This window comes from Lacerta agilis, chromosome 8 (genome assembly GCF_009819535.1).
Source record: "Lacerta agilis isolate rLacAgi1 chromosome 8, rLacAgi1.pri, whole genome shotgun sequence".
In the NCBI taxonomy this organism is placed as follows: Eukaryota; Metazoa; Chordata; class Lepidosauria; order Squamata; family Lacertidae; genus Lacerta; species Lacerta agilis.
In genome coordinates, this window is record NC_046319.1 from 74552239 (window position 1) to 74693681 (window position 141443).

A 141443-nucleotide genomic window follows, 5' to 3' on the forward strand; every position below is an offset into this window, starting at 1 on the left:
TTATACTGCATTGAAAAATACGTTTAAAGTAATTTTTTTCTATAAAAAATGCAAAGCTTTTCTTTTAGGAATTCCAGGTACCGAAAGCCCAAGGGAGCAGAAAAGACTATTTATGTATGTGACCAAGGCTGCACAGATGTTATTGGCCCAGACATGGAAAGAAATCCCTACCGGAGAAGAATGGCAGATTAAATTGATGGATTATGCCAAATTGGCAAAAATGACCGGAAGAATCAGAAATCAGTAATGCCAGAATTTTAATAAAGAATGGGGAAAATTTATAATTTATCTTAAAAACCATTGTAAACATTTAAAACTGTTCATAGGACATCTGTAGTTTAATTGTGAATTTTGGATATAATGGAGATGTAAAAGATCTGGATTATCATAAAAGATGCAGGAGGAAATGATTAACAGTAGGACTGACAATGGATCACTTCCCCTTCATGGATCACTGCCTTGTCGTGGCGAAGGGGCTTGAATTACTCAGGGAAGCTATGAGCTATGCCGTGCAGGGCCACCCAAGATGGACAGGTCAGATTAAATTGATGGATTATGCCAAATTGGCAAAAATGACCGGAAGAATCAGAAATCAGTAATGCCAGAATTTTAATAAAGAATGGGGAAAATTTATAATTTATCTTAAAAACCATTGTAAACATTTAAAACTGTTCATAGGACATCTGTAGTTTAATTGTGAATTTTGGATATAATGGAGATGTAAAAGATCTGGATTATCATAAAAGATGCAGGAGGAAATGATTAACAGTAGGACTGACAATGGATCACTTCCCCTTCATGGATCACTGCCTTGTCGTGGCGAAGGGGCTTGAATTACTCAGGGAAGCTATGAGCTATGCCGTGCAGGGCCACCCAAGATGGACAGGTCATAGTGGAGAGTTTGGACCAAACGTGATCCACCTGGAGGAGGAACTGGCAACCCACTCCAGTATCCCTGCCAAGAAAACTCCATGGACAAAGACAACAGGCATATAAAAGTTATGACGCTGGAAGATGAGCCCCTCAGGTCGGAAGGCGTCCAACATGCTACTGGGGAAGAGCGGAGGACAAGTACAAGTAGATCCAGAGTTGATGAAGCGGCTGGGCCAAAGCCGAAAGGACGCTCGGTTGCGGATATGCCTGGAAGCGAAAGGAAAGTCCAATGCTGTAAAGAAAAGTATTGCATAGGAACCTGGAATGTAAGAACCATGAACCTTGGTAAGCTGGATGTGGTCAAAAATGAGATGGCAAGAATAAACATTGACATCCTAGGCATCAGTGAACTAAAATGGACGGGAATGGGCGAATTCAGTTCAGATGACTATCATATCTACTACTGCGGGCAGGAATCCCGTAAAAGAAATGGAGTGGCTCTCATAGTCAACAAAAGAGTGGCGAAAGCTGTACTGGGATGCAATTTCAAAAATGATAGATTGATCTCGATACGAATCCAAGGCAGTCCTTTTAACATCACAGTAATCCAAGTTTATGCACCAACTTCCAGTGCTGAAGAAACTGAAATTGACCAATTCTATGAAGACTTACAACACCTTATAGAAATGACACCAAAGAAGGATGTTCTTCTCATTATAGGGGATTGGAATGCTAAAGTAGGGAGTCAAGAGATAAAAGGAACAACTGGCAAGTTTGGCCTTGGAGTTCAAAATGAAGCAGGGCAAAGGCTAATAGAGTTCTGTCAAGAGAACAAGCTGGTCATCACAAACACTCTTTTCCAACAACACAAGAGACGACTCTACACATGGACATCACCAGATGGGCAACATCGAAATCAGATTGATTATATTCTCTGCAGCCAAAGATGGAGAAGTTCTATACACTCAGCAAAAACAAGACCTGGAGCTGACTGTGGCTCTGATCATCAGCTTCTTATAGCAAAATTCCAGCTTAAACTGAAGAAGGTAGGAAAAACCACTGGGCCAGTAAGATACAATCTAAATCAAATTCCTTATGAATACACAGTTGAAGTGAAAAACAGGTTTAAGGACTTAGATTTGGTGGATAGAGTGCCTGAAGAACTGTGGATGGAGGCTCGTAACATTATACAGGAGACAGCAACGAAAACCATCCCAATGAAAAAGAAATGCAAGAAAGCAAAGTGGCTGTCCAATGAGGCCTTAAAAATAGCGGGGGAGAGAAGGCAAGCAAAATGCGAGGGAGATAGTGAAAGATACAGGAAATTGAATGCAGATTTCCAAAGAATAGCAAGGAGAGACAAGAGGGCCTTTCTAAACGAACAATGCAAAGAAATAGAGGAAAATAACAGAATGGGAAAAACCAGAGATCTGTTCAAGAAAATTGGAGATATGAAAGGAACATTTCGTACAAAGATTACCACAATTAAGGACAAAAGTGGAAAGGACCTAACAGAAGCAGAAGACATCAAGAAGAGGTGGCAAGAATACACAGAGGAACTATACCAGAAACATATAGAGGTCTCATACACCCCAGGTAGTGTGGTTGCTGACCTTGAGCCAGACATCCTGGAGAGTGAAGTCAAATGGGCCTTAGAAAGCCTTGCTAACAACAAGGCCAGTGGAAGTGATGATATTCCAGCTGAACTATTTAAAATCCTAAAAGATGATGCTGTTAAGGTGCTACACTCAATATGCCAACAAGTTTGGAAAACTAAGCAGTGGCCAGAGGATTGGAGAAGATCAGTTTACATCCCAATCCCAAAGAAGGGCAGTGCCAAAGAATGCTCTAACTACCGCACAATTGCACTCATTTCACACGCTAGCAAGGTTATGCTTAAAATTCTACAAGGCAGGCTAAAGCAGTACGTGGACCGAGAACTCCCAGAAGTGCAAGCTGGATTTCGAAGGGGCAGAGGAACCAGAGACCAAATTGCAAACATGCGCTGGATTATGGAGAAAGCTAGAGAGTTCCAGAAAAACATCTACTTCTGCTTCATTGACTACGCAAAAGCATTTGACTGTGTCGACCACAGCAAACTATGGCAAGTTCTTAAAGAAATGGGAGTGCCTGATCACCTCATCCGTCTCCTGAGAAATCTGTATGTGGGACAAGAAGCTACAGTTAGAACTGGATATGGAATAACTGATTGGTTCAAAATTGGGAAAGGAGTACGACAAGGCTGTATATTGTCCCCCTGCTTATTTAACTTATATGCAGAATTCATCATGCGAAAGGCTGGGCTGGATGAATCCCAAACCGGAATTAAGATTGCTGGAAAAAATATCAACAACCTCAGATATGCTGATGATACAACCTTGATGGCAGAAAGTGAGGAGGAATTGAAGAACCTTTTAATGAGGGTGAAAGAGGAAAGCGCAAAATATGGTCTGAAGCTCAACATCAAAAAAACTAAGATCATGGCCACTGGTCCCATCACCTCCTGGCAAATAGAAGGGGAAGAAATGGAGGCAGTGAGAGATTTCACTTTCTTGGGTTCCATGATCACTGCAGATGGTGACAGCAGTCACGAAATTAGAAGACGCCTGCTTCTTGGGAGAAAAGCAATGACAAACCTAGACAGCATCTTAAAAAGCAAAGACATCACCTTGCCGACAAAGGTCCGTATAGTTAAAGCTATGGTTTTTCCAGTAGTAATGTACGGAAGTGAGAGCTGGACCATCAAGAAGGCTGATCGCCGAAGAATTGATGCTTTTGAATTATGGTGCTGGAGGAGACTCTTGAGAGTCCCATGGACTGCAAGAAGATCAAACCTATCCATTCTCAAGGAAATCGGCCCTGAGTGCTCACTAGAAGGACAGATCCTGAAGTTGAGGCTCCAGTACTTTGGCCACCTCATGAGAAGAGAAGACTCCCTGGAAAAGACCCTGATGTTGGGAAAGATTGAGGGCACAAGGAGAAGGGGACGACAGAGGATGAGATGGTTGGACAGTATTCTCGAAGCTACTAACATGAGTTTGGCCAAACTGCGGGAGGCAGTGAAGGATAGGCGTGCCTGGCGTGCTCTGGTCCATGGGGTCACGAAGAGTCGGACACGACTGAACGACTGAACAACAACAGGACTGACAAAGGGGAGGAGGGAAGTCCAGGAGGTTCTTTGGAATCGTGTTTTTATGTTGTATATTGGATATGTGACTGTAAAACTAGTCACCTTCCTCCGCCACCTTGAAGACTGATTCCACCACGGGTTTGCCTCCATTATCAAACCAATAAATGCTTTCCTCCTTTTCCTCTGAGTGCCCTCCCTTTAAAGCGACTCGCATTTTAGCCCAGAACAGCTTCTGAGCCTCGGGTTCTGCGGGCCAAGAAATATAGGTCTTCTTTAGCATCACTTTCCGCATCCGGTGATAGGCAGAGAGCTCCCGCTCTGGGATGTCCTCCAGGAAAACAGGTATAAGGACATCCTTGAGTTCATCAAAGAGCCGGTAGCTGGCCAGCTGTATCTCCATGGAGCACCACTCGCTTCGCAGGTACCTCCGGCTAATCACGCAGATGGTATGCCGACTGTTGTGGATGCTGTCGACTATATTGTCTATAATGTACTTCCCAGGCTGGAAGTCCCGGTGGTGGAGACAGAGACGGAAGACGGGACCCCCTCCTTTTTCTAGACTGGGTACCAAGTGCTCCAGCACCCAGCTCTCGTCAGTGGAGTTGTAGGAGACGAAGGCATCAAATTTGTATTGGTCGTCCTTGCCGTGTCTCCAGTGGTCGTTGACCCACGCCCGAAGGACGTAGAAGTGGTATTTCAGGCGCCAGTAGGTGCGGTGGTAGAGGAAAGGCAGAACCATGTGCAGCAAGAGAGTTGGGAAGGTGAAAAAGAACAGGTACACGCCCACATCTTGGAAGCAGACATGGGTGTCAAAGCTATAGATATAGCTAGAAGGCTGCCCAGAATTGCAGGAGTAGTTGTACAGGTAAACCACCTGCACCTGGCTGTTGTTCAGCCACAACTGGAACCAAATGTTATCGCAGGTGCAAGACAAGGGGCACTTGCGTAGGTCAAGGTATCTCAGGGAAGCCAGCTTTTCCATCACGCTGCTATTGATCGTCTGAACCTCGTTCTTCCCCATTTGCAGGGTGCGCAGCCTGCTGAGGTTGCCGAAGACCTCCAGGGTCAATGTGCGGAGGCCAGCGTTCTCCAGGTTCAGCAAAGTCAAGTTTCTAAGATTCTTGAATATGCCCGGTGGAAAGTTCCCCATACCGTTACTGCTATCAGCCAGGCTTAGATACCTCAGCTGCCCCAGGTCGTCAAAGACATCAGGTGCAATGGAGAGAATTTTGTTTTCTGACAGGTGGAGATTGCGCAAGGACCTCAGGCCCTTGAAGAACTTGGGTGGGATGATTTTCAAGCCATAAGGTTGCTGTCCTTGGAGCTTGAGGTCGTAGAGCTTGTGCAGGTTCAAGAAGGGAGGCTGGCTGTGTTGCTTCATGCTGATGTAGTTTATCTTGTTGGCTCTCAGGTCCAGAACCTGGAGAGTGCTCTGCACAGGTTTAAAAAACCAGTGACTAATGTATTCAATATGATTGCCATCCAGATAGAGATTGGAGAGATTCCTCAGTCCCTCAAACGATGTGTTGGTCAATCTACGGATGTTGTTCCCCCCTAGGTCTAAAATATAAAGGCTCCCAAGGTTCTTGAAGACACCGGGGAAGAGGACAGAAACATGGTTGTTTCGGAGATTGAGGATCTTGAGGCTCTTCAAGTCGTCAAAACTAGTTTCGTAGAGATCGGTTAGAAGGTTGTTATCCAAGCGCAGCTCCCTGAGATACTGCAACCCTTTCAAGGCATTTTTGTCCAGGACGGCAATGCTGTTGATATTGAGGTGGAGTGTCTCCAGATTAGGGGCATAGCAGAATGCCTGAGCAGATACCAAAAGGATACGATTGAAGCGGAAAGAGATGGTTCTCAGCTCATTTAAGGGATCAATCTTAGAGCAGGACTTTAATTTGCCCAGCAAGTTGTGTTCCACAATCAAAGTCTTCAGCTGGTTTTGTACCCGCCCCATCTTCTCCCTTACACATCCCACTGACCTGAGACGGTTCCTTGAAAGGTCCAGTAGCAGGATGGGGGGGCATGCCCCAAAGGTGCTGCTATTCACTTTCCTGATGTTGTTGCTCTGAAGACGGAGAGGCAAGGAATGGTTGGATGCATTGAGATGCTCACACAACTTGGACAGCTGATAGGATTTACTTAAATACAACCCAGAGTAATCTAGGGTCCAAGGCCGCAAGTCAGAAACTTTGAAGACCTGGAAAATGTCTAGCCCGTTCCCCATCAGCTCCAGTCTGCTGAGGTTTTGGAGGTGGACTGTGGCAAAAGAAGATGCATTTGAGATCCTGTTGTAAGAAATGTCCAGTCGTTTTACGTTCCTCAGGAACTCTGGTTCCTTAACGTCCACCTTATGCAGGGAATTGTTACATAGCAGGAGAGTAGACAAGGAAGTGGGCAGCCTTGGTTCAGACTCCAGGGAGGTCAGGTTATTGTTACACAGATTCAGCACCTTCAGGCTTGTCAGTCTCACTAAGCTCAGAACTACTTCTTCAAAGTTCTCCAACTTGTTGAAATGGAGCTGCAGTGCCAGGAGGTTCTGAAATGGACTAAATGTATCCTCCTGGATTTTGCTCAATCGGTTATGGTGCAAGATGAGGAAGGTGAGGTTTGGCAAACCCAGGAAGGCATATTTGGATAGATTCACGAGGCTGTTGCAGGAAAGATTGAGCGTCCTCAAGTCTGTGAGGTTCTCGAAGGCCCCGCCTTCTATCACTTCCATTTTGTTGAAGCTCAGGTGCAGGACCTTCAGCTTTGGGAGGTGTTGGAAGCTCCCATAAGGCAAGAACCGAATGAAATTATGGGATGCATTGACCACTGTGGCATTGTTGGGAAGGTCCTTCACGGCACTGGAGACATCATTCAGGAAGCGTTGCATGCACGTGAAAGAACCTGGGTCATACATGGACTGGATGCAGTTCCTGAAACCGTAAGCAGCTGCCCATTGGTTGTGAAGTAGAACGAAAGCCAGGAAATGAAGCAGGAAACCCATTTGGCCCATCTCTGAGTTGGGATGCTCAGCTTCTGGGTCACCAGAAAAACCTGGAACCAAATAACATTAACTGTGAGACTTCTTTGAACTTCTGTGAAAGACTATGTGAGAGTTTGAAAGTTAGGAATATTATTATTATCATCATAATTTCATTTATGGATGTTTTTCCACGAGGCATTCTAAAGCGATTATAATTTAATAAGCAGTGACATATATAAAAATAGAATAAGTGTTTATTAAAATACTTTATAAGGAAATCAGCCCTGAGCACTCACTGGAAGGACAGATCCTGAAGCTGAGGCTCCAATACTTTGGCCACCTCATGAGAAGAGAAGACTCCCTGGAAAAGACCCTGATGTTGGGAAAGATGGAGGGCACAAGGAGAAGGGGACGACAGAGGACGAGATGGTTGACAGTGTTCTCAAAGCTACCCACATGAGTTTGACCAAACTGCGGGAGGCAGTGGAAGACAGGAGTGCCTGGCATGCTCTGGTCCATGGGGTCACGAAGAGTTGGACATGACTAAACGACTAAACAAACACAAAATATTTTATATACACACACAAACAATTCAAAACAAGAACCACCCATGCATAAAATCAATACAAATCCAAAGCAGGTCCCAACTGGGATAAACATCTCAATTTAGGATGTTTGCTGAAAGAGGGAAGCTTTTAGCAAGTCCTGACAATGGACAAAGACATCTCAGGAGCTCTGCATGAAAGGCGCCAATCAAGCCCCAAGACCATTTACTGTATAGGGCTGTCATCTGATTAAAGGAATCGTAGGTGATTCATTGTTGGAATTCATTGTACAAGTTGTAGTTGATTCATTCCTTAATCTATCAATTAAATATCCATTTGAGTAAAAACAGCACCGTGGTTCTGAAGCAAGACATGCTTTCTTTGTTTTTAGACGATATATGCATGTGTCATGTCAGGATTTATCTAAGATGAGGCAGGCATTTAGCAGCTGTCAGGGGGTCAGGTCCTCTGCCTGAAGCAAATGGCTTCCCCTCGCCTAATGCACAGACCGCCCCTGGAGCCACGGGACCCCCCCCCCTCCAAAAAAATTGGTGACCTTTGCTATATACATTGGCATTTATTTGCATGGGGGAGGGTGGACAGGTTAGTGCTCCTTGCCCCTGACTTTTTAATGGACTTCTATTCTTTCGCTTCTGCCACCAACCACAACTCATTCTCCAGCCTCAGGAAGGAAGAGGCGGCATGATCAGAAAATGTCACCAGTGCAAAATTAGAACTTTGGGGGTACTCTGCAGCTGCTAAGCTAGGAAAAGCAGAACCTTTTAAGTAGAAGGAGGCCCTTCCATTCCTCCCCCCAGCCCCATCCGGACCTATTAGAACTGTGTTTGTTGCCTGAGGAGGAAGTGAGAAGCAGCAAGGTCTGGTGCAGCAACAACAGTGGTGCTATTTTTCATGAAAAAGAGGTGCTCTCAGAACTCGCCGTGAATGCCTCTCTTGTAATGGCAATGGCGCCCACCTGAGAGGTGTCAGAATTGAGCCCTGCATATTTCTCTTCCCAATTTCATTTTAGAATAGGAAGATCACTGTTCTTTGTGCACCTTTTTCAAACTCTGTTGGGAAGGTAGCACCGTACAGTTGGAGGAAGCACAGGCCATGCATTTTTATCTTTTATTTCTACTGTGTATTAGGTCCCGTCCATCCGTCCCCAACTTTATAAGCAAGCATTGCAACAATACTTTATAAAAACGATAGGGTAAGTCAACATATGTTATATTGGGGGAGGGTCAGCCTAGACGGAACCCGGTGCACCTTCCAGACCTGTGAGCTGGGGGAAGGGGGGGCCCCCACATAGAATGTATGAAAGCGAGGCTAGCCAAACCAGCTCATTTGTCTGGCAAGTGAAGCAGCACAATTAGCATAACCAAATAAGTTGCTCTGTGCCGTAAAACAAATTCCATAAGGGGTTGCGCTTAGGACCCGATCCCTCCCAGTTCCAGTGCTTTTTTCCCCTTAAAAATGTTTAGGGGGTACTCTCATTTTCCTACTCATATTGAAATGTTGTTGTTTAGTTGTTTAGTTGTGTCCGACTCTTCGTGACCCCATAGACCAGAACACGCCAGGCACTCCTGTCTTCCACTGCCTCCCGCAGTATGGTCAGACTCATGTTGGTAGCTTCGAGAACACTGTCCAACCATCTCGTGCTCTGTTGTCCCCTTCTCCTTGTGCCCTCCATCGTTCCCAACATCAGGGTCTTTTCCAGGGAGTCTTCTCTTCTCATGAGGTGGCCAAAGTACTGGAGCCTCAACTTCAGGATCTGTCCTTCCAGTGAGCGCTCAGGGCTGATTTCCTTCAGAATGGAGAGGTTTGATCTTCTTGCAGTCCATGGGACTCTCCAGAGTCTCCTCCAGCACCATAATTCAAAAGCATCAGTTCTTCAGCGATCAGCCTCCTTTGTGGTCCAGCCCCTCAATGAGGCCAAATGTAGATTCGCAGAATGTTTAGGAGTATGCGTACCCCTGCCTACCCCCAGAAAAAAAGCACTGCCCAGTTCCATTTTTTGAAATTGCCTTAAAACTGAATTAGGTTCTTTACTGGTCCATCCAGCACAGAATCTACCCTGACCAGCAGCAACTGTAAAGTGGGGAGCAGTGAATGACATGCCCCCCCCCATTTCTGGGAGCTGTTATTTGGCAAAGGTGCTGGGAACTATTAGGACAGGGTGGTCCAACATGCAGCTCAACCGCGAGGCCTTTTTTGGTGGCCCTCAGTAATGTTTGACACCCCCCACCACCACAGGCCTCACACTGCCTTCCCAAAGTTGGGTAAGCAAGTCACTAGGCTTTGGGAAGAAGGTACGAGGGCTCTGACAGAGTCCTAGAACCATTCCACCTCCTTTCCAGGCCTCCTACCCCAAACACAGCAATTTGCTTAGCCTGCTTTGGGAAAGCCATGAAATCCTGCCACTATTTTGTGGCATTTTGGTTTGGTCCTAATGAAGGCATTGTCCTATTGTGGATTTTGGAGGGTTTTAAAAAAATGTTCTTAAGACCTCCTGCATGCAAATCTTGCATCCTACCACTAGGGATAGGCAAATCTGTCAATTATAGTTCCTGTTGGTTTCAATTCTCCAAATCTTTTTTTATTTTAAGTGCTCACAAACATTCATTAGCGAATTTCTCCTGGCACACACGTTTATATGAAATTTTGCCTAATATGCACATTTTTTGCTAAGCGACTCCCCCTGATATCATGAGTTTTCATGTTATTTTCACTAATATATGCACCATTTAAAATGCACCATTTAAAATGCACAATTTACCTTAGTGTATGCATTTTGGTACAAGTTAGCTGCACAGAGAACTTCATTGCAAAATTCAAAGTAGTGCAAATTTAGAAGTGAGGCTGCACTTTGGTTCACATATTGTTTCGGAAAGCGCACATTCGGTAGGTTTGACTTTAAATATAAACTGAATTGAATTTCTGTTCTATCCGTACCTGGGAGTAAGTCCCATTTAACTCAGCAGGGCTTTAAATGCATGGTGTACATTTTGAGTAGTGGTCCTCTTCATCTATTTGAAGATAATTTGTTGTGGTTACATTTTAGTATCTCAAAATAATTGTGGCAATGCAGTCACCCCCCCCCCTTTTTAAAGTGAATAGACTGCATGCACACCTAGTATACAGAGATGGAAATGATGGGACACAACCCATCCGCCCCTGTAGATTGACATACAGTGGTGCCTTGGTTCCATTTGACTCCCAAAACAGTTTGAAAACCAAAAAAATTAATTGATAAAAAACATGGATGTACATTTCCAAAATATAATATAAAAACAAATAAAATAAAACCTACACACAGCAACAGTGTTTTGTTTTGTGTTTTGTAGGCTCCTATTTGTTAAGTGCAAATGACACCTATTAGGTCCATAAATTACCATACAGCATATATTCAACACAAAAAAAACAGTGGCAATTTGTTATTGGCAAAGGACAGCTGGACATGAAAGCATATAAAGTTGATCCTGTCTGGGGTTAGATTGCAACAGTGGCTCATTTCTCTCACTCCAGCCACAGTGAGCAAAATGTGACGTTAAAATCCCATTACCTACTGCCTACAATTTTTAAATTGCACGGTGGGAAATTATTCCCAGGAATATTTAAAGGATCCTATAAATACACACAACACAAGCAAGACTTGGGAAGTTCCTACCTGATTCCGCCAGCGATTTAGATCTTCATGTTCTCCTTGGCACCAGTGCAGCTATTTCTGCTTTCATTCAGTCATTGGTCTAGTATGAGTTGCTAACTTTCCTTCTAACTTGTTTGAGAGAGTTGGGTGCTGCATGACTTACACTTAAGGGGGAAGTGAGCTGAACTGTCTTCTTTCAGTTTTGTTTCTGACAGATGGAAACATTGTGTTCTCCTTTTACAGCGACCGGTGGAAGGTGACCAAAGACGGCACCTGGGCCTGGGGGGCCTGGAGAGCAAGGGGCCAGTAGTGGATGGGGACAATATTCTACATGAAAATAGGGATATTCCATTGCCATGCCAGCTGGGTTTCTTGGCAGTTGTCACCTGACTTTTCTGCAAGCAGAGCAATAAAAAAGTGTTCCCAAGCTGATCGGTTAAAGAGTGCTTTCACCAACGCTATATCCCCACATAATTAGGGATTGCAAGCTTGAAAAACGTGGGATACAATCAGAAATCAAGTCTGTCTCCTTTCCTTCCTGAACTTAAGATTGGAAAAATGAAATAAATAAATAAAAATCCTTCCAGTAGCACCTTAGAGACAAACTAAGTTTGTTCTTGGTATGAGCTTTTGTATCTGAAGAAGTGTGCATGCACACGAAAGCTCATACCAAGAACAAACTTAGTTGGTCTCTAAGGTGCTACTGGAAGGATTTTTTTTATTTTTTTATTTTATTTTATTTTATTTTGACTATGGCAGACCAACACGGCTACCTACCTGTAATTGGGAAAATGAAAAACTGAAACAAACAGATCTACTCATTCCTAGTGGTAGGGTAATACAACTGAAAGTTGGTTTCTGATGAGCTGCTGCGATTAAGGTGCTACTGGAAGGAATTTTTAAATTTTGTTTTGACTATGGCATACCAACACGGCTACCTACCTGTAACTATAATCACAACTGTTCTAAAAAATCCATTGCTTCTGCAAGTGGGATGGGTTTAAGACAGGGGTCAGGAAACTTTTCAGCAGGGGGCCGGTCCACTGTCCCTCAGACCTTGCAGGGGGCCGGACTATATTTTTTTTGGAGGGGGGGAAAATGAACCAATTCCTATGCCCCACAAATAACCCAGAGATGCCTTTTAAATAAAAGGACACATTCTGCTCAAATGTAAAAACACACTGATTCCCGGACCAGATTTAGAAGGCCAGATTTAGAAGGCGATTTGGCCGGATCCAGCTCCCCAGCCTTGGTTTGCCTACCTATGGTTTAATATCTCCCAATACCAAGTTTTGACTCTTTCTGCAAATTTCCGCCACTCTCCCATTTTTTTAATTTTTAATCTTTGTTGGAAGCCGCCCAGAGTGGCTGGGGAAACCCAGCCAGATGGGCGGGGGTACAAATTATTATTATTATTATTATTATTATTATTATTATTATTATTATTATTTTAGCTGTTGCCTCTTCCAGCCCTGAAGTAGCACCTTTCTCGTTCCACTCTTCTCAGAACAGTACAATTACATGTCATAATTTGTGAGAGAAAGAAGATATGGTTTTTTATTTAAAAAATGATAATAAATTGAATATTTTGGCCACATGCAACACTCTTTCTTGTTATAGTGGTTGCGCATTTACTCAACGGCTGGAGAGAGGAAACAATTCCAACCCCCAACCCCCGAGTATTGCAGCTGGCCAATGAGAGTGATCATATGACTCATTCTAAAACATGCTTTACATTTTTATTATTTAGCATAGCATAACCATTATAGGTTACAGCACAGATTCAATATTCACAAGCACACAAGTGCTTTGGGTTCATTTACAGTATTTCACTGCAATGCTGGAGCTCATCCAGATGTCCTGCGTTGGATCATTCATCCTGATTTCCTCGCAGAGGTTAGATTACAGGGCCTTTGTCCCGATTTGTTTGCGGGGTGTTTATGCAACAAGGATACATACATCCTGATTTGCTTTGGGGTGTTTTTAGGTCTTCCCACGAATCATTGGCTCATTCTGCACTCCCCAACGCATTTCCCCATCTCCTTTCTAACTGAAAAAGCGACACTCCTTTTTAAAAAATGGATTTGTTGTGTTGGGGCAGGAGCGGGGAATATTTTACTGCCTTCCTTTCTAGTTGTAGGTAGGGTTAGAGGCCAAAGTCAAAAGTGTGGAGCAATGCACATGTATCAGTGGCGGAACTGGGGCATTCAAATTTCAGCAGTGCTCTGTGTGATACCAAAATTCACCCTCTCCCCACCCATGGCATCTCACCTTCTGTTCTACGTCATTGTTGTGGTACTAGCTGCAGTGCCTTCTTGGCTCAGCACCCAGGGCAGGCAAACCCGCCACACTCCCCTAAATCTGGCACTGCATCAGGGCCGGATTTAGGTTCGATGAGGCCCTAAGCTACTGAAAGTAATGGGGCCCTTTATATGTCCAGCTGTCCTTTGTCAACAACAAATTGTCGCTGTTCTTGGTGTTGAATATATCACCTCCTGGCAAATAGAAGGGGAAGAAATGGAGGCAGTGAGAGATTTTACTTTCTTGGGCTCCATGATCACAGCAGATGGTGACAGCAGTCACGAAATTAAAAGCCGCCTGCGTCTTGGGAGGAAAGCAATGACAAACCTAGACAGCATCTTAAAAAGCAGAGACATCACCTTGCCGACAAAGGTCCGTATAGTTAAAGCTATAGTTTTCCCAGTAGTGATGTATGGAAGTGAGAGCTGGACCATAAAGAAGGCTGATCACCGAAGAATTGATGCTTTTGAAATAGGGTGCTGGAGGAGACTCTTGAGAGTCCCATGGACTGCAAGAAGATCAAACCTATCCATTCTGAAGGAAATCAGCACTGAGTGCTCCCTGGAAGGACAGATCCTGAAGCTGAGACTCCAATACTTTGGCCACCTCATGAGAAGAGAAGACTCCCTAGAAAAGACCCTGATGTTGGGAAAGTTGGAGGGCACAAGGAGAAGGGGACAACAGAGGATGAGATGGTTGGACAGTGTTCTCGAGGCTACCAACATGAGTCTGACCAAACTGCAGGAGGCAGTGAAAGATAGGGGTGCCTGGCGTGCTCTGGTCCATGGGGTCACGAAGAGTCGGACACGACTAAACAACAACAACAACATATGCTACAGTATATGGTAATTTAAGGACCTAATAGGTATCTAAAGCCATTTGCACATGTTGCCATGCAACCAGCCCATGCAGAATGTAGGTACCCTATATATAGAAATGAGCAAACCAGTGATATTTTAGGGAGCAGGCTAGCAGGCGGGGCCCATTACTTACATCATAGGAGCCTACACAATACAAAACACTGGTGCTGTACGTAGGTTTTATTTTATTTGTTTTTTATCTTATATTTTGGAAATGTACATCCAGTCCCCCCCCCTTTACATTTTTGGGGCACCCCAAGAGAGTGGGGCCCTAAGCTATAGCATGTTTAGCTTATAGGTAAATCTGGCACTGCACTGCATACATTCCATATTTATATGGCAGGCTGTTTTCTATACTCCTCTCCATCCAGGCAAGCAAGAAGCACTATCAAGAGTTCAAGGAGATTATATCAGAGTTCCAAGGAGCTCAGTGGAACTTTCTTCTAAGCAGACACAAACAGGGTTCTGTAGCATCGCAGATACACCTGCAAAGCTTGTTTGTCTCGGCATGGTATCAAGCATTAACAAATTAAGCATGCCCGCTGCGAGCATCAATGCCACAGTCTGCCACCTTCTTCTCTCTCTGACAAGGTTTTTATTTTAGTGTGCTGTTGGACACAAAATGCAGAACAGCTGGAAAGGTGCTAATGTGCAGTTTAGGAAATGGAGGGGGAGGGAATCAGGTGTGTGTGTGTGTGTGTGTGTGTGTGTGTGTGTTTATTACAGGCAATGCCAGGGACAGCAGGGACGCAGGTTATGTAAGGCTAGGGTGAGCTCCGTTTCCATACTTAAAACGAACTGCCCAAACCATATTAAAGCATCTTTTTGGCTTGTACTTCCTCTTTTTCACCTTCAACTGTGGGCAGGTGACACTTTGTCACATCCTTGTGAATATCTTTAAGGCGCACCTGGTTTTGTACCTGTTACACGCTTATTTTTATTTATTTCATAAAATTTATAGATAGCTTGGTAGTAAAACAAACAAACCTCAAAGCAGTTTTCAGAAAGATAAAGACAATAAATAGAATCAAGAAAAGAAAAAACCACAACCCTACTTTAAAACAACACAAAAGTTGAAATACTAAAACAGGTTAAAAAAAATTATGTATGCACTGACTGATTTCATAAATCAAAATATCGGTTGATTGTGACAAAACAACCCTCCAAGTGGTTTGCAAAAAAGATTAAAATGATTAAATTAAGTGTTTAAAAACCAACTATTTAAAACGTTTTAAAATTGCTAAAATTGACAATAAGCTAAAGAGCGGATTGAAACACACGGCAACATTTTATATATCTGGATGCGCTAGCCTAAACAAAAATGGTTTTAGAAGGAATACAGCAAAGGTGACTGCTTGATGTTAATAGGCAAGCATTATGCACTCAGTCCCTCTTCCATGATCATTGAACAGCAGCACAATTGCACAAATGCTCTTAATGCAGCTGAAAAGTTCTGGCTTCATCTTTAGAAATGCCCCTGCGAGGAGCGAGCCTTGCAAGAACTTTTTTGCATACCCACCCCGTTGCCCTTACGCCAACCCTGCAAGAATTTACTAATCGTTTTCGGTCCTGTAAATGCACAGTAACAGAAAAGGCAATTTGTTTGCTTGGGATGCACATTGATTTCCCAATAATTTTTGCCGTTTAAAAAAAAATATGGCGGCACAGCGCACGGTGCGCTCCGCATATCAAGCTGTCGACGCCTGCCTCTGAATCCTCCGTAAAAACAATTCATGGGGCTCTTTCTTGTAGGTCACTGCGTGCTGCTTTCTCCCATGCGTCAACAGCTAAGTGGGTGCAAGAGGTTCAGCTAGCTACGGCTGAGGTTTCCACTACAATCAAGCGGCCTATAAATTTTATGAAATAAGATAAATAAATTACATCATCGGAATGGGGGGGGAGGGAATCCACTTTTCTTAGTGAGCTAGGGAAGTGGATATCTCTGGGTTTCCTGAGACTACATCAGCTGATATGGGAATGTGATGATTCGAGGATGTGGTGAGTTTTGGAAATTGATGTGGTATGTGCGCATGGGTGAATGAGTGGGCTTTCATGTGTAGTTGCTAAGGTTGCCAGCAGACCAGAGGAAGTACGGCCCAGGTGCTATTTTTGCTTCCTGAACAGCTGTCAGAAGGCAGATTCTTCCAGGACTAGTTTTCATAACACCCATGTGAGTAGCAACAAACATTTTTAATGCAATAATAATAATAATAATAATAATAATAATAATAATGGTAGAATGGTTCTATTGTTGCATGCACAGCAATCTCTGAGTGACAAGAGACTCCAGGAGTGCCAGCACTTACCCAGGTTTTGGGTTTATTGGAATGAAGAACTGTGTTGTTGTTACAAAATAAAAAATAAAAAAATCCTTCCAGTAGCACCTCAGAGACCAACTAAGTTTGTTCTCGGTATGAGCTTTCGTGTGCATGCACACTTCTTCAGATATGTGTTGTTGTTGTTGTTGTTAATTGCCCACCTAAGCTGGGCTGCAACATCAAAACACAATCTTCTTCTTCTTTCGTGATCACTCATAGCCGAGCAAGATTGTCTTCCATAAACACGGTTTTAACAATGAGTCCGTCAGTGACTGTGGAGGCCAATTCTGGAACCACACGTCCTTCCACAGTGGGGACATTGGTTTCCAGGTGGGAGTTGATCACGGTGAGGGTTTGCCAAGTGCCTTGAGCGAAGTGTCTGGGCCGTTCTAGCTTCTCCTGATTGCTTCGGCCACAGAACCTTTCAAACACTTCTCTGCACATCCGCAAGCAGAGGCAATGATGCTTCTGAAGGCCAGTTGGTGGCAGCCACAGGAGAGGAAAGTGCTGTTGCGATGAGGCCCTGCTTGTGGGCTTCCTGCAGGCATCTGGGTGGCCACTGGGAGAACAAAATGCTGGATCTGATGAACCGCTGGCCTGATCCAGCGTCTCTCCTTATGTTCTTACTTCTATATTTGTTGTGCCAAGCACAGCTGTTATTTTATGCATTAGTTAAATCATTCAGGTGGGACCATCAGGTTGTTTCAAACAGTTTGCTTGACCCCAGAACTGTTTTATATTAAGAGTTGTCGAGCCCAGCATACCCAGGGATATGCACTGACGCTACTTACCAGAGTCAAGGAGAACAGCTGGGAACCGCTGTACTCTTGACAATAGAAAAGAAAAAGGATTGACAGATAAACTTGTTTTTGATTTTTAAAATCCTGCATAGCAAAATGCTCATGCAGGTAGGATCTGAGGACTGCCGGCTGATGAAGAAATTAACCACTGGCATTTTAACCAACGGATGAGCTGGTTACATTTCAAAGCATTTAGTCAATGTTGATATAGATACCGTTTTGAGGTATTGAAGAAAACGTACCTACAGTTTAATAAACACTTACTCATAAAAGGCAAAGTCCTCTTTCATATTTCCCCTGTTACAGTTAGCACGTGGGTAGGCAAACTAAGGCCTGGGGGCTGGATCTGGCCCAATCGCCTTCTCAATCCGTCCCGCGGATGGTCCGAGAATCAGTGTGTTTTTACATGAGTAGAATGTGTGCTTTTATTCAAAATGCATCTCTGGGTTATTTGTGGAGCATAGGAATTTGTTCATTTTTTTTCTTTTCCAAAATATAGTCTGCCCCCCCCGCAAAGTTTGAGGGACAGTTTGCTGAAAAAGCTTGCTGACCCCTGGGTTAGCATGGCAGAACTGTCATGGGGGGGAAGTGAACCCACACTCTTCGTTTCACCAACTAAAGAGGAAATTTATGGAATGGAAGCACTTATGCTTCATCTTGAGGGTTTTTTGGTTGTGCTGGAATGTGTTGAACTCTTGATCATGCCTTCTGCTTGTCTGGATAAAGGGTAGAAAGAGCGGTGTTTGCATATGTGTGGAAAGGAGCCTACTGCACATAGGAAGAAAGTTATTCGTGTTGCTCTGCCCAGTTCTGCCTCCGGCTCTGCCCACTAGCAGCTTATGACCCTTGGAAGGTTCATAGAATCGTAGAGTTGGATGGGACCCCATGCGTCATCTAGTCCAACCCCCTGCGATGCAGGGATCTCAGCTAGAGCATCCCCGACACATGGCCGTGGATGTTCCCTAGAAGGAAATGTAGCCCTCAGTCCGGGAAAAAATCTGCACCCTTTGTCCAATCTAGGGTGTGACAGAATAGTAAGAGCTGCAGGTAAAGTGGAAGGAGAGAGAGAGAGAGAGATTGAAAGAGAGAGATCTATGTTATCAGTGAAACTAATTTGCTGGTTCCTGTGTTTATTTCTACCCTGGCCTGTGGCCATCACTGATGGAAATCATTCTGCTACAATGCCTTCTGTGAAATCAAAGGCCACTCCATGTACAACACTCAAGGGCCTTTTGCAGGGATGTGTGTGTGTGTGGGGGGGTCATTTTTAAATATTTTCTGAGTCCCTCCAGCATCTCTCTCTCTCTCTTTTCAATGAAAGGGTGCAGTTGGCAAACTTGACACATATAAACAAACAAACAAACAAACATCAATGTGCTTAGCAAAGGAACCAACTCCTAGGGGCCCGAGGTCCCTTTGACACCCTCCTAAAATATATGATGGGGCAGCTCGGTCCCCATGCGAATTGATGGACATTGCTATTCAAACGGTGTGTGCGTGCCACATATTGTGATTGATTATGCGGGGCAGGGCTTACCTAGGTCGTCCCCCCGCCATATATTTTATATTGGCATCTCCGGTGCTTGGAACGTTACAAAACAAGGTAGTCTGGGAAGTGACAGGTCCCTGCCCCGAGCAGCCTACATCACGCAGTCTAAAAACTGAGAACCCACTGGGGGAAAAAAAACTTGAGGACGCGAAGGACGCCTCCAAGCCGGTTTCTGCGAGCGTTTTAACCCCAACAGATCCGTGTCGGCACCGCCCAGTCTGCTCGGGCAGCTTGAGTCCTGTGATATTTCTCTCCGTGCAGAAGAAATTGGTCGCAGGAAGTAGTGCGTCTTCATAGAAAACACACGCCCAAAAATAAATAGCGGTGTGTTTTTTTGTGAATTTTTTAAAAAAATCCATTCTCTGCACAGCGCCTCCATCTCTTGCAAGGAGGAGACACAGCCCCGATTGCACAGGATTTGGGAGTGGAGGAGGAAGAAGAAGGTTGCTGCTGTGTTGTGGGGTGTGCATTTTTGGAGGGGTTGGGGAGGTGTTGAGCTCGTGTCTCTTTAAACGGGAGCGCGCAGGGAGCCGAGCCCGGCTGCTGGTGCCGGCCATGGGGTTGAGGATGGAGCTGCCCGCGCCTCTGCAGCGCCTGCCCGGGGCTGTGCGGCTCCTCGCCGTCTCCTTCCACCTCCTCCTGCTGCTCCAGCTCCAAGCGCCCCAGACCTGCTGGGGCAAGTACGTGAAAGGGAATATCAGCACCAAGGAGGTGAGTGCGCATCTGGGGAGATTTGGGGGGTGGGGGCGGGAAGAAGGAGGCGTTCTGCCTTATATCGGCGCTTGCAGAACCTAGCCGGGCCGCCCCACTCGGGGGCCCGCGCGGCGCAGGCCTCCCAGGGCTCCCTTGCGCCGATCCCCGCTTCCTTCCTCCCCAAACCCCCTGCGCGCTCGCTTATGATGCGCTTGCTGCGGTAGCTGGAGCCAGAGCGCTGGCGGGGCATTGCTGCGCGCTCTCAAATGTGACCTCCCCATTCATTTATGATATTTGCAATGGCCTTTTTTTCGCCTGGGGGAGCCCAAGAGGATCAGATAACGCCCCCCACCCCAAACACCCTCACCCAGACATAGCCTTTTATTTGGATTTTCCCCCATGATGGGCTTTGGACGTGGCGAGATGGTTGCTAAGGCAGCTTCCTCTTCTGCCTTGACGCCTTGGAGAAGCCGGTGGGTAGGGAGATTATTCCAGGATGAGGCTGGAATTTGGGATGGAGGGTTGGGGGACGACGACGACGGCGACGACGTTCCAGATGCCTTCCTTTCACCCTCCAAATGACAAACCGGGGCTTCGTTGTTCTCTACCAAGAAAGGCCAGCCTGCTTGCTTGTTTTTTTTTTTTTTTTAAAGTGTTTGGATCCATTTCACGGTGCTATAACTTTTGCACCCTGGAGCTTCCTCTGCCAGGCCCGCCTCATAGGGTGCAGGCTCAAGGCCGTGCAATAGGTCACTTGTCGTTTAGCGCACGGTCAGCAGCCTTTGCTGTTTGGAGTGGAGCAGATAGAAGCGAGGTGGGTGGCTGTTTCTATCGCCCATTGAATGCATGCATAGATGTGGAATAAAAAAAAAAAAACCAGGAGGAGGCCTGGTGTGTCAATAACGGTGTGTCAATTGGCATTTCCACCTAGGGATGGGAACAGCCACTGTCTGAAGCCCTACAGAGCTGCTGCCAGTTAGTGTAGACAGCACTGAGCCAGATCAGTAGCCTTCAACCATTTCAGACCCAGAACCCACTTTTAACCAAAACATGCATTCGGGTCCCACTTCTTAACGCCTTTACGAGACATTTTGGGGTGGTGGTAGTTAGGGGAGGGGTAGTACCCCTGGTAGGCGACACATCATGCTCCTTTTGGGGTACTTTGTCCACCTTTGGTCCCCACCCTGCAATGAACTCTCACCTGTGGCTCCTGGAAGCTGTCAGCATGCAGCAGCGACCACAACCAAGGAACGGCTTTGACTGGCCGGCTAAACCAGGTGAGGGTAGCTGATGGGTCTCAAACCCTCAGTGAGCTAGGGACTTCCCCTGCAGGAGAAGACAGGTTCTGTTGGATTGAGTGGAGGAAGCCAAAATGGGTCCAGTGGTCAAGAAGACGGTTTCTTCATATGCTATAGAGGGAAGTGAGGGGCAAATGGAGAAGGAAAAATCAGATCTTAAACATCTGTTGGCTTGTGGGATATCTTCGGGAGTAAACCCTACTCATACATTTTTATGGTGGTAGCGCTCCTGTTGCAGTTCCCCTTGGATCAGGCCATGACCCATGAATGTGTCTCAAACCCCCAGTTGAAGACCAGTGAGCTAATGGACCAGTGCTCTGACTCACTATAGAGTGGCTTCCTAAGCCTTTTTGCCTCTTTGCTGTGTGGGAGAGCATGACTGGGGGTCCTTCCAGGCTGTTACTGTTTTGGGGTGGGATTCACATCTCATACCAACTAATTCACGTTGCAAAACTGTAGTTGATAAGGAGGTCTTGCGCAACAAAAACCTCATTTCCCAACAGATCTGTTGTTGTGGTGTTGTTGTTGTTTATTGTTTTGCAGTAAGGAAAGTGAAGGGAGAGTGCCCTGGAAAGTGTGGGATAACACTTGCTTTGATGCAACACCGTCTAACCTCCCAGCAAACACATCACAATGAATACTCATGGAATAGCCAAAACCATCTAATCTCCTTGCAAACAAATCAGGCTAAATGTGCAATAAGCAGGTTGTCTTTAAGTGCCTTATGCCACTGAAACCCGTGGTTTACCACTGAATTGGAGCAAATGGAAACCCACAGAAAACCCAGTTGCCATTTGCTTGGATTTGGCGGTAAAATACAAGTCCACCCCCCCCCCCGAGGAAAGCACTGCGATAAAAGACCACAAAAAAGTCTTTCAGACACAGAGCTTTAAAGCTCGGACCTGTACCTAGAAACGTGACACAAAAGGAAGTCTGGATGAGCCCTTGGTCTCTTGCACCCACAAAAAACCCAGCAAAGAGTCTCATGTCACTTTAAAAGACTAGCAGACTTATTGTGAAGTGATCCGGAGTCTGCAATATCGGAAGCAGAAAGTGTTATATTAAGTTGGCGGCTTCGTGTGTATAATACACACACACAGGAAGAAGGGAAATGGGACTGAAGCATCTTCTGTGACAGTATTGTATAAAACCAAGATCTCACCCTATCACATCGCTGTAGCTCAGTGGTAGAGCATGCAGCAGGTCTCTGGTTCAATCCCTGGCATCTCCAGGTACGGTTGGGAGGGTCCCATTCCAAATCCTGGAGAGCCGCTGCCAGTCAGTATAGACAATACTAAACCTGGTGGACTATTTGGTCTGATTCAGTATAAGGCAGTTCCCTAGGGCTGCCATCTGTCCTGATTTCCCAGGACATGTCCTGCAATCGGCCTCCGAAAATGGTGTCCTGGGTTACTTTTCGGAAATCGGGCAAATGTCCTGGAAAACTGGCAACGGGTTAAAAAGCTCCAAAACGTTAAAAAAAATAATTGTAGCTTTTACTACAACTTTTAGGTTTTCCTTTAAAAAGCTCAACAATTTGGGGAGTTTCCTAAAAAAAAATGTAGCTCAACAACTTTCGGGGTGTCCTGGTTTTTGCTTTTTGAAATATGGCAACCCTACAGTTCCCTATGTTATAAACCCCAATAAATGTTATTTCTATGTATTTACAGTCAGCAGTGCAGCATAACTGCTGTTGTAAACGATTGCTTTACTTGCTCTATAGCTATATACAACATTGCCACAGACTATATATACTTTTTGCGCTTCGTTGTCGTTTGGCCTCATTCTGCTTCCTCTGCCCTTCCAGTCTCTATATACTGCATGCTAGCTCAATAAACCTTACTACACAATAAATTTGTCTGCATCGGAGGTAACACCACATGCTTTTTCTTAGGCCATAGAAAGGGTAGGTGAGTGGACTAGCATTGAGATTGTGGTATTTCCTTCACGACTGGAGGGTCTGGGAGCAGGGAATGAGCCAGTGATTTAGGGTGCAATTGCCAAATACCCTGGGTTATTTAATCCAAAGCACATATTTGAGTTTTTAATGTCAACTAATTGACCCACTTTAGCCCATCTGCTAACAAATTGGGTAAAGGACAGTTAAATCCTGTAATTGGGTGTTTTGCAGTAGAATGAAGATTCTAATCCACTTTACATGCGACGGTCACACTCTGCATTTAAAGTGCATGGTGCCGTCCTCACAAAGAATTCTGGGAACTGTAGTTTGCCCCTCACAGAGCCACACTTAGCAAACTGCAGTTCTTTGGATGAGGCCTTGTGCTGTAAATGTATGCGAAAGCGCAGAATGAGGGGCAGTATTTATTCCAGGTTAATTCATCTGATGTTAAAGCACAGAAATATAAAGGGCCTAAGAGTTGTGTTGCATCAGACTACGGACCTAACACATCTTCCCACAGGTGTGACATGAACACAATAACCCTGCCCTGTTGTTGTTCTCTGATACTGGAGATAACGTATGGCCATTGTGACTCATAGTAGCCAATGATGGCAGGAATTTTCTATTTTTGTGTGTTTGGCCAGCAGAATAACCAGCACCTCATATATATATATATATATATATATATACACACACAACCACTATTAACACATTACAACAATCGCTTTGTGCAGAGCCACCCCCAAAGAATCCTGGGTACTATAGTTTGAAAATGTGCTGGGAGTTGTAGTTTTGTGAGGAGAGAAACTACGCTTCCCAATGTTCTTTGGGGGGACAGGTTGCATTTTAAATGTGTGCTGAATATGCTTTAAATCAGGCATAGGCAAACTCGGCCCTCCAGATGTTTTGGGACTACAACTCCCATCATCCCTGACCACTGGTCCTGCTAGCTAGGGATGATGGGAGTTGTAGTCCCAAAACATCTGGAGGGCCGAGTTTGCCTATGCCTGATTTAAATCTATGGGGCGGATGTGCCTTCCTAAATGAAATATGCTTTAAAAACGAGGATTAGCTCAGTCGGCAGAGCATAACACTCTTAATCTCAGGGTCATGGGTTCGAGTCCCATGTTGGGCAAATCATTCCCACACTGAAGGCCCTTGTGGTCTCTACAAACTTTACAGTATGGTTGTATGAATCTGTCCTCTTCCCCAGCCGATACCTAACAGACCACTCTGAAGCTGCATGTACAAGAGGGTGGTTAACGTAGGTTAATAAATACCAGTCCTAAGGGGCACGGGTCAGCACCGATAACCACTACACCCCTGCAGGATGGCTGCTGTCAGCCCCCAGAGTCTCCTTAACTACCTGATGCGACTACTCAGAGTAGGCCAGCCAATTCTCTGCTTGCCTTTGGCATCCCTCTGGGAAGATTGGGTCCTGAGGCAGAGGGCAAGGGAATAACATGGGCCACGGGGACATCAGTTAAGATGGAGATGCAGGCCACTCATACCCTCTAAATCCCGGAGCTGGCATTGCAGAAGGGCTCTGCCGGAGGCTGGGGCAGGGAGAAGGAAAACTGACCACTTGACCCCACACAGAGGACAAAAGGGCTCTAGGTTTGGGGCACAGAAATGGAGCCCTGGAGAGGAGAGAGCTTCAGAAAAGGATTTGAAGCATAGGAATGGTCCTGAATGTGGTATTGAGACAGATTTTCACCATATATTTAAAGTGCTGCAATGCCACGTCAAATAGTCATGGCTTCCCCCCCAAAGAATTCTGGGAGCTGCAGTTGTTAGGAGACACCCCCCATAGCTACAATTCCCACTGTGGTTTCACAATCAATCCCCCTTCATAGGGAACTCTGGGAATTGTAGCTCACAGAGGGGAGTAGTGGTCTCCGGAGGACTCTCAGCACCTTTAACAAACTACAGCTTCCAGAATCCTTTGGGGGAAAGCCATGGCTGTTTAAAGTGGCATCGTAGTGCTTTAAGCGTATGGTGTGAATGCAGACCGTTGACCCATTTAGCTCGGTACCTCCTGCTGATAATCAGCAGCAGGTTTTCAGAAAAGGGGGGGGGCATTCCCAACCCTACCTGGAGAAGCCGGGATTCGAACCTGGAACCTTCTGCATGAAAAGCAGGGGCTTTACGTGAGCTTTGCCCCTTTTCACAACTTTATCACAGCGCCTGTTAATTGCTGCTTGTTTGTAGGAATAGGATGCAGCCGCTGAGGCAGTAGGCCTCACAAAAAACAGTATTTTTTGAGGCAGTGCACCTCCAGGGGTTTATTTGGGGGGTGTTTCGGAGAGACCCACAGCAGGCGGATAAAGCTCAGGAGGGGTGTGTACAATCTGACCCCCCCAACTTTGGATCCTTCCCCCTGCCTTTGCCCCAGTTCTTGGATTTTGCTTGTTTCCTCTGCCTTCTTCAGCCTCGGGTACGGTTTCCGTGGAAACCTTGAGCATGGGTTGTTGCCATGGGAACGCAAAGGGGATTTTAAGGGGAAGGAGTTAGGCCTGGGAGTCGGACAGAGGAGAAAGAGGAAGGAGGAAAGAGGCTTGTTTCCTTTGACAATATCCATTTCCCCGGGGGAGATTTTATATACCTCCACCTGATATTATATACATACATTTCTAGACCTAGCAGACTGCTTCATATGGTCTAGCTTACATTCACCCTTCCCTGCCTGTTCTCCAAGTCCTTCAATCTGCCTCTCTTGCCTTCTCCCCTGACCCAAATTATTTCAGCCCTTCCTCTTGAGACTTTTGTCTGTCTCGGTTCTCAGCTGAGTCTATCAGTGGCTGTTGTCTAGTTGCAGCGGGGATGGCATTGACCCAGGAAACTGCGGTGGTACGGTCACTTGACACCATCTGTGGTGTCAGGTGCCTGAGAAACAACAGTAACCGCACGGTATTTCGCTGCACTGTTTCGGCCGTGTAGAGGGAAGGGGAAAGGAGGTGGATGCAACTCCTGGAAGAATGGGGGTTCCTGACGGTCAGATCGCGGACACAAACCCCTTCCGTATTGGCACTGAACTGGAATAAACGGGGTTATTCCTGCCGCACTCAACGCTGTGCATTTAAAGTGCTATGATGGCACTTTAAACAGCCATGGCTCCCCCTCCCTGCGAAGAATTATAGGAGCTGTTAAAAGTGCCAAGCCCCCCCCCCCATTGTTCCTGTCACAGAGCTACAATTCCAGAGTAATTTAACAATCAAATCCCTTTGGGAACTGTAGTTCTGTGAGGGGAATAGGGGCCTCTGAGCAACTCTCTGCACCCTTAGCGAACTACGGCTCCCAGAATTCTTAGGGGGAAGAAGCCACGACTGTTCAAAGCAGTTTCATAGGATGGCGTGAATGTGGCTTCTGTGGCATTTCCAATCAGCAAGGCAGATTAGAGTTTGTGCCAGAAGGAAACTGAGAGAACGCTGTCAAGGGGGATAGGATCTGACCTTTTTTAGTACCCTTTACTCCATTTGATTAGTGTGAACTGTCACGTATCTGCCTTTTGGAGGATGCTCTGGGCAATCGGAGCTTACGGTTTATGACCCAGGTATCTAATTTGCTGTGCCTCTTTGTTACTCCCTAAGGAAGGTCACTTCTGACTTTGAAGTTTTTGCCCTGAAGTCAATAAAGAGCTGGGCTCAAAAAGCAAAAAGTATCCATGGAAGCTGACAAACAGGACATCAGATCACCAACATCAGTCTGCCCTCAGGCATCTCCTACCTGTCTACCTTCCTACTTGCAAGTAGTCAGGGGGTGACTCTGCCCATCATTTTTCTCTGGCGCCCCCTAATGTTGACCTCCCTGCCCTCCACCCTACGAACACCAATGGGCACTAGCCACCACTGACTATGTGCAGGTCATGTGCGAATAGGAGGCATGGGAATGGAAGCGAATATGAATAGTAAAATAATAGAACTGTATAGTTGGAAGGGATCCTGACAGTCATCTAGTCCAACCCCCTGTAATGCAGGAATCCTGCCCACAGCTGTCCCTGGGTGGGCTCGAACCGCCGGCCTTCTGGTTAACAGCCAGGTGCACTGACCCATTGCGCCACTAAGCAGGGCCACGAAAGGGTTTGCAGAATAGGAGGGGATGGTGCCTCTAGGGTTTTTGCGGAAGGTGAAAAAGGTGCTTCGTAGTTGCCATTTGTGGGAGGGGGGAGGTGCAGGAGGTTATCATTGGGGGGCGGGGTTGTGTGCAAGGGAAGGGGGTTGCACAAAAAGGAGGGGAAGGCATGGACATGGTGGTGAAGGTGAGAACAAGGGTACAAGATGGGGCTGCAGAATAGAAAAGTGGCTTCAGGACTGGGATTGGGAAGGTGAAAAGAGCTAAGTAGTTGCACAGGGTGGAAGCTCTAGGGCAGGGGTCAGCAACCTTTTTCAGCCGTGGGCCGGTCCACCGTCCCTCAGACCATGTGGTGGGCCGGACTATATTTTGGGAAAAAAATAATGAACAAATTCCTATGCCCCACAAATAACCCAGAGATGCATTTTAAATAAAAGGACACATTCTACTCATGTAAAAACACGCCGATTTCCAGACCGTCTGCAGGCCGGATTTAGAAGGCGATTGGGCCGCATCTGGCCCCCGGGCCTTAGGTTGCCTACCCCTGCTCTAGGGGGTTAATGGTGCAATGGTGATCAGGTTTGGGTGATTGGGGCAATTAGGGTTACAGCCCCGTTTGTGTTTGTGTGTGTATTTCCATCACTCTTTTCTCACTCGTCTCATTCTCTTTGGTGGTCAGGATTTTAAGCAGAGGTTGGACGGCCATCTGCCATGGATGCTTTAGCTGTGATTCCTGCATTGCAGAGGGTTGGACATAGATGGCCCTCGGGTTCCCTTCTGACTCTACCATTCTAGGAATCTATAAGCAGAGTCTGTGTTTCATAACCTGTAAGAAAGGGCTGCAGGGAGGTAGACCATAGCTTCAATATTTAAATCGGGGTGGAGAACCTGCAGTCCTGAGTCTGATTTTGTGTGATCCAAAACATTAACTGGCTCTCTGGACATTGTAGGGGCATTCTTCTTCTTCAGACCACCGCCTCTGAGACTCTCTTCCTTTTTGACTCTTTGTGTGTGTGTGTGTGTGTGTGTGAGAGAGAGAGAGAGAGAGAGAGAAAATAGACCCAAAGAACTATGCAATCCTGCAAACTCCACCCTCTTTTGGGTCTGGTCTCACCTACCACCAGATCCAGCTCCCCAGCTCCACCCACTCGTGGTTACACCCCCTAATAGACTTTTTCTGTATGTCAATGGTCCTCCATAGGAAAATGTTCTCAACTCTTGTGTAAAAACGTTTGAGTCGAGTCACTCACTTCCCGGGAAACCATGACAACGCTGTTAACAAATGTGGAGTGGTACATAATCTGCATTGAGAGTGCATCTTGAGACTCAAGTAGCCAACACTTTTGGATCCTGTTCCCAGATCTGGAAGAGGTCCAATGGCTGGAGAGGTCGGGCTTTTGAATATGCATTGTAAGGGAGCGTATCTGCTTAGTAGATGAAAAGGAAAGTTGGTTCTAGGAGTCCGTACACATCTCTGGCAAGACCATATCTATACTAAAAACCTACAGAAATTCTGTGCTAAAACTGGTAAACAGGAGATCAACACCTATAGGTTCTCCCAAATAATCAAAGTATTATATTAGCTGAGGAAACCAAGCCTTATGAGGAATGGTTGAAGGAGTTGGGTAAAGAGGAGACTGAGAGGAGATATGATAGCCATCTTCAGAGTTCTAAAGGACTGTCACATGGAGGTCGGAGCAAGCTTGTTTTCTCCTGTTCTGGAGGGTAGGACCCAAACCAGTGGCTTCAAGTTAAAAGAAAGGAGATTCTGACTAAACATCAGGAAAAAACTTTCTGACAGTAAGAGCTGTTTGACAGTGGAGGTTGTGGACTCTCCTTCCTTGGAGGTTTTTAAGCAGAGGTTGGATGGCCATCTTTAGCTGAGATGTCTGCATTGCGGGGGGTTGAACTAGATGATTCTTGGGGTGCCTTCAAACTCTACAATTCTATGATATGGGACTATGATACTGAGAATTCTTTACAGGAAATCCCATGTCGACCCCACTTCTTCCACCCAGAACCTGCAGTCTGGGGTCACAGGACCCATTACTGTTTGTGCAGCAAGATCCTGGTCTCCTAAAATGGAGCCCAAATTGTGAAATAGCCCCCTGCCCTTGACTAAAAAAAATATTCTGCTGCTTTCAGAACCAATTCCTGAAGCAGGCCATATCACCAGGCTGCAGGCCAGGGTCTGCCCTGTGCCCCCCTTCATTTAGGGGTCTGTAGCAACAAGCCTTTGCTTCAGAGTGGGTCAGACTGGCCTGGCCTCTCTAGTTGGTGCACTGCGCTCTATTAAATTAATGACTATGACGTTAACCGCCTAATAGATTTCATTTTATGGGGATTGTTTGGGATGTTATTTATTTTGCCTACAGCCAAGCTGTAAAAATTTTTATGGTAACTGGTTGGAGCCGTGTTTGGGCTGCTGACACTTGAATAATTTTCAGGCTGGGTTGGGCCTACGCTAATCTCTCGTGAAATATAATATTCTAATCGTCTTTGGATGCAAAGGGCTGTGTCTCAAGGGTTTGGGGAGGAAGAAGACCCTCATGCAAGAAGACCCTAAAGCTTTCAAGAGGAACATGGAAGCTGCTATATACAATTTCAGACCATCATACTTAGGGTTGCCAGGTCTGCTTCCAAAAAATAGCGGACAAGCGGGGGGGGGGGTGTTAAATTAAATTGAATTATATATTTTCTTACAAACATTTTAACACCTATTAAAATACCATTTCATCATAAAGCTTTTGAATAAAAAACAAGTCCACTATTTTGTGAAAAAAAATAGTGAACATAATGTGAAAAAAGTGGACTGTCCACTCAAATAGTGGACACCTGGCAACCCTAATCATACTCACCAACTGTCCCAGAAAACCCGGAACATCCCATTTCCCCCTGCGAGAGTACAGCGGCCATTTTGGACGCCTTGCTCTCGTGTGATTTCTGGCCGAGATCTTGCTCTGTAAAAAGGTGTGTTTTTTTTCTGGGTGCGCAATCTTGCGCGGGTCATGCGACTCATGCGGGATTTCGGACCCAGAAGATGGTGTCCTGGGTTTGGATTTAGGAGTCTTCTAAAAACTTGTTTTATTCTGGCAGGACTTTCAAATGTGAGATTCTTTGCCAAGCAGCTCTTACTGATGGGTTTGATGTGTTCCTGGTGATATTGTATGTTTAGTCTGTATACTGCCTTGGGATATATTATATATGAAAGTGAGGTTCATAAATATATTAAACAAACAAAATGGCAGAGCTGGTATGATAAGAAATAACACATGCACATTCTCCTCCTTCCTAGGACTGGGTATTCTTGACTCGATTCTGCTTCCTTTCTGACTATGGGCGCCTGGACTTCAGATTCCGCTACCCAGAGGTAATATTTTTAACCTTTCAATCATATTCCTTTTTTTTAAAAAAGCCACCTCTTTTACCATCTCAAAAAATTCGGTGCCTGCATAAAACTTTTTTTAAGGCAAGCCTCCCCAACTTCATATATGTTGACATGCTCTAATCTTCTTTTTAGTTTGCTACTTAATTTTTCAAAATATTTTAAATGACATTGAACTGCTTTTATTGACATGTTTTGTCAAATAAGCAAAATAAATAAAAAGCCTAACCTTTTTCGTATATGGCAGGAAACAGCCCTCTGGGTGTGGATGGACTCCCAACTCCCATCATCTCCCAGCCAGCATGGCCAATGGTCAGGGTGATGGGACACGGAGTCCGTCCACATCTGGAGGACTACAGGTTCACCATCCCTGTCGTCGTACACAATGTGTTTGTCGTGTTGGGCCTATGTTGCTGTTGCTATCCTTACAGCCATCATTCTGCTTCCCTTTAAAGGCCAAATGCTGCGAGAACATCCTTCTTTATTTTGATGATCCTTCCCAGTGGCCCGCCGTCTACAAGAAGGGAAACAAGGTCAGTTTTGAAGGGTCATTCAGCTGCAGTTAGACTTCCCTTCAAGAGGTGAATATGTCCCAGTGGGTTAGCTTCTTCTCTGCAGGTTATGCACAGCTGCCACCGAGGCGGAGGGAGAGAAATTTGATTCAGGTCTCTTTGGAAGCCGAATCTTATCAAAGCCACGATTTTCAAAGCTACAGTGGTGCCCCGCTAGACGAATGCCTCGCTAGACGAAAAACTCGCTAGACGAATGGCATTCGTCTAGCGGAAGCTGCCCCGCAAGACGAAAAAGTTAATGGGGCTGCTTCGCAAGACGAAAAATTTTCGTCTTTTTTTTCCGTTTAGCAGAGCGCGGCTGTCATTGCCGTTTCGCTAGACGAAAAAACCACTAGACGAAAAAATTCGTAGAACAAATTATTTTCGTCTAGCGGGGCACCACTGTATATGTGAACCAAAACACACCTGTCCTTGGAAATTCCCACTTACCAAAATTTTGCTTAGCAACGTTTACAAAGAATGCATCCATGAGGGGAAAGTTTGCATAAGGATGAATATATTCGTGGAAAACAAAACAAAACAAGATGGGGAAATTGCTTGCAGAAATGTGTCCATTAGCTAAAACCGCATTTTAAAAAAAATGTGTTTATTAGGAGAAATCTGTACTAAAATGCTGGAGAACCAATGTCCTTAGTGATGTTGAACTCCTGCTTCCATCACCCCAGCCAGCACGGTCAGTTTTTGGAGGTGATGGGAGTTGTAGTCCAGCAATAGACTAGCACTTGTTTTACACTTGTTACGCTGTCATAGAGGATCTGGGGAACTGTCCTTTGGTGACTGGACTGAGAATTGTCTGCTAGAGTTCCCCTGTTGCTTCCCCTCACCTAGCAGCAGTCCCAGGTGTCACGAGTCTTGTGGAGATGTTGTGGGGAGGGTTTTTGGAGGACAAGGAGGAATGGAAGGAGCTTTTGAAAACTGGAAGGTCCTAGGGGGTTAGGAGATGAGAACTTGGGGCCCAGAGTAGAGTCTGACCTGGGTGAGGGTCCCAGTGAATTCCACTCATTCTTCTCTGACCGATAATGAAGTTAGGGGATGGAGGGGCACGGTGATGGCCATTAAACCCAGTTTAAGTTCATTGTGCATAAATATTCCTGTTTGGATCTCAGCTCATGTGCGATATTGCATCAATCCTATCCACATTAGTTGAGAGGAAGTCCTATTTAAGTCAGTAAGACTTGGTTGCTTCTGAATAAGAATTGGATTGTGTGTTGGCTTAGGGAAGTTGCTATCCCCCCATCCACCTCTGCAGTATAGGGATAAGAATGATGACCTACTTTGCAGGGTTGTTGTACAGATTACGGTACCAAGGTAATTTATGTAAAGCGATTTGAGCTCTCGGAAAGCTCTGCATGAAAAAAGCGTGAAGTATTATGGTACGCAGGTTGGTGGAATGACAGAATAATGCTCTATTTTCCATAGCAAGCAGTTTCTTCTGCCCAGCAATCCCTTAGTAACAAAAGATGCTCTTAAATTGGAACGGGTCAAGAATTTTGAGGTTTCTCTTCCAAGGCGGTTTAAGTCAGAACTGGCCGGGGTGAGCACTAGCAATTTCTTCAGCGCAGAGGGAAGCTGTGGGGGGGGGGGGAACCATTATTTGGCGCTATGAAGCTGCAGCGCATTTGCATATTTCAGCTGTACATAATTGACATAATTTCCATGATGACAGTGGGTGTCAGGGAGCAGCTGGGTGCCTTTCTTGTGCGATGTAATCTGCGCGCTTTCTGGTGTGAGATTAGATGTGGCAGTTTCCGGAGATATGAGCATCGGCTATCAGCGGAGGCTCGTTAAGGCTTGGCGATGAGAAGTGTTTGCTCACAAAACCTCCCTGCTTCCTCGTGTGCAAGGAAAGGGACTGGGAGGAGGTGGGGTTGGGCGGTTGCTGGGGGACACAACAGATTGCTCCCTGATCTTCTTCTGTCATCCTCTTCTTCTTCTTCTTCTTTGGTGATCACTCGTAGCCAAGTAAGATTGTCTTGCATAAACATGCTTTTAACAGTGAGTCCATAAGTGACTGTGGAGGCCAATTCTGGATCCACACGTCCTTCCACAGTGGGGACATTGGTTTCCGGGCAGGAGTTGATCACAGTGTGGATTTGCAAAGCGTGCCTTCCTCTTAGCACGTTTCTCCCTTGCATCCTGAGTTCGAGTGTCTTCAAAGCCCATGACACCTTTGGTAAAGGCTGTTCTCCAATTGGAGCGCTTGCAGGCCAGTGTTTCCCAATTGTTGGTGTTTATACTACATTTTTTTAAAAAAGATTTGCCTTGAGACAGTCTTTAAACCTTTTTTGTTGACCACCAGCATTATGCTTTCCATTTTTAAGTTCAGAATAGAGTAGTTGCTTTATTGTGTGTTCCTATCCCATTCTCTGAGCAATGACAGCCGACAGGGATTCCTGTGCTGACACAGCTTTCCTTTCCTTGGAGGTTTAGTGGAGATGCTGCTGTCTTTAGGATATGAGGCTTTATTTACACATATGGACACAGGACGGAGGGGCTCAACGCCACCAACACTCCCCCAGATCTTGCTTCTCCATTAGATTTCCAGAGAAGCCCCAAAGTTTAGCTGAGGCTCAGCACAGAGCAAAACATGACCCTCTCCCTCCAGATTCCAGCCTCCAACTTTCAGCTCACAAACACACCTCCCCTATACGGCCCTACCTTGGCCTGCTGTTTTCTCTTCTTACCAATCAGGTGAGGGAGGTGGGGGAAGGCCTTGCCCATTTGTTTCTATGGCAACAGAGCTCACCCACTGAAGATGCAGCTTGCTCTTTTGAGATGCAGGTGGTGGGTACTTAGCTGAGCAGCTCAGGTCATTTACCTTGACGAAGGGAATAGTTTCTGTGTTCGTCCAGGTTCCGTCTTAGGCTTCCCAGCCTCACAGATTTGGGAGGGGGCCCGGGTCATAGCTGTCAACCCTCCCTGCTGTTCCCCACTGCTATATACATAGCTGTCAACCCTCCCTGCTGTTCCCCACTGCTATAATAAGGGAATTTCCTGCAAAAAAGGGAAAGGTTGACAGCTATGGCCCGGGTTTCATCCAGACTGACCTTCCCCAGCTCCTATCTCGAGGCCAGGAGCATAGCGTGGTGATTTGGCTGGAGAAGGGGAGGTATAGGATATAAGAAGGATTGTTTGCATTTCTACCCCACCTTTTTCTCCAAGGAGCTTAAGGTAATGATGATGATAATAATAATAATAATAATAATAATAATAATAATAATAATAATAATACCATAATAATAATTTATTTATACCCTGCCCATCTGGCTGGGTTTCCCCAGCCACTCTGGGCAGCTTCCAACAGAATATTAAAATACAATAATCTATTAAACATTAAAAGCTTCCCTAAACAGGTAGTGTACATGGTTCTCCCCCCCTCCTCACTGAATCATCATCATCATCATTTTATTTGTATACCTCCTTTCCATAGTTAAAACAATGCTCAAGACAGCTTACAATATGAAAAGATTTACATAATTACAAATATAGCAAAGTAGTCATAAAAATAAATAAAACACATTAAAAACTACATAACCAAACTGAACAATTCCCACATAAAAATAAAGATACAAAAAGTTAGTATCAGTAACATCAGTTAATACCAGTAACAACAGCAAAAACGTCCAACGAAACTTCTCCCAAAATACCCCCATCCTTGCTGAATCCCCACAGCAACCCTGTGAGGTAAGTTGGTGACTGGCCCAAGGTCACCCAACCAGCTTCATGGCTGAGTGGGGATTTGAACCCTGGTCTCCCAGGTCCTAGTCCAACACTCTAACCATTACACCACACTGGCTGGCTTATCTAGTTATTCCCAGACTTCCTGCTGAGACAGACTAGAGGGGCATAGGAGAACCAGCAGTGCAGGGATGTAGAACGTGTGCTGGACTCCCCAGTTCCCATCAGTCCGTGACCACTGGCTATGCTGGCTGAGACTGAAGGCAGCTGGAGTCCAGCAGCATCTGAAAGCCCACAGGTTCCCTACCGCTGGTTTAGAGTGTGAAAGATGCCCCACCTTGAAGGAGCCTACCATGTGTGTTTCTGCATGCATCACTGTTCTGGGACAACTCCCTACCTGGACGGGGTCCAAGCCCAGAGCAGCATCTCATGCAGAGACGTGACAGGCAGCCTCCTCTGAGAACAGGGAATTGTGCTGAATCGGGAGTCTGGGAACGCTCCGTGAAACCCCACGCGAAAGCGAGCGCAGCAAGTCATGCAGAAATGCAGCTGGCAGATCCTGCTGAGGGTTGGCGCTTTGATCTCCCGGCAGCGTTTGGCTGTTTTATTTACTTGTGACAGACGACAAGAGGAGCCCTTGGTTTTGTACACATATGCCAAGAGGGGTGAGGTCCAGGTTGGAGCATCTTCAGAGGGTGAATGATTCATAGGTAGCAAGAGTGGCGCTGGGCATCGTCTCCAGGTCTGAGAAGAGCCAAATGTGCCTCCAATTTTATTTCATTCCCCTTTTACCTCCTCTCTCCTCTTCCTAGGATTGTTTGATGAAGGAGTCTGTGATCCGTCCAGAGAACAACCAGGTGATCAACCTCACCACCCAGTATGCCTGGTCTGGATGCCAGGTAAGCGTCTCTGGGACTTGAAAGGGGCTGTAGGGTTCTGCTCACCATTTCCCCCCCCCCCCCCGTACCCAAAGACTCAGGATGTTGGTCATAGTAAGAACTGGCACACAGGCAGACAAACAGATTTGGCAGGTGCTAAATTAGATACAGGATGTTCTGAAGCAAAAAGGCGTGTATATGCTATTTGCACTTTCCAGAAACAACTGAAGACGTGTGTCTCCCCCCCCCCCCTCCCGACAAGCTCTCCCAGCTGGATGCATAGGTCTCTGCCATGGCAGAAAACATGGGTGCTTTAAATGTTACCTTCCGTTACTTTCTGTGATGTGTGCAACTGCTTTTTAGCTGATTTTCTTGAATTTTGTATATTGCGTGGAAGGTGTAAATGAGAATCATAGTATTGTAGAGTTGGAAGGGACTACGAGGACAATGCAGGAATCTGTCGCCCAACGTGGGGCTTGAACCCACAACCCTGAGATCAAGAGTCTTACGCTTTACTGACTGAGCCTATCATGAAACAAGCAGGCCAGCCCTCTTTCTCAGCATTCCTTCTCACACAAAAGAAGACACTTGCGCAGTGAGAGGAACAGGTTCTGACTGCGCGTCCAGCAAAAATGGGGCCTTTGTCCTCTATTTTATCTTGTCTGTCAGTGTGGGATGCATCTAGGGCTGTGTGCAGACCATTCTAAAACAAAACAAAACAAGTGCCCAGAGAATCCTGATTTATGCACCAAGGAAAGTTTGATTCAGCAACCTAAACGACTTATGCAATTGGAGCAAATTTGCATGTATCATCTTACTCAGCACATTTTTTTCCTGCAGTGTGATTTGAATTTTTGAATTTCTCTGTTTTGACCAGTTGTGGGACAGACAAAGACACTGATACCTCTTCTCCAGTTATAGAATATCTTATTTAGACATTTCTCTGGCCTTCGAAATTTCTTTCTTTTTTAAAAAATACATTTTTATTGGTTTTTGCATATATTTTCCAAACAGAACATATCATCTCATCTTATACATCATTTCGCTATTTTAGCCTAAGACTTCCATCAACCACTGTCTAATGATTTTCAAACCTCCTCTTTTAATCTTACATTTATTGCCCTATTACTTTTAATAGTCAATAACTTAGAATCCCTTCTCACAAGTCTTTCCTGTAATATTTCATATAGTTCTCCTTACAAAACTTCTTGTAGTCCTACAAGCGTAGTAAGTGGGCCTTTGAAATTTCAGCCAGTGTTGTCCATATGCAGTTAAACCTATCTGTGCAGCTGCAGGGACTAGGAACTTGGTCTTTTTACTCTAACAAGGGCTACGATTCTGGTTTCTTTCTCCGCTAAGATGCTTTCCCAGCCTTTCCACAAAATTCACAGCAAACTCACGTACATGGGCAGGGCTTGGGGACACACAAACCATGGCTGATACTGCCCCATGTAGAAGCTGTGGTGGAGCTCACATTTGTTTCCTGAGCAGGTCTTTGGTTCAGCAACATCAGGGCTGGGGAATTTTCAGGGCTGCATGCCAGAGGCAGGCAGAGCTGGAGAGTAGGCTGAACATCAAATACAAATGTAACCTTTGTACAGTAGGATAGTTTTTACATGCACTCGAACACCCCTCTTTATCCTCCATCCCAACAAGCAACAGGCATGATCAGAATTCAAGGACACATTCCAGCCAGGCAAAGACCCTTGGGGAAAACAGGGACAGTGAGAGGTTTGTGTGTCCGGGCCTGAGCTATAGACTCCTATGATATTTCTATAGTGAAAACATCTCCTAATGGTCTGGGGGGAATTGAAAAGGAGAAGCTCCTCCTTCAGTTTTACCTGATTGTCATATCACAAGTCTTCTTGTCTGCCTTGTATACCCGAAGAAACATCTTCACCTCCGTCATTTAGCTCGGACACTGAGATCCAGCTCCGAGGGCCTTCTGGCGGCTCCCTCACTGTGAGAAGTGAGGTGACAGGGAACCAGGCAGAGGGCCTTCTTGGTAGTGGCACCTTCCTTGTGGAACTCCCTCCCATCAGATATCAAACAGATAAACCACTTTGACTTTTAGTGGGGGGTGGGATCTGAAGGCAGCCCTGTTTAGGGAAGTTTTTAATGTTTAATATTTTATTATGTTTTTATATATGCTGGAAGCTGCCCAGAGCGGCTGAGGCAACTCAGCCAGATGAGCAGGGTACAAATAATAAAATTATTTGTGTTATTATTCTTCCCTTTTCCAGTTGGTGACAGAAAATTCGGTGCGGTACTTGAGCTGCGCCAGCGGCAGAAGTTTCCGCTCGGTTCGTGAGCGGTGGTGGTATGTGGCCCTCAGCAAGTGTGGGGTGAGTCTCGTGGCGCCCACCCAATTGGGTTTGTGGCTCTGCCTTGGTTCCCTAAGATCAGAATGACTTTTGACTGCTCTCTTGCAGGGCGATGGGCTGGAACTGGAGTATGAGATGATCCTCACCAATGGCAAATCGCTTTGGACGCGGCACTTCTCGGCTGATGAGTTTGGTGAGTTCCCTGCTAGTTCCCGTCAGGTTTGCAAAGTTCACATTCTGAAAATCTGAATTCCTACAGCACGTTTGCCGAGGCTTGATAGAGAGAGAGTGTGTCAGAGTGGTTAGAGTACTGGGCTAGGAACTTAGAGACCAGAGTTCAGTATAAACCACAGAGCCTAGGGCTTGCTGATCAGAAGGTCGGCGGTTCGAATCCCTGTGACGGGGTGAGCTCCTGTTGTTCGGTCCCTGCTCCTGCCCACCTAGCAGTTCAAAAGCACATCAAAGTGTATGTAGATAAATAGGTACCACTCTGGCGGGAAGGTAAACGGCGTTTCCATGCGCTGCTCTGGTTCGCCAGAAGCGGCTTAGTCATGCTGGCTACATGACCTGGAAGCTGTACTCCAGCTCCCTCGGCCAATAAAGCGAGATGAGTGCAGCAACCCCAGAGTCGTCCGTGACTGGACCTAATGGTCAGGGGTACCTTTACCTTTATCTGTGAAAGGTTACCTTGTGCCTGTCAGGCATCTCTCAGCCTAAACTACCTGATGTTGAGCAAGTGACAACAGCTATCAGGCACTCAGGCAGGCAATTTCTAGTTCCTCAGCAGCAGCAGCAGCAGCAGCCCTCACACAACAGCGATAACCTTGAAGCTCCAGACTGGAGTGGTACAAGGCAATTCCTTTCATCTCGCAGATTCCTCTCATCCGCAAACTTGCCGAGGAACTGATAAGGTTCATTAGTAAGTCATCTGCAGTTCGACAGGCCACTCTTCTTCCCGGGCTGAGAGGGAAAAGGGTGAAAACAGGTTATTTATTGGGACAATAGGATATCAGCTCCACCCAAGGCATGATGGAGAACGGCAATGACCGGGAAAAGATAGATAACAATCTTTTACAAGGACAGAATAATTGCCACACACAGGAAGAACAAGGGTATAGTTTGAGTGCCTCACTTGTAGTTCTATAAATCATTTAATGCGTCAACACAAATGGAACTTATTAATATTGCAGTTGTTGTATAAGGGATTATTGTTTGACTGGAATGCAATTGAAATGAATAAGATTTTGGAATGCAGAAATAAAGAAAACCATCAAACTATCAAATATAGCACACGGGGGAGGGCACCTAAATTATATAATTTGGTATTTGAATGATTGGTATTAGTAATTGTATTATAATTTGGTATTGTTATAATGAAGCTGTTATTGGATTGCAATTGAAAATCAATAAAAATTGTTATAAAAAAAATAAGGCAGTTCCCACGTCCACTGCTGAATCTGCCGTCTCCTTTCTTCTCAGGCATCCTGGAGACAGACATAACTTTCCTGCTTATCTTCATCCTAATCCTCATCATCTCCTGCTACTTTGGCTGTGAGTACCAAAGAGTTCCAGTCTGGATGCCGTTGGGTCAACGCTTCCCGTTTCTCATGAGTGTGACTTATTTTGGGGGTCACCGGTGCCCAGGCAAAGGGGGCATCGCTCTGTAGAGATGCAGGGGGGAGTAGCTCCTCCAATCGGTGTTGTGATGAAAAAACTTGACAGCGGGGGGGGGGGGGGGCTTTTCAGGAATATGGGCCATGGCAGGTTCCCAACAGTACCTACCCCTGGTGCCAGAAGAAGAATTTCTAAGGGAAACTGTTATGTACTGAGTTGAATAGGATCCAAACTGCAGCAGGCTGATTGGTCCTAGAACAATAGGATTGAGATTGCAGCAGTCTGACTGGTCCCAGAACAATAGGATTGAGATTGCTGCAGTCTGACTGGTCCCAGAACAATAGGATTGAGATTGCAGCAGTCTGATTGGTCCCAGAACAATAGGATTGAGATTGCAGCAGTCTGATTGGTCCGCAGGAGCCACCCAATCCAACTCCAGGTGGAAGTGAATCTGCACTCTGATTGGCATACAGGAGTATCCCGGAATTAGCCAATCACGTGGGGCCCATTGTGTAAATAGTGTATATAAAGCAAATGTTTTGGGGGAACTACATTCCTCACTACTATGAGCTGAATAAAGAGCATGAAATTCACACTCGACTCCGAGTATCTTTCAGAAACCCAATCTCCAATGTGTCTTGGGCAGGGCTAGATGTAGGTTTGATGAGGCCCTAAGCTACTGAAGGTAACGGGGCCCTTTACAGGTATATGTGCAGCTGTCCTTTGTCAACAACAAATTGTCGCTGTCTTTTGTGTTTAATATATGCTATATGGTAATTTATGGACCTAATAGGTATCTAAAGCCATTTGCAAATAAAAAAATATGTATTTTATCAAAATAACTGTTGAACAGAATGTAGGCACCTGTCAGGGATCAAAGCATTGCTCGGGAAGAGAGGGGGGAGAGCATAGATGAAAAGGCAGAGAGAGAAGATTGGGATTCAGCCAGTCAGGGGGAGGAGCGTAAATATCGAGAGCAATTACCGATAATAAGTACAGATACTTCCAGTTCCAGTCCTCACCAGCAGACGTCTCCGGAAGAGGGAGAAAGCCCTCACACTGTCAGTAGCAGACAGGGGGAGGAACAAAGGGGGAGACGTAAGCACAGATGTCATTTTAGGGCGACTAGAGGCTTCCTCTGTTGGAAAAGGCGCGAAGACCCTAGTCCGGAAATCTGTTAGATAGGGAGTAGTCATGTTTCATCACTCTGTAATTCTTAATGTCTAATAAACAGCTTTTAAGCTCAACGCTTGAGCCTGCCGTTCCTCATAGCAACATCAAAGGCAAGAGCTGCTGATGACAGCACCCTATATAGAGAAATGAGCAAACCAGTGAAATTTTAGGGAGCAGGCTAGCAGGCGGGGGCCATTACTTACATCATAGGAGTCTACACAACACAAAATACTGTTGCTGTATGTAGGTTTTATTTAATTTGTTTTTTTATCTTGTATTTTGGAAATGTACATCCAGGATTTTTTTGGGGGCCCCTAAGAGAGTGGGGCCCTAAGCTATAGCTTGTTTAGCTTATACGTAAATCCAGCACTCTTGTGCAATGAAGTGAGGGAGAGAGGCCTCATTGCTGTGTTCTGGTGGGCAGAGAAAAGCCAGCGATACTTTTGCCAATGGCCCCCCTACTCTCGTGTTTCTCTCTGTCTCTGTGACCCTCTCTGTTTCTTTGTTCCCACTCAGATCTTTTGAAGGGACGGCAACTTCTCCACACCACTTACAAGATGTTCATGACGGCGGCTGGGGTGGAGGGTGAGTCGTGCGCAGGGAGGGCACATTCTGGGGAGGAAAGCAACCCACCAAGTTGCTGGCACCAATGGCTGGGCTTTGGTTTTGTATTTACTTGCTTATTGATTTGGCATTTATTATAGCACACCCTTTGTCATGCAGTTCCAAAGCTGGTTTTATATACATAGGGTGCGTTACAATTAAACTGCGTACTGTCTCCTGCGCCCAAACGCTTAGGGTTGTGCATTCCGGTTCGGAGTTCACTGAAATGCTTTTGGCAAGGAAAAGGGGTGTCGGAAGGGATGGAAGGAGGGGACAAAAGATGGGGATTGGGATTAGATGGCTGATACAGTGGGTGGCGCTGTGGTCTAAGTCACAGAGCCTAGGGCATGCCAATCAGAAGGTCGGCGGTTTGAATACCCACTACGGGGTGAGCTCCCATTGCTCGGTCCCAGCTCCTGCCCACCTAGCAGTTCAAAAGCACGTCAGGTGCAAGTAGATAAATAGGTACCACTCGGTCGGGAAGGTAAACGCCGTTTCCGTGTGCTGCTCTGGTTTGCCAGAAGCGGCTTCGTCATGCTGGCCACATGAGCAGGAAGCTGTATGACAGCTCCCTCGGCCTATAGAGCAAGATGAGCGCCGCAACCCCAGAGTTGTCTGCGACTAGACCGAATGGTCAGGGGTACCTTTACCTTTACCTTTACAGTCGGTAGACAAAGAACAGTTGCCAGGGATCAGGAAAGAGACCCTGCATGGGCAACTGACCCCTCCATCCTCTTTTTGCCTTTGCAATTGCACAACACTTGCTACCTGATGCATTCCCCCCCTCCCTTTTTCTTCTTCTCAGTGCTCAGCCTGATGTTCTTCTGCATATATTGGGGCCAGTATGCAAGCGATGGCATTGGAAACGGCAGCCTCAAGATCTTGGGTAGGTACGAAGGGGGAATCCGGAGTGAGCAGTGCCACATAAAAGTTGCCGTCTTGGACGCTGCTTATCAATTACAGTCCTGCAGGCGTTCAGAAGGGGAACAATAAATGTCGCTGGCCATTCCGTATCATTCTCTCTAGTGTGTATCCCTTGCCCCTTCCTCGCTGGTCCATTATTTAAAGGCCACATATAAATGTTGGGCCATTTGGACCATTTTGAGTCTCATACTCCAGAAGAACCCTGTTAATGGCCTGGGCTTAACTCCATTTCTCCCTCTCTCTCTTTCCCTCCAGCCAAGCTCCTTTTTTCTGTCAGTTTCCTGATCTTCCTCCTGATGCTTATCCTTCTGGGAAAAGGATTCACTGTCACCAGGTACCAGCATGACTAAAGGGGGGCGGACCTTCCAGTGAGTCAGGGTGGGATGGGGGCTGTGCCTGTATTGCCTGGTAGTGAATAATCGGTGGGAGAGTGTGGGATCCATAAAGGCTGTGATAGACGGGTGAGTTGCTTTACTTGCAAACATGGATAACGGAGACTCGGTGCCATTTCTAAAATACAAATAAAAATAAAAATGAAAAGCAACTTTGTGAGAGGGTCATTTGGTGTGGAGAAGGATCCTACAGGGAAGATGCTTCTAGACATAGAATTGTAGAATAAGAAGTAACCATGAAGGTCCCGCCCCCTGCAATACAGGTATCTTTCGCCCAGCATGGGACTCGAACCCATGACCCCAAGAGCAAGAGTCTCGTGCTCTGCCAACTGAGCTATCCCAGCTCCTATTTGTTTTCGGATCCCCAATTCGGACGCAGTCCAATCACATACAGTGGCACTCTGTGTTACGCACGCGATCCGTTCCGTATCGTGCTACGTAACACGGGCGTGTGCAACGCGAACGCCCCCCCCCAAAAACCTGGAAGCAGCGCGATTTGAGCACTTCTGCGTTCTTAACTGGGACATCCGCAACCCGGGGTGTGTGCAACCCAGGGTTCCACTGTATTGGCAAACTCCGGGTTTGAAATCTCCAGGTATAGGGTGGTATATAAATTCAATCAATCAATCTATCTATAAACAGACAGACAGACATATTCTGGTTGCAAAGTTATAGTGGATTAGGAGGTATTGCGTTACAAACCCACCAGCTCCATCTGGTATGCAGACTGAGACCCATCCTGCCCGCAGGATGTCTCGCCAGAGTGGTGCATGCTCTGGTTATCTCTCATTTGGATTACTGCAATGAGCTCTATGTGGGGCTACCTTTGAAGGTGACACAGAAACTACAACTAATCCAGAGGTCCAGCTCCAAGGGCCTTCTGGCGGCTCCCTCACTGCGAGAAGCCAAGTTACAGGGAACCAGGCAGAGGGCCTTCTCAGTAGTGGCACCCGCCCTGTGGAACGCCCTCCCACCAGATGTCAAAGAGAAAAACAACTACCAGACTTTTAGAAGACATCTGAAGGCAGCCCTGTTTAGGGAAGCTTTTAATGTCTGATGGATTATTGTATTTTAATATTATTTGGGAAGCCGCCCAGAGTGGCTGGGGAAGCCCAGCCAGATGGGTGCGGTATAAATAAATAAATTATTATTATTATTATTATTATTATTATTATTATTATTATTATTATTATTCCCCAAACTACTGATGACAGCTGATGGGAAGTGCACTGGGATAACACTTCTCTAACACAACATTGCCTAACCTCCCAGCAACCAAACCAGAGATCACATTCATTTCATACATTTAAGGTGTCATAATACCACTTTAAGCAAAGAATTCTGGGACCTGTAGTTGGTTAAGGGTGCTGGGTGTTGCTAGGAGACTCCTGTTCTCTTCCCAGAGCTACAGTTCCCTGAGTTCCCCGAGAAGAGGGATTGATGGTTAAATCCCTCTGAGAATTGTAGCCTTGCAAGGGGGACGGAGGGTCTCCTCGCAATCCTCAGCACCCTTAGCAAACTACAGCTCCCAGAATTCTTTGGAAGAAGCATGGCTGTTAAAAGTGGTATCAGGGTGCTTTAAATGTACGTTAAATAGCTGGTGTCATCTAATCTCTCTGCAAACAAATCAGGATGAAAGCTCAGTTAAGCAGCTCGTCTGTAAGTGCCCCAAAACATCGAAAACAAAATCAAATACAGGCTGCACCATAGAGACAGCTGCTAGATTTCTGCAGACTACACATGCCTCCTACTGGTAAAGCCCTTGAAATGACAAGCTTAAGTTCTGTATACACACCTCCTGTGTTCAAAGTGCTCCTTCTGCCGGTCAGGGAAGTCATGTACACACCATGTTAGCAGCAAAGCACATGTATCTTGTCTTATGCTTTATTGAGTCTCTCTAGTCTAATGGTGCCTTGTCCCCCCAAGGTCAGAAACGGAGAATGCTTCTGTTTGTGCCCACGTCATGACGTGATGTTCAAAGGGAAGGCATTCTCGATTGGCAATAGAGGTTGCAATGGGACACAGAGGAAGAGAAGCAAACTATTTCGATGTGCCAGGCCCATTTTGAGCCCAAGGGGTATTTTGAGGCAGAGAGAGGGCAGGATAGGCAGGCCTAAAACAGTCCAGGCCCGTGACACAAATTTGCATCTGAACAAATTGCGATGCTGGCCAGAGAATAATTGGCGTTGCACTTGGCTTATATGTGACATGGTTTTGTTGACTGGGGGAAGAAAGAGGAATGTCAGAAAGCTGAGCAGTCAGAAGATTTGTAGTTGAAACTTTAGGAATGAGAATAGTACATTTAGTGCGGATAACATTTACAGGGGAGATTAATAATAATAATAATAATAATAATAATAATAATAATGTAACGAAAAAATCCCAGATGGTTTTTTCCGTATAATAATAATAATAATAATAATAATAATAATAATAATAATAATTTATTTATACCCTGCCCATCTGGCTGGGTTTCCCCAGCCACTCTGGGCGGCTTCCAACAAAAGATAAAAAGTACATTAAAACATCAGTCGTTAAAAACTTCCCTAAACAGGGCTGCCTTCAGATGTCTTCTAAACATCAGATAGTTGCTTATTTCCTTGACATCTGATAGGAGGGCGTTCTACAGGGTGGGGCCGCTACCGAGAAGGCCCTCTGCCTGGTTCTCTGTAACTTCACTTCTCTCAGTGAGGGAACCGCCAGAAGGCCCTCGGAGCTGGACCTCAGTGGAGACGCTCCTTCAGGTATACTGGGCCGGGGCCGTTTAGGGCTTTAAAGGTCAGCACCAACACTTTGAATTGTGCTCGGAAATGTACTGGGAGCCAATGTAGGTCTTTCAAGACCGGTGTTATGTGGTCTCGGCGGCCGCTCCCAGTCACCAGTCTAGTTGCCGCATTCTGGATTGGTTGTAGTTTCCGTGTCACCTTCAAAGGTAGCCCCATGTAGAGCACATTGCAGTAGTCCAAGTGGGAGATAACCAGAGCATGCACCACTCTGGCGAGACAGTCTGTGGGCAGGTAGGGTCTCAGCCTGCATACCAGATGTATGAAGGGTATTGGGAGATTTGGGGTGTGGGGCAGTCACTCCTTCTCCCCCCCCCAAATCCTGGCTCATGGCTCCCTGTTTTGCAGGGGTCGGATCAGCCACACCGGCTCTATCAAGCTTTCTGTGTACATGACGCTCTACACGATCACTCATGTCGTGCTCTTCATCTACGAGGCTGAGGTGAGTGTCTGTTTACTCTTGTAGCGGCTTATCAGTTTGAGAACCTCGCTTATCTAGGCCAGTGTTCCCCAACCTTGGGCCTCCAGCTGTTTTTGGACTACAGCTCCCATCATCCCTAGCTAGCAAGGCCAGTGGTCAGGGATGATGGGAGTTGTAGGCCAGAAACAGCTGGAGGCCCAAGGTTGGGGAACACTGATCTAGGCCACATCCACACCATGTATTTAAGCGCTATGATACCACTTTAAACAGTCATGGCTTCTTCCCCCAAAGGATCCTGGGTGCTGTAGTTTGTTAAAGGTGCTGAGAGTTATCAGGAGGCCCCAATTCCCCTCTTTATGGGGGAGCTCTGGGAATTAGTTGAATACAACCCTCCTGTTACGATATCTTCAGAGGTGTCCACATGCAAACATCTTCCCAAAATAGGTAGCAGGTGTAATGACAAGAAGATTTGGGCTGGGCGATACGATATCTAGTTTTCAACATCAAGATCTATCCCCAGCTAAACATTGCAATATACCGATATATCACAATGTCTCAAATAAGGATGGAGCTATGTAGAGTTGAACAGTAGCGCTGGGCAATGTCTGGTTTTCAGCACCACTATATATCACCAGCTGAACATTGTGATATACCAATATATTACAAAGTCTGAAATAAGGATGGAGCTACGCCAGGGCCGGATTTAGGTTTGATGAGGCCCTAAGCAACTGAAGGTAATGGGGCCCTTTATATGTGCAGCTGTCCTTAGTCAACAACAAATTGTCACTGTTTTTTGTGTTGAATATATGCTATATGGTAATTTATGGACCTACCTGTAATAGGCATCTAAAGCCATTTGACATAACAAATAGGAGCTTACACAACACAAAACATTGTTGCTGTATATAGGTTTTCTTTTATTTGTTTTTTATCTTGTATTCTGGAAATGTACATCCAGTTTTTTTCCTTTATTTTTTTTTGGGGGGGGGGCCAATAGTGTGGGGCCCTAAGCTATAGCTTGCTTAGCTTATATGTAAATCCGACACTGAGCTACATAGAGGCATTGGATGGCTTCATGGTTTTTCCTGCATTGTGATTTTTGCATAGTGGGGACACACACACACACACACACACACACACCAATTCGCAATATATTGCCAGGTCAAAAGTTATGAAACCAATATCACAATAAGGACTTCTAACCAGTTTTGGACTATGTATTGATATATCGCCCAGGCCTAGAGAAGAGGGTGTGCTTAGAGGAGTGTGGTTCACATCCCCAGCTGTGAATTTTGTTGTGGCTTGTACCGCTCTAGCAATCGCATCTCTCAACCGCTCAACCACTTCCTTCCTTTTCGGCCTCAGTTCTTTGATCAAGCGCAGGTGCTGTACACTTACGAATCGCCGGCTGGATACGGCCTGATCGCATTGCAGTTTGTGGCTTACATCTGGTTCTGCTACGCCATCCTGATCACTCTTAAGCAGTTCCCAGAGAAACAGCCCTTCTATGTGCCATTTTTCGCCGCTTACACCCTCTGGTGAGTGGATGTAGAGGACGTTAAGGAGGAAGGAATCTAACTTGGGGGGGGGGGGGCCCTGGACCTCCTTTTCGACCCGAGGGCCACTTCCCCTTTTGGACAACTTTCCAAGGGCCACCTGCTATTGGTGGGTGGGGTCAGAGGCAAAAGAGGGAGGAGAAATGGATGGAAATTTTACATTTCTCCAATTGGCTGGTTCCTAAATACACTCACAATACCCATCTTTTATTTTGTGCTCAGACAAACAAGAGGTGTTATTGGAGTCCATGGGAACATTCAAGCCAGGCAAAGAAACTCAGGGCAGGGACAGTGAGGGGTGTGGCCAGGGAAGAGTTCAGAGGTCCACATAAAGAGGCCTCGAGGGCCATATTCAACCCGGCTTTGAAGTTCCCCACCCCTGGTCTAAGGAAATGTAACTGATCACCCCAAATGCTCCCTCACTCTCAGCTGGCCAAAGTCAGGACAGATGTTTGCCCCTCGTCCAATGAGTGGGCCGGCCAGGCTAGATAGATGAGATTTGAAGAAGGAAGACAGGGGGTTATGCTGGGCACAATGCAAATGTCTGGCACAACAGAGGCTGCCTTTCCAAGGGGTAAGAAAAGCACTGCAGAAGCTACAATTAAACAGAGTATTGTTGGAGGCAGCGGGGAGAAAATGTGTGGGGAGCACGTCCTGAGCAGCCCTCTTTGTCTCTCGCAGGTTCTTTGCTGTCCCAGTCACTGCGCTTATTGCCAACTTTGGCATCCCCAAGTGGGCACGGGAGAAGATAGTCAACGGGATCCAGTTGGGCATCCACCTTTATGCCCATGCCGTATTTCTGGTGAGAAACTCCCAGCAGCCTAGAGAATTACCCCATTATCCTGGCAGCCACTAAACTCTTGGGGCCAAACGACGCATTAAGACGCCATTGACCAGGTCTCCTGACTTCTTATTTTGATATACTGAAATGCAACCTGGGGATGTGGGTGGGGATGACCTTTGAATCTGATCCTGTTCTGTGAGCCCTTTTTTTGCAATCGGAGCCACCCCCTGCAAGCTGATTTGCTGCCTGCAGGTGGAAAAATACAGGGACCCACCCTTTATACATTTTTCTTCTTGGCTGAGTGCAAGGAAAGATCACACTTGCAGGCCTCTTGGCATGCATTGATGCATTCTGTTTTTTGTTTGTTTTTGTTTTAGGTTCAGAAACCAGTTGTAACTCCCTTGCATAACATGCATTCACAATATCTACCAGTACAGCCTTTTGTCAGGTTGGTGCCCTCCATACCTTTTGGGCTACAACTCCCATCAGTCTCAGCCAGTATGGCCAACTGCCAGGGATGATGGGAGCTGGAGTCTAACATCCTCTGGAGAGTGCCCACAGGTTCCCCATCCCTGCTCCGATACCACCAGCAGTCAATTCTGCCTTCTAACCGATATAGAATGCTTCCATTTGGGGGTCAATTCTTGATGGAGCCTCTTTCATGAACCAGTTTTTTTGGAAGCAACTCCCCTTCAAAGGAGGTGCCCTTCATTAAGTGTGGGTGGAAATGGAGAGGAGTATCCCTGCTGAACTCTACCTCTCAACTACTCATAATGTATCTACAAGTGTGAGGACAAGAAGCTCGCTTCTCTCTCTCTTTTAAAAAAAAGGGAGCAATGCTAGATAAATTAAAAGAGGAAGCAGACGTGTTTTGCGTAGAGGAAATGCATGAGGTTGAGCTTGCGGTTCCATCCAGGCCTTGGTCCTCCACTCTCGTTACTTCCTCAGATCATGACACGGCCCTCGGCAGCCAATAAGAACTTCCCGTACCACGTGCGGACATCGCAGATTGGGATTGTGGAGGAGGTGGCATCCGGGGCGAAGTTCCCGCACCACGTGTACGGCAATGTGACGTTCATCAGCGACTCGGTGCCCAACTTCACGGAACTCTTTTCCATCCCACAGAGTACCGGGAGCAGCTCAAGCAACGTGAGTGCCAAGGATGGTCCCTGCTTCCTAACCTTCCCTTGGTCTCCCCGGTTTTCCCTTCCAGCACTTCTGCTAATGTCCTCCACGGAATCTCTGGAAGAGGATGCATCTCCCCTCTGGATGGCAGCTGGATTCTGGAGGTAGAGGTCACTCAATCTCCATAGAAATCCATCCACTCCTTTAGAAGGTGCAAGCTCTGCTTCCCTGGGCTCTCTGCACATTGCCTTTATATCCCACACTGCTTTTTTCCTCCAAGGAGCCCAGGGAAAGTGCATGGATTTCCCCCTCCTCTTTGAATCCCCACAATCACCCATCTGGTGAGGGGCTCCAGGAAGGTTCTCCTGATGTTTTCTCCTCTACAGGCCCCTGCCCAGCTGGGGCACCATGGTTCGGGCAAACAAGCCCGTCTCACTGCACAAGAAATCCCAAGCTTGCCACCTGATGGCACACCCTCCCTGTTGCCTCTGCTTCAAAGCATTTTGCTCCCAGTTACAGCACCCAAATTTCCCATCACATAATGGTCCTAAAATCCTACCCACCCTACTTCACAGCCTTAAACTACCCGGCCTCTGTACTTCCTCCATGCACCTGGTTTACAAAGGCTTCCAGGGAGTCTTCTCAGCTGACAGATTTGTGGGTTGCTACCAACCAGGCAGATCAGGTTTACTCCCTTCCTCTTGCACTAGGCTAGGTCTGTGCTACTCAAGAACTGCCATGCTGAGTGCAGCTCCCTAGCTGTGCATTGTGGCTGGCCAAGAACTTGCCAGTCCTGATTTGCCCCCCCCCCCCCTTTATTTGCTGCACCAGAGAAGTGGCAAAAAAACAGGAGGCTTCTAAATCTCCCCATGGGCCACTTTATGTGGCTTGGGTGCATTTGTGAGTTGCTTTACAGTTAAGGAAGGGGAGAGGAATTGGATTCTGTTTGCACGTAAAGGCGAATTTATCGAATTCTCACTCTCAGGCCACAATACACAAACGTTAACGCAGCCATTCTTCGAAATCCACACGTCTCCCTAATTCTGCAGTGCTGTTCTCCAGCTAAGTAGCGTGTCCTACCATGAATTTTCAGGAGTACTATATACACACACACACACTGTATATATATAAAAATGGTGAAATGATGAGAGCTGAACTTCAGATGATAAAGCCGAGAAACCAAAATTGACTTGCCAATCCCTTTGCATGTGCCTGCGCTAAGTCTTGTAAACCCTGAACCCCTCCTTGCCCTCGTGATTCAGTTGCTTCTGGTTTTTGGGGGGCCCTTTATTTCTGTTGTCTGCCCTTGTCCACTCTCACGTGACTCTTCTTCTCTGCCTTTCCCATCCAGCCCCGCAAACAGGTGGAGGAGACGTCATCCGCCGACCGTAACCTGACCCCCAGCTGCGTGGTCACCACCTCGGAGCTCAGCGGTGCCCCTGTGCTGTTGAAACCGTCCCTGGGGGGCGAGAGCCAGCCGCCCCCCTATCAGCTCCATGCGCCCCAACTCCACCAGCACAATGGCTACACCGAGTATTTCAGCATGCACACGACGGGTGCCCGGCCCGTCTAGGCTTCTCCTTGACTGTCCTGATCCTTTGTGGCTTCCTCCGCTTCCTTTCTCAACATTTTTCTGGGTGGGTGGGGGGAGGCCTGCCTCAACCCCCAACCCGTTTCTCCTCTGGGCCCCCCCCCTCGCTCCATCTTCTATTCCAATTTGTGTCCTACCATATCAGAGGGCTATTTTATCCTGTTGTCTCCCTGGAATGCCACAGTTTAGTGAGAGTACAGGGACACTGGATGCTTGGCATGGGGTAGTATCGGGGTTCCTCCCCTCCTACCATCTTCCTGCCCCCCACTCAGTACGACAGAGGGCGTGACTCCTCTCCTTGCCTAGTTAAATTACCTAAAAGACATCTATCTGTATGATACATCTCTGTCCTTCCCCAAGCTATGGTTGTACGCTGCCTGCCTCTGGGGGAAGCTGCCACTGGGGGAAGGCAGGAACTGGATTAATGTGACCAGTGCGTGATTCTCTTCCACCCCTATTTCAGTCAGAGCGACAGGCCTATCTTTGGCTGCCTTCTCCCCTGTAGACAGTTTGACCCCAAAGGGAGGTCACCATAGCCTTCTCACAGCCGCCATTGTGGTTGAACGACTCTCCTGCCTGGATGCACATGGGAGGGACTGCAGACATCCCGGCTCAGGCTGGCCTTGTAACAATGTTCTCCTGTATTATTGCTCCCTTCCGATGCTACCCTTTCCCTGCTACTGTACAGTGGTAGCAGGCATTCCCTTTGTTCCGTTTCCTTGACGCCCCTCCCCGGGTGGCGGCATTTGCCCTCCTCCCCTTCCCCGTGACGGTGCTGTGGGTTCTGCTCCCTGATGACGGTGAATTTCTGAAATCCACCAGAGTGGGCTTTTTTTTTGCCAAAATAAAGAGGATTCTTGTGTTTTTATCTCACTGTGAAGGCATGTGGCTCTTTGGGGGAAACAGGTGACCACAATAAGAGGAAGAGGAATCTGGGCATGGAAGACTTTAATCATCGCCGTGTATACAAAAACGCTGATGGTCACATCAAACTCTTTGCTCTCACAGGGCACATCTGTTTTTTGAAGTGTCACAGCTCTTTGAAATGACTGGGGAATACAGTTCATGTTGGTTTAAAGTAGGTTGGAATTTGTGGTTTAGATGTGCTGTTTAGACTGCATCAACAGCGCTTTTCCCCCCCACTGTGGGGCTGCTAACTTTGAAACTAGGTTGTGGGGACACACTATACCTTTAAAGTATACCTGATGCACCTTTTCCCCCTTGAAGAATCCTGGGTCTGTTAAGGGTTGCTAAATATTGTAACTCTCTGAGAAGTAAACGACAGTGCCCAAAATTTGTTGAGGGAAAGAAGGTGCTTTAAAGATACAGTGCATTCACAGCATATCCCTTGTAGCTGATCCTTCAACAGGAACAGATTCTGCTTATCTCCATGCTGTGAAAGGCTTCTGTAGATCAGGCTGCTTTTAAAGGTGCATGAGCAGCCAAACTTTTTTTCCTGGTCACCTGGCAACTGTATATGATCCATAGCTATGCCTAGTGGGGGACAGGGATGGGATATATTTAACTCTTTTCTTCAGAGTTCCATCAAAATTCAACACAACAATCTTTCTCTTTCTTTCTTTGGCAACCACTTGCAGCTGAGTAAGATTGCCTTCCATAAACACGGTTTTAACAATGAGTCCGTAAGTGACTGTGGAGGCCAGTTCTGGAACCACACGTCCTTCCACAGTAACCTTCCACTGATGACCAGTTCCACTGATACTTATTTTTCTCTGCCCTTGGTTGCAACATGTCCGTGATTGTATGAAGGTTCCTCCACACATGTCTTTGTGGCTGGGCAAACATTGCCACCCCAAAGTGGCTCGACCACCATCTAATCACCATGGTGTAAGCTTCATCCTTCCACTTCATTATGAACAAAATCTAACACAGGCTGGGGGGTGGGGAGTTAAGAGACCCACCAAGCTGAACACATCCTGCCAACCACTAGTGATGGTTCCACCAGAAGCACTTGTCTGTGAAACCTCCTCCTCTTTGGGGCGACTTTCCAGGCCTACAAAAAGCAGGGAGTGGTGTGTCAATGGTGGCAGCCACTGTGTGTGACTCACTTTCATCTTGGTGAGTCACGATGGCGCGGATCTCAAGTGTGACTGCGCTTGTCCCAGTTCTTGCGAGCGCTTCCTCATGGGTGTGGAAGATGCAGGAGAAGCCGGATTCCTGCAGCTAGCACACGTAGCTTCCGTCGTTCTTGTTGAAAATGCATTGAAGCATCCAGGTCTAGAACAAACTCCTTCGAACTTCAACAAGACCCATAGTTCTGCATTGCTTGCAACTGAACAGCATCTTGAACAGGAGGCAGTTAACACTGCTATTGGCAAATCTGTTGTTGGGGAAATCCCCTTCTCAAGCTGAGCTGCTAGTTATTTTTATTGCATCTGTTCGATTTGTTCTCCACAGTTGGATTCTTGCAACTTATGTCAAGCACTGTGCTTGTGGGTTGAATGTTGCAGGGAGCTCTGTAGTGATTGCATGAAGGTAGGGAATGGTCCTCTCAGTGGTACAGCTCATGTTTTGCTTGTAGAAGGTCAGGTCCTAGGTTGAATTTCCCCACATCTTCACCTAGAAGGATCTTGAGTAGTTGAGATGGAAATCACTCAACTACTATCTGGATATTTGAAAGGTTTCTGCCAGTCACAATTCTGTGATAGGTTGGCCGGTGTTCTGTCTTGGTGTAAGTCAGATTTGTGTGTTCTTCCATGGTTGGGTGGAATGGGGGTGAAAAACATTGGGAGGGTTGAGTAGCAGAGAGTTTGGTTGTTAAATCACAGCAGTTTATACCGACTTGGATAGCAGAGGAATAGTTTGAATGTTGTGGTAGCCAACGTCTGAAGAGTACCACATTTGTAATGAGTGCACTGCACACTACTAGCAGTGAATTCCAGAGTCATCCACCCAGCCCCCCGCAGACGATGGTGAATAGAAACAGATTTTTAAAATATTATTAGTATATAAATATGAAACAGCAACAACAAAACAGATACCAAGAGACAACTTATATATTTGTCAGTAAAGTAAAGGTAAAGGGACCCCTGACCATTAGGTCCAGTCGCAGACAACTCTGGGGTTGCGGCGCTCATCTCGCTTTACTGGCCGAGGGAACCAGTGTAGCTACAGCTTCCGGGTAATGTGGCCAGCATGACTAAGCCGCTTCTGGAGAACCAGAGCAGCACATGGAAACGCCATTTACCTTCCCGCCGGAGTGGTACCTATTTATCTACTTGCACTTTGACATGCTTTCAAACTGCTAGGTTGGCAGGAATAATTGTCAGTAAGAATGGCTAAATAAAGAAAACAGTCATTCCTAGGAGAAGACATTCTGCAACAGACATTCCAATATTGGACAACGGATTCTCACCTTTTTACCTTTCAGAGTTACTCCATTCCATATATGTGCCAAGCCCATTAGCTTGTACATTGCATTAATCAACCGTATAGACTTCTTCTCATGGTGGATGGGGACACCTGTTTGAAATTAAGGGTTGTTGTTTCCTCCTATTTCCAAAAATAAGTATCCCCCGATTCCTGAATTCCTGGAGGGCTTTCAGAAGCATAACAACCCACAAACCTGTTAATATCAGTCTATTTCATTCAGCCATTAATAAATAGCAATACCATGACCAATAACTAACAATACATTCATGGATTAGTGGTCTAATGCAGGAGTGCGTTGCTGAACTACAACTCCCAACCACCTCTGGCTATTGGCCATGCTTGTTGGGTTTGTTGGGAGTTGTAGCTCAGCAGCATCCAGAGGGCCAAAGGTTCCCTTCTCATAGTTTAACACACACACACACACACAAGCTCAAGTGGGCATTCAATCTGGATGTGAACATGGATCACAAAAAAATAATTTTGCACATGTTCAAGTCCCATCTTTGCATTGGTCCCATCGTGCGGGATGCACAATCTCTGAGGAGAGAGAGGGGCATTCTTGGTAAGCTTCTTCCAACCGAAGGATTAACAAATACTGTGTCCCCCTGCCCAATAGCCCTTTGGTAGGAGTGTGTGTGTTGCTCCATTCCTTCCGCGTAGGCTTCGGGTGGAGCCTCCTTGCCGCCTTCACAGAAGTCTGTCCCGGCGTCTGTGCCGCTCGTCTTGCACTGTCCTCGCAGCCTCTGATCCCCCTTGTGACACGCACCGGCAACCTTCCCCCTACGCTGTCCACGGGCTAAATAATGAGCTTCACAAGCCTTTGTGTGAAAAACCTACAAAATCCACTCCCCTACCCAAATTCAGGAGAACGGCACTGTACTCATGTTCACCACCCCAAATTCTGGAGAACGGCACTCTGCATATGCTCGGTGCTGCTGCTCTCGGAAGACAGGGCTGCCGGAATCGAACGACAGCAGCAACCCCAACTCGCTATTCTCATTGTAAACGGGATTTCCCCCCCCCCCCCCATTATTAAAAATAACAATTATTAATTACTATATATAATCAAACGAGCGGGTGTATTAAATTTCATGGTAATAAATAAACATCCCGCCTCCGGTCCCTCCAGTTGCCATGACAACGGTCCTCGGCTGCCTCCACACACTCACACCGGCCGGCCTAGAACTTGCCTCTCTAGCCTCTCGCTTCCCCTGCGGCCTCTATGGTTCTTCAATCGCCCGTTGTCTTTCCATAGAAATCAAGGGAACGTCCGCGTTCCGGTTCCCCTCTATCCCTCTCCCTCTATGCGCCGCGCTCCTCCCGCGGGCCGCTCTGGCCCCGTCGTCTCGCTGCGCCTCATCGGTCCCGGGCTGCGCCTCTCTATGGGCCGCGGGGGCAGCGGAGTGTGCGGCAGGTGGGTCTTCGCGTATTGGGGGGGGGGGAGGTGGGTCTTCTCCTTTCCCGCATCCCCCTCCTGCATTGCAGCCCCATGCCCCCCCCTTCGTAGGCCACCTTAAACCTCACCTGATAGAACCCCCCCTTGACCCTCACCTTCCTCCTCCAGAGTCCCCTGGTTGCAAAGTCACCCGTTTGCAGGATTTATCCCTTTCCCGGCCCCCACGTTCGCCCCACTCACCCTTTGTTGTTGTTGTTGTTGTTAATTATCTATACCGCCCTGAGATTTACTGGTGAAGGGTGACAGTATAGAAATACAAGATAAAAAACCCCCACGAAATTTACAATAAAAGGAAGGACAAAACATAAACAATAAGCCCTCTCCTCTCCCCCAGACACACTTCACCTCCTGGGCTCTCCTCGTGAACCTCCCTTTCAATATACAGTACAGGTATATATACAGTATAGGCGCATTTCTGTTCCATACTGCAGCCCCTCTGGGCATCTCTAGGATATGATTCTCACAACCCCAAAGCCTTAGCAGGGACTCCCCCCTCCCTTTGGGGTTTCCTCCTCCTTTTCAAGGACCTGTAACTCCAGAAGTAATGCTTAAAAGGAAAAAAAAAGGGGGGGGGGAATCCTGCTCTGGACCGAAGTTTCCTCCTGGGAAACTTGTTTTGATTCCCCAGCTGGGACCAGTTCCAGGGAATTTCTTCCCTTCTGTTTATGGGTTTCCCCATAAAGCCTTTTTTGGGGGGTGGTTGGGGGATACTAAACACACACATGACACGTACACAGTGCTTTTTTTCTAATAAAAATGTTTAGGGGTACTGTCATTTTGACTCAAGAAAATCACCATTTTATAATTCAAATTGGGGAAAATACAGTAAATGGAAAGAAGTACAAAGATTCACAAAATGTTTAGGGGTTTACGTACCCCTGCGTCGCCCCAGAAAAACAGCACTGCATGTACACACCCGGTTTGCTTTACGGGGAGTGGGTTTGTTATTGGTGTAAGGCAGCCTTCGCCAAGCCGGCGCCCTCCGTGGGAGTTGTCTGAAACATCTGGAGGGCCCTTGCTTGGAAATGGCTGCTTTAAGGCCTGAAATTTAAGCTGCTTGTGAGAAAGGATCGGAAAGCCCTGACTGCAGTTTGGAGGCACGGTCCCCTTTACGCCACATCTTTCTTTATTCTGTCTACATCCTGTCCTGTCCTATACCTATTACTGTGTTTGAATTCAGCATTCGTAACAAGTTGTGAATCTGAGCCATGTCTACGTTCCGGGAATGGGAAGTTTGTCAAAAGTTACCTTTCGTTGACTTGGTGCCTTCCAGATGCTGGAGCTGGGGCTGTTGGGAGTTGTAGTCCAAAAACATCTGGAGGGAACTGGGTTGGTGAAGGCTGCTCTGTTGTGCTAAACAGCTCCCTGCCTTTCTCCTTGTGTCCCCAAAATCTCTCTGGGCCATCTTGGCTGTTCCACTGCCCTCAGAAGCTTTGGTGGGATGGCGGTTCGGGAGAGGGCGTTTTCTCTGGCAGCCCCTAAATTGTGGAACTCCCTCCCCACAGAGATGCACCTGACACCCAGTCAGATGGGCAGTATATAAATAATACTGTTGTTATTATTATTATTATTACTATTATTATTTTGGCACTCGAGGTGTATGTTTTTAGGACCCATCTAATTTTTTGTGATTTTAAATTGCAACGGGCAGTGAGGATGATGGCGATGATAAAAAATGAAAATAAACAGTATACTTTGCACAACCTCTGAAGTTCTTCTCTGCTCTTTCAGGCTGGATTATGACATTCTCTTCACCTTTTGGACTGTGCTAACTGAGCAGCCTCCAAATTGCGGGGAGATCCAAACCCCATCATGGACTCCTTATTGGATGGCTGCCTGAGGTTGCTGGTAACCCTGCTTTTAGCCCTGTGTGGGATCCGCTGGGCCAGCGGTGGCGACTGTAAGGGGCACCGCCAGGTCCTGCGCAGTGCGTCAGGCTATGTGACAGATGGACCTGGCAACTATTCTGTCAACGGCAACTGCGAGTGGCTAGTGGAAGGTAGGAATTTGGGGGAGGCTTCTTTCTATATTATTGGAAGTATATAAATCTACCTCCTTTATCCGAAGGTCCTATGGTGGCCGTCTGCCGCAACCTAAACTAAAAATAAAAAGTAGGATAGAACAGAGACTTCAATTACAAATAAAACCAGCAACAAAAGTCCAGGACCCTGAGATCATATTCTGGGGCCCTTCTTCCTGTGCCTCCTCCACGAGAGCCTGGAGGGTGGCAACATGAGAACAGGGACTTTTCTGCAGTGGCTCCCCATTTGTGGAATGCTCTCCCCAGGGAGGCTTGCCTGGCACCTTCATTGAACACCATTTGGCACCAGGCAAAAACATTCCTCTTCAACCAGGCCTTTAATATTCTACAGCCTTTTAAATGTATCTGTGGGAAGAAGGGGTTTTTATTTTGCTATTTTGTTTTACTTATCTACTTGTTTTTATCTTGCATTTTATTCTGTGAACTTCCCTGAGATCTTACGATGAAGGGCGGCATATAAATCTAATAAATGAATAAAGATAATAAAAAACAAAACAAAAATTACATTCTTCATCCACCCATTTCTTTCTACCTTTAAATATAAACCAGCTGGTTAATGATACATTTAAGAAGTCCTGCCAAATATATCAGTCGTGAGTGTGATCAGAAGAAGGGTGGTGGAGGGGTTCTGTGCTTCCCAGCAGTTGCATGGTGGACAGAAATCCCGCAAGTGCCCACTTTTCCTGCTGCAGAAATGGGAATGGCCCCTTCTTGAATGCCTACCTAGCAAACAGCTGTTGGCGACGCAGAACCTTGTTGCCGTAGAGGTGAAAGAGGAAGTGAGAAAGAGCATCCTTCCTCAGACTTCCTCCTTCAGTTCTGTGCCCTTTTCACAGGACAAAAGGTGACCCCACTCAGTGCCTCTTGGACCAAGGGGGCTAAGAAGCTTAGTAGGCTCCAGGGGAAGAACCCTGCCCATTCTTGGTCCTGTGCCTGGTATTCTAACCCTCCCGCCCCACTTTTGCACCCTGTTCAGCTCCCAGCAGCAGCTACCGCATCCTCTTGACGTTCATGTTCATGGACACCGAATGCACCTATGACTACCTTTTCATTTACGATGGAGATTCTCCCAGCAACCCTTTGCTGGCCAGCCTCAGCGGCAGCACCCTACCCCCCACCATCGAGGCCACCTCTGGCAAGGTACTGACCCCGGAGGTTAGATGGGGTCAAGTTGCAAACTAATAGGCATAGGCCTAGACCCAGGGGCATGGAAGGGTTCTGTTTCCTGGAGATTTTTCTCTGGGGTTCAGGGGGTGGTCATTCACAAGTGGTTATTGAGATGAGGTTGGAGATTACTGCATGCAGGGGAGAGGAGTGGAGACTCTGAGGGGCACACGGGGCACGTATCTGTGGTCTCTTAAGGGACACGCGGGTCGTGTAATTGTGATCTTGGGTTACACGTGGGGCATGTAGCTGTGATTTTGTCACCATCCCGCACTCTTAACTGCTTGGCAGATGCTGCTTCACCTGTTCAGTGACGCCAACTACAACCTCCTGGGCTTCAACGCCACCTACACAGTCTCGCTGTGCCCAATGGGCTGCTCGGGACACGGGATCTGCGACAACGACGGGCGCTGCACATGCTTCCAAGGTTGGGGCGGCGAGGGATGCTCCATGCCTGACTGCGTCACCTACTGCCAGAGCCATGGCAGCTGCAGCCAGGTAAGACTTGCGACTTTCCGGATCTCACTGTGCTTGCCCCTATAAAGAGCATTTGTAGCAGCCGTGTGTGTGTGTGGTGGGGGTGGTCACCACAAACTTCTTGCCCTACACACAGCTTTCTCCTGTCTTTCTCCTGTAGCCTCCATCTTGTATTTCTCTAGTGGGGGCACGCTTTTTGCAAAATAAAAAAATGGAGAGACAATCCGAATTCAGTTCCAGGAACAACTGAGTTCTGCACAGTTATCTGTTCTGGACTGTCTTGCCAGAGTGGTGCATGCTCTGGTTATCTCCCGCTTGGACTACTGCAATATGCTCTACGTGGGGCTACCTTTGAAGGTGACACGGAAACTACAACTAATCCAGAATGTGGCAGCTAGACTGGTGACTGGGACCGGCCGCCGAGACCACATAACACCAGTCCTGAAAGACCTACATTGGCTCCCTGTACGTTTCCGAGCACAATCCAAAGGGTTGGTGCTGACCTTTAAAGCCCTAAATGGCCTTGGCCCAGTATACCTGAAGGAGCGTCTCCACCCCCATCATTCAGCCTGGACACTGAGGTCCAGCTCTGAGGGCCTTCTGGCAGTTTCCTCACTATGAGAATCAAAGTTACAGGGAACCAGGCAGAGGGCCTTCTCGGTAGTGGCGCCCTCCTACCAGATGTCAAAGAAATAAACAACTATCTGACTTTTAGAAGACATCTGAAGGCAGCCCTGTTTAGGGAAGCTTTTAATATTTGGTGTTTTATTGTATTTTAATATTTTGTTGGAAGCCACCCAGAGTGGCTGGGGAAACCTAGCCAGATGGGCGGGGTAGAAATAATAAATTTTTGTTAATTGTTGTTGTTAATTGTTGTTGTTGTTGTTAATGTTGCCTAATCTCTGCTACTTTGTGTAATCTTATTCTGCAGTGTTTGTTATTTTGCCTCATTTCCCCCCTCGTTTTTGCTTCTCTTGGGGGAACTCTTTGCAAGCGCCAGATCCCGGCCTGCTCTGTGTCTCTAACCTTGGAAATCTCGTCCGGACGTCTCTCGGATATCTGCAGTTTTGCTTTCAAGCATAGACTCCTAGGCACAAAGGCTACCTTTCCCCCTTGAGATGAGTTTCTCCTCCTTGCCTGCGAGCCCAGTGGTGCTTTGCAGGGAGCCTTACGTTTTGTTGTCCTGACAAGGTGGTGTACTGCTTCTCCACAGGGCTCAGATCATTGCCGGTGCGAACCTGGCTTTGTGGGCCGGGCCTGTGACTTAGCCCTGAGCGAGAACCAAGGAGCCGGCAAGTGGTACAACGTCAGCGCCCGGGATCCTAGTTTCCGGCCCCGCACAGCAGCGGCTGGTGCCTTCTTGCCCTCCACTGGAGGACTGTACATCTTTGGAGGTCAGAAATTAATCCATTTATCTGCTCCTGTGGGGTGGAAGGAAGGGAGCCACTCTGGGCATTTGGGGGTCTTCCTTTCCCTCCTGCAATCCCAGGGGGCGCTTCCTTCCAGTTCTGTAGTCCCATGGCATTTCTGCTTCCCTCTCCAGGTTTGGATCTGAACACGGCCCTGGGGGACCTCGTCTTCTATAACTTCACCACTAACGTCTGGCACCGGCGAGTGCTCAGCCCCTCCCCGGTAAGCGTCTTCTTTCCTCCGTCGCCCCGCAGCGACTTACGCGGCACTTTAAAATTCTGTTTATTTGGAACATATATAAGCCACTTGGTCAAGAAAAATAGATATCAAGCAGTGTATAAGTGAAAACATGACTAAAACCCAGAAACCAACTAAAAACAGGTACAGTATATCTGAAATTGTTATCATTTTTTAAAAAAGATGAAATTAAAAAAACAAACTATTAAAAATAAATATAGATAAAAAATCTATACAAGTCACTTTAGGTCCCATGAACCTGAGATGTACATAGCATCCTCATAAAAATGTAATGTGTGACGGCATCATCATTAATGTGTGTCTGCGAGTGCCTGCATCTCGGAGCCAGGAGGTTGCCTCTTGAGCCTTCCTTGCAGCTGCGTCATGTGCGGAATGGCCCTGAGGAGGGGGGAAATCTGCCGCACTGTGCCTTGATCCCATACCTCCCACTTGTGTAATTCCTTTGTCCTCCCCCTTTTACAGTCGGCCCGCCACTCTCACGTCGCTGTGGCATGGGAGGGCTTCCTGGTCCTCTTTGGGGGCGAACTGGCCAGCGGCTTTCTTACCAACGACGTCTGGATGTACCTGCCCTGGGAAGGCCGTTGGCAGGAGCTGGTGCCCCTCAACACCACCTGGTTTCCTCCACCTCCCGGGCTGGCCGGCCACGCCTCTGCCGTTGTGGATGAATGGCTTTACATATTTGGAGGTGAGAGCAAGAATCACAGAATCGTAGTCCAACCCCCTGCAATGCAAAGAATCTCAACTAAAGCATCCATGACAGATAGCCATCCAACTTCTGCTTAAAAGAGAGCCAGTGTGGTGTAGTGGTTAAGAGCGGTAGACTCGTAATCTGGGGAACCGGGTTCGCGTCTCCTCTCTTCCACATGCAGCTGCTGGGTGACCTTGGGCTAGTCACACTTCTTTGAAGTCTCTCAGCCCCACTCACCTCACAGAGTGTTTGTTGTGGGGGAGGAAGGGAAAGGAGAATGTTAGCCGCTTTGAGACTCCTTAGGGTAGTGAAAAGCGGGATATGAAATCCAAACTCTTCTTCTTCTTCTTCTTCTTCTTCTTCTTCTTCTTCTTCTTCTTCTTCTTCTTCTAAAAGCCTCCAATAACATGAAGTGCAGCGACTTGAATGGGAGGTGGAAAAGTAGAGTACTGGAATACTTTGCCTCACCTAATAATAATAATAATAATAATAATAATAATAATAGGATTCTTTAGCTACCTGTCACCATAAATTTCCGGGCGGGTGGCAATGGTATAAAACACAGGATTAAAATCAGTCAAAATAGTCTAAAACCAGAAGACTAGGGTGGGTCCTGAAAGTATGTATCTGAGTTGTCAGAAGCCAGAGGTAAATAAGTGCATGACAGAAATGGTACAATGGAATGGCCTGTTATGGCTTGCGGGGAGGGACTTTCATAGTTTAGGGGCTGTTACAGATATGGCCCTCTCCCGGGCTGCCACCCCCTGAGCTTCTGAGGGCAGCGAAACTACCAGGAGGGCCCCCTCTGCCAATCTTAACACCCGAGAGGGTATGTAGGAAAGGAGCTGATTGCCCGGCTAGTCAGGTGCTAAGTCGTTTAGGGCTCTAACCACTCATGTGAGCCCCCTGAATTGGGCCTGGAAACCAATTGGTGACCGGTTCAGCTGTTTTAGAGCAGATTGCTGCGTGAATACTGTATGGAACCCCAGTCAAGTAACCTGGCTGCTGCGTTTCGGACTGGTTGATGTTTCTGAGACGTCTTCAAGGGCAGCCCCATGCAGAGCACATTGCAGCAGTGCAGCCTGGCAGTCACATGAGCGTGGAGCATGGTGGCCGAGTCACTTCTTTCCAAAAGGGGGCTGTAGCTGGTGAACCAGCCAGAGTTGGAAATAGGCGCTCTTAGCCCTGCTAACTTGTTTCCCTTCCTTTACGCAGGCCGCACCTCGGTGGATGTCTTTTCCTCACAGATGTACCGCTTCCATCTGAGGATGTGGCGCTGGGAGTTGGTGGTGCCCTCAGGCGGCAAGGCTCCCGCGGCCGCAGGCCACTCCATGGTGTTCCACGCAGCCTCCCGCACTCTCCTGGTTTACGGCGGGCACCGACCCTCAACTGCTCGGTAAAGGGAAAACTGAGAGTACTGTGGGCATATGGACCAGGGGCTGCCACCCCTGCTCACTCCACCTACCAACCCCACCTATCTGCCCTACAACTGGCCAAACCCTCCTCCCTTTACACCTCACCCATCCCTGCACACTTCTCTGAAACGCCACCCCCCCCATCCCGCTCCTTTGAACAGCTTCCCTTGGCTGCCTGCTACATGGTCGTAGCTTTCTATTAGTGGCCATTCAGACTGCAGCGTGACGGCAGCCTTACAATTTTATGTATATAGGAAGATATGTAGATCTTTTTGTTGTTCGGAACATCAAGGAAAACTGTTGCAAAAGGCCTTTGGGGGTTTGATTTACAACTTCCTCCAGCCTATTGATGCAGGAAGTCGCCTTGGTTGGTATAGCTGGCATATAGACAAGGGATGGGGAGCCTGTGGCTCTACAGGTGGCATTGGACTATGACTCCCATCAGCCCTAGCTGTTGGCCATGCTGGCTGGGGTTGATGGGAGTTGCAGTCCAGTAACTCTGGGAGAGCCATATGTTCCCCATCCCTGATATAGGCTAAGTTCCCACCTTCTTCTCATGTTATTGATTCAATGCTTGTGGGTGCAATTGCTTCCTTTAAAATCTATTTTTATTGCAAATATAATGGAAGGAAAAAGGAAGAGACCATATCAACTCACGTTAACTATAAGAAAAACCTAGTAATTCTAATTTAAACGTACGTGTTAAAATAAACAGTCCCTCTGGGCCAAATGAGATTGACGCTTACACTGTGGGCAGACTTGAGGTGATGGAAACATGAAGGGGGTAATACGAATCATAGAATCATAGGATTTGTAGAGCTGGAATTGTATAGTTGGAATCTCAACTAAAGCATCCATGGCAGATGGCCACCTAACCTCAGCTTAAAAACCTCCAGTGAAGGAGAGTCCACAACCTACCAATGGAGTCCGTTCCACTGTCAAGCAGCTCTCACTGTCATAAAGTTCTTCCTGATGTTTAGTCAGAAGCTCCTTTCTTGAAACTTCAATCCATTGTTTGGGTCCTAGCCTCTGGAGCAGGAGAAACCAAGTTTGCTCCATCCTCTGTGTGTCAACTTTTTAGGTGTTTTAAAGGTGCCTATCGTATCTCCTCTTGGCCTCCGGGCTAAACATACCCAGCTCCCTCAACCGTTCCTCATAAGGCTTGGTTTCCAGACCCTTTATCACCTTGGTTGCCCTTCTGCACATGTTCCTGCTTGTCACTATCCTCCTTCAGTTATGGCGCCCAGAACTGGACATAGGATTCCAGGTGCGGTCTGACCAAGGCAGGAAGAAAAGCTTACCTGAAACTCTCCTGCCTTTAGCTTCAGCGTGCGAGTAAACACCACCGACCTCTTCCATGTGGACCTGCGCTATTGGAGCACGTTGCGTGCGAAGGACTCGCACCGGGGACCTCGAGAGCGGGCCTTTCACTCTGCCACGGTCATTGGCAACTACATGGTTGTGTATGGTGAGTATGGCCTCTCCTGCCAGAGGGTAGGGGTGCACGGAGGAATGTGAGAATTGGGGTGGGGGGGTCAGATCTTTCCTTCCTCTTCTAATACTGAATATTTGGGAATTTGGGGAAGCGCCGCAGCTTAGTGGCATAGCATCTGCCTGACATGCAGAAGCTCTCAGGTTCAGTCCCCATCAACATCTCCAGGTAAGGCTGGCAGACAATCCTGTCTGAAATCCTTGAGAGCCGCTGCCGGTCTGTGTAGACACTATTGAGCTAAATGGATCCATGTTCTGACTCAGTATAAGGCAGCTTCCTCTGTTCCTAATCATTTTTGGCCCAGATAATACAAACCAGTTTTCCACCATTCCCCAAACCCCTGCCCGCCTCGCGTTGACCCTTTCCCTCTGACAGCCTGAGACACAGAAACTTGGCATGCAAAGCCTCCCCCAGGCAGTTTATTTGCATGCCAGGCAAAGTTTCATTTCCTAAATACAGTAGCTGCATATCCAGGTTGGTGCTAAAGGCACAGGAACAGAGCCAGGAAAAAGAACTGGCGACCCTCTTACCAAGTTTAGTATTGTTAAATTAATATTGCCAAAGCTTCCATTTCCTGTAAAATTTATGTTGTCTCAGTAAGGGGAAAAGCCTGGACTGAAGGAAGGGAATATTGCTTCCACAATCAGAGGCAGCAATGCTCCTGCATACCAGTTGCTGGAAACCACAGGTGGGGAGAGGGCTCTTGGGCACGAATCCTGCGCGCTTCACTTTCCCTTCCTCTCCAGGGGGCAACGTCCACATCCACTACCACGAGGAGAAATGTTACGAGGACGAAATCTTCTTCTACCACCTGGGCTGCCACCAGTGGGTCTCCAGTCATGATCTGGCACCTCCACTCTCCCACGGTGAGGGAAGGCTCTGATTCTAGGGAATTACACTCGCCCCCTTAGTTTGCTGCAGGGTCACGATGGTGCCACGAACTCACAGAATCTCCAGTGGTCAACTTTTCCCTATAGAAAGAGCACTTCTGTGTCAAGTACTCTGGGCAGGAGAGAAGTTCCACAGGTACAGCTTCTCTCATCGCAGCATTGGAAGGGGTTCACCTGAGCTTGCTGAGCATCCTTTTGCCACAGAGCTCGTAAAGCAGAAGCCTGTATCCCTCTTATGTCTCTCCTAGTACTCCAGATCCCATCAGCCTCATCCAGCCCTGCCAGTGGTCAGGGCTGATGGGAGTTGTAGTCCAGCAACATCTGAACCATATCACAGATTGCTCATTCCTCTTGCAAAGGAACAAAAAAAAATCATGTTTGGGGTTTTTTAAAAAACGGATAGTGTAATTGGTGAGTTTTGATCTGTCACACCAAAAAATCATAGTAAAGTCAAGCCAAAGTTAAATTTTGGTCCGCCATCTTGATTCAAAATAGCTCCCAAATATTGATGAAGACGTCTCCCCCTCCCCAACCTCAGGAACTCTCATGCCGAGTTTGGTGATGATATCTCAAGAGATGGACGAACTTATGCCAAAAAACGGGCAAGGTCATGCTAAAGTCACATTTTGGTCCACCAGCTTGTAACCCGGTGACCAGTTGGGGACAAAGACTGCTGCCCCCCACCTCAGAACACTCATGCCAAATTTGGCAACGATATCTTGAGAGGTGGCTGAACCCACGGAGAATGGATAGACAGTCAGACCATTTCCCAAAATCTATAGTTTTATATGGCGCCATATTCCTCCCGGGCCCCAATTCCAGCGCTTTGTTGTGACACCGTAATAGGCTGCCCCTGACCTGGTCTCTCTCCTTCCCTCAGAACACGAGGCCAAGACTCAGGCCCAGGCGCGAGGCCGCTACTCCCATGTGGCGGCGGTCATGAACGGGAACGTGCTGGTTGTGGCTGGTGGCTACAGCGGGGTGCCGCGGGGAGACCTCCTGGCGTACAAGGTGCCCACTTTTGTCTTCCAGGTGCCTTCTCAGATGGTAAGTGACTCTGCCTCCCTTAACCCCTTCCCTTCCCCTGCTTCCGATGGGCTTGCCTGACTGTGGGCCCATCGAAACCTCCGCATCCTAAGAGCTGGCATATCACCTGTGCTCTAGCAGAGGGTCTTCTGGGCTTAACCAGGCTGACCACGTAGACCCCAACTAGGGCCTCTCAGGTGTATCCTTTTAACTGTAAAATCGTAAAACGGGGAAATTTTACAAAAAAAATTGGGCAGCATGAGACTTGGGACTCAATAGAGAATTAGGTTGGTTAACTTGCTCCAGGAAGTAATGGTCTCTCCTGAGGTGTTCATGTATGCAATTCCTTTCCTCCCTCTGTTCTGTGCTTTATACACCTGTTGAAAACCCTTATTTTTCTCCAAGCTTTCTCCAGATGAACTGTTGTTTTAGTTTGCAACTGATAGTCTATGTAACGGAGGAATTTTAATTACGCTTTGAAATTTTGTTTTATGATTTACGTGTTATGTTCCCCCCCCCCCACAACAGTACTCTTATTCACCACTTAAGATTATTTTATTTTATTTATTTATTGCTTTATTTATAACCAGCAGGGGTGCTTGGTGATTTGTGGAAACAAACAAACAAACAAACAAAAATTGTGCTTTTGAAATGGATAGCACAGTTTGTGATTTTGGACCCGCTTCCCAAAAATCAGGTGAAGTCACGCCAATATTTTTAGTCCTCCATCTTGATTCAAAATGGTGCCTGGTGCCCCAAACATCAACAGAGTCTACTACCGCCCCCCCCCACCTTTGGAACCCCCATGCCAAGTTTGGAGATGTGCTTATCATTGTCACATTATTCTATATCAAGCTGTCTGTAACACCTTAAAATAGATACATTAAAAAATAAAAGAATGTGTGTTGTTGCAGAGACCGTCTTTGCATTCTGCTGGAGGGCAGGGTGTGTGTGGGGGGGGGGGCAGGAGCTGCACACCCTCCCTTTGTGTGGGGCACATTGTGAGGCAACCTTGCCGAGTGCCTTTCTGGATGCAGGACTGACTTGAGGGGTCGCTGACCCACACCTTTGCTTCTCCCCCCACGGCCTCAGTACCACTTGGACTACTGCTCCATTTACACTGAAAAAACCACGTGTGCCAAGGACCCAGAATGTGCCTGGTGTATGAGAGGCTGCCAGAGTACCCAGCCGCACAGCACTGTGAGTAACTCGGGGGTTCAGCGGGTTTAGACCACAGCGCCACCCGCGTCTCTTAGGCTTGCCGATCAGAAGGTTGGCAGTTTGAATCCCTGCGCCGGGGTGAGCTCCCGTTGCTCTGTCCCAGTTCCTGCCAACCTAGCAGTTCGAAAGCACACCAGTGCAAGTAGATAAATAGGTACCGCTGCAGCGGGAAGGTAAATGGCGTTTACCATTTACCATCTGGTTTTCGTCACGGTGTTCCATTGCGCCAGAAGCGGTTTAGTCATGCTGGCAACATAACCTGGAAAGCTGTCTGTGGACAAATGCCGGCTCCTACTGCCTGAAAGTGAGATGAGCGTCGCAACCCCATAGTCGCTTTTGACTGTACTTAACCGTCCAGGGGTCCTTTACCTTTTTTACCTTTAACTCTGGTGGTGTGGGGTGCATGACGATCCAGAGATGGGTAGCTGCGCATGGACAGGAGTGGAAATCTCACTGGTAGTCCACTGTGAGATGGTGGGAGTTGTAATTCGGCAACATCTGTAGCGCACCAGGCTGGGAGTGCAGGATTTTAGGGCTCATTAGTGTCTTTCCCCCTCCTCCTCCTCAGTGCCCCAATACTGGCTGCCTGGGCTTGGCCCGCCTCTTAGTGGACTGCCAGTCATGCCTGGCTTTCGGCGGCACCAACGCTTCTCTGCCTCGTGCCCCGGGACCCTTTGGCTGGTGTGTGCAGAACGAGACCTGCATGCCTCTCTCAGGTAAGTGAGCCAAGCCGGGCCATTCTGCCTGTTGCCACAAACCCGTGTTTACGAGGCACACTTCATAAAGTGACATTATGAATTTTGCTCTTTTGGGGCTACAGGCTCGCCACAAGCTTGGGAGCAAGTTGACAGGAATGAACACTAAATTCTTCGTTGTTTTTTTAAAAAAGAGATTAGAAATAAAAATAAATAATAGAAGTTGTATAACACCTTTGATTTCAAGAAGGAAAACCAAGGCAGTTCACTGCCTCAGTGAGAGAGAATGAAAAGCAGGGACTCACTTCATCTGCTTTGCTGATGGGAGCTCCATTAGGCAGGCGCTACCTACCTCTGAACTGGGGCAGCTGGGCATTATAAGAACCTCTGTTAAAGAACTGGGGCACTTGAATTTTATTTTTTCCTCTTCCCTCCCTTTCTTTTTACCTTGTGTGCCTTTCTTTAAAGGATCGTAAGCTTGCAGGCAGGAACCATCTTCTCTTAACTGAGTGCATGTGAGGCACTTTGAGACTCAATTTGACTGAAGAATGGGTTGCAAATGCTCTTAATGATGATGATGATGATGATGATGATGATGATACAGGTGAAACTCGAAAAATTAGAATATCGTGGAAAAGTCCCTTTATGTAAGCAATTGTTTTCATTAGCTACTGGAGTTTAATATATGAGATAGACACATGACATGCAAAGCGAGATATGTCAAGCCTTTGCTTGTTATAATTGTGATGATTATGGCATTCAGCTGATGAATACCCCAAAGCTGAAATTGTTAATCTGGGGTTCTCATCAGCTGTACGCCATAATCATCACAATTATAACAAATAAAGGCTTGACATATCTCGCTTTGCATGTCATGAGTCATATTGCATATATTAGTTTCACCTTTAAGTTGAATTACTGAAAGAAATGAACCTTTCCACGATATTCTAATTTTTCGAGTTTCAACCTGTATTTAAATACACCCTGAAGCAATTTATTTGAAATGCTGAAACGTCTATAATTGAAACGCATAGTAAACAAGCCCATTAAAGCAGCATAGCAGTGAAAATCAAAAATTAAAACAGGAGATGTCTTAAGGAGCTGGCACCTTTCATATTTCAACAGAAACCGTGTGTTGAAGAAATCCACTCTCTGACACTCCTGTTTCCTTTTCCTCCACAGAGCAGGGCAGGTGCCAGGTGGGCAAAATCTCTGGGACGTATGGCTGGTGGGGTCCTCAGCCCTTCTTTGTCACTTCCTTGGCACAATGTCAGCATGAAAACTTCCTTCCCGGCCTTCACCTCATCACCTACCAGCAGCCACGCAACGATTCCCAGCCTGATAAGGTAAGGGAGCGGCATGGCCTGAGTGCGTCTCCAGATTTATAAACACAATCAGCAGATTGATTGATTGGTCGGTTGCATTTCTTTGCCGCTTTCCAGTCAAATGAATCCCAAAGCAGGTTACAAGCAATAAATAAGAAAAAGCATAACATCACAAGTACAGCGTAAATCATATAATACAATTGACAAATTGTCTGTAAACCAATTGCAGTCTATAAAACACAATTCACAAACAGGCAATTAAAATATAAGCTAAAAATCACAATTGCAGCGTAAGTCGTACGATGCGATTAACAAATCAATAAAGCATTTATAATCTGTAGAACGATATTAACAAGATTGCAACTAAAAAGTAAGCTAAACGCTGTTAAGTTCATACGCAACACGCCCCCTCCCTCCCTCCCTCCCTGCAATGACTCACAATATTTCACTCTGCTGTGTTCATTAAAAGACACACGCATCTATCACACAGGAAGGCAATGATCTGAATACAGTGCAATGTGCAATTTAATTTAACTCAACTCCATAATAGGTTATCTGTAATTAAAACATTCAGAAAAGTAACCTATTCAAAATATGGGGTTTTTTTTAAATAAAAAAATATTATAATACATTTGGGAAGAAAAAATATGAAATAAAATAATGTCCAATTTGTTGATTGGTTGGTTAATGGATTGAATGATTGATTTACACATCTTTCCCCACAATTCTTCAGGACGTTGGATGCCACAGATACTTTTTTTATTCATTTATGACTGCGTTTATATCCCCTCTTTCCTTCAAGGATATCAAGGTGGCATATATGGTTCACCCCCTCCCCATTTTATCCTCAACACAACCCTGCGAGGTAGGTGAGGCTGAGAGACGGCGGCAGGCCCAAGGTTACCTAATGAACATCACGACCGAGAGAGGATTTGAACCCTGGTCTCCCGGGTCCTAGTCCAACACTCTTAACCATCATGCTAAGTCTCTGGCAGATAACATAAAGCTGGGAGCTGGGCAGGAACAGTGTTGGTTCCGTTGGACCTTTCAGCAGCTTTCGATAACATCGACTACAGTAATCCTTCTTGACTGCCTGGTCTGGATGGGACTCTTGGGCACTGTTTTGCCTTTCCTCTTGCCCTATCTGAAGAGCAAACCCTTTTATTTCTTTCCCCGAAACAGTAATTTAATAACGCCCTAATTTGCCATTTCTCCCAACTTTCTTTGAGTATGCAACTGCTATTGAACCGATGGCCTGAATGGTGCCAGGTGGGGGGTGCCACCCAGCTCTGGGCAACGGAGAGAAGCGGCAGGGAGACCAGCCGTACCAAGGTGGTCTTGCCCCGCCCTGGACTCTGCAGGAGATCAGTCTGTGACAAGTGTCCCTCTGCCTAGGTCTCCATCGTCCGCAGCACCACGATCACCCTCAACCCCAGCACAGAGATGGACGTCTCCCTGGTCTACAAGGGCTTCATTCACCCGCTGGTCAGCAGCTCCGGACCTGCCGAAGACATCTCAATCTGGGCACGCATCCAGCGCCTCTTCGTGATTGCCAAGCTGGCCCGGGCCCCTGGCGCGTCTGAGCTGGTAAGGGTACAACAGTCCGGGGGCAGAACTTGGGTTTGAAGCATACGAAAGGGAGATAAGGTGCCGCAGGGTGTGGAATTGTGGGGGGGTTTCGGGGTGGGGGTGGGGCTGTCTGCTGGAAAGGTTCTGGGGCAGCCGTCCCCATCCATCATGTCCAGTGGTCGGAGGTCAGAGTTGTACTCCCCACAGCCTACAAGAGAGAATGTGGGGGCCCTTAAGTGCTAAGGAAGAGTCTGAACCAGGTGAGAGTAGCCAATGGATCTCAAACCCGTGGTGAGTTAGGGACTTTGCCGGCACGCAGAGACAGACTCTGGTGTATTGAGCAGACGGGACCAAGATTGGGTCAAACAGTCAAGGAGGTTTTCCATTCCACCTTTAGCTACAGACTATGTCTGTTTACATTCCAGCGTTGTTTGCTGGCACAAGCAGAACTTCCGTTGTGTTGTTGTCGCTTTTGCTTTCCTCTCTCTCTCTCTCTCGGAAGAGACGGCAAGGAGAAAGACGACATGTGTCTTTGTTTCTGATTTATGACAATAAATCCGCAGTTTGCTAGTATGTCTTCACAAGCCTCAAGCCTCTCTTTGTTGCGCAGTTTGCTCTGCTAAGTAAAGTGTGCCCATGTCAGCAGACTTGGGTCACTGATTTATGTCGCACCAGAGGTCGAGGGGTCTTCGCAGCATGACGGCTGGAAGGAGACGATCCAGCTGGGGTCTAGCCAGCTGGCCATTAGACCCCCGCATGCTGACAGGTGACCCATCTAGGAGAAGGCAAACTCTGATCTTTGCTGCCTTGTGCGATATCTTCAGGAGAAATCCCTACAAAAGTCCAGAGTGCAGTCCCTGAGACGGTTGGATAGAGTCTTGTATGCCTCCTTCAGGCAACTCCTGCCGCCCTGCTGGTGTCAAAACGTCTTGCTCTGCTTTTCTTTGGATGAGCCTGAGGGGGGTGGGTCTTGTCACCTGGGCAACCCAGGACCTCCACACACACACACTGCCCAGGCTTGGACTCCCATGGAGATTACTTTGGCGCTGCTAACACAGCGGCTTGACTTCACCCTCAGAAGTGCACTCCATTGTCACCCAGCAAACTTTGTGGCCAACTGGGGATTTGAACCCTAGTCTCCCAGGCCTTAGTGCCACACTTTAACCACCGCTACACGTCGCCGTTTTAAGTAGTGTTAAAATGGTTCCGATTCGTAGCATTTGGTGACCGTAATAAAACGCAGGCAGCGGCCCAGTCACCAGAAACCCCCTTTAAAAAAAGGAGAGTAATGGGTGGGGTGGGGCGGGGGGAGACCAGCTCGCCTGCAGGAGACTTTTATAATAATAATTTATTATTTGTACCCCGCCCATCTGGCTGAGTTTCCCGAGCCACTCTTTTACGCTTAAAGGCAGGTGAGCAAGCAAGCAAGTGGATCTTTGCAAAGCTGACTCGCTTAGAAGGCCACTCTAGGCTGCAGAACTTGCTCTTCCTCGCCCTTCTCCTTCTGCCTTCCCTTTCAGGAGGAGGTGGGCCGCTGGGCAGTGCAGCAGGAGAAAGAGAAGCGGCTACTGCAGCGCCCCGGGACCGAGCGCCTCTTCCCCAGCACCGAGAGGGGCAATAAGTACACCGTCCTGGTCGAGGGCCACCTCAACAACTCCGGCAACGGGCAGACGAGTGAGCTGACCCTCACGTGGGATCGCACAGGAGTGCCTGGGGGCAGCGTGAGTATCTCGCCCTCTCCATGGGGAGAGGTTCACATCCTCCCTCATCTTCAGGGACTTCGAGCGCAGAACCCACTGCTTTCTGGTTCACGTTGTTGCCACGACCGAAGGCCGCTGCCGTTGGCAAGGGAGGAGGTTAAGCAGCTTTTTAGGAATATTCAGGATCCGGGAGGAACAGGGTGCGAGGGAGCGAAGGAAATCGGCAGGCGGGGGCAGTCGTGCTTCTGAATACCAGTTGCTGGGAGGAACAGGAGGAGGGGAGAGGGTTCTTGTGCTTTCGGGCTTCCCGTGGGCTTTTTTTTTTTTTTAGTGTGGCACTTTGGAACTCCCTGCCGATTGACACCAGCTGTACTCTTTCCTGCACCTGCCAAAACATTTTTGTCTATGCAGACATGTAGAATGTAGACATGTGTTTTTAGTATATCGCTGATATTAATTAATTTTTTATCATATTTTTATTAAGTTTTCCAAAAATTGAATACATACATTTCAGTACATAGTAAAACATTTTTTATTTTTTGTCAACTTCCCACCCCCTTTCCCACTGTGTTTTTAGTACTCTCCCTCTGCTGTGCCCTGTCTCTTGTCTCTCTTGTCATAACAACACTGCTATAATCTTCAAGTTCTTCTGTTGCTCATAGTTCAAATCCTGCTCACGTATCCGTCATATAATAATATTTCTTTAAATTGTCCAAAAAGAAGATGTTATTTCCCCCCCCTATAATTTTTAATTAAATTTTGTTTTACATTTTAAAATATTCATTTAAACAACCTTAAAATATCAATGACTTCTCTTCTTCTCTTTCCATGGTTCATTTTGCGTAATGTAAATCCCTGCATATTTTGTATAAACTAAACCATTCAGTTATTACATCCATCAAAACTTATTTACAATGTTGAGTTCATCTTAATGCTAACATCAAGATGTTAATTATTTTTTGAAGCTTTACAATTGTTGTTTTGTACTGGTTATTTCCATGTTTTCTTCTTGTACGCTGCTTTGAGGTTGGTTGGAGAGCCAGTGTGGTGTAGTGTTTAAGAGTGATTTAGAGCTGTAGACTCGTAATCTGGTGAACCAGGTTCGTGTCTCCACTCCTCCACATGCAGCTGCTAGTCACACTTCTCTGAAGTCTCTCAGCCCCACTCACCTTACTGAGTGTTTGTTGTGGGGGAGGAAGGGAAAGGAGAATGTTAGCCACTTTGAGACTCCTTCGGGTAGTGATAAAGCGGGATATCAAATCCAAACTACTCTTCTTCTTCTTCTTCTTAACAACCAAGTGGTATATAAATTTTAAGAAATGAAATAGAAATAAAGGAAGCGAACCTCGCCCGCTGCATCCCCTCCGACACAGAGAGATGCGGTGATGTTTATACCAGGTGATGCTTATCTTTGTCTCTCTTCTCCCACCTGTCTTTACCTGCTAGGAGATCTCTTACTTCTTCCTGGAGCCTTATCGCTCAGAGCTGTGCTCCACCTACCGCTCCTGCCTGGCTTGCCTGGCCGACCAGGGTTGCGGCTGGTGCCCGGTCAGTGCCACCTGCCACCGTCGGCTGGCGCATAAGGACGGTGCCGGCGGCTGTGGCACTGGCAGCGTGCGCCTCATCCTGGCCCCCGGCAACTGCATCCTGTGCGAGGACTACCGAGACTGCCACGCCTGCAGCAAGGTGAGAGGGATACGGCTTGTGGGTTTGTGTGTTCCTTGGGGCAGAGTCTTTATTGGAGAGGGGGAGGCAAGTGCAGTTCAGTGGGGGAGGTACAGGTGAAACTCGAAAAATTAGAATATCGTGGAAAAGTCCATTTATGTAAGCAATTGTTTTCATTAGCTACTGGAGTTCAATATATGAGATAGACTCGTGACATGCAAAGCGAGATATGTCAAGCCTTTGTTTGTTATAATTGCGATGATTATGGCGTACAGCTGATGAAAACCCCAAAGTTGAGATTGTTAATTTGGGGTTCTCATCAGCTGTACGCCATAATCATCACAATTATAACAAATAAAGGCTTGACATATCTTGCTTTGCATGTCACGAGTCTATCTCATGTATTAGTTCCACCTTTTAAGTTGAATTACTGAAAGAAATGAACCTTTCCGCGATATTCTAATTTTTCGAGTTTCACCTGTAGGTGCAGTTCAGTGTAGTGGGCAGGACCATTGTATTTTCAACAATATCTGTGCACGGAGAACAATGGGTCTGATCTGTTTAGGGTAGGTTGTTGTCAATGAAACCCATTTCTCTGCTGAGGGATAAAATCTTAAAGGCAGCACAATTACATCAGAGACCCTTTCTTTCTTTCTTTCTTTCTTTCTTTCTTTCTTTCCCCCCATTTACATTTTATTAAATTTCACATATGCACCCCAATACATTAAAATCTATCTTTTCTTTTGTTGACTTCCCACTCCGTTTTCCATGGTGTGTGTTTTTTTACCCCCCCCTTCCTGTTCTCTATCTTCTCTCTTTCTCTTATATCATAGCGGCAATCTCTTAATTCCTTCTGTCGCTCTTAATTCAAACAGCATGGATTTGATTTAAATCAAATTGATTTAAATCACGATTTAATTCAATCGTCAGGCTCATTCTTGTTGGTATAATCTTTAATATTTACAACCGGATTCATTTGGTTTCATTTTTGGAATAATAAATTTTCAGAGTAGTTTTTACAGTTTTATCAAAAATTACTGATTTGGTTATACTTTTAGAAATACATAGACAGATAATTATGAAGTTATTGTGAGGTTTAAAAGGTTAACTGTTTATATTTGGAGAACTTTTCTGCCGTATTTTATTGGAAGGAGAAAAACAACCATTTCCTTAATAACAATTTAAACAATTTATTTAACTAAAACAATAACATTATAGCATATATGTCCATGTTTGTTAACTGATGTGGTTAAACAATATTTTTTTAAAAACAAACTTAGACCGAGTTTTAGCAACATGAAAAAACCTTAAAACAAATCCTAATTTCCTGATGAATAGCCTTTGGACTATAATGTAACTTAAATAGAAAACTATCTTTAGAAAGATTTTTCCTCCAAAAGCATTTTATTTAAAAAAATCTAATTTAAATATCAAAAACCCGATTGTCTTGATTTTAGAATTAGAATGGGGGAGAGTTCTCTTGCACAAGTGTATATCCTTGCACTTACTGCTTCCTCTTTTGTTCTCGGCTCCAGGACCCGTTCTGCGAGTGGCAAGTGAACAGCAGCAAGAAGGGGGACTTCCTCTGCAGCCGCCGGGGCCGCCTCCCCAGTGCGATCCGCTCTCCGAAGGACTGCCCCAAACTCTGCAACCAGTGAGTGAGCTGGGGGGCGGCGGGAAGGTTTGGGATAAGGCTGCGGTGGAAAGGAACCTCGGTCAGACTCTGCTCCCCCCCCCCCCGGAGCATGAAGGCCACAAACAGAAGTGGATGAGAGCCAGGTCAGAAGAGCGAGGGGCAGTCCATGGCTGGGGCTGAGGTGCCAGCCAGCAGATGGGAGACGTGGCCTTGCAGGGAAGAAGGCAACAGGGAAAACTAGAAAAGGGAAGCTTGGAAGTATTTTGGGAGTCCTCTGGTTGCTCAGAGGGATGCTAGTGGTGCTGTGGGTGAGCTCCCGTTGCTCGGTCACAGCTCCTGCCCCACCTAGCAGTTCGAAAGCACGTCAAAGTGCAAGTAGATAAATAGGTACCACTCTGGCGGGAAGGTAAATGGCCTTTCCATGCGCTGCTCTGGTTTGCCAGAAGCGGCTTAGTCATGCTGGCCACATGACCCAGAAGCTGTACGCTGGCTCCCTCAGCCAATAAAGCGAGATGAGTGCCACAACCACAGATTTGTCCATGACTGGACCTAATGGTCAGGGGTCCCTTTACCTTTACCTGGTTGCTCAGGTCAGAAAGCTCACTCTGATCCAGCATCTAATGCCTGCTCTTGGCCAGTGGGGAAGCAGCAGCACTGTCTTATCCTCAAGAAGCCTAAGATCATAGAATTGTAGAAGTGGAAGGGACCCTGACGATCATCTAGTCTCACCCCCTGCAATGCAGGACTGAAAGATGCTGGATTCCTAGCACAGCCTGGACCTGGGATGCCCTGGTTAAAGCAGTGGCAGCACCGGGGGGGGGGAGAAATCAGGAGGTGGGGGCGCCAGGGCTGGATTAACGATTATGCAAAGTAAGCACATAAGGCATCAAGGGGACACCACAGAAATTTTCCATTGCTGAATTTCTAACATTAATGGTCGCAAATTGCTCATTTTCTCAGTTGGAGCATATTAAAAATCCCAACCAAACGACTATGCAACAAGACAGGATTCCTTATCTCTACCAAGTATAGAAGCAGCTGTGTTATGTTAGATTAGTTTTGAGGATCTGATCCAAGACTTTGCAATTAGAAAAAAGCAGGAGAAAAAAAAAATTCAGATATAAAGCAGAAGTATGCAAAAAGAAACATTCGTTTTCCATCGTACCGTAGGTTTTGTTTCATTTTGAGTTTTATTTTACGCTTTATTGTTGTTTATAGATTGTATTGGATATATATGGGGGCACCAAAGTCTTTTAAAGTGTTTAGGGCCTCTAAAGGTCTTAATCCAGCCCTGGAATGTGCAGAAAGGGCAAAGTAGTTCTGAGAGCGGGTCTTGAAAGCGTTGGTTTCTCCCCTCGTCTTCCAGGCGCAATACCTGCTCCGAGTGCCTCTCCAACTCCAGCCAGTGTGCTTGGTGCCAGTCCACACGTAGCTGCTTCTTCTTCGCTGCCTACCTGGCCAAATACCCCTATGGAGACTGTCGTGGTTGGTATGACAGGTACATTGGGCATGCAGCAGGAAGACTCGGGGCATGAGGAAGTCACGTTCTCCGTGGTTGTTTGGTGGAAAGAAAGGCAGAATTTGCACAGGCTCAGAAGGGCTTCCCTCTGCTAGCAGGCCGCAGTTTGGAAGAGCAGCGCTCCTGGATCATAAAAATGCTAGTACAGTGGTACCTCGGGTTACAAACACTTCGCTAACCCGGAAGTAGTACCTCGGGTTGAGAAATTTGCCCCAGGAAGAGAACAGAAATGGCACGCCGGCGGCAGCGGGAGGCCCCATTAGCGAAAGCGCGCCTCAGTTTAAGAATGGTTTCAGGTTAAGAACGGACCTCCGGAACAAATTAAGTTCGTAACCCGAGGTACCACTGTAATAGAGAAATCTCCGGTTTCCACAAGGAATTATCGAATACGGGCGAGCCCCAGCCCAAGTGAAGCACTGCATGAGGGAAAGTGGTAGTGGTAAAAAGCAGATGCCGATTCATTCATTCATTCATTCATTCATTCATTCATTCCACAAGATGCATACAGGCATCCCATTTATGTGGGCGTTATGCTTTGAGACACCACACCCCTCAGTGAAATTGCGTGTATTTGAAACACCACTGAGAGCCTGCAAATACCCCTTTCCGCCTTGCCCCAGAGAAATATTTTTGTAGCTGGTTCCGAGTTCCTGAGAAAGAAGATGTCCAGAGGGCTAGTAACTTGAATACTTAGATTTCAAAACAATTTATTTACAGCAAAACCAGAGTCACCCAAATGAAAAATTAAGTTGTTAGGCACCGCGTTACTAACCCTCTGGACCCCTCTTCCCTCTTTTCATTCTTTCTCGGACCCAGTGCATGCAGAAGCAGCTCACCAACCCCCTTTCCCTCCCTCCTCTCTCCTTCCCCCAGCGTGCACTCTGTGCCCCAGTGCCTGGACTGCACCCGGTTCAACACCTGCCGGGAATGCCTGCAGAACTTTGAATGCGGTTGGTGCGGCAACTCGGACAACCCCACCTTGGGCAGGTAAGACTCAAGTTTACAATGGTTCTTCTTCCCCGCCTCACAAACAAGGTGCCTGCTTTAGCCTGGCCATGGGATGAGTAAACTACCTGTATATCACCTTTAGAAGACACCTGCAGGAAGTCCTGTATAGGAAAGCCTTTTAATGTGTAATGTTTTATTACGTTTTTATATATGTTGGAAGACTGGGGGCAGCCCAGTCAGATGGGTGGGGTACAAATAATATAATTATTATTGTTTTTATCATTAAGCTTACTTCCAGGGGGTGAGTAGAACAAGGAGGCTGGGCTGTCAGTCCGCGATTTGGTGTGTCGCGCCAAATTGGGGAACCTCAGGTTTGACTTCTGTTTCACCATTTTAACTTTAATTATGGTTGTGCCCAGGACTGCAATATCTGAAGGACCACCTCTCTCCACCCACACGAACCTACCCAGCTCCTGAGATCATCCTCTGAGGCCCTTCTTCGTGTGCCTCCTTTGCGAGAGGGTGGCAACAAGACAATGGCCTTTTCTGTGGTGGCTCCCTATTTGGAATGCTCTCCCTAGGGAGGCTCTCCTGGCGCCTTCATTATACACCTTTTCGCACCAGACGAAAGCGTTCCTCTTTAACTAGACCTTTGGCTGATCGACCCCAGTCCCCTTATAAACATCTTGCGGCGGCAGCAGGGGGGAATCATTGGTTTGTTGTGGTTCTTATTTTTATCATGTATTCTGTGTTTTTTAATATGGTCCCTTCGCGCTGAGAACCACCCTGAGATCTACAGGTGAAGGGTGGCGTGCAAATTCAGTAAATAAAATGAGTAACATTTTGAAGGAAGAAATTACAAGCTGCTGTGTTTGTGCTGGAAAGGTTGCCAAGTCTTTTCCATGGGGTCGTTGTTTTTCTTTGAGTGACAGCAATCAACAGCCAGAGGTTTTCCCCATCGGTGGAGGGTCAGCAAAGGGGAAATACGGGGCGCTTGCTGAATTTCTCCTTGCCATACAAGTGTTATAGGCAGGGAATCCTTTGAAAGCAAAGGGGGTTTCAACCCTGGGACTGTTGTGAGGGGAATAACGTTTTCCTTTCCCCCTCTGCAGGTGCCTCCCCGGGGATTTCTCAGGCCTCAACACCTTCCTGAACTGCTCGGTGGCACTCTGGGAATCTCATGGGCTGCTTCCTACCCACCCGGCCCAGTGGTCCTATGGGCAGTGCCCAGATGTGGACGAGTGCCGCCTGGGCCTGGCTAACTGCCACCCCTTTGCCAGCTGCAAGAACACACCCGACTCCTTCAAATGCCACTGCAACCGAGGCTATGCGGGGGACGGGGTGGCGTACTGCAACCAGACGTGAGTAGGGTGGGCATGAGGGGCGGGCAAAATGCTTTGGGCAGGTTTGGAGTGGGGGGAGGGGGCATTCCTTGAGCTTGGCTCTGGTTATAGGAATCAGAGCCTGTCGGCAAGCAGGCAGAGATTTCTCCCCAGTGCTCACAAACAATGAAATCTGCTCCCACAAGATTTAGTGGTGGCCACCAGCCTGGCTTTAGAAGGTTACACAGATTCATGGAGAGTAAGGCTCTCAGTGGCTGTGAACCAGGATGGCCATCTGCCATGGATGCTTTAGTTGAGGTTCCATCATTGCAGGAGGTTGAACCAGAGGACCCTTGGAGATGCCTTCTATGATTCCGTGATTCTGTAATTCCCTCCACTGCCAGAGGCACTGTGTTGGGTATCCTGAGCGGGGAAGAGTGCTCAGGTGTGGACTTCCCATAGGCATCTGTTTGGCCACTGTCAGAACAGGATTAGATGGGCCTGTGGCAAGATCCTGCAGGGCTTTTTCTGACGGCCTTATGGTGCCAGGAAGCCCCCTGGCAGGACGCCTTTGTGAGCCTTGGTTATCTGATGGGGTTGGTGGTGACGGTCCTGTGACACCAGACTCTCACCTTTCTGAAACTTCTGCGTTAGTTTGGCTGCGCTTTCTCTATTAATCATGTCCCTCTGAGGGAAGGAACTTTGGCCAGATCTGTACCATACATTGAAAGTGCTTTCAACATGCATTTAAGACATGTGAGTTCCCCTAGAGAATCCTGGGGACTGCAGTTTCTTGAGGGCATGGGCACCGTAGCTCTGTGAGGAGCTTTCTCCAGGACTTTCTCCATCTCCCCCTCTCTGTTTTCACACAGCTGCTACGACGAATGCGCACACGGTGAATGCAGCGGGGGCCCCAACTTCACCTGCGTGTGCGACTTGGGCTGGACCTCTGAGACTATCATGGGAGCCACCCCACCGCCAAGTGGGGTACAGTGCAATGTGGACTGCGGGTGCCACTTCCACAGCAGCTGTGGGCTCAGCGGGCCCGGCGTTTGCGACGAATGCCAGAGTGAGCCGGATGCTTCTTGTCTCCTGCTTTTCTAATTTATGGTTTTGTTGTATCACTGTTCTTTGGGCAGTAAAGCACCGTCAGTGTGCACCTCAGAGGGTATAAGACGGTTTTTGGACTACAACTCCCATCAGCTGTGCTGGTTAGGGCTGATGGAAGTTGTAGTCCAAAACCTGTGGAGGGCCTGAGGTTGGTGAAGGTTTGGTATAAGAGGACAGGTCCTCAGTTCTTGCTTCCTCCTTCTCTCCCTCTAGGAAAGGGCCATAGGTCAAGAGGCACGTATCTGCCTTGCATGCAGAAGCTCCCAGATACAACCCCTGCCATCCGCAGGTAGAGCTGGGAGAGGTTTCCTGTCAGAAACCCTGGAGAGCCACTACCAGTCCGTGCAGTCAATACTGAGCTAGTCAGACCCAGCAGTAAAGTTGGGGTTAACTCTTTATTAGTGAAAACACGATTGACACTGAGGTGTCATGCTGAACTCATCTCTGGCAGGTGTTGCCTCCATGACGCCGTTACTGAGACTGGAGGTCTCCACCTCCCCACTGCCGTCTAAGTCCCCTCCTTTCCAGGGTGTTTTCCAAGCTGTCTAAGACTACACCTGCCTGCAGCCAACCTCTGCCCTGCCATTTTCATGCCTCTTCTGGATCTGGGAGACAAGTGGGGAGGGGAACTTGTCACAGCAGGAGGGGGAGACACCCCTGACTCTTCACCAAACTGACTCATCTCTGCCCCTTGGCAGCTCACCTCCTGCCCTTCTGCTTCTGCTTCTTGTCCTGGACTTTTCTCTGCCACAGATTCTCCCTGCTCACTAAACCCTGTTGCCTCTTCAGCTTCCGACACCACCTCCCAGTCTTCTCCTTCTCCCTCTGACCACTCAATTGTCGTGCCACCTCCACTTCCCGGTCTCCGAGCCTTCTTCCCGTGTGGATTCCCCACTATTCCTCTGCATCCAGCCAGCCTGTGACTGAATGCAGCTTCCTCTGTTCCTTGCCCACACCGATCTCATCCTCTTTTTGCTCCTCCTCTGCAGACTGGACCCATGGCGAGCGCTGCCACCTTTGCCGGCCTGGCAGCTACGGGAATGCCACAAACCAGAGTGGCTGCCAGGAGTGTGCCTGCAATGGGCATGGCCTGGAGGAGATGGGCTATTGCCACGGGGCCACAGGAGCCTGTTACTGCGCCCCACCCACCGAAGGGCTTCACTGCGAGCGCTGTGCCCCCGGCTACTACGGGGATCCCAGGTGAGAGAGGCTGGTTGATTTGACTGTTGTTGCATCCCCTGGATTATGGCAGTACTACCTAAGTTGCACAAATAAGCAACTTCTATTGAAGGCTATTAACCTGAAGAGCTAAGTTGAGCTGCCATATTCAAGAGCAGTCTATATTACTGACTACCAGCTGCTAGGTACAAGCAATAGGATTGGCCGCTGTAGTCATGGATGCACTTCTGGTTGGCTGCCGTTGTCTGACACGGCAAAGCAGTTCCTCATTTGGTCTGTGCAAAACTTTGCTCACCTTTTCTAGTTCTCCCACTTTTTCAAATTTCGCCTGGTGGTTGCTGAGGACCACCGGGGCACTTGCCAAGCTCACAATAAAAGCAGTCGTGTTGAACTGCTTTTTCCACAGCCTGCAACTCCCCAATTTTCCAAAGACTCGCCTCCTGAAAAACAAAGAAACACAGAGCTTTTCCAACATACATGCTATGGGAACTATCAAACTTTCTATTAATGTTTAGCATCGTTTTATTCTTTATTTTAAAGGTCTTTTGTTTCTGGCTGCCCTTCATTTGAATGGCCCAAACCTCATATTTTTAATGCAAAACTCTCGTGCGTCATTAAAGAGGTGCAAAATGGATCGAACTGCTCCCTGATGTGTGCCGTGTACAAGCAAAAAAACCCCCAAAAACCTACACACGCACACATGCTTCCAGTTTCCTGAAACAGGAAGTATTTATGTAGGGCTGTGTGCATGCCTTGGGTCCATTGCAAAAGGGAAAGCTCACAGAACATGACTGGGAGCAGAATTCGGCCTCCTTTAAAAGGAAAAGTAACAGAAGCTTTCTGGTCGTTACGATGGTGTAATGGTATACCTGAAAGGGTGCTGCTCCCCACTGCCGCTGCTGGCTTTAGTATCTTCCACGCCTGCTTGCCTCTCTCACTGACTTGCAAAACCTTGATAAGTTATAAAGGAAAACTTGTGCATAATTGCGTAGGTTATGCACCTTTGCATAGAATTCTGCAGAATTCTCTGTCATGGAGAATGCTGTCCTGCAGTGAGCAACTCTTCCTCCTTGCTCCAATAGGGAGGTTTAGGCAAATTAGCTTTACAATCTTCATCCCTAACATTTGGAGGAGCAATTGCCACCTCAGTTTTTTCTGCTTCTGCTTACCTCCAAGACAGACTGGCGTCTGCGGAAGCTAATTATGGGCTATCTTTTCCTTCCCCGCCATAAGTTAGCAGGGTGGGAAGAGAGTTGGTGGTTTTAAAAATAAACACGCCTGAAATCACCAAAGCGAAGCGCTGTTTAAGCCTCCTGGCCAATTCTTCAAAAGGCCAAGGCGATGCAAAGTGGCCATGCTGTCTTTTCAGAATTTCTGTTAGGTTGGGCCAGACTTAGCAGTTCTTTAAAGGGCAGGGTGACTTCGCGCAGCCCTGCATGACAAAACCAAAAAGATTTGTTTTGGCAGTGCCACAGCTGTGTTATTATTATGGTCTGGTTTATTTTTATCCACCAGAAACGGGGGCGTTTGCTACCAGGAGTGTGTGGGGCGCTCCTTGCTTGCCAACCTCTCTTCCTCTTCGTCGTTGAGCTCTCAGCGGGCTGGGGGCCCCCCGCAGGGCGGGCTCTCCTACTGCGTCTGGGTCTTGTCGACCACTGAGGACATGCAGCCCTGTCGGCCTGAGCAGATCTGCCCTACGATCACCCTCACTATTCAACCTGATACCCTCTGTATGGTGAGCACAGGGGGGTGGACACATGGGGGCCAGGGGGCCCATTCTGTAGGCAAGGGATACCTTCCAGAGGCAGATGCTTGTCATTTAAATAATACGTTAGTAATGTCAGAAATGAGCAGGAGGAGATGGGCATGACCAAATCTTCCTCATTCTTCTGCCTTCTATGGCATTTGGCATATTTTGCCTAAAAATATACTGCTGTCTCTCAAAAGCATGCATAGAAGCATGAAGACTTGCTTTGTCTTCATGGGGGAGGCAGTTCCTTGGGGCACTGGAAGTTTGAAATCTTTCCCCATCTATTGCAATGAGATATTGGCACAAAAGGTAAGAGTGGCATTGTAAGAATTTTAACCACCCTCCTTTATCTCTCCCAGTTTATTTAACGGAGCCCAGTCGTGAACGAAACAAAATCCAAACTGGGCAAATACCTCCCCCCCTCCCCCACATTTCTTGCCACTGAATCGCCCACAAAATCTTGTCCCAAAAATGCATGCGTATTTCTCTAAGCATATATTTGTGGTGAACTCGCTTTTAGCACAGTAATTGCAGGAAATGGGTATGAAAAATCACTTGAGAACTTCATCTAGATCAGGGTTTCCCAAATTTGGGTCTCCAGCTGTTTTTGGACTACAGTTCACACCATCCCTGACCATGGGGTCCTAGCTAGGGATGATGGGAGTTGTAGTCCAACAACAGCTGGAGACCCAAGTCTGGGAAACCCTGATCCAGAGCCCCTGTTGGAAGTCACAGAACAGAAACCAGAGGGCTGTATTTTTTTTAAAAAAACTTAGCGTTTCTTTGAAGCAATTTGGATCCAAAGCTGATAATTCATGCTTGCTTTCCCTTCGCTTTCTCCTTAGAATAACTATGTCTATGCCTTTGACGGACTTCCTGACTTCCTGGACACGGGCCTGATCCAATTGGATCGCACTCTCATTGGGGCTTTCTGCGGCCAGGGCCGTCCCCGTCCCATCACTGTGGAGGCCGTATCAGGTAGGAAGGAGGAAGGAGGTTGGATTCAAGAGTTTTGATGCGGGGTGTGAACTTAAAAACATCTCTAGACCCGGCCAATATGGCCAACTATCGCCCAGTCTCAAATTTACCATTCTTGGGCAAGGTGATTGAGCGGGTGGTTGCTGAACAACTCCAAGCACGCCTGGAAGATGCGGACCATTTGGATCCCTTCCAATCAGGATTCAGGCCTCATCATGGGACTGAAACTGCCTTGGTCGCGCTGGTTGATGATCTCCGGCGGGCTAGGGACAAAGGTGAGAGCTGTTTCCTGGTTCTGCTGGATCTCTCAGCGGCCTTTGACACCATCGACCATAACATCCTTCTGGACCGGCTAGAGGGGTTGGGAGCTGGGGGCACTGTTATACAGTGGTTCCGCTCTTTCCTCCTGGGCCGTGTTCAGAAAGTGGTGGTGGGGGATGAGTGTTCAGACCCCTGGGCTCTCACTTGTGGGGTGCCTCAGGGTTCTGTCCTCTCCCCCATGCTTTTTAATATCTATATGAAGCCGCTGGGAGAGATCATCAGGGGGTTTGGGTTGGGTGTTCATCAATATGCAGATGACACCCAGCTCTACCTCTCTTTTAAATCAGAACCAGTGAAGGCGGTGAAGGTCCTGTGTGAGTGCCTGGAGGCTGTTGGAGGATGGATGGCGGCTAACAGATTGAGGTTGAATCCTGACAAGACAGAAGTACTGTTTTTGGGGGACAGGAGGCGGGCGGGTGTGGGGGACTCCCTGGTCCTGAATGGGGTAACTGTGCCCCTGAAGGACCAGGTGCGCAGCCTGGGAGTCATTTTGGACTCACAGCTGTCCATGGAAGCGCAGGTTAATTCTGTGTCCAGGGCGGCTGTCTACCAGCTCCATCTGGTACGCAGGCTGAGACCCCACCTGCCCGCAGACTGTCTTGTCAGAGTGGTGCATGCTCTGGTTATCTCCCGCTTGGACTACTGCAATGCGCTCTACGTGGGGCTACCTTTGAAGGTGACCCGGAAACTGCAATTAATCCAGAATGCGGCAGCTAGACTGGTGACTGGGAGTGGCCGCCGGGACCACATAACACCGGTCCTGAGAGATCTGCATTGGCTCCCAGTACGTTTCCGAGCACAATTCAAAGTGTTGGTGTTGACCTTTAAAGCCCTAAACGGCCTCGGTCCTGTATACCTGAAGGAGCGTCTCCACCCCCATCATTCAGCCCGGACACTGAGATCCAGCGCCGAGGGCCTTCTGGCGGTTCCCTCACTGCGAGAAGCAAAACTACAGGGAACCAGGCAGAGGGCCTTCTCGGTAGTGGCGCCCGCCCTGTGGAACGCCCTCCCGTCAGAAGTCAAGGGAATAAACAACTACCTGACATTCAGAAAACACCTAAAGGCAGCCCTGTTTAGGGAAGTTTTTAATTTGTGACTCTGTATTGTATTTTGATTGTTGGAGGCCGCCCAGAGTGGCTGGGGAGACCCGGCCAGATGGGCGGGGTATAAATAATAAATTATTATTATTATTTATTATTATTATTAATGAATTCGTTTGCAAGTCAGATCAGCGGTCCACTTAGCTCCACGTTATGACTTGACTATGGCGAATCACATACCTTTATGTGAAAGACAGGGTTCCATTCCTTTCCCATTAGTGAGAGGCAATGAAAGCTTACAAAGGGCATCTCTTTGGCTGTGTGTTGTGGAGCAGCCCCTCTAATGACAGGCAAGCTGACTCTCACGAAAAACCACCTGCAAGCTTTGCACTGAAGAACTCCTGCGATGCTTCTGAGGAATCTCGGGATGCCCCTAGAAGAACACAATATAATTTCCTTCTTTTTTCCTCCACACTCTCGCCCTGATAAAGGAAATCTGAATCCTTCTACGCAATGCTGGATAGTTCAGTTGGTTAAACTTGGGGTATACGGGTGGCGCTATGGTCTAAACCACTGAGCCTCTTGGGGTTGCCGATCAGAAGGTTGGCAGTTCAAATCAGGCAGTGAGCTCCTGTTGCTCTGTCCCAGCTCCTGCCAACCTAGCAGTTCGAAAGCATGCCAGTGCAAGTAGATAAATAGGTACTGCTGTGGCAGGAAGGTAAACGGCGTTTCCGGAGCTCTGGTTTCCGTCACAGTGTTGTGTTGCGCCAGAAGCGGTTTAGTCATGCTGGCCACATGACCCGGAAAGCTGTATGTGGACAAACGCCGGCTCCCTCGGCCTGAAAGCGAGACGAGCATCGTAACCCCCTAGTCACCTCTGACTGGACTTAACCGTTCAGGAGTCCTTTACCTTTACCTTTTTACCATGACTTGTGGTGGTGATAATGTTGCGGGTTCAGTCTCCGTACGGGACAACTGCATGTTCCTGAATTGCCGGGGGTTGGGCTAGATGATCCTTGGGGTCCCTTCCAGCTCGGCAGTTCCACGATCTAGGAATGCTCCTCCTCCGATTCTCTCCCTCCCTGTGCTTGCAGGCCTTCTGGTCATCTACTATGAGGCCAACTCCACCGAGGCTTCGGGCTTCAACGCTACCTATACGGTGCACCGCTGCCGCCCCAGCTGCCACCCCAACCAGGAGTGCCAGGAGGGAAGCTGCATCTGCAGAAGTGGATACACAGGGCCCAGCTGCCAGTTTCAGATCTGCCCGGGCAACTGCAGCGCTCACGTGGGACAGGGGGTTTGCAACAGGGTGAGCCCTGGGGGATCGATTTGTGTGTGTGCATGAAGGACAGAAATGTTTCAGAAAGGTCCAGGGACAAGCGTGGCCTCGATGGCAAAGGGGAAAGGGAATTGGTTTCTGCCCAGGGAGTTTAGGAGCTGACATGGGTGCCCAGTCGAAAAGCATTCACGAGCTAGAAAGGCGTTAAGTTCCAGGCCTGGCCTGCAGTGATACGGTGTGTCCAAAGGGCCTTGCCCGACAGCATGGCAAAAGCAGTGCTTGGATTGGCTGCAGGGCTGGCTTTTATTCTGCTGAGCAGAATGGTCACAGGGTGGGTAACTGAACATAGGAGAGGGGGTCTTGCGTCTACACCTTGGGGAAAAGCAGGCAAGCAGACTGTGGGTAGAAGTGCAGGAGTCATATCTAGTTGCTCAGACAGATGGAAATCTCCAGAAAGTACAGGAGTTAACTTGGGTACTTTGTGGGTGAGCCTCAGGTGGTTTGACGGTGTACTTTGAGTATCGTGATGGCAGTGCAGAGCCAGTTCCAGTTTCCATGCATATGCTTCCTCCTGCGAGTCTTATTGTCTTCCCCCCCCTTCTTTGTCTCTGCGTCCCACCCCCCACCCCTCAATCTCTTCCCTAGAGCCTGGGCCTGTGTGTTTGCAGCGATCGGTTTGCCGGCAAAGATTGTTCCATCCCTCTAGATGCTGGCAAGATCATTTGGGAGACCTTGATCGACACCCAGCTGACAGCTGTAAGTGAAACCCCCCACCCCCACCCCTTGAAGGCTCCCTCTGACATTAGCTTTTCGTTTCATTTTATCTGTCATCTGGCCTGGGGCCTCTTTGAGCCATGAGAATGGGTAATTTATCACTGAGTGCATACTGCATTAAATAAATAACAGTTTTGCTGCTCTGAGCAATGTCACTCTTGAAAATAGCTGTGCTTTGGGCTTATTACATACTCAGGGCATCTAATCAGTTTGTCCTCTGTCTGAGGAGGAGGGCAACTGACATGATCAAGGATCTGGAAACCAAGCCTTATGAGGAACAGTTGGAGGAGCTGGGTTTGTTTAGCCTGGTAAAAAGGGAGAGGGAGAGGAGATATGATAGCCATCTTCAAATGTCTCGAGGGCTGTCACGTGGGAAAGGGAACAAGCTTGTTTTTTCCTGCTCTGGAGGGTAGGACTCAACAACAACAAAAGATATTCCGACTAAACATCAGGAAGAACTTTCTGACTGTAAGAGTCGTTTGACAGTGGAATGGTCTCCCTCGGGAGGTTGTAGGCTCTCCTTCCTTGGAGGTTTTTAAGGAGAGGTTGGACGGCCATCTGCCAGGGATGCTTTAGCTGAGATTCCTGCATTGCAGGGGGTTGGACTAGATGACCCCTGGGGTCCCTCCAGCTCTACAATTCTGTGATTCTACACACTCAGGGTCTCTGTGGCAGCCTGACTGGCCACTCAGTAGGCATAGATGCAGAAAGACCCAGGACAAAGGGGATACTCTGGAGTTGGCTCCAGCACTATAATCTAACCCTCACATGTGCATTTTTCAAGGACACAGCCAGCCGGTTTCTTCACCGCCTGGGCCACACCATGGTGGAGGGGCCGGACACCACGCTTTGGATGTTTGGGGGCATGTCGCTGCGAGAGGGGATGCTGGGCAACGTGTACAGGTAAGAGACCCTCCCCTCGCCAGGCTTATTCCAATGGGCCGCCCCTGCCTTTCCCATCCTGGCCATAGAGGGCTCTGTCTCTCCGCAGATACTCCATTGCCGAGCGCCGCTGGACCCAGATGCTGGCAGGGACGGAGGACAGAGGCCCAGGGCCCAACCCTCGGTACTTTCACGCGGCCGCCTACATCCCCTCCTGCAAGGCAATGTATGTGCTCGGTGGACTGACGACCGACGGGGTGGCCAACGACTTCTGGCTGCTCAACCTCACAACTTTGCAATGGAGGCTTGTGCAGGTAACCCCCCCCTCATTTAGACTGCGAGCGGTTGGCAGGTCTCTGTTCACCAGATCAGACCAGTCCACTTCCAACAGCAGGCAACGAGATGCTTCCGGGATGCTCCCAAGCTGGGAGTGTTCCTTTGCCCAATTGGAAACTGTGGGTGTTGGCAGCAGATTATTACATGACCGATAGAGGAATAAGGAGAGGACCTGAGTGCAGGAGGTCTCGGGGCAAAGGCCTGGAGTTAATGCACGGAGCATATGATCAGTGCCTTAACCCCAGGCCTTTGCCCTGAGTGTTGTTGCAGGCGAATCCACATACCAGTGTTGTTGCAGAGGAATCCACATGGGTGGAAATAGGAAGGAACACTGTGCCCCACACCCCTGCCCCGTGCCCTTACCTTTCCTACTCCCTGGATCCTGACATGTTCCCTGCTCCCTTCCCGACTTCTCCAGGACCCTCTCATCCCAGCCGTGGCTGGTCACACACTCACGGCTCGGCGTGGCTCTTCCTTGCTCCTCATCGGCGGCTACTCCCCTGAGAACGGCTTCAACAAGAAACTGCTGGAATATAACGTTGTGTCGGAGAGCTGGCGTGCCGGGAGCCAGGCTGGAACGCCCCCTACAGGTAGGGGATCCTTTTGACTCGCTGTGGGGCCCTGGGGATAATTAGGTGATTGCGGAGCCAAAAAATGCAGGGAGTCCCCTCTTGAGAAGGCAAGGTTGCCTTGAATTGAGACAGTCGCCTCTTCTTAAAAGCTCTAAGAGAGGGAATCCCATAAATCCTTCGCACCACAGTTTCAAGGTGTGCAGGCTGGGAAACGTTACAAATGTCCCATGGTGCCTGACTCCATATTTACACTAGTGAGATAAAACACAAACCCTGCCCCCAGTTCCACCCAGCAAACAAACACCTGGTATTGAACTTACTTTTCAGGTCTGTACGGACACTCGGCTGTGTACCATGAGGGCACGGATGCCATCTATGTCTTTGGCGGCCATCGCTTCCACGTGGAGATGGTTTCTGCTTCCCCTGAGCTCTACAGCCTTTATTATCCCAACCTGACCTGGAGCTTGCTGGCTCCATCTCAGGGGCCAAAGGTGAGATACTGCCAGGGCAGAAATGTAACAATTGCGGCCAGGGTGCTGTTAAGTACTAGCCTCCCCAAAAAGACACAGGGCTTCTGGTACGGAGAAATCACCAGAGAGTTCCCCAGTGTGAAGACTCTGCCCATCTTTGGTGCCGCTGTTGCACAGCCCTGAGGCCCAGAATGAATTATGAGGCCTGTTTAGCACTGTCCGTGAGATTCCTGCATTGGGAGATGACCCTCTTGGTCCCTTCCAGCTCTATAATTCCATGTGTTGCAGGGAAATGTAGGATAGTGTAAGCAAGAAAAGATTCAAAAGAAAAGAGAGCCAGTGTGGTGTAGTGGTTAAGAGCGGTAGACTCGTAATCCGGTGAACCGGGTTTGATTCCCTGCTCCTCCACATGCAGCTGCTGGGTGACCTTGGGCTAGTCACACTTCTCTGAAGTCTCTCAGCCCCACTCACCTCACAGAGTGTTTGTTGTGGGGGAGGAAGGGAAAGGAGAATGTTAGCCGCTTTGAGACTCCTTCGGGTAGTGAAAAGCGGGATATCAAATCCAAACTCTTCTTCTTCTTCTTCTTCATTTTCAAACACAGGACAGGTTGAGGGAATGAGAAAATGGTGTGTGTGGCCAGGAGAGGCGAGATCACGTAGAATGTAGGCAAGCTCAGTGCAAGAAGTTTGGGTGTTTGAGGTAGACCAGGGGTCAGCAACCTTCGGCTCTCCAGATGTTTCGGACTACAATTCCCATCATCCCTGACCACTGGTCCTGTTAGCTAGGGATCATGGGAGTTGTAGGCCAAAACATCTGGAGAGCCGAAGGTTGCCTATGCCTGAGGTAGACAATCCCAATGACTCTGCTGCTTCACGCAAAGCACAGTTAAGCAGGAAGTTTAAATACGTGGCGTGGAGATCGGAAGATGGGAACCTAGGAAGCTGCCTTATGCAGAATTTAGAACTATCTAGCTCAATACTCTCTACACTGCCTTTCTGGCAGAGGTCTTTCCAAATCCTCTCTGAAGTTGGTCCAGGACTGAGCCTGCGATCTTCAGCGTGAAAAGCAGATCTTCTGCCCCCAATCTTCTGCCCTTCCCCAGTGATTTCATGGCCAGGATCTTCCCCCACCCCACCCCGATATGGGAGGAGGAACCAGCTCCCTTGAGCAAAACCTTTGCACAGAACAGTGTCACCCCCTGGGTGTGAGTCAGCCTGATAAGGAGGTCAGCTGAAGCCTTAAATCACTCTCTGCAATTTGTCTTCCCTTTCCTGCGGAAGTTTTCCTTGTTTCTCCCGAGCGAGTTATCTGCTGTCTGGTATAGGTTGGCCATGATGAGCACATGATCCTGCAAACACTTGACAGCCGTCGTTTCCCCAGGGAAGCTGCTTTTCCTCCTTGTCATTTCAGTGATGGCGCAATTTAACATTTCCCACCCCCTCTCCCTCCTTCCCCTGCACTTACTGTGGGATGGGAATCCAAACCCACCCACCCCAGCTCTTTCTTGCATCAACCACAAGGGTTTTGTTTTTGGGGTGGGGAGGATATCAGGGTCCTAAGCCATGAAGAGCTTTAAAGGCCCAAACCAGTGCTGTTCCTTTGGATGGTCAACACAGGCAGCCAGTATGTTTGGAGCAGAATTGTTATAATATACTGTATTTTCCCATCTGTAACATGAGGTTTTTTACCCATTTTTTTAGGTTTAAAAACGTGGGTCGTCTTATCCATGGAATATAGCAATTAAATATGTAAATAAATACGGAACTTGCTCCAGCAGTCGCAGCTCCTGGCAGTGGCGAGGCGTGGGGCCTCCGTAGTCCACTTGCCTCCTCCCACTACAGCGGGGAAGGAAGCTGTAGGCAGTCAGTTTTTACTGTGCGGTGTCTTCGCGCGGCTCCATTTGTGCACAGGTGGTGCAACGTTACACAGGAGGAGTCCGGTGATTGAAGTAATATTCCCCCCCCCCCGCGCGCACCTTTAACATGAGTGAAACATCGCGCCTTGCATTCCTCCAGTGTAATGTTGTGCTGCCCGCGTGAAGCCACGTGAAGACACTGCGCAGAAAAAAACAGATCACACACACAGCCTCCCCCATGCAGCCTCTGCCTGTAGGGCGGGCAGAGTGGGAGGAGGCAAGCAGAATATGGAGGCTCCGCAGGAAAGGCAAAAAGTGCTAAAAGTAATTGAAAAAAATGCTTCACCACTCTTCCCCCCCCCCAAAAGCTCAACTCTGCCCCACCCCAAAACTCAACAATTGCCAGCGAGGGAACAGCTCATAGACGGCCTGTTAGACATGTGGGGCTGTTAGTCTCTGGACAATCCTCCCTGCCGTCCTATACATGGGGGCGTCCAATACATGGGAAAATACGGTAGTCTGTCCCAGAGAGCCAGAGCTTATTTATCTCTGTTTTTCAGGTGAGCAGAGCACCTGGCGGGAAGAATGGGCTTGAGAAGGGGCCCCGTGGAGTGCGAGGCTCATATTGGGGGGAATTGTGATATGCTATTACTAAATGGCTCTTTCCTGCCTTTCCTGAATCCCTTGTTCCCTACTACCCTCACCAGCCGCTGGCTCACTTCTTCCACGTCGCAGCAGTACTGAAGGACACCATGGTGGTGATCGGAGGGCGCACAGAACGCGAGAATTTCACCAACCACCTTTTCTTCTACCAGCTAAACTGCAACACCTGGATCCTACCCAACAGCACAGGTCAGGGCTGGGGTGGATTTTTTTGAAAGATCGGAGGTATAGGATTTGGCATCCCAGGCACATCAGCCTGCGGCCCAGCGATCTGAGCTTCCTTACAAATAATACTCCCTGGTCCCTATTTGACATGCAGAATGAATGACGCAAGCCATTTTAATTTGCACCGAAACAATACCTTATCGGTTCAAAATTTGAGTCGATTGCCACAGATCCCTGGGGCTTCAAGTCCCCCATGTTTGCACACGTGATAAAGGAGGGCAGGTGAGCTTCCCACAACGTGGACTGACTGACCTGTTATCCATGGTTATGTAGCGGAGGGCACCCCATAGGGAGTTCCTGCTGCCTAGTGCGGGTATTTCTCTATCCCTCCATTTCCGCTAGCTGTGCTTAGCATTACGTTGACACCAGAGTTTCTGCCAAATAAAGCTAGTGGCAAATCCACTTCTGAAGCTGCTTGCACGCTCTGGTTTGGCATCAACCGTGGTTAGCACTTCATTGTAGATATATAGCTAACCATGGTTAGCTCTGAACTCGAAAATGGCACCTATGTGAGTGGAGGGAAGAGAGAGAGGCCTGCAAGCTGCTTTCAGTTGTCTAGAAGACTGCCCAGTGTTACGTCGGCACAGGGCCCTTGTAGAAATTATATTCATTTATCTAGGGAGCCTCTGGCCCTCCGGACATCAGCAGATTTCAGTTCACATCATTCCTGTCCACTGGCCATGCTGGCTGGAGGATGAGATCCCCTTCCCATCTGCTGCTTTATAAGTTCCCTAGTGTTTCCTCATCTTCTGTGTTTGCCTTGCAAATCGTTTCCTTCCATACTTTTCTGAAAGAACACCTTCAGTTGTTCGATTTGGCTGCATAGGTTGCAGTTACGTGCCTCCGGCCGCTGTCCTTAGCCCTGTGTGTTCCCTCTCCAGTTTTGCTCACCTTTGTGTTTCCTTTCTCCCCTCTGCAGCAGAAGCAGTCGTGGGAGAGCCCATCATGGAGTCCATTGCCCACGCCGTGGCCGCTGTCGGAGGGCGCATCTACCTCTCCGGGGGCTTCAACGGGGTGGCGCTGGGGCGCATGGTGGCCCTCTCCGTGCCCTCCGACCCTTGCCTCATCTTCAGCAGTCCGGAAGCCTGCAACAGGTCCAACGCCAGCTGCACCTGGTGCCACACCAGCTGCCTCTCTGCGGATGCTGCCGAGAGGTGTGGAGGGGCAGAGTCTGGGCAAACGGCCAAGAGGAGAGTGGCTGGACGGTGTGGTTAGCAGTTGGGGTGGGACTAGGCAAAAGCAGAGAGAAGAACTGGAGCTGCTTGGGAGGAGCTCACAGGTGGCAGGAGGTGCACAAATAGTCACGGGAGTTAAAATGAGGCATTGCCAAAGCTCCATCACGTGCCTTCAGGTTATTGTAATGTAGCCATTCTAGGGAGTGCACAATTGTTAGCAAACAAATCTCACATTCATGCTGTGTAGTTCCATAAAGTTCTATGCAGAAGAGACACTGAATCCTCTACCAAAAAAATAAATAAATCACATTGTACTCCTAGATCCACAATTTCCCATAAAGCACAGACGAGTGCTCCCCTTCCTGTTGCTCCCTTGCTAATTCGTTTTCCAGGTTCTTCAGCTTTGCCAAAAACTCTCTTGAGCCTAACCAAACCTTTGCACCGCCGTAGATGCACCAAATTCCATAACCAAACTGTTTAACTTTTGAATCTCAGCTAATAGATGGTCGAGTCGTTTATTGGCAACATCGTACCACCTGTTCTTAATTCTTTCATTGTGTAAATTGCTTTAAGACCCTTAATTTGGTTGTCCTCTTCCATCTCTATTTTCCTCTCATTGTTTCCACGCAAGCCAATTTTGTTTGCTCTCACCCCATAAGCTTTTTTTCCACCCCTTTCCCCCATTTGTTTAGAGCTGGCTTGGGGAGCCTGTAGCCCTCCAGATGTAGTTGGCCTCCAGTTCCCATCAGCCCCAGCCAGCAGGTGAGGGATGATGGGAGTTGTAGTCCTCTGGAGGCCTACGGGAAGATGGATGTGGCCTCCTTTAACAATGTGATTCATCGTGATAGCCTCTCATTTTAGAGAATTTCACTCCCTTTTAAAAAACAAACAAATCTGTGGGGCGCAGATCATGCATTGAGAAGGTTGAGCAAATAGGGTTGACCCTATAGGTATAGGAGGAGAGTTTGGAAGAGTTCCCCCCCCCCCACTGAGCTTCCTGGTTGCTCTCCTTTCCTTCCCGCAGGCAGGGCTGTTCTGGTGGGACCTCCTGCTTCCCCACACCAAGGTCCGCAGATGAGTGCCGCCGGTTGAGGACCTGCAGCGAGTGCCTTGCCCAGCACCCTCGTGCCATGGCCCACAGCCTGGGCATTCCAGTGAGTAGCCCCCAGCCCTCCTCCTGGCAGCTGGCCCACTGCCTGGGGAGCACCCTCTTCTTCCTTCTGTGTTGGAGGTTGCGGGGCTTCCAAACTCTGCACTTCTGCATTCACTTTTCAGGGAATAGTAGCATGTAATCCCCACCTCTCCAGTTCCCGACGCTCCCCGAATTGGGTGCAGGGGAACGATAGGGAAGTGCAGAATTCGAAGCATGGCCAGGTGTTCCAGCGTGTCCCAAAGATGCGGATACTGAGAGGAGGGAGGGGGAAATGGCAAAAAGGATTGAGGGTTCAAGATGACCCTAACAGATTGGAGAACTAGACCCAAAATAACAAAATGAACTTCAGTAGGGACCTCACCTGGAATACTGTGTCCAGTTCTGGGCACCACAGTTCAAGAAGGATACTGACAAGCTGGAACGTGTCCAGAGGAGGGCAACCAAAATGGTCAAAGGCCTGGAAACGATGCCTTACCGTATGAGGAACGGCTTAGGGAGCTGGGTATTTTTAGCCTGGAGAAGAGAAGGTTAAGGGGTGATATGATAGCCATGTTCAAATATATAAAAGGATGTCATATAGAGGAGGGAGAAAGGTTGTTTTCTGCTTTGATGGTGTTTCCTGCTTGGCAGGGGGTTGGACTGGATGCCCCTTGTGGTCTCTTCCAACTCTAGGATTCTATGAAATGGGAGGTTCTGCACTTAGGCAGCAAGAACCAGCTGCATGAATATAGGGTGGGGGACACCTGGCCTACTACCAGTATACGTGAAAAGGATCTAGGGGTCTTGGTGGACCACAAGCTTAACACGAGTCAACAGTATGATGCAGCAGGGGGAAAAGGCTAATGCTCTTCTAGGCGGCATCAACAGAAGTACAGTGTCCAGATCAAGGGAAATAAGAGTACCACTCTATTCTGCCTTGGTCAGACCACACCTGGAATACCGTGTCCAGTTCTGGCTACCACAATTTAAGATGGATATTGACAAGCTGGAATATGTGCAGAGGAGGGCGACCAAGATGATCAAGGGTCTGGAAACGAAGCCTTATGAGAAACGGTTGTAGGAATTGGGTATGTATAGCTTGGGAAAGAGGAAAGTGAGAGGAGATAGGATAGCCATCTTCAGATATCTAAAGGGCTGTCACTTGGCGGATGGAGCAAACTTGTTTTCTTCTGCTCTGGAGGCTACGACCCAAACCACTGAAAGGAGATTCTGACCAAACATTAGGAAGCACTTTCTAACAGTAAGAGCTGTTCAAAAGTGGAACGGACTCCCTCGGAAGGTGGTGGACTCTCCTATCTTGGCGGTTTTTAACCAGAGGTTGGATGGCCACCTGCCATGTATGATCTAGTTGAGATTCCTGCATTGTAGGGGCTTGGACTTGGTGACACTCGGGGTCCCTTCCAACTCTACAATTCTATGATGGAAAGTGATCTGATCGCAACCCCTAATTTCCACCGGCAGATCAGTGACAATGCTAATCAGAGCACACCAAGCGCCAAAAAGGTTACAGTGCCAGTCTATTTATAAAAACATTTGCATACTGCTGTCTTACTTTAAAAAAAAATCCAAGTGGTTTATGACAGCCATACAATAAAAACCAAATGAAAATGTAAATTTGCGAAATAGGCTTATATAAGCCAAGCTGTAGCAGGGAAAGGGGTTGGGGGGAAAGCATTGTCGCCGCCCTTTGGTTTGTAGTGACCGCGCCCCAGTCGGGGAGGCTTTGACCTTGTTTTCTGACCCTCCCAGGCCTTACCCCAGTGCAAGTGGTGCACCAACTGCCCCGAGGGCGCCTGCATCGGCAGCACCGGCAGCTGCACCTCGGAGAACGACTGCCGCATTAACCAGCGCGAGATCTTCGTCGCCAGCAACTGTTCGGAGATCTCGTGCGAGGCTTCGGACTGCGCCAAGTGCACGGCTTCTGGGAAGTGCATGTGGACGCGGCAGTTCAAGCGCACAGGTGAGGGGTAAGATGTGGTGGCTGGTGGTGGTGGGGAACCGTTGGTGGGCCTTGCAAGGCAGAGGGAGAAAGAGCTGCGGGGAAGGGGCTGCGAGGTGGAGGCAAATGGGGATTTTGTGGTTCTGGAAGCCCCAGGAGGGGAGACTGCCTGAGGGTTTGCCATGGGCATCTGGTTGGCCACTGTGAGAACGGGGTGCTGGATTAGGAGGCCCAATGGCCTGATCTTATGTTATTGGGTTCTTCAGGACAGAATACCACACTAAGTCAGATATTGGTCAGCCAGCCACTAGCAAATCAAAGGCAGATTTAGGGGAGTGGTCCAGTCGCAGAGCCTCAGGGACGCTGCGACTATGATGTAGAATGGAAGGTGAGAGGCGGGGGGCATGCCAAATTTGAGACCCCAAGATCTGCCGCTGGTGGGATGAAGGGTGAACGGAAGCGTTTTGAGGGGAGCTGTTGAAAAGAGGAAGGTTAATTGGTAGTTACTTGGCTTGTGAAGGGATCCCCCAGACAAAGAAATCCAAGCAGCTTTCCTGACAGCAGCATTTTGCGCACTTCACCAAGGATTTCTCCTGCCCCAGCTGCATGGAGCTCCTCTTTATTTCTGTGGGGGGCTGTGCATGCGTCCCACGAATCAGGCCCCTGGGTGCTCAGGTGGCCCTTGGGAATCATCCGAGGAAACAGCCGACACGCCTTGCCTCCTGGTAAGGCCGCCTGTGAGGAAAAGGAGGCGGCGTCTCGGACACCACAAAGGCCATCGCCTCTGACTCTCCTCCTCCCCCCGCTTCTGGCCCAGGGGAGACAAGGCGTATCCTGAGCGTTCAGCCCACCTACGACTGGACCTGCTTCAGCCACTCTCTCCTCAACGTGTCCCCCATGCCGGTGGAATCGTCGCCTCCGCTGGCCTGCCCCACGCCGTGCCACAACCACAGCACCTGTGGGGAATGCCTGAGCTCCAAGGGGGCCGACGGGGGCTGGCAGCAGTGTGTCTGGAGCGTCAGCTTGCAGCAGGTAATCCCTGGGAGGAGCAGGGGAGCTGAGAGGAGGCCGTGGGGGAAGAGGCCTCCTCTTGGAAGTGTCTCCTTCTTTCCTTCCTTCCTTCCTTCCTTCCTTCCTTCCTTCCTTCCTTCCTTCCTTCCTCTGGGGACAGGATTCTGTAGGTTGGGGAGATTCCTGGGCATCTCTCAGCCTTTTTCGTTTTTGATTGTGGAAATTCTGCTAAAAACGTGCTCCCCTGCGTCATTTATTCACGGTGCAGGATTTCGATTGGGGAAAGTGTGCCCATGCGAGCTCTAACATGCACCCTCTTCCGCCCCTGTCTCCCCGCAGTGCATGAGCCCCACGTACCTGCCCATGCGCTGCGCGGCCGGGATGTGCGGCCGAGTGCTGAGCGGGGCCGAGAGCTGCACCCCGTCCTGCTCCCGTTTCCAGCAGTGCGCCCTCTGCATCCAGCAGCCCCGGTGCGGCTGGTGCGGCCTCCGCGGCGAGAACGGCAAAGGGCGGTGCATGGAGGGAGGGAGGAGCGGTCCTCACCATGGTACGTACTGAGCAGAACCGGGGGTGGGGGTGGGGGTGGGGTCAATGTCACCTTCTCAGGGAGGAGTGTGGAAAGCAGCACGGGACAAGGTATGGAAAGTGGCAGCCTGGCAGTAATGCTCACAAATCCTTGTTGCAAACAAGGCATTTCTCTGAGAGGTTCAGAGGGTGGCAACACGAGAACGGGGCCTTCTCTGTAGTAGCTCCCTGTCTGTGGAATGCTCTCCCCAGGGAAGTTTGCCTGGCACCTTCATTATATACACCTTTAGGCGCAAGGCAGAAACCTTCCTTTTTAATCAGGCTTTTGGTTGATCCGATTTACATCCCTGTTTAGGGAAGTTTTTAATGACTGATGTTTTAATGTATTTTTAATCTTTTGTTGGAAGCCGCCCAGAGTGGCCAGATGGGCAGGGTATAATTAATAAATTATTATTATTATTATTATTATTATTATTATTATTATTATTATTATTATTATTATCTTTTAAAATGTGTTCTTTTGTGGGGGGGGCTATTGGGTTGTAGCTTTTATTTTTATTAGGTATTTTGTGATTTTATATCTTGATTTTATTCTGTGAACTGCCCTGAGACCCCCGGGTATAGGGCAGTTAATAATAATAATAATAATAATAATAATAATAATAATAATAATTGCGATTCTCAGAAATATTTCCTCTTATTTGTGGTCTGGGGAAGCCCTTTGCCCAGGATTAAGTGGTTGCTCCTGGAGAGCCTGATACAAGCCGGTTGCGAGATGCAGCCCAGAAGACCTTGAGGGCACCAGGTTGGGGGCAGCTGCTCTTAAGGATTGCCAGCAGCTCCTGTCCCCTCTCGTCTCCCTGCAGGATTGGTCGAGTCGTGTGGCCTGAAAGCAGACTGGGCCTTCATGGCGTGCCCTCCTGAGAACGAGTGCCTGAACGGGCACCACGACTGCAACGAGACCCAGAACTGTAACGACCTGCCCCACGGCTACAAGTGCACCTGCAAGAACGGCTACATGCTGGACAAGTGAGTGCCATGGCAGGGGGGATGGAGATGAAGCAGGGAACTGTAAGTCTGTGCTTTCGGCAGTAGCTGCCTCATCTTCACTAAGAACCACTGCATTTCAGACAACTGAGCTGCGAAATCCCTTCTGTATACCCTGGTCTCTTTAGATATTGCGCACGAACCGGCTGCTTTTCTCCATTGATGGAGGGTGGCATTTGCCGCAGCTTCACCCTCCCAAATTGAGGGGAACCCTTGTCCCTTCAGCACCCCTTCCTCCTTCAGGATAAATGCACTGTACATCACAACAGACTGTTGTTGATGGCGTACTGAGAATGTGGAGATCCTTGCTCCGCGCTCCTCCCTGCATAAGCAACAAAGCAAGCACAATCTCTGCTTCCTGTTACGCCTGAACTAGAGCGGTTATGGTTTGTTTTGCCCAGGGGTCAGCAAACTTTTTCAGCAGGGGGCCATTCCACTGTCCCTCAGACCTTGTGGGGGGCCGGACTATATTTTGGAAAAAAAATATGAACGAATTCTTATGCCCCACAAATAACCCAGAGATGCATTTTAAATAAAAGGACACGTTCTACTCATGTAAAAACACGCTGATTCCTGGACCGTCCACGGGCCGCATTTAGAAGGCGATTAGGCCGTATCTGGCCCCCGGGGCTTAGTTTGGGGACCCCTGGTTTTGCCCAAGCAAACCAAGACATGAAGCTGAGGATTGTTCCTCTAGGAACCTCAACTTTGGGTCCCCAGTTGTTGTTTGACTACAACTCCCATCATTCCTAGCCAGCCTGGCCAGAGCTCAGGGATGATGGGAGTTGTGGTTTGAGCACATCTGGGGACTCAGGGCTGAGAAAGGCTATCAACATCCTATAAACCATGGGTAGACAAACTAAGGCCTGGGGGGGCGCATCTGGCCCAATCGCATTCTAAATCTGACCCGCGGACAGTCCAGGAATAAGCATGTTTTGACATGAGTAGAATGTGTGCTTTTATTTAAAATGCGTCTCTGGGTTATTTGTGGGGCATAGCAATTCAATCATTTTTTTTCCTCCCAAAATATAGTCCGGCCCCCCACAAGATCTGAGGGACAGTGGATCGGCCCCCTGCTGAAAATGTTTGCTGACCCCTGCTATAAACTCTCAGGTTCTTTTTGGGCAGGTTTTGTGGGTTTTAAAAAAAATCTCATTAATTTAAAAATCCTTTTAATACAATTCTGTGTATCTGTCTCCCAAGTAGGGGCGCCCACTCCCTTAATTTTTTGTGGCTGCCTTTCACTTCCATACCAATGCCAACCACTCAAGTTTGCTATTAGGCGGAGCAATTTCTAGCCACTCTTTTTAGCCGGACAACACCAACGTGTGGGGAAACCTTTGCAGAATTTCCACCGGAGGCGGGGATCGCACCCGCTGTGTACCAATTGTGCTGCGTGTCCTCCTTTCTCCCTTGCAGTGTGACGGGGCTGTGCAAGCCGGTGTGTGAGCAGGGCTGCGTGAACGGGACCTGCGTGGAGCCCAATGCCTGCCAGTGCCACTTCGGCTACGTGGGCCAGAACTGCTCCGTGGAGTGTCAGTGCAACAAGCACAGCAACTGCCAGGGGGTGGAGGCCCAGGACCAGTGTTTGCAGTGCTTCAACAACACCATGGTGAGGGCAGCGGGCTGCTGGGAGGGTCCAAGTGGCGCAGGGAGAGGGCGCAAGCTGGGGGCGCAAGCGGAGGCAAGTTGGAAGAGATCTGCAGCTGGTTTCACACTGGGCTGCAATGGGAGAGCATCTGCCCTGTATGCAGAAGCACCCAGGTTCAGTCTCCAGCAACGTCTGCAGGCAGAGCTGGGGGAGACTTCCTACCTGGCACCCTGGGGAGCTGCTGCCAGTCAGTGTAGACAAGACTGAGTTAGATGGACCAATGGTCGGATTCAGTAGAAAGCAGATTCCCAAATCCCTGTGCACTTGCACGGACTTGCCTCCCTCTAAAGAAATGCCTCCTGAAGAACAGAGGGGCAGCCCACTTCCCTGGGAGGCTGAAAAGGGCAAGCCGCCGGTCGCTTTGCATGTCTGCTCCAAAGTCTTGCCCCCTCGCCTCTTTTCCCCTCAGGGGCAGCACTGTGAAAAATGCCAGCCGCTCTTTGTGGGGTCGGCTCTGAGCGGCGGCTCCTGTCGCCCCTGCAACACTTTCTGCCGGGGAAACAGCAACGTGTGCATCACGCGGGAGGAGTACGAGAGAGCCCGCCGGGATCCTGCCCGCTTCCCGCTGGAGCCGGCCTTGGTGAGTGCCAGCGGTGGGCGGCGGGGGAGCCGGGCCTGGCTTGCCGGGACAACTGCTAGTGTCTCTTTTGGTGGAAGGAGACCTGCCAGGTCAAAAGGGTGCAGAGGGGATTTGGCCATCCATATTCTTCAGAGAATCCAATGCATATGGGCACCTTCATTGTGTGCCACCGTGTGTAGAACTTCTGTGCTTACTGCATCATAGCTACACCTTTGAACAGGTACTATTTTTGGTTACTCCTGTAAAACAGACGAATGAGCACTTGTCGCTAGTGCCAGCAAGCACATGGGGTGCTATTCAACTAAGTTGCTCAGCACAGACCTGCTGAAATTAATGGGCCCAATTTAGCCATGCTCATTTATTTCAACGGGGCTCCCCTGAGTAAAACATAGTTTTAACTGTTGCATTTCTATCCCTCCTTTCCTCCAAGGTGACATACGGGGTTCTCTTCTTCCCCGTTTTATCCTCATAGCAACCCTGCGAGGCAGTTCAGTGCCACCCACGCTGTGCAGTTTTCTCTGCATGAGAAATAAATTGCCTTTCTTGAGAAAAGGCAGTGATTTAAGGCTCCTTGCCTTCCTCGAAATATATATTTTCCCCAGTTACATTTTGTTTGGTTTTTTTTACACATAGTTTTTATTAAATTTTCTCATAATTATAATTTAAACAAGAATGTACAACATTTATGAATTATATACTGGTATATACAAAGGTTTGTATCAATAAAGATGCTCTTATGCTTATATCATATACATAGCTTATACAGTTTGTAAAAAAACAACAACCACTACCCCCCTTCTGCTTCACCCCGTTCTTCTTCTGTTTTCTTTTGTCACCTATTTCCACGGATATATACTTCTTTATAACATTTGTCATCTGTCACATGTTATCACCTTAGTCCCATATTGTGAAACCTCTCCTTCCAATTTATTTCTATCTACAATATCTTATATTGTTGTATAATTTACTTGTATATATAACAATGCTAAATAATGTGCTCATATTCCATTTGTATCTTTTCCCTCTTAATATTGTTTTGTATTAATCGTCATTAATCGTCCAATAATCCCCAGTTACATTTTGAAGCTGGCCTTCACGAAACACTTGCCGCTGGGTCTAATGAAAACGCAGCAGCGTGCAAGTGATGGGCAGGTTACGGGAAGCCCAATTCCACTATAACCAGCTGCCTTTCAGAGAGAGAGAAAGGGTTTACGTCATGTTTCCTGAGCGGACAGGATCAGCATTTGCATCAGAGGATCGTGAGCTTAGTCTGCTGCCAGGGGGAAATGCACGAGTGGGGTGTCACATTTCACTCACCTCCCTGCCTCCCCACAGATCCCCAAATGGGTGGCAGAAGGGCCAGCTGAGGACGCCGCCGTGTGCGTTAACTGCCAGAACAACAGCTTTGGGGAGAAATGCGAGAGCTGCCTTCACGGCTACTTCCTGCTGGAGGGGAAGTGCACCAAGTAAGGAGCGGGGAGGCCAAAGCTGAGTCGTTCTTATTTATTAAAAACAAAACAAACGTATTCTGCGTCCTAAGGCAAAACCTATCCCAGGGCATCTTCCCATCATATGCGGTATCAATAAAACCACAATATCAAACCGAAACACCATGATGCTACAACGGCAGCAGTAAAAACAACAGAGAACGCCACATATTAAAAGCACTTAGAAACAGGCTTCCCACAATATCTGGTTGGCCGGGATCCTGGAGTCAGGATCAGAACTGTTCTTACAGTCTTTATGTTAAAAACCAGTGGAATTGGGAGTGGGTGGGCAGAGGGCTCTTGTGGTTGGGGCCTTTCAATAGGCACCTGGCTGGCCATTGTGAGATCAGGATGCCGGATGGGCCGTTGCCCTGATCCAGGAAGGCTCTTCTCATGTTCTTGTGTCTCATCGTGACCCCTCTCCTCCCAGGTGTCAGTGCAACGGCCACGCTGACTCGTGCAACGAGCTGGATGGGACCGGCTGCCCCTGCCAGAACAACACGGAGACGGGAGGCTGCCAGAACAGTGCCCAGTCAGACAAAAAGGACTGCTATAAGCAACAGGTGAGGGGCGGGGCTGCGGCCGCAGGAGGCGGGTCCTTGGCAGGGATGAAAGAAGCTTACGGAATAAGGCGCTACAATTCGGGTGTGGAAGGGAGCGAGTGATCCGTAGAAAAACGACACAGTCCATCCGGAAGTTCTCCCGCACAATCCCCACTGCAGTAACTGGGAGCCGTGGAAGATCATTCATGGGGGAGGAGACAGAACCATTTCTCTCCCAAGCACAGTATTTCCAGGCAGAGGTGTACCTAGGCTCCCTTGCTTTCTTGGCAAGGAGGTGTCTCAGCTGGGAGAGATCATGTAGCAGAAACAGGGGAAAAGTTTGCTTTTTGTCACCTTTCGTGCTCTGCCGGTGACTTCCTCTGCAGCCATCAGGGTTGGGTCTGCTCTGCCACCCCTCCTCTTCCTCCCTCCCTCCCTCTGCTTGCTGCTTTCCCTTCTGGCTCCTCCCTCCCTTTTTCCTCCTCCTGCAGCTCTCACCTGCTTTCTTCATCTTTCTTCTCTCCAAGCCCTAGTGGGCTCTCCACACATACTCCTGATAGTGCCATCGGCCAACTGGGGCTGCTGTGGTTGCCCACACCAGCAACCACATTCCTCCGTCAAGGCACCCAGAGGAGCTTGCATACCTTGCCCAGCCATGCAGAGCAGCAGAGGAGCAGCCCAGGGAGTGCATAGATGGGCAGGCAGAGTGGAGAGGGGCAATTTTTGCGTGCCTCTGGGCCTGTGTCCTTGGCAGCAGCCAACCCCTAGGTACATCCCTGTCTCCAGGCCATGCAGGAGAACTGACCAGCAGAAGGTTCTAGGCAAACAAAGGAAAGATTTGTGAGCACAGCACATAATTAACCCATGGAGCTCCTTGCCACATGATTTTGTGTTGGGCTGTGATTGCATAAACCTATGTAGCCTCTTGATAGTGACCTGCCGTAATAGCCAGAACATCATTCTCTGTTCAGAAATCGCATACCTCTGCTAGGCGATAAAAAGGTGACATCCTTTTTGCCATCCCCTCTGTGGCATTTGGACGACTAATCTTGGCGGGAAGACCAACAGGAACTGTTTTGTGTTGTAAATCTGCAGGGACAGCAAAAGCGTATGATGTGGTGGTTATGGGGCATTTCTAGAACCCGCAGAACAGCTTGTGTCACCCTTTGACTGGAAGAAGCAAAGTGAATTTAGCAAAGTGGTGAAGATTTTGGAATAAGAAGCAATGAAGCAACAGTGCAGAGTTGTTTCATTTGCACCCCTTTCACAGAGTGAAGAATTGGGCATGAGACAGCTTGTGTGACCCCCCCAATCCCACTAAACTGACCTGCCTTTTTCCCCTTGTCACCAACAGTGCGCCAAGTGCCGCGAGTTTTTCCACGGCAACCCGGTGGGTGGCCACCAGTGCTACCGGCTGATCATCGTGGACCAAGAGAGCTGCTTTGACCCTACATCACAGCTCAACTGCTTCCACGAGCCCAACATCAAGAACCTGCTGCTTGGCCGCTCCGTCTTCTTTGGCGTCCAGCCCAAATTCACCAACGTGGACATCCGCATCACCATCGACGTGACCTTTGGTGGGGTGGACGTCTACATCTCCACCTCCTACGAGATGTTTGTGGTGGACGTGGACCGGGTCACGGGCTTCCACTCGGTGCGCGTTGTGCCGCCGGGGGAAGAAGCGGGCGGGCGCAGCGGCCTCAGCAACGGGAGCCAGCCCTCTCCGGCCGTGCGAGAGGCGCAGACCCACGGGCTCATCACCTACATCACTGTGCGGGAGCAGCAAGCGGTGCTGGTCGTGCGAGCCGTCCGAGACCGAGTGGTCATCACCTACCCGCATGAGATCCACGCCCTGAAATCCAGCCGTTTCTATGTCATCCTGCTGGGCATCGGGGGCACCAGCCCCAACGTCACCGAGTCCCAGGGGCTGCTCTTCTTCCGCCAAGACCAGGCCCACATCGACCTCTTTGTCTTCTTCTCCGTCTTCTTCTCCTGCTTCTTCCTCTTCCTCTCTGTCTGCGTCCTGCTCTGGAAGGTCAAGCAGTTCCTGGATTTGAGGCATGAGCAGCGGCGACACCTGCAGGAGATGACCAAGATGGCCAGCCGGCCTTTCGCTAAAGTGACCATCTATTTCGAGCCGGATGCGCTGGGGGCTGCGGCCGAGCTGGTCTTCCTCCCCGCGCGCCCCCACAAGCACCCAGCGCTGGCCGCTGCCCAGCCGAGCCGGTTGAAGCCATACCACGAGGTGCCCTATCCTGTGGCCCACTTCCGACGCTCCGAGCCCTTCCTCTCCCACCTGATGGGCTACTCCTACTCCAGCTTTCGGGTGGGACCCATCACCCTGGAGCCGACGGACGACGGGATGGCCGGGGTGGCCACGGTCCTCTTCCAGCTGCCCGGAGGACTGCAGGCCCCCAACCGTGCCTGCCTGGGCTCTGCCCTCGTCACCCTGCGCCACAATCTCCAGGACTACTGCAGCAGCAGCCACGGAGTCAGCAGCTCCCGCAAAGGACTCCTCAGCCACGAGAACCTCACGAGCATGTCCCTCTGAGCTGCCGGGGGAGCCCTGCCGGGCTTCGGGAAGGGATGGGACTCGTTGCTTGCACAGCCCTTCTTCGCCTCGGGGAGGCGGCCTTGAAGGGGTGCACAGGAGAAGCGCCTTTGAGGGTGAAATTCAAGGGAAGCATCTCCAGTTATCATGTCATGGAACACAGACGTTGCCACCAGAGGGCGCTGCTGTACTCTTGCAGCTCCAAAGTGTTGGTGTGGGGAGGGAGAGGGGTCCTCTCTAGGGCTCCCTCCCCGTCTTCCTTGCGCAGCTGCACAGGAGGGAGTGGGCAGCAAGTGGCCACCAGCCCAACTCTTCTTCTGCATTAAAAGTCAGGGACAGGTTTGTCGGAAGGAAACTCCATGCGTTTGTTTGCAGAGGGGATTTGACATCCCCTCTCTGATTTTTCTCAGTGTTGTTTTCCTTTTTGTGTGTGTTTTAACCCCTTCCCTCCCACCTACTTTTGTTACAGTCCTTTGGCCTCCGCTGCCTGCCCACCGCCCCCTGCACACAGACACCAAAAGCCCTCAGAAGTGTAATAAGAGTTTCCCTGTTGGCAAAATAGGCGAGCTGGAGGCGGTTTTGTGGGGTCGACATAATCAAGTGCCGAATGGGCCGTTGCCAAACCTGGTGCCATCTGGATGTTATTGGACTACAACTCCCATCAGCCCCCAGCCTGCACACCAGGTTGCCAAAGAGGCGGCGTATGTATCGTACCACTTCAGACTATGGGGGGGGGAGTTGGGGTTCAGGTTTGAGAAACACTCGCTGCGCCTACAACGCTAGGGCACCAGGGAGAAGGGCTTGTGCCAAGCCTTTTTGCACGTGTCACGTGGCTTCAAATGGCACAGCCTAGGAAAAGCTTTAGCCCCTCGATTCCTGCATTGCAGGGTGTTGGACTAGATGACCTTTGGGGTCCCTTCCAACTCTACAATTCTGTGACTCAAGTCAACTGGCCCTTCTGTTTTGCTCAGCATTTTGACAACCGCAGCTTCACTTCCCAGGGATGTTTCATCGCAGTACTGAGTCAACTGCCTTTTGTGTATGCAGCTCCTATACCCAACCCCTGGAAGCTGAAGGATCGAGGTCCTTTGCTGCCAAATCGATTGCAGGAGGAGAGCAGTATTCGGCCCCCCCCCCATTTATTTACAACGCTAGCAACTTCCTATGTGCACACAAGGGAGAGCGGGTGATGTGGCTCTCCCCCCCCACACACACATTGGAAAAGGAGGTTGTGACTGTCCTTAGTGAAGCAACACCTGAAGCCCAATGAGAGCCACAAGCCACGACAGTCCAAAGCTTGCAGTTCTCCTATGCCTGCGCTTCATCAGTCGGCTGGAAACCAACTTGGCAGCGCTTTGCAACTCAGCTGCAAAGCTTCCCTGAGTGGTTCGGTTCAGTTCATCCCAGGCACCTGAGCCCCACAGCACACACCCCCCCCAACGCAGTAGGGAACGGGGCCAACCAGCAAGGGGGTTCCAGAGTGTCCAGCTCAGGGTGAGGCTAACAACATGGGCTCTTCAGCTCTCGTGCCATCTGGCACAGAGCGCAGGGGCAGCAGAAGCAGAAAGCGCACCAATCGCAGCACACGCAACCCTGTGGAAGAGGAGAGGACCATCAGTCGAGGAAAACCATGTCTTCGTTCCTGCCTCCAAGTGCCTCCCCACTGCCCCAGATTAAAGACCAAACACAGCCTGTGTAGATTGCCTGCTTTAAACCCAATCTAACAGTCTTTCCATCTTTTGTTCCATGGAGGGGTTTTCGGCAGAATTCCCAGCACCTTCCTCAAAACCAGTTCCCACGAATAGCAGGGATGGCATGATGGGAACTATCTACTGAATGGGATGTGCTCTCAAGATGAGGCTCCCTGGATCTGCATAGCAGCCTGCGTCTCCTCCAAACTCTGTCCTCTGGCCAAACCACCAATCCGGCAACCTTTCCCCTTTCTCCACATTGGACTTTTGTATGTTGCAGTCAAGAGGAAGAGCCTACAAAGAAAGTGGGCTGCTGCAACAGCTGCTGCTGCGGTGGGATAGAGCTCTGGCGTCCATTGTGCGAAAGGCTGCGGAGCTCGGTGCATTTTCTCCCTGCCTGCCTGCCCCTCCCTTCTTCACCCTGGATATAACTCCCGTGTGCCAACCGCGCCTCCTGGCAATCATCTGCTGGAACTTTCCCAGAAGTCCCCCCCGGGGACGGGTACCTTGATGCGCAGCTGTTCTCGCAGGCCCGTCCGCATGGCCACAAGAGCCCCCGGCAGGAAGGGGACGCAGAAGCACTCGCCGTACTGCGCTCCCACCTTGCAAGTGAGGCAGGGAAGGCAGAAGATCCCGCAGAAACCTGGAGGAGGGGGCAGAGAGGAGGGCTTCAATTTGACACGGAGATTGCCAGAAGCAGCTTAGTCCCTGGACAATTTTCAGCAACGCTAACACTCTGCTCTGGACCCTGAAGCTGAGTGCCTTTGATCTGGATACCTGTAAATCAGCAAATGGGTACGAAAAAACAGCGCCTCCATTGGGGAAAGACATGCCTTTGAGGCAGCCTTGAGCCCTGCACCTAAGAGGTGCCAGGCAGCAGTAGGGTGGCTTTGCTGGAACATGGGGAGCGAAGCAGCCATGCCCAGGGTACCCTCCTCCCTGCCCCCAGCATGGTCAATCCCCAGCAACACTCACATATTGTTTGGTCCGAGCTGCAGTCCGTCAGTCCCGATTTCCAGTCCCTGTATGGACACGGGGAGCAGTTGTTGACGGCCGCAGGCTGAGTGACCACAGGGCAAGGCTGGAAAGCCATGAAGGAGAATGGTGCCAGGAAGAGAAGGCACTCCGAGGATCAGAAGGAGGAGGTCGCCCAGCACCCAGCTCGTAAATAGCTATCAGCTTCCAGTCACAGGGATCCAGTTTTCAGTTACTTTCCCAGTTAGGTATCCTCTGGGGGAGTGCTTCCTTTGAATTACCAAGACTCGTGTCTTACGGGGCAGTTTGGAAGAATTTGCAAAGGCTTGCAGCTGGAACACAGCACACCTGCGATGATGGGAGGCCGTGGGTGTGAGTCTTGGCACACAGAAGAGAAGTTGGTTGCAGGTTGCAAATAATCCAAAAGCTCATTTGAACATTACTCCTGCTACTGTTCCTGCCACTGGCGGCAGGGGAAAGATTATAATTTCAAAAGGAGGCTGAGCATGCAACACTGCTGGAGAAGGAAGGTACGCTGGGTGTCAAACCACTGACTCAGAAACGCCTTCAGCTGAGTTCAGTGGCCAGGTTGTTAAGGGGAGGGGCGTCCCCAGGTGTGAAATGTCTTGAAAGCCCTGCCCCCTGACCCCAAATATGCAGTGGCAAGCTGTGCTGTTTGAACAGCGATGAGAAAAGTGCATTTAACGGTCTGCCACATGCCAGCCTTGTAGGTGGCACCAGATTATTCAGGAAGGTAAAATCTGCATAGAACTGTCCAGGAACTCTTCTAAATGGGGTGGCTGGGAAATGGGGTGGATGTTGTTCAGCGTAAGTGCGGATAAGCCCTTGTGGGGGTGAATCCTGACTCGATGTGCATGCCATTGGGGCTCAAGATTGGCTGCAACGTAACCACTGGTGAGGGGTTTGTCTTCGGGTGGGTGCACTTCTCCAAAAAGCAAACGAGCCAGGCCTCAGGGTGTTCCGTGTTGTGTAAGTGCAATAAGCTTTGCACAGGTGCACCAAAGTGCAAAAAGGTTACTTGTGTATTTTGAAGAAGCAATAGTGTAGGAAGGCGGGGTCGGTGGATTGTGGTTGCCACCAAAGATACCTGGCAACTTGGAAGTGGCACCTAAAAACAGCAACACCCCTCGGAAACGGCTCTGCATATTCATAGGGGTGCACCGTTAGCAACAGCAGTTTATGGGGATTTAAGGAGGAACACTGATTTCCAGGGAGTTGGGGGCTGTGGCAGCAGAATCCCCCCCCCCCCCAGTTCTGCTGCCTCCATGTTAGCGAGCATTTCAAGTTCAGTAACGTGGGAGCGTTTCAGTTGGCAGTCGTCGCAGCGATTCATGGGATTGTAACAGACTTGGACTGAACCTGGTGCACTCCAAATCCTTTTCCGACCCTTTAGGGAGGAGGGGGAGTTGCAATCATCACGAGCCCAGCACGTGCGCAGGGGATGGTGGCATCCCCTGCGCCCACTGGCTGAGCCCTGGGCGCGGTGCCCAGCCCGCTGACCAACCGGCTCAGCTGCTGGGTGTGGCCGGCTCCATTTAAGCCGGTGCGCGTCCAGGGCTCACCCTCTTTCCTGCTCCCCTTAGCGCGGTTGGTCGCCGTTAAGGGGCCTGGTAGGAATTTTCCCACTTGGCAAATTGGCTTCCGCTTGGTGGTTTTTCGCCTACCTTGTAGCAACTCGTCACAACTTTGGTTTGGTGGTTAGGCATTGGATTATCCCAGTTAGGATCTCGGTGGGGGGGGGGAGGTTCGGCCATCACCTCCCCCCAAGGCTTTGAAGGGTACGTCAGCAAATGAGTCCGGGGGGCGTGTCCCTGTCCGAAACCACGGTGGGTGAGGGCCAAAGGCACGCCCCAATCCGGTGATCACTGGGTGAGGCCCTAGCTGATGTGCAGCAGCAGGGTCCCTCACCTATAGGTGGTTAACCCTTCCCGGACTGCCAGCACAACGTGCTGGAGTCGGATATTTGTTAGCTAGTTCCAATGCCTAAGCCAATACCGCTCAAATTCGTAACCAATGAAGTTGTGGCCTTTTATGCCCATTAACCTTATTTCTGGTGTCCTGCGTCATCATTTCACCTCGGGTGGGATCGGGTATTGATATGCAAAAGCTCTCCCCACAAATTGGGTCAAAGCAGTGCAGATCGTTTCCCCCTGCAGGGTTGGCATCTGACCCCTCGCTCATGTAGCCGAGCTCACCGAGCAGCCCATCTGCATGCCAGTTGCTTCATCGTTAAGAACGACACGAGCCAATAAGTTAATTATTGATGGATTTGTCACAGGAATACATGATGGGTTTTTTTTCAATAAAATCTTATAAATTATTTGAGCGCCTCCTCTTTATGGCTGGGGTGTGTGTTTATCTAACTGCTGAGATTAGACCAGTTTTAATAAAACGAGACCAGTTTTATAGTGCGTAGGTCTATCAATGGCTAATAGTCATGCTGTATTTGCTCCCAGACAGATCTAATTAATCTTTACACTCCTAGTTCCAAAGAGGTTGTGTTGACACTCTGCAATTGAGCATAGGGACCCACCCACACCTCAGCTAAACGTGGCCTGTGAATCTCGCCTGCTTCTTCTCATTCCTCATTCATGTGGCATTCTCCAGTTGCTGCCGACCTATACTTTCTCCCTAAATCCAGTTACTCCCTAGTAATACTAGCACATCGGAGAGGGTGCTACACGGTGTTGTTGGCATCCGTCTTGTCTCTAGAGATAATGGAGTGTGCCTCTGGAGGGTGAAATCAAACCACTGTGTTACCAGCACCAAAGTTTTTCCTCCTGATCTTAAAGATTTCTAAAGCCTGCTGTTTTTTTAAACAAACAAACAAACAAACAAACGGGAGGCTTAAAGTTTTGTATCATGTTAAAACCCCTGCTACATCAAGGTGCAGACCCTCTCATGGCTTCATTTTGTGTCATGCATATATCAGCTATCTACTACTGGCAAAGTCGGCACCCTGACAAGCCCCAAAGGGATACCAAGGCTTAAAACGGTGAGAAAAAGTCCACACCCAGATTAGTTCCATTTTAATTAACAGCTTCTGTGAACAGGAGTTTGGGTTTAAATTTAAAAGGGCACAGGGAGCCTTGTTTGCTGGGAAACGGCTCAGCAACATTTCTTAAAAGCAAGGGGTTGTCTTGCACTTTCCAGCACCCAATCTTTCGTTGTGCAGGTCCTTCCAATGAACTCCTGTAGTGCCTCGAATTGCCTGCTGCATGGTGAAATCCCACTTGAAACTAGCACCAGTCAGGGAGCAAAGCCAGAATGCCCCATTACTGGAACAAGAGTCCTTTGATGGTGCATCTACATTTATTGGCCAAGTTGCACAAACTAATAACATAGATACCTGATTAAAATGTAATTAAACCATTGAATAATAAGGGGTGTTTCACACAAAACAAATTAATTGTCTTTTTATTTGTCACCTAAGATGAAGGCATGTGGGCAGGGGCAATATCCACCTCTGGTGACCTACTTCTGCAAGTGACTTTCACTCATGCAAATGGTGTGTGCAATAATTGGATAGGGTATAAATATTAGCTTGGCAGAGGAACATAGCTTGGCTTTCTTGCTTCACTCTGCAGAAGAGTTCTGTGTAACCTAGAAACGCTCTAGAATTTTAAACACAAGCCGTTCCAAAGGCATTGCCCTACTGGGTCTGTTGCTGCATCAGGCAGAGCAATCCTAAATCCAGGAAGCTGGTGGAACTTAATGCCGGTTTAAGTTACCCTTATTCCAGATTCAGTTTGGGGCAAGGCTATACCCAAGCCTGCTGGAGGGAAAACAAGCCTTGAAAGGAGAATTTCACTTATGCCACACTTCTGCGCGGTGTAAGTTGTGCCAGCTTGCCAGGTCTCATGACTGAGCTGGAAGAGGTTTGGCATAGCTGTAAATCTCTCTTTGCCCAGTCCTGCCATGCTCCTTTTGGGGGACAGGCCAGCTTAAGTTTGGACAGTTTAAGTGGGGGTGAGGGAGTTACACTTGCAAGACCTCCAAACTCTCATTCAGGTGGATCCTCAGTTCAGATTGCACTATAAGCAGAAAAGCAAGATTCTAGCAGAGTTAAATGCTCAGCATGGGAGGAGAGTCGCTCTTGAGCTACTGCTGCAAAATCAACAGAGAGTCTTGCAGCACCAAAATGTAATTCTGGCAGAAGCTTTTCACTCCACAAAAAAAAGCTTAACAAAACTGCCAATCCCGAAGGTGCTAGATCGGGGGTCAGCAACCTGCGGCTCCGGAGCCACATGCGGCTCTTTTACACGGCTGCCGCGGCTCCGGGACGGATACGCCCGCCCACTTCTCCAGCTGGCAGCGACCGCCCTCCAGCTGGCCGGCGGCCCGCCCTCCAGAGGCTGAGGGCGCTGCTCAGGGGCGTACCCAGGATCACCTGGCCTTGAACAGTGGGGCAGCGGGGCTTGGAGGTGGGGGTGCAGTAGAGGTGGCGCAGCTCAGCCGAGGGCTCTGGCGGGGAGCGTGCCTGAGGTGCGCACGCTCCTTCGGGAAGAGATGGAGCTGGGCTAGCGGGAGGGGGAACTTTGAAGACCCCGCCTCCGCCTCCGAAGCAGGTGCCCATGGGAGAGGCCGCCCCCCCCCGAGCCTGCCTGGCGGGACCAACCCTACCCAGCTCCGGGAGTCTTCCTAGCGTGGGAGGCGGCCTTGGGGTGGACAGGGGAGCTCCGGGGTCGGAGGGTATGTGGGACCCCGCGGCATCCAGAGGCAGCTGGGAGGCGGGACGGGATGGGGGCAGCAAGGGGGCCTTCAGACGCGTCCCTGCACGGGCACTGGAGGCCAGGACTCCTCGGCTGGGTCGTGGGACCGCGGGGGAGGGCTGGGCGCGGTTCCTCTCGGAAGGCTGCTAGCTGCTGCGTCGAGGCGACGACGAGGTAGGCAGCTGCGGGCTGGGCCAGGGGCGGAGGGTGGCGGGCGAGGGGGGAAGCCCTCTTTTTAAAAATGGTCGAGGAAGCGGCGCCTGTTTCCCTGCCGCTGCCTCCTTCGCTCCTGGTTCCGCTCGCAGCCTCAGACCGCGCTCTTGCGGGCGTGCGTCTCTCTCCGCCCCGGAGCAAGGCCGGGACATTTTGCAGTTTTTCCTCTGTCCTGAGTGTGTGTTAGGGGAGCCTTGACAAAGCACCTGTTGGCGTGGAAGAGAGGAGTCCTAACTTGGATCTGTGTTCATGTGCAAAATCTATCGCCATTGTCATTAAGGGGGCAGGGAACTCCCCTAAAAAGGTTTGAACACTACGACCTACTACAGCCACCTGTATGCAAGTCAGCACAAACATCACAGGCTTCTCTGGTGCAATTCTGTGCTTTATTTAGCAAGAGAGGAGGTTGGAAGAGGTGAACATAGCCTCTGGTCTGGAATATTAAGGGTAAAAGATACTAAGATTATTGTAAAAGCCAGCAGTCTTCAATAAGACATGGGACAAACATTTAACACAAGTGTGCAGTTGAGGACTCATTTTTTAAAACAACAACAACAACAAATCAAATATTTGTATGCTGTTGCAACCCACCTTGGATCAGGCTGTGACCTGGTAGTGGTCCCCAGGGTGGATAAAAATGAATGATTTTTTTTTAAAAAAAATGGATTTTTAAAATTTAAATCGGATTTTTTTTATTTAGATCGGATTTTTTAAAAATAAAATGCAGTGTTATATTTGTTTTAAATGTCGCAATGGTTTTGCGGCTCCCAGATTTTTTTTCCCCTTCGGAAACGGGTCCAAGTGGCTCTTTTGGTCTTAAAGGTTGCAGACCCCTGTGCTAGATTAATACGGCTAGCCCTCTGGAAAGTGTTGCAGAAACATTTCTTGCAGCTGATCTGTGCAGCTTCCAGCTTATAGGGAGGCAGGGGGTGGGGCAAGCAATGTTGCTCACTCTCTTTGGCCTCCTGTTTGAAGTGCCAACTGACCAGAAGCCAGAGATATGATCAAGGTAAGGCAACCAAAAGATTATGGGTGTGCCACACCTCAGGCTCACCAAAAGCAGCTTCTGTGCAGCCCAACCTGCTGAGCGGGACTTGGAAGTGGACTGCAGCAGCTGCTACTGAGGTTGAACATCAGCTGTAGATCTCTATGCCTTCCACGAGTTTGCCCGATCCTTTTTGTGTTCTAATGCCTTCTAAACTGAAGGATCTGAAGTATCTGAGGAAGTGTGCATGCACACGAAAGCTCATACCAAGAACAAACTTAGTTGGTCTCTAAGGTGCTACTGGAAGGAATTTTTTTTATTTTGTTTTGCCTTCTAAACTTGTTGCTGTCCCCTTAACTTGTGGCAGGGTGTTCTGTAAGGCAGCTAATGCATTGAGCGAAGAAATGCACCTCACAGGCGTTCTCTCAATAATCCCACATTACATTTCCTATTCTGACCCTATTTTGCTCTGTTTTAAAACTTTTATCATTGCTACAGCAGTTAACACCAACGGTCCTCGTTCCTCCAACCACAGGGCAGCCAGATGAGATGGCTATGAGAAGCTCACAGGCTGAGCAAGGAGGCACCCACTTCCCCTTTCACCTGGAAATTGGGCGTACAGCCTTCAAGGCGGTTCCTGGATGCCAAGTGCGATTCCTCCTCCTTCCCCTCCATCTTATTGCCAGTGAATTAGCTAGGGCAGTTCCCTCAGATAAGAGATGCATGAGATTCAGAAATGAACCCAGTCAACTCCAAAATAAAACAGCATCATCTCTCTGTGGCTGCACATGCTCCAACCTGTCAAGAGATACGTATTTTACTTTTCTGTTATATAAATTTTGACCGAGCCCGAATACCAGAGGATCAGGGCGATTGATAATGTATTTCAAATAGCAGATGAAACCAGTGATGGGGGGTACACACACACCAAATTTGGAAAAAAATTCCCACAATATTTTTCACCTCTATATTTTCAGTGGGAAAATCTCCCATTTTTAGAACAGCGGTTTCCCTTAAAATTTAATTAGTTGCACAATGAATTAATTCCAGTTAAAAATTGGCAATGGGAAAGCTTGCCTGGCATCTTTGTTACTTATCTTTTGGCGCCTGGCAAAAACATTCCTCTTCTCCCAGGCCTTTGGCTAATTAAACAATCTATGCCTTTTTAAGCTGTGCGTGTGTGTACGTTAAGGGGGTATTGTTTCCATTTGTGACTGTGTTTTTATATTGTCAACTGCCCCATGATCCTTGGATGAAGGGCAGTACAGAAAAGTAATAAAGAAAAATAAATACAGGAAAAAGAAACACCACAAATCAGCATTGGCACAATCATATTGTTGTGCCCACTCCAATCTCCCAAGTGGCAAGAAACTCCAGTGGTCCCAGGGCTTCGGTTTCTTTGGAATAACCATCGATGGAGAATGTGATGTCCTTAGGATATTTGGTTTTGCTTACACATGTATACAACCACCCTACAGGATGGAGGGGTGCACAGCAGGAGCACCCCAACAGTTTTTGTTTAGCCATTAGAGATCAAGGGAAGCCCCAAAATAGATCTCTCTGTGTCCAGCACAGAGCAAAACACCTGTCTTCCCAGCTTTCAGAATCAGACTGGTTTGCCCTGTTTTATCTTGCAGATTCTAACCTCACAGTCATAGGATCACAGGTCTGAAAGGGACCCACAGGTATCATCCAGACTGACCCCTGCCAAACCTATAGCAATGTAAATATAAATTGCACTAGTCTGCCATCCTGTACTCATCAGTGGCCAACCTGACGTCTATAGGAAGCCAGCAAGCAGGACCTGAGAGCAAGAGTTCTTGAAGTATTTGGGTCATAAAACCTTTGACCCAAGTAGTGCTGCTGCCCGGTGCTGTAATCAATCAGCTTTACGATCCTCCCCGACATCTAATGGCTGCACAGTCATGCTCCTCTCTCAGGCTGCACGTTTAAAACAGTCTTCAGTAGCAGAGTTAGCACAGGGTACGATGGCTTCTTTAGGTCTGCTTCTCCAGTGGTGTCTTAAAATAAATCAACTGGACACCAGTGCTACTAATCTAACAGAGCTTTATTGTAGTAGCACACAAAACGTCCTACAGACTCGAGTTGCATATCTGCAGCTTTCTCTCATACATCAAAAAGCAACAGCACAGAAAACAGCATCGAGGGGAAAGCAAAACAAAAACTCCCCTTTTTCCAGACAAAGGAAAATGCCCGTGTAGCTGTGGGCAAGCCACCCAGGATCAGAATACCTCCTGGACAGTTAACTATATGATGACCAGAAAACCTGACAAGAGTCCTCTTGTGATTCCCAGAAATTGGATAGCAGAGAAGCACCTTGCCTCCAACAGTGGAAACAGAAGCCACTGAAGTCAGATCCCAGTTTAGTTCAGGACCGTGGATATTTTTCTGATCCAAAGTTTTCCAGAAAACCCGCTTTCATTTTAATTTGTAGTGGATTTATTGCTCACTTTACTCCCATCATGGAAGTCACATTTCCACGGTGGGTCTCCCATTCAGGCACTGAGCAGAGCCAGACCTACTTTGTTTCGGCAAGATGGACATTTCAAACAAGCTGAAATCACTGGCTAACTCTCGAGTCAGAGAGCTCAGTGGATGTGCTGCAATCTAACCCTCAAAACTGGTCCTCCTTGTGTTTTGAAACCTCTGGGACAAAGGCCAAGGGATGGGATGAGAAGTGCCAACACCGCCCAAGTCTTCAAGTATGGCAGGTTGAAGACCTGGGTTCTATTCCTGGCTCGGAAACAGATAATCCATTTGGTAGGCTCAACTGGCAAGCGTACTCTCCAAGGTTGTACTGCTTCAAGCTTACAACTATGTGTGGGAGTTACACATTTGACTCAAGGCCCACACGGTGTAGTATTTGTCATCAGGCCCGTGCAGAGCTTGCCTGAGGCCCAGGGCAGGAGTCCCTGGTTGGTTGGGAGGCACAGAGTGCTAAGTCTGGCAGGCCCCTAGTGGGGACTCCTGGCCAGCTTAGCCCGCTGGGGCATGGGGGAAATGTATTCAGATTCCCCCCCCCCACCCTCTGCACAGGCCTGTTTGTCATCCTCACTTCTCTCAAGAGTCATTCAATCCTGATTGGCTCTGGACTGCGGTGGCTCTTGCTGTCAGATGAGGAAGAAGAGGCAGTGGAGCTTCTGAATACCAATGCTGGAAAACAGCTGCTAGGAGAGTGCTCTTGTGCTTAGGTTCTGCCTGTGGGTTTCCTGCAGGAATCTCGTTGGCCGCTGTGAGAATAGGGTGCTGGACTACATGGACCATTGGCCTGATCCAGCAGGCACTTCTCATGTTCTAATGAGTAGGGCACAGAGGATGCTGTCGGTGGGGACCAGTGGGTCCCTGCTCCTTATGAGAATGGAGATTCCAACTAAACATCAAGAAGAACTTTCTGAAGGTAAAAGCTGCTCAACAGTGGAATGGACTTGCTCAGGAAGTGGTGAACTCTCCTTCCTTGAAGGTTTTAAAGCAGAGGTTGGATGGTGATCTCTCATGGATGCTTTAGCTGAGATCCCTGTAGTGCAGATGACTCTCAGGGTCCCTTCCAACTCTGCAATTCTATGATTTTGTGATTGCCTTTTTTCTATTAATTTGCAAACCTGTCTCCTGCATCACATGGCAAGATGGGAGTCTCAAAGATGTGCTCTCCCAGGCGCACATTCCCAGCATGTCCGCACTCCTGTCTCAACGACATTTATGCTGGCTTGGTCATGTCCACAGAATGGAATAGGGTGGGGATCTTGAAGAAGGACGTGCTCTATAGGGAGCTGGCTTCTGGCACCAGGCCAACTGTGCATTACAGAGATGTCTGCAAATGAGGCATGAAGGCTGGCAACATCTACCCCCGTTGTGTGAGAATCCCTTGCAGATGACTGCAGTCCTTTGAGACACTCAGTCAGGTTGTGCATCCACAGCAGTGACCAGAGGAGGAATGACCAGTGGAAGGAGCGCAGAGAAGAAGAAACGCCATGGTGCACCTGCAGCCGCACAACTAGACGCCTTCATCTGCTCCAGCTGCAACAAAACATGTTTCTCCATTATCGGCCTCTCAAATCAAAATCAAATCAAATCAAACTTTATTCACGTAGCCAACAGGCCATTGCGACTAAGAATACAGATAAAACAGATAAAAATACTGGAGAAAGATCAGTCAAGTACACAAATATATAAATATACTGATAAATCATATGAAACCCCCAGGCTAAAAGGCCATTCAGATAGTGACCTCGTTCTCAGAGAGTCAAACGATTTTCTCTGTTATCGTTTCTGTTCCTGCTAGAAATAAGGTAGACAATGAGGTAGACAATTTGGTGGCCTGAAATAGTCAGTAAAGATGGTACGATACTCTCGTTCCTCAGAACTATATAGATAAGCCAATCGAGACAAATATAGACCTCAGGTGCATGGGCTAGTAGTCATATATGCCGAGTTGTCTTTCAAATTGAGGCCCTTAGTCTCATTGCCCTCTCAATGAATCTGGCGACCTTCTCTGTTGTCTGGGTGTTCTGGTCCGCTAACAAGTAAAACATTGCGGCTGCTGATAAGCGACCTGGGACAGAAAGTAGGAGGGGAGTAATAATCTCACTCCTTAGGTCTTTGTACAGGGGGCAGGTCAGAAGAACGTGTGACGCTGTCTCCAAGTTTCCTTCTCCACACAGGCAGAGTCGTTTCTTCCTGGGGAGTTTCTGATATCGGCCTTCAAGCATGGCAGAAGGTAGTACGTCCAATCTTGCCAACGTAAAAGCACGTCTATACTTTGGGATATTTAAATTATGCAGATAAGATGCCGGGGCATCAAAGTGCGAGGGGGGCAGGTGGGCAAACCATGCACAAACATTCTTTGTTTTAGCCAAGTTGTTTTGTTGCTCGATATCCATCAGGCGCTGATCAATTAAGCTTTTTGCTTTAGAGGGGCCCAACATTAACAAATGCTGAGCATGTAGACCGCATGAGAGAAGTTTGAGTCTCACCATTTTAAACCATGCACTTTCGTGGGCATCCCGTATCACCTGGGGCAAGAGTGATGTTGGATTTTGGTTTAAGCGGAGCCAATAATTAAGAGTTATTTTCCAGATCTGTGTTTTCACAGATGGGAGACCAGCTTCAAGGCGTAGTGCTGCAGTTGGTACACATGGTGGAACGGCAAAGATTTGTCTTAAAAAATTAGATTGAACCGTTTCAAGAAGATTGCATTGGGTCCCCGTCCAGATTTAGGCCCAATATGTTAGCTGCGCCAGAGGTTTTGCCTGGAAAAATTCTATGGCTGTTGGAATGTACTTGCCTCCCTTGGTATAAAAAAAGCGGGACAATGTCTTGGCGCTTTGGGTTGCTTTCTCTCTGGCATATTTTTGATGTGCGACCCACAACCCTGTAGACTGAAAGACAATGCCCAGGTATTTAAAGGCTTTGACTTGTTCAATTGGTTGATTGTCCATTCTCCAGCTGTGTATTTTGTGTTTTCTCGCGAAAACCACAACCTTGGTTTTCTGGTGGTTCACCACCAACTGCTCTCTCCTGCAGTATGCTGAAAAATCTCTTATCAACCTTTTAAGGCCTATTTTTGTTCGTGATAGTAGAACCGCATCATCCGCGTATAGGAGCGTTGTGATTGGTTTTGCGGCTAAACTGGGGGCATGATATTCCGGGGCTGCTAGGCATTTAATCACATCGTTAATGTATAGATTAAATAAGGCCGGGGCCAAAATGCACCCTTGTCTAATAATAATAATAATAATAATAATAATAATAATAATTTATTATTTATACCCCGCCCATCTGGCCGGGTCTCCCCAGCCACTCTGGGCGGTCTAACCCCTCTAGAAACTGGGATGTCCATTCGGAGCAGTTCTAACGTACAGCTTGGAGTCTTCATATAGGCCACTAATTAGAAATAATAGCCTTTTATCTATGCTAGTTTTATTTAGTTTTGCCCAAAGCTTGACTCGTGAGATTGAGTCGAATGCGGCCTTCAGATCGATGAAGGCTGCATATAGCACCCCCCGCGTTTTCTTAGCATATTTATCTACGAGATGTGCTAAGATAAAACAGTGGTCTATAGTCGATCTGTGTTGTCTGAATCCCGCTTGTTCCTCCGCCAGGATAGCCTCAGACTCCATCCAACTAGTTAGTTTGATCTCGAGATGTTTGGCGTATAATTTGCTGGGTGTGGGAAGCAGGCTGATGGGTCTATAGTTCATCGCGTTGGACATAGGACCCTTCTTATAGATTGGAATAATTATCGCCTCGGCCCAGCAATCCGGATATGAGCCTGTTAAGTCGATATGTGAGAATATCGCCGCCAGTAGGGGAGCCCACCAGCCGATGTTATTCTTCAGAAGTTCTGGCGGAATGTAATCTATGCCTGGGGCTTTATTGTTTTTGAGTTGTGCGATTAAGTCTGCGACCTCCTCTACAGAAACTGGGGGCCATTGTGGTAAATTCTCTAAGCTCAGGCTTATCGTGCTGTGCTGGGCTTCCTCGTCATAGAACAAGGATTGAAAATGACTTTTCCATTCTTGGGGTTCAACCATGCAGATGAATCCACTGCGCTCCTGGTCCAGAAGACCCGAGATGGTACGCCAAAAGCAAGATATGTCTTTCTCCTTTGAGGCCTTAACCAAGCTCTGCCAGGCATTTCTCTTAGCTTTCTGCTTTCCCCCCCTTTAATAGTTGTTTATAGTTCCGTCTTAGAACAATGTATGCACTAAATAAAGAGGGTTCTCCGGTATGCCTATATTTGCAATAGACAAGTCTCAGATGTTTCCTTGTTAGCCTACACTCCATGTCAAACCAGCTCGCTGGGTCCTGTACCCTCTTTGTGGCGATGTTTGATATCTCTGTTGTGAGATGGGTTTTCAGCCTTTCTGATATTTTCTTAAACAGGTCCAAGGGCTTGTCCGCAGAGTTATTTGACACAATGGCAGAGTGGGTAGTCTTCATGTCCCCTGCATGAAGGAGGTGGGTAAACTTTGCATTGAATTTAGAGGTCCATTTGATCCTTCTGGGTGCGGGTATACCCAAGTTAACAATAGGAGTATAGTATTCCTTAGCCATGGGTTTATTAAGAGAGGGGCCTTCGACCACTACTGTCAGTGGGAGATGATCACTCTCCGTATTATGATCCACATAGAACTTTGATACCAGGCTGTGGGCAAATCTTGATATTAAGATATAATCTATGACACTTCCCCCCCTCTTTGAATGGTAGGTGTACTCGCCCGGTCGGTCCCCCTCATTATTGCCGTTTAAAATTAACAACTCCCTCCTCTTTGCAACTTGAGCGAGGCAGAGGCCGGAGAAGTTGCATCTTCTGTCTTTGGAGAGACGTGTAACTCCTATATCTTGGACGTTGTCATGATCCTGAAACTGGTTATAGTATCTGTATAAATTGTTATCATCTGTTCCCATTCGGGCGTTGAAATCTCCGCCCATGATGATTGGGGTAGAAGGATATGTAGATTCAAGAGGCTCTAAAAAGGCCTCTAATTCTGCCCAGTTGGCCTTAACTACAGATTTTTTTTTGGCAAGGGGGCAGATATACATTTACCAGCAGCAGGGTGTCTTTCTTTAGCTTGAGTACAACTGCTGTAGCTAGAGGGTTACAGCTTGGTAGAACTTTAATAGAGTGTTCTAGTTCCGTAGAGATGAGACTGACTAGGCCTCCACTGGGCCTGCCTCCCCTTTGAGAAGGAGTGGCCGGTAGGGTGTGACTACTATAACCATTGAGCACAATGGGCTCGCAGTGCCAAGTTTCCTGGAAGAGAATGATGTCAAAATGCTTGAAGTATGACATAAGTTGCCAATTGTTTTTCTTTGCTCGCCACCCTGCAATGTTCCAGGATAGCAATTTTAGTTCCTTATTTCTCCGTAATGTACATTCGGCATTTCTACTCTGTCCAACATCCCTGTTGTGTCTAAAAAAAACACTCCCGTTTGCTCTGTCTTTGAAGGTCTGCTTACTGTAGAGTTGATTTTCGTCTGGTCTTGACAGCTTATGGGTAGAATTTGCATAGGGGAGTAGCTAACTCGTTTGGGGACAGCTTGAGGCAGCTGATCCAGTCATACGGAGATGACACAGCCTGATTTTGTTCTGCCTTTTCATACACCATAGGGGGCTGCGATTGTAACTCCGTATCTATACATTTAAACGAGCCTCCCTTCATCTTCTTATCCACTAAACACTTGGGGGATATGGGCCACAAATAAGGACCCTCTGGTGACTCAGTACGGTTAACCTTTTTGACCAATCTACTTCTAAGCGTAGATTGAATCCCCAACCGGAATTAAGATGAATCCCCAACCGGAATTAAGATTGCCGGAATCTGGATGAATCCCCAACCGGAATTAAGATTGCCGGAAAAAATATCAACAACCTCAGATATGCTGATGATACTACCTTGATGGCAGAAAGCGAGGAAGAATTGAAGAACCTTTTAATGAGGGTGAAAGAAGAGAGCGCAAAATATGGTCTGAAGCTCAACATCAAAAAAACTAAGATCATGGCCACTGGTCCCATCACCTCCTGGCAAATAGAAGGGGAAGAAATGGAGGCAGTGAGAGATTTCACTTTCTTGGGTTCCATGATCACTGCAGATGGTGACAGCAGTCACGAAATCAGAAGACGCCTGCTTCTTGGGAGAAAAGCAATGACAACCCTAGACAGCATCTTAAAAAGCAAAGACATCACCTTGCCGACAAAAGTCCGTATAGTTAAAGCTATGGTTTTCCCAGTAGTAATGTACGGAAGTGAGAGCTGGACCATAAAGAAGGCTGATCGCCGTAGAATTGATGCTTTTGAATTATGGTGCTGGAGGAGACTCTTGAGAGTCCCGTGGACTGCAAGAAGATCAAACCTATCCATTCTCAAAGAAATCAGCCCTGAGTACTCACTAGAAGGACAGATCCTGAAGTTGAGGCTCCAGTACTTTGGCCACCTCATGAGAAGAGAAGAATCCCTAGAAAAGACCCTGATGTTGGGAAAGATGGAGGGCACAAGGAGAAGGGGACGACAGAGGATGAGATGGTTGGACAGTGTTCTTGAAGCTACTAACATGAGTTTGGCCAAACTGCGAGAGGCAGTGAAGGATAGGCGTGCCTGGCGTACTCTGGTCCATGGGGTCACGAAGAGTCGGACACGACTGAACGACTGAACAACAACAACAACTTCTAAGCGTGTCCAGTCTATCCAAAATTTCATTTTGGGCTGGAGATTGCAATGACCAGAATCGATTTATTAGGGTGTGCTCTTCTGCGGTGAACTCTTCTGCAGTGGCAGAGTCCTCTTTTTCATTCCAGTGATGTTGGGTCTTATGGTGGGCTGCGTCTTTCTTTTCCGGATTTAATGCTTCTTGTTTATATCGCTCCTGCTTTTGGTGGTTGCATTCACGGTCATTTTCCTCCTCTGATCTTAATCTCCCGTCATCCTTAGGAGCAAACAGAGGGGTTATTGGAGCTCTATTTTCAAAAATTCTTGACAATTCTATTCTGTCCTTTTTGAATAAGTTTCTTGCTCTGAGGATGAATTTAACCAGGTTGTGGTCTGTAAATGTGATTAAAGCTCGGACCGAGTAGCCGTCTTGATATAAATATTCTATATCATCTAGGTCGGCTGCTTTGACTACTCCAGGTAAAATTCTGTTTAAAATATCCAATAGATGCTTCACACGATCTCTGCCTGTGCAAGGCCCCAGCGGTTTTGGGTAGTTTACGAGTATGATCTTATGTGGAATAAGAACCAAGCTCCATCCTTTCGTTGTACGTGCAGCTGGTACCTCCTGTGGTAAAGTCCCTCCGATGTTTAGAGTCCCAGGCTCTCTTCTCTCTGTGATTACAATGGGAGCCCTGGGTGGGCTCGAGGAGAGTGCATCCGTAGATGAGTTGGTTTCGTTAACAGGTCTCTGGGGTTTGCTCTCGCGTAAGGGACTAGATTTGGTTTTGGGTATACCAGCCTTACCAGTCTCTCTTGTACTTCGTACTTTAGTTTTCTTAGAGATAGATGGTAGTAAGTTAAAAAGTTCTTGCCATTGCTTTTTGCTGTTGTGTTGAGTTGTTTTAGAGATTTTTATATTTTTAATATTTTTACTTTTCTTCAATTTGAGGTCCGGTTTCCCCCCTCCCCCCGGTAGTTTGGTTTTCCTTGGGGACTGACTTTTGGCATCCTAAACTGGAGTGTTGTTCGGTTTAAGGTCTGCTGCTCTTTCTTGCTGTTTGAAATTTTCCACTGACGTCAACAAAAGCCCATTTGTTATAGCTAATAAATTTTTGATGTTAAGTATATCCATGCTTATTTGGTGTACTTGCACCTGCAATTGATCTTCCCACTCTTCGCTTTTATTTATAATATCATTGGGCCGGTGGGTTCAATGAATTGTTCCAGAGTCCGAGGATAATCTTTGAGGTTTGGGATCTTTTGTATCGGGTGTGTTTGTCTTCATGACATTCTCAGCTATGGCAAGTTCCTGAGCCAAGCTTGTAGAGTAATTTGTGCTCTCATGGACCATTCGTAGTTCTTTAAGTTGAATCGACCAATCCATCACACTAGAGATGGCCTCATTGAGAATAATCTCACTCTGGTCACTCTTATTCACCTCTTTATGAGTAAAATAATTAGTAGTTTTGCTTTGCCTCCTTCGCGGCTCCTTTAAACTACAGGGCGGGCTTGGCGTAATGCCCAGGTCTTTACAGTTCTTTCTTGTTAGGACCATGTTAGGAGTAGGGCAGTGAGGCAACGGACGGAAGGTTCTGTAGCGAATCACCTGTTTTCAGAGCCCAAGTAAGTCCGCTTTTATCAGGTAATTAATGCCTGTGGAAATGTGATATAGTTATCTTTTGGCTCGTTGTGAGCTCATAAGGTTTTAGGCAGGGTTGTCTATGGGGGGGGCAGGAGGTATGTCCTTTTCAACCTGCAGGCTAGTAGGCCTGTAAAACTGCTCTTTCCGTTCTTTGTTTTTGGCTTTAGCCTTCAGCGCTCGATTTGCAAAAAAAAAAAAAAAAGAACAAACGGTCACTCACAGAAGTTGTTTCCCTCTGCGTTCATTGAAGGAGATAGATAGCTTGGTCAAGAGCGAGACCGCAGGCCAGCGGAGCAGTTGAAAAACAAATGAGCAACAAAGCAATATCGGTCTCTACAGCCATAGCAGGTGCTGTAACCTTCCAACAGTTTTGACTTCACCCCCGAAGTAAGTAAAATTTATTACGGCCATTGGCCCATATCAAGAACAAATCAGACAAGCGAACGAAACATAGAATTTAAAACAACTTGGCGCGCTCTTCGATGGTCTCCCAAGACAGATGGATGCCAACAGAAGCTTTTAAAGCCATCCAAGCTGGTGGCTATCAGTTTCACTCTGTTCATTTCTGAGTTGGTGGCTACCACTTCTCTCCCACATCACACAATGTTTCTCTTCACACCATTTTTGGAGGGAAACCATGTATGGTCCTTGCCTATCAGAACTCCTGAAATTCTCTCCTCCATCCCTTGAGCTTGGCACCTGGTATGACGAGGCTGGCTACTTCCCAGCTCCTTCTCTTGACTTTTCCCACTAGCACCATGGAAGGCTAAGGGCTCGAAGCACACCCTACTGGCTAAGGCCAGGATGAATCCTGCAAAGAGTGACTGAGCCCCCTACACTTGCCTCTCTGTCAAGATTATTTGGGGATGACGGTAACAAGTCAGGCAGCCTTTGGGAACAGAGTGACAACGAACAGCGGACATCAAATGAGGACTAAAGGTTCTCATGGCTTGGATGTCTAGAAATCAGAAGATACCCTTGGAAACAAGAGTTTCAGGTTGTTGTTGTTCAATTCAGTCATGTCCGACTCTTCGTGACCCCATGGACCAGAGCACGCCAGGCACCCCTATCCTCCACTGCCTCCCGCAGTTTGGCCAAACTCATGCTAGTCGCTTCGAGAACACTGTCCAACCATCTCATCCTCTGTCGTCCCCTTCTCCTTGTGCCCTCCATCTTTCCCAACATCAGGGTCTTTTCCAGGGAGTCTTCTCATGAGGTGGCCAAAGTACTGGAGCCTCAACTTCAGGATCTGTCCTTCCAGTGGGCGATCAGTTTCAGGTAACTTACAGCAAAGCCGAGAATCTCAGCTTCAATTTTTAAAGCAATCTGTTCCCATGTCTGTAGTCCTCATGGATGTAGGGCAAACAAAAGTAAGCTCTTTTGAAGTAAAGCTGGGAGCTGTTTCCTCCTCTCATTCACCTGATGTGCAGGGAATTTTAAAAGCTGGCTCTTGCTACTTTGCCATAGCACGGAAGCGGTGTCTCAACAGCGGTACTAGAACCATCAACACTGGGAAAGCACCTCGTAAAAGAGGCACCGATTAGCCCGAGCTATGACTGCTTTGCTGCCCTTATTGATCAGCTAGCCTGTCTGGGCTACCAGCAAAAGGCAGGGGGATTCTGTGTGCTGGAGGCACATAGCACAATCTGTCATAGAGCCAGAAGAGGTGCCAATCTGGAAATGATCACCTGGAAGTGTGACTCCAACCTTACTGCTTTTTGGCTATTAGACACGATGCCTAGTAAGCTATTGTTATAGATTTTTTGGCGGGGGGCCCTAAACCCTTGAAATTAATTAGTGGTGGGATTTTTATTAATTGGGATATGGATGAAAGTACAAACTGCAGAGCTGTGCCAGGCAAGGAATCCCTGGACTGGCTTATCCAAACCAGCCTGGTTGGCTTAGGGAAGAACAAATCTGTTAACATGACAAAAGGTGTTGATGGGGAATCTGAGAGGAATCCTTTGGCCTGGGGAGACGGATGTTGCCAAGGTGATGGGGTATGTATTTGAAGTGACACAGTGGCGAACAAAGCTGCTTGGCTGCCCAGAGCGGCAAACCGGGGAGCACCCCCCGGGGGTGGGCTGTTGCTCCGTAGCATGCATGTGCAGTGTCGCTCCATAGCGCGCATGTGCACGTCGTACGGAGCTGCGCATGCACACTCCACAGCAACGCATGTGTGCTCCGCGACAAACCCCGCGAGCAAGCCGTGGAGCAAGGCTGCCTCGCTCCAGGGTTTGCTGCTACACCGTGCACATGCGTTGGAGTGGCGCATGCGCGCTCCGCAGCGGCACGACAACAAACCCCAGAGGCAGCCTTGCTCCGCAACTTGCTCACTGGGTTTGCCACAGTGCCGTTCCGTAGCACGGAGCGGGCAGAGGTGAGGGGCAGTCCAGGGAGGGGCGTCAGCTGCTGACACCCCTCCCTGGCCCACCCCTCACCTCCGCCCCAGCTGAAAAAAGGAAAGGTGCAGGGCCGTGTTCTCTGTGCACGAGGTCTGTAGCATCACCTTGCAGGCTGTCCAAACATCACACCCCGATCCTTTATGAGCCCTGCTATCAATCTTCAATAACCTGCTGGACAGCACGTTCCAAAAGAGTTCATTTTAATGATTCTGACTGCAGTCAGCTTAGAAACTGTGGCCTGCTGGAAGCCACCTGCAGGCGATATCTCAGGTTGGATTGCACGAATATCACAAGTTGTTTCTGCCGAAAAGCTAACATGCCAAAGTAGAATAGCAAAGGATATGATAAAATATGATTGCTCTGTTGAAATACGGTTTCCTCTTATTGCACATGTAAGCAAGAAATCCATCTTTGCAGTATGCTTTTTCGGAATGACCATTTATGTTGTTCAGTCGTGTCCGACTCTTTGTGACCCCATGGACCAGAGCACGCCAGGCACCCCTATCCTCCACTGCCTCCCGCAGTTTGGCCAAACTCATGTTAGTAGCTTCGAGAACACTGTCCAACCATCTCATCCTTTGTCGTCCCCTTCTCCTTGTACCCTCCATCTTTCCCAACATCAGGGTCTTTTCCAGGGAGTCTTCCCTTCTCATGAGGTGGCCAAAGTACTGGAGCCTCAACTTCAGGAACTGTCCTTCCAGTGAGCACTCAGGGCTGATTTCTTTAAGGATGGATAAGTTTGATCTTTTTGCAGTCCATGGGACTCTCAAGAATCTCCTCCAGCACCATAATTCAAAAGCATCAATTCTTCGGTGATCAGTCTTCTTTATGGTCCAGCTCTCACGTCCATACATTACTACTGGGAAAACCATAGCTTTAACTATACGGACCTTTGTCGGCAAGGTGATGTCTCTGCTTTTTAAGATGCTGTCTAGGTTTTATATATTTTAATTTAATTTATATATTTATAAGGACCATTTATATATGTCCTTAATTATTATCTGAGAAGCAAACATCATATATGGCATATACTGCACTTTGCTTGTCTCCTTGACTTGAGAGATGCCTCCCATAATCTCGTTCACCTCGACTTTCCAGTTTCTTACTCTAGTTATCTGCTTATGGTATTTTATCCTAACTGAAAACTCAAACAAACATCATTTTAAACACCCAACCCAGCCCAACCTTCAAGCCACCTAATATTTTCTAAAGAGTGCACGTCAACCACAAAACATACAGCATGCATTTGATTTTAAGAAGAGACACACCATTCTCATGGGATAGACACTTTCAAATTTTGTTACTTGTATTTTAATATCAAATGATAGTGATACTGAACATCCCAGTTAAGTGGGATAAATGCAGCCTTAATGTCCCTATCAAGTGAGCGAGGCTTCAGGACAGAAGCATATGTACCCCTGGACCCCCGTTGGTTCTCCACCATTCATTCATTTTTTAGACTCATAGCTCACCCCATCCCCAAGGGCTCAAGGGCAGGTAACTAAGGCAACACGGATTAAGTATGGTGGATTAAGACTTCCCACTGCTTCTTGACAAAACACTGAACCACCAGATGACGAGGCGTCCAAACCAGCAGGAGTCTTTATATGTTGGCAGAGAGGTGCGTCCTCATTCAGGGGTTGTGGACAGGTACAGCTGGATTGAGACTAGGGGAGCCATGCACCCAAGTCCGCTTTAAAGATAAAAGAATATAAGAAGGAAGAGTCATGCAGGAGAAGGGAAGACTGTGAAGTTGCCCACTCAGTTAGTAACTGGACCGCAGATGGAGCAAGAAACACACAGGTCAGCGTTTTCCCCACTATGGTGAGAAAAAGACCAGCATCAGTATTGAATTTGGCACCTGTCTCAGGAGACAACGGAGAAGTCAAACTGTTGGAGAGTTACAGCACCTGCAGATACTGATTTGGGTGAGACATGTTTTTTTGCAGCTGGGGCAGATGAAGGCATACAGTTGTGCTGCTGCAGATGCACCATGGCGTTTCTTCTTCTCTGAGCTCCTCCCAGCGGTCATTCCTCCTCTGGTCACTGCTGTGGATGCACGACCTGTCTGTCTCAAAGGACTGCAGTCCTCTGCAAGGGATTCCCACCCAGCAGAGTTGATGCTGCCAGCCTTCGCATCTCATTTGCAGACGTCTTTATAACAGTTGGTCTGCCAATTGGCCTGCCACCTTCCATTCTGTGGACATGACCAAGCCAGTGTAGACTTCACTGGGCCAGGAGTGTGGACATTCTGGGAATGTGGGCCTGGGAGGGCACATCTTTGAGACTCCATCCTGCCATGCCATGCCCAAAATCTTCCTGACGGGGTCCATGCGGAACTTGTTGAGGCGTCACTCATGGAGGGTGTTAAGCTGCCCACGTCTCACTCTCGTAAAGCAGTGTGCTTAATTAAATCATAGAATTTTAGAGTTGGAAGGGACACAATGGGTCATCTAGCCCAACCCCCTTAAATGCTAGTTGTATATCTCTATTACATTTGCATCTCACTTTTCTTCCAAGGTGCTCCAGATTGGCATACAGGGATATTCTCCCCCTCCCATCTAATCTACAAAGCAAGCTTGTGAGGTAGGTTATATGTAGAAATCAGCATGTACAAATGTAATGCAAATCTTCCCTTTTTGATGATGCATTGCCTCTTTTTGGTGGTGGGCTGATGTGGAAGCAGCCACCCTAATTGGAGCTCTGCATCTTGTCCCAGTGTGGTGTAGTGGTTAAGAGCAGTAGACTTGTAATCTGGTGAACTGGGTTCGCTTCCCCTCTCCTCCACATGCAGCTGCTGGGTGACCTTGGGCTAGTCACACTTCTTTGAAGTCTCAAAGCCCCACTCACCTCACAGAGTTTTTGTTGTGGGAGAGGGAGGGAAAGGAGAATGTTAGCCGCTTTGATACTCCTTCGGGTAGTGATAAAGTGGGATATCAAATCCAAACTCTTCTTCCTCTTCTTCCATGTCAATGGGACTCAGCTCAACCACAAATTTCCAAAGCTTTAATAGCCAGACATTGAGAAAGAGGTTTCTCTCCAGTGCAAAATATAATATTTTGGCCATAGTAAGCAGCCGCACTGCATAATCTGAGATCAGTTTCCAGGCTTTCTTGGAGACTTCTCAAGGGCTGCACCTTTTGGATAAGAGGTTGCTTCATTTCTAGTCGTAAAAATATTGCTGTCCCGGGCGGTTTCTGGAGCCGCTGATTTTGAAGCAAGATTGCCAATGGAATCATTATCAGTGGATCTGGGTTGTTCCAATGACCGCCGCGGATGTTCTTTGATGTGGTGACTGCATCAGCTTCATTTGGCTATCTTCAAAAGCAAGCAGCTTTCAAAATTAAAAATACCACAATGAAGAAGAACAAATTGCTTCCAAAGCAAGCAAAAACGATTCTTCTGAAAATTTAACTAAATTAGTTTTCAGGCTTGCACCCAATGGTTTCATCAAAACTTACTAGTCTATGCCTGTCAGCAGGTTTACTGGCCTGGCATTAAATGAATGTGTGGCCAATGTAAAACTTGAGCCCTGGTGGTATTCTCCTACCCTGCAGTGATTAGAAATATGTCCGACTGGGCAGAAACCGTGCTGTACAAACAGCAGCATTATGTATTAATAAAGTATTTTATGCCGCTTAATGTAATAAAACATCTCTAAGCACTTTACAAAAAACAACACAAAATTCAACACTATTTACTAAAAACAAGAAGACAACAAAACACAGAAGATAAAACTCCTTTACAGGAAATGAGAATGGGGTATGTGCTCCTGGCGTTTTGTCTACGGGTGACAAAACATTGCATTTTTAGTGTTAACGTTCAAATAACCAAGGCAGGTCACTGGTGGGTCTTTGGATGATTTGCAGTAGGTTGCAAATTGTTTCAACAGCGGCAGCGACAACAAACTGGCATTTCCCATGTTGTCGAGTAGGCTGCTGAAATGAAGAAACCTAACCAGGCAAAAGGTCTGGGAACTCAGGTCTGTTCTGGGTCAGAAAGCAGATTCCGAGGCTCAGGGCAAGCAGTGCAATGTTATTTAATACTGACCGTATGACTTTTGCACTTGGCTCTGGTTGGTAGATCTTGGAAGGTCTAGTGCAGGGGTCTGCAACCTTTAAGACACAAAGAGCCACTTGGACCCGTTTCCAAAGGAAAACAACAACAACTGGGAGCCGCAAAACCATTGCAACATTTAAAACAAATATAACGCTGCATATATTGTTTCTTACCTTAATGCAATAATAATAAATAACGTATAGGAGCCAATGCAAAGTATAATTAGTAAAAACAACAAGAATAAGTTCTTACTTTTTTGCATTGACTCGGGGGCGTACCCAGGATCAAAACTGGGGGGGGGGGCAAGCCATGGTCGTTCAGGTTGTGACATTTCAGCACGGAAAGGCGAATGAAACCAAAATTTTAGAGAAATTATATATAATTATAGCAGTGCTTTATTACAGTAGTTATTGCAATTATTTGCTTGGTTTTTAAATTTTTTTATTCTAGTTACATGTCTTATACCAGGGGTGGCCAACTCCCAAGAAACTGTGATCTACTTTCAGCAGTGATCTACCCCCGTTTTTTGGGGTTCAGCTCAAAGTTGTTTTGGGGGGGGGTGGGAGAGAGGGCTTCCCCCTCTAAGATAGGTTGGCAAGCGAACTAATAAAGAAAGAAAAAGGGGGGTGGGAATGGAAAAGTGGGGTGGAAAAATATAAATTGGGGGTGGGGTGGGGTGGGGTGGATATCTATTAAAAATATGTAGTAGTTTAAAAAATAAAAATAAAGGGGGGAAATCTTTTTCTTCTTTTTCCTTTTATTGAAAACAAAAACAAAAGGGGAAGAGAAAAGAAAAAGGGGGGATTGAGGGAGAAAAGGGTAATAATAAAAATTCAAATAGAGTGGCTGCAGCAGCTGTGGGGGGTGTTTGTTTGTTTTTCGTTTGTTTGTTTGTTTTAAAAATGGGATTTCTCCCCTTGGATTAAAAAAGGAGGGGAGGAAAAAAAAGAGAGGGGGGGTGGGAGAGCAAGGCAAAAAGCAAAAAAGCAAAAAACAGGTTTTTTTGGGGGGGAATCGCGCCAGGCACTACAGCGCGCCGGCCTCGGGGCTCCGGGCCCCCGAGCCGCCCTTGGGGCCGTCGTTGAGCATGTACACCGCCCGCAGCGAGCGCTGGCGAAGCACCGGTTGGCGGAGGTTTCAGAAACAGCCCTACGTTTTCGCCGCCGCCGCCCCAAAGCAGCTCTACTTCATCCTGTCGGCGACCATCACCGCCCTCCCATCACGGCGACGCCTGGCCCGCCTGCTCCGCCCTCCGCGCGGCCGCTTTGAAAAGGATTCCGCCTGACGGGCCGTTCCAATCGCCGCCGCCACCTCCCGCTGCCTTTATTATCCCGACTCTTCTCTCTCTCTCTCTCTCTCTCTCTCTCTCGATAACTCGCAAAGCCCAGCTCCTTCTTCTCCCCGCCCTAACGCCACCCTCATTGGCACGTTCCCCTCAAACAGGAACAGGCATCCCAGCAGCTCATTGGCCGGACGAAGCGTCGCTCTCCCGTGCCCGCCTCCCGCCTTCATCCTCAGTGGCCACCTCGGCGGTAAGGCCCCGGCTCCGAGCCTATGTGCCAAGGCGGGCGATCTGTCCTGCCAATCGGCAAGCCGAGGTGGTAAAAGCTCAGCCCTCCCCACACGCTTATTGGTGTGAAGAAGTCGCTTCCTCTCTCTGGGAGTGGTCAAGGTGGACATCAATCTTGGGTCTGTCCTCGGGAACCCCGAGAGGGCTGAGAAAGACCGCCCAGCTGTTCAACGTTGATGCGGATTATTCATGGTTTTTTTGGCCCTTTTTTTTTTGCTGATAACCATTTAATTATTATTGAAAGGGCATTGAAAGGGGGCATGCCGGAGCCGCGGGAGACCTGTCAGAGAGCCGCATGCGGCTCCGGAGCCGCAGGTTGCTGACCCCCGGTCTAGTGGAAGATAGACATCTGAAATCTGCCCACCTCTGATTTAGAGGGTGGGCCAGCCCAGATCAAAGGGGGAAAGATTTGTGGTTAATCCAAATGGGATAGTGAACTACCTGTGGCTGTTCTGCCTGTGACAGAAGTGAGCCAGCTTCTGTCACAGTAAATCACACTAAGGAAGTTGGAGTTGACCCTTTATTAGCAAAACAGGATCTGCACAGGAGTGTCAGGCCTAATGAGCACAGCAGCTCATCTCTGGCAGGTGTGGCCAGAGTTGCCAAGAATAAAGGTACCCCTCCCCACAGCTTCCTAAGTGCCCTCCTCTCCAGGGCTTTCCCCCAAGCAATTTGAGACTTCACCTGCACAAAGCTAACTTCTCCTCTGTCCTTTTCATGCCTCTCCTGGTTGTGGGAGACCACCTTGTCGCAGCAGGAGGGGGAGAAACTTTACTACTGTGATTTTCCAGGCTAATGGCCTGAAAACATTTTCTTCTACTGGAATCAAATAACATGGACCACTAAATATGTCCCGTGACTTTTTCAAAAACTGGTTTTTATGCTGTGCGAAAGCTCAAACATAATGTGGAAGTTAACAGATTGGGAAAAGTCGGGCAAATGGAATGAACTGCCTTGTGAAGGCACCCTAGTCCTTGTATACATTAGTTTCTGCACATAGTTAATCTATCTCAGTCCTGTTGGTCCACTCCTAGGCTTCAAACAGGTGTTTTTATCAGGTCTCCTCCTCAAAATTATCACCAGTGAATCTTGATCTGGGTCCTTACCAAGGCAAATCATCTTTTCTACTGCCTTGTAACAGCCAATTCAACTCAAGTGAGCTGAGTTGCAACATCCATGCATCGTTGAGCTCTGGTTTAGAGCCACACTTTCTGATGAGTAATCTTTCTGTCTGCAACAGCTGCCACCTAGGCAGGTGTCAAAACTGTCACCACTTTATCTGCTTCCTGTGCTTTTCTTCTGGCTGCCGTTCCCCTCTTCCTCCTCCCAGGTGCTCTTGGCTGTTTCCTGCTTCCAGGTGTTTCCCTTCACCTGCTCATAAATGCTTTCCACTCACAGTGAACAAAAGAACCTAGTACCAGAGGTAGAATAGAGATGGGTGGTGTTCATTTCCAGCTCCAGGAAGTGGTGAAAATGAATGGAAGGAATCATACAGTTGGAAGGGACCTTGGGGCGGTCATCCAGTCCAACCCCCTACAATGCAGGTATCTCAACTAGATCATACATGAATGGTGGAAACTTCCATATACAAGAGCTTCCCAAATGAGATAGGGCTCTATCTGCTCTGAATCTGTAATTAGTTTCTGATAACAGCACTTGGGTGTAAAGGATCCACCTTTGATAGAGCAGGCACAATGAGATTAGCTCCAGGGTCCTCCCAGGCCTGCAGTGTAATGAATTATATAGAGAATGAATAACTGCAGCCACATACCCATTTCTCAGAATGAAGGAGCAAACCCAAAGATCCTAAATTCTGACTCCTCCTCCTAGCATCAGCAGAGATGTCTCGGGTTTCCGCTTGCACTGCTCTAACCACTATTCTCCACTCCCTAGTGGACATGAACCAATTCAAGTTGGATCCACCCACCCACCCTGCAGTGGCAAAATCTGGTTTGTACCACTCCAGACTAAAAATGTTGATAGTGGGAATTTGTGGCTGAATATTCCATTTTAAAAGCAACCCTCCTTGCACATGGAAAATCAGATGTCGGGGAGGATTCTATCCTAGTCTTCTCTGTGACACAAGGAAAACTAAGCTGGATCAGACGAGATCGATCTAGTTAAGCATCCCGGTTGCAATTGTGCCTCCCACAAGCAGGTCATGAAAGGAAAAAGGGTCCTCCTCTGCTGATTGTCTCCCACAATTGGTATTCTGAGATACACTGCTCCTGGAACTGGAGGTTTTGTTTGGCCATTGTGGCCAGCATGATATGTCTGTCCTCTATAAATCATCCCGATCTTGCTTTAAAGCTGTTGAAGCTTGGGGCATCACAACTTGTGGTAGCGCATCCCATAGATGTACCCTTAAGATTATCAATGAGAGAATTCAACCATGTGATCTTCCACTTTCTGTCTCAAGTAGCACAGGGCAGAGTACAGTTTTGCCACCTCACTGTACTGTTTCTATAAACTTATCATGTCTTGGGCCTTCCCAGTGTGGCACAGTCAGCCTCTTGCACTGACACCTCAGCTCCACAGCAGGAGACATGGGTGCAAGGCAGCTCCCATAACGAAAAATAAATCCTGGCGACTTATGGCTTCAAGGAGACTCTTTCAGTGCCAGCGCAGTCTGTGGCTGGCTTTCCGTTTCCCTCTGCATGGGGGCTGTTTCGCACAGACAGCTCCCCATGCCGACATGCGGAGCTTCGAGTCCACTCCAGAACATATGATTAGTCCTCCATGCCCCTGGCAATGCAGAGCAAACATCTCCCTGCCTCATATGCTCCTTTCATGCCTGCTGGCTCTCTCACCCACCCTCCCCACTTCAAAGACTCAAACAAGCTTCTATATAATGAACTAGGGTGTTGTCAGTACCTGGAGGGCCAATAGTACGAAGCTGGCGACAGTGCGGTGATACCTACCAAGATCTCCACTGGCACCCCAGTCACACCTGGAGAGACCTCTTTCTCTCTTACACACAAATGTAAGGTAAAGGTAAAGGGACCCCTGACCATTAGGTCCAGTTGCGGATGACTCTGGGGTTGCAGTGCTAATCTCGCTTTATTGGCAGAGGGAGCCAGCGTACAGCTTCTGGGTCGTGTGGTCAGCATGACTAAGCCGCTTCTGGCAAACCAGAGCAGCGCACGGTAACGCCGTTTACCTTCCCACTGGAGCGGTACCTATTTATCTACTTGCACTTCATGCTTACGAACTGCTAGGCTGGCAGGAGCTGGGACCAAGCAATGGGAGCTCACCACGTTGCGTGGATTTGAACTGCCAACCTTCTGATTGGCAAGCCGTAGGCTCTGTGGTTTAACCCACAGCGCCACCCGCGTCCCTTTTTACACACAAACGTACTTTCCCACAATTCCCAGGTCCTCGTGGCAAACCATGTAGCATAGGAGCTTACCATCAGGTAAAGCCAAAGTATTCCATTACTGTCTACCAGCTGCATAACACAGGAATCTGTATGCATACAGAAGTTTGCACATTGTCCGGGAAACACTCAATAGAATCACAGAATTGTAGAGTTGGAAGGGACAACCAGGGTCATCTAGTCCAACCCTCTGTAATGCAGGAATATTTTGCCTATGACCGGGATTAAGAGGCTCATGCTCTACCGACTGAGCTATCTCAGACCCCTCTTAGAAACCCGCTTGGCATTTAATGTTTCCAAAAATATTTATATATCAGCATTCATGGAAAAGTATCAGAGCGGTTTACAACAATTGGATACAAACCCATAAAATAAAAACCATATGAAAATGTTAAAATAAGAAATTGGCTAACTATTGTGGAATAATGTGTTCTTAATTGACTGCACAAGCCTGACAGATTAGAAAGGTGTTTTAAAGTTGAAACAGAAGGCATCTGTGGTATCTAAGTGGCAATAATAATAATAATAATAAATTTGCATAGCTTTGAGAAAGGCCCCATCAAACTTCGGATTGAGTCATTGTGGTATAATGGTTTGAGTGTTGAATTGGGACCTTGGAGACCCAGGTTCAAATTCCTACTTAGCCATGAAGCTCACCCATCTAGCACAGCCTAACCTACCCTGCAAGGTTGCTGTGTGTGCATAAAATGGACAACCATGTTTGCCACCTTGACCTCCTTGGAGGGAAGGTGAGGTGCGCTTTAAAAATAAAATAAATATTTGCCACACTGAACATTGAGATGAGACAGGTCACATCGCCAATTGCTTCATTTCCACAGCCCTTGTGCGTGACATTGTGGAATTCCCTTAAAATGGGAAATGCTACATGTACGAAGACATGGCATGAATTCCAAAACTGTTACAAGGGGTTCTTTTAGAAAGTGATGAATGCAAACAAGAAAGCAACCTCTGCAAGCCAAGTATGGGCAAGTGTTTGAGAGCCGTATATGGGTTAATCAGTGAGCTGACCCAACCACAGGTTTTTGTTTTGAGCTTGGATTTAAAGCAGCCTCCTTCAACCTTGGGTCCCCAGACGTTGGACAACGCCCATCGTCCTGCACTACTGGGGAAGATGGCTGGGGAAGATGGAGGGTGTAGTACAACAACATCTGGAGACCCAAGGTGGAAGAATAGAGAATGCACCTGAAGAACATTTTTGGAATCCGTTCAAAGTCATTGGGTCAATAAAGTTGGTAGAGCACTCAGTTATCTCTCTAGTCTGTGCAGCAAAGACACATCTGATGGCTGTCCAAATCTTGCAGCCTCTTAAGAGCTATTCCAATGCAAACTTACTCAGGCATCCACTACCAGTGTCTGCAGTCTCTATGGGATTTGCATCTTCCCTACACAAAGAATTTCCACATACATTGTATAGCTAGTAGGCTCTAGACTCTTCTATTGGCAGATTCTCTGGGGCCCATGCATGCAACACCAGGAAGACCCAAAGCACTGATGTCGCTCCATTCAACTTGCTGGCTATTGCACCAGAGCACTTAGGAAAGGGCAGGAAGGGGTGGCACACATGTGTACCAGCTGCTACCCAGGGAGCCTGTTACATCAGTTCAGCAGCTACGGAGAATGGTTGCACTGAGAACCCCATGGTTTTATAAACACATTTCAATGGCGATGCTACCATGGAAGTTTAGTCCTGAGGCCCTTGTGTGGCATTCCTGCACCTTTCAGATGCTGGAAGGGAAGTGGTCCCCCAGTGCTTCAGAAGGCAAGAGGCTAGCCAACAAGGGATGGTGAAAACAACAGACAGGTGAGGAATCCATGATGCAGAAGGGTTCAAAGCAAAGGTAGCCAAGCACCAACCTAGGACTGCTGTATGAGGCATCCTGAGAAACATGGAGGGAGCACACTGGGGGCACCAGCAGCGGAAGACCAGCTGGCCCAGTTGTTGCAGCCACAAGGTCAAGTAGGCCAGGAGGAGCAGCTGGCAGATGGAAGCAGCAGGTGCTATTTGAGGATTTCATCCTGTCCCCTGCTCTGCCATCTCTCCTCTGTTCCACATCAGCAGCAGCACAAAGCAACAGAAGCTCCACAAGCTTTAAAGTGGAAATATATTTATGGGGTATGTGTGTGTGGACGTGTTGCGAGTCTAACCCTGGCAAGAGAGGGTTGCTGGGCTAGAGTTCTAGCACTGACTGGGGCATCTATAAAATCAGATTATGTTGCAGGTAGCCTCGAGGCAGGGGACGATAACAATTCTCAGGCACATCCCTCAACTAAATCACATTGGTGAAGGAGCCAAGGCTGGAGACAGTCCTGGATAATTGATGGTTTTAATCTTTTCAAAAATGGGGTATAGGCTATTGCTTGTTTCTTCATCCCAGCATCCCTAAAAGTAACGTGGTATCTGAACAGCATCTAGGACAACCTAATTAAATTAAGTATGTTCCCTCATCTTATGTTCCCTCTTAAGACGAAGACCAATGCAGACTTAGCCAATCTGATGATGACTCAAAACCTTGCTTGCTATTTTGTGCTTTTTACTTTGACCCTAGTAAAGTCAATGAACTACTGTGGATATTTTTATCATTGGGTAACTTTACTTTCTAGGATTACCCCCACATCACTCTGGTTCTAGAAACTGGGGCTTTCAGGATCTTCCACTCTATTTCCTGGACCCAAGAGATAAGGGCACAAACCTGAAGCCATGATCTCTTGCATGAAATTAACTCCACATTATTATTCCTGGGGGATCTTGAGTCATTTCCAAATTCGGTTTCCAAATTCATTTGTTGACAGGGTAAAGTCAGGCTGCCGGTGCTTAAGGACAAAAGAGCACATGTCCTCACGACAGTAGATGTGAGGCAACAGGAAAAATAAGTCATATGAGAGGCAATGGGTTACACAAGTGCTAGGAAGGAAAAGTTTGTCCTAGAACTAAGGTTCTCAGAACTTGAGCAATTCCTCACTGAGATGCAGGAAGCTGAAAGCATTTCTCAAGCATCTTCTTTTTGTCCACCTCTCCAGAATGCATCTTAATTGGGTTAAGAATAAAAAATGAGCATTATACAGATTTAGCACATTAGGGCCTAATAGGATCACTGGTGATTCCTACCCCAGAGAAAATAGAGAATGTTGTTAATAATCCTACGAAAGCTAGTAGCCTTAATAATAATAATAATAATAATAATAATAATAATAATAATAATAATAGTCTGCTGGGGGCTGGCTCCATCTCTCCTTTAGTGGGTCACCTCATTTCAATGCTGCACAGGAAGCCCACCTGATTTCTATGCTGGGCATGGAGGAGGGACAGAGGCCTCCACCCCTTCTCTGCCAAACCACTTGCTTGCCAGCATACAATTTCTGGTTGCTTACACCAGCCAGGCTAGTGCTTAAATGCAAGGCTGATGTACAAACCTGAGAGATGAGACTAGAGGTCCATC

At 48.0% G+C, this 141443-nt stretch overlaps 4 protein-coding genes across 6 annotated transcripts; 2 read left to right on the forward strand and 2 right to left on the reverse strand.

Annotated features, from left to right (window-relative positions):
• Nucleotides 1–4097: 4097 nt before the first annotated feature.
• LOC117052039 (toll-like receptor 13) lies at nt 4098–11246 on the reverse strand. Its single transcript, XM_033158765.1, has 2 exons — nt 11190–11246; nt 4098–7045 (listed from the first exon to the last, which is right to left on the reverse strand). Exon 2 carries the CDS (start codon nt 7002–7004, stop codon nt 4098–4100), a length of 2907 nt encoding a protein of 968 aa, XP_033014656.1. The 5' UTR covers nt 7005–7045; nt 11190–11246.
• Nucleotides 11247–19536: 8290 nt separating this feature from the next.
• Nucleotides 19537–50855, forward strand: TMEM145 (transmembrane protein 145). Its single transcript, XM_033158338.1, has 15 exons — nt 19537–19707; nt 30254–30328; nt 30799–30876; nt 35406–35492; nt 37715–37816; nt 37904–37988; nt 39275–39346; nt 41099–41167; nt 41991–42071; nt 42365–42443; nt 45633–45726; nt 47071–47243; nt 47943–48063; nt 48994–49194; nt 50522–50855. The coding sequence occupies exons 1-15, from the start codon at nt 19552–19554 to the stop codon at nt 50741–50743; spliced, it is 1695 nt and encodes a 564-aa protein (XP_033014229.1). The 5' UTR covers nt 19537–19551; the 3' UTR covers nt 50744–50855.
• Nucleotides 50856–55457: 4602 nt separating this feature from the next.
• Nucleotides 55458–107221, forward strand: MEGF8 (multiple EGF like domains 8). 3 transcript variants are annotated; one of them, XM_033158339.1, is made up of 43 exons: nt 55458–55568; nt 57342–57609; nt 58628–58791; nt 59107–59313; nt 60506–60686; nt 60836–60924; nt 61423–61645; nt 62864–63044; nt 64386–64531; nt 65302–65421; nt 66326–66492; nt 67564–67671; nt 68261–68408; nt 69570–69733; nt 71108–71299; nt 72802–73002; nt 74428–74667; nt 76182–76300; nt 77649–77780; nt 78675–78788; nt 79862–80110; nt 80944–81140; nt 82171–82381; nt 83876–84095; nt 84956–85088; nt 87544–87758; nt 88374–88484; nt 89287–89405; nt 89494–89698; nt 90139–90310; nt 90620–90783; nt 93326–93470; nt 94426–94660; nt 95706–95835; nt 97584–97794; nt 98591–98805; nt 99124–99331; nt 100176–100338; nt 101776–101968; nt 102417–102587; nt 103923–104053; nt 104505–104637; nt 105971–107221. In XM_033158339.1, exons 2-43 carry the CDS (start codon nt 57423–57425, stop codon nt 107165–107167), a joined length of 8211 nt encoding a protein of 2736 aa, XP_033014230.1. In that variant the 5' UTR covers nt 55458–55568; nt 57342–57422; the 3' UTR covers nt 107168–107221. The 3 variants fall into 3 exon arrangements, with proteins under 3 accessions (XP_033014230.1, XP_033014231.1, XP_033014233.1); XM_033158340.1 differs by having other exon boundaries at nt 94429–94660; XM_033158342.1 differs by lacking the exon at nt 57342–57609 and having other exon boundaries at nt 55471–55568.
• A 2090-nt stretch (nt 107222–109311) lies between these two features.
• LOC117051716 (cornifelin-like) lies at nt 109312–110079 on the reverse strand. Its single transcript, XM_033158343.1, has 2 exons — nt 109834–110079; nt 109312–109501 (listed from the first exon to the last, which is right to left on the reverse strand). Exons 1-2 carry the CDS (start codon nt 109949–109951, stop codon nt 109320–109322), a joined length of 300 nt encoding a protein of 99 aa, XP_033014234.1. The 5' UTR covers nt 109952–110079; the 3' UTR covers nt 109312–109319.
• Between the last annotated feature and the right edge of the window lie 31364 nt (nt 110080–141443).

Excerpts from the sequence above, each read along its gene's own strand:
- LOC117052039 (XM_033158765.1), bottom strand. The coding sequence starts at position 7,004 with ATGGGCCAAATGGGTTTCCTGCTTCATTTCCTGGCTTTCGTTCTACTT.
- TMEM145 (XM_033158338.1), top strand. The coding sequence starts at position 19,552 with ATGGGGTTGAGGATGGAGCTGCCCGCGCCTCTGCAGCGCCTGCCCGGG. Across the intron at positions 30,877-35,405 it reads TCTACAAGAAGGGAAACAAG|GATTGTTTGATGAAGGAGTC; the intron begins GTCAGTTTTGAA and ends TCCTCTTCCTAG. Across the intron at positions 41,168-41,990 it reads GACGGCGGCTGGGGTGGAGG|TGCTCAGCCTGATGTTCTTC; the intron begins GTGAGTCGTGCG and ends TCTTCTTCTCAG.
- LOC117051716 (XM_033158343.1), bottom strand. The coding sequence starts at position 109,951 with ATGGCTTTCCAGCCTTGCCCTGTGGTCACTCAGCCTGCGGCCGTCAAC. Across the intron at positions 109,502-109,833 it reads CAGCTCGGACCAAACAATAT|GTTTCTGCGGGATCTTCTGC; the intron begins GTGAGTGTTGCT and ends CCCCTCCTCCAG.
- MEGF8 (XM_033158339.1), top strand. The coding sequence starts at position 57,423 with ATGGACTCCTTATTGGATGGCTGCCTGAGGTTGCTGGTAACCCTGCTT. Across the intron at positions 80,111-80,943 it reads GTGGCGTACTGCAACCAGAC|CTGCTACGACGAATGCGCAC; the intron begins GTGAGTAGGGTG and ends GTTTTCACACAG. Across the intron at positions 85,089-87,543 it reads CACTGTGGAGGCCGTATCAG|GCCTTCTGGTCATCTACTAT; the intron begins GTAGGAAGGAGG and ends CTGTGCTTGCAG.